This window comes from Eublepharis macularius, chromosome 5 (genome assembly GCF_028583425.1).
Source record: "Eublepharis macularius isolate TG4126 chromosome 5, MPM_Emac_v1.0, whole genome shotgun sequence".
Classification (NCBI taxonomy): domain Eukaryota; kingdom Metazoa; phylum Chordata; class Lepidosauria; order Squamata; family Eublepharidae; genus Eublepharis; species Eublepharis macularius.
Window position 1 is genome coordinate 116253285 of NC_072794.1, and position 144179 is coordinate 116397463.

General features: G+C 42.7%; 1 protein-coding gene across 1 annotated transcript; it reads left to right on the forward strand.

Moving 5' to 3' along the window:
* The first annotated feature begins 8946 nt into the window (after positions 1-8946).
* Positions 8947-117557, forward strand: MAPKAPK2 (MAPK activated protein kinase 2). Its single transcript, XM_054981404.1, has 10 exons — positions 8947-9545; positions 102386-102525; positions 103742-103806; positions 107073-107152; positions 108973-109099; positions 112222-112297; positions 112797-112921; positions 114328-114413; positions 114537-114617; positions 115580-117557. Exons 1-10 carry the CDS (start codon positions 9276-9278, stop codon positions 115721-115723), a joined length of 1194 nt encoding a protein of 397 aa, XP_054837379.1. The 5' UTR covers positions 8947-9275; the 3' UTR covers positions 115724-117557.
* Positions 117558-144179: the final 26622 nt, after the last annotated feature.

Here is a 144179-nt window from a genome sequence, read left to right on the forward strand (position 1 = left end):
TAGATCTTGGCAGAAAATACAGCTGGCAGTTCTCCCAACTGGGTATACAAGAAAGGAAAACAGCAAGGCTTCATGAACAGCTTGGAAGGCAACTAGATACCAGGGCAACCAACTGCCTGTGTGCAGGAAAAGGCAAGAGCCTGGTATACCTAGTCAGCCCAGTCATAGAGTTGGTAGGATGAATGCAAGCAGTGCTTCCAGGGAAGAGAGGCAGCCAAGTGTCCTGCTGGACTGGGGAGACCTGGGTTCCTTGCCTTTAATAGCTGCCCAAAAAGCAGTGTTTGGGTTGTTGTGCAAATAAAATGGAGAGGGGTGAACCATGCACATTGCCCTCAGTTACTTGGAGAAAGACTGTGATAAAAGCCCAGTAGCTGGGACTCTGTACCAGGTTTCCTTCTTATTTTGCTTTTTTGGTGCCCTCATCCTTTTTTCTGCCTTGTATGTGCCACATTTTAAAAAATATCAGTATTCTGCAGTAAGTTGACTGATGTGACTTGTATAAATTATGCAAATCTTATTCAAATATATTTGGTCACTTCTCATAAGGTACCAGAAGTCTGGAACTAGGACCGTCTCTAGCCTGCTATTCACTGTACTTGATCTGAAAGCAATGTGGTAACATGTAAGAACCTCAGCACTGTTTCTTCTAGACTAAGTACCTTTGGGAGGGGATTATTTGCAGCACAAAAGTGATAGAAGGCAGAATGCTTAACCTTTCCCCTACCTGCTGTTTTTCCATTGTGACCTCCCACAGCTGCTTTCCCCCTCACAGTTTTCCAGACATGGGTTTGCAAGGAAAACATGTATCTGAAACCCCACAATGGGAAAGTAGTAGGGGAGGAATAGCAGCAAAACAACCATGTCGGTATGGAAAGGGTTTCTTTGCCACTTTTTTATCATTGTCCCATTCTAAAGCTACCGATCTGGTCAACTAGAAGCCCAACTCAGGCATTGTGTGTAGACTGCCTGTCCTGACAGCTTTAGCACTTCAGGCAGAAGGGCAAAGAATTACACAGGCACTAAAGTTTCTGATACCTGGCAGTCCCGTTTTAGCTCCTGCTTCCAACTCCAGTGCCTCCAGTTTCACTCCTACGCTTTCATACAATGAAAGTTGCTTTTTTAAAAAAGTCAAGATTCTTGGGATGCAGAAGTCTGCACCCATGTTGTGCAGTGTAATTGTAGCATGTATGTAACCCTGATCCAAACCTCACTGTTCACATGTTCTGGGACTTTGCTGACACCCTGACTGGCTGCACAACTAAAAGAGCCAGTTTAATGAAGCTGGGAGGGAATACCTCAGGGAACCTGACTTCTGCTTTTTCCAGGGATGCTTTCTGTTGTGTGCTGCAGTGCTGAATCAAGAGTGCAGGAAACTACTGTATGACTGTGACATGAATCTCTACCATTCCTATTCTGAAAAATGACTGACTTGTTTAGGTTGCCATAGCATAGCAGAATGAGGTACAAAAGGGAGATCTCTGAAACTGTGTGTTGGTTAGCAGATTCCTGATGTCTTGCTTGAAGAAACGTGGAGGCTTTTAATATATAAAAACTCCTGGGGATTTCATGTTGAGCTGCCATATACTGCCATCTTTGTAAATGTTGTTGCTCCCAGATGCGTTAATATGTTATTCTGGTAAGAGGGGAGGGAGGAAGAACATGACCACAAAATGCCATTGTGGTATTTTCAGCCATAGAATACTGAGAAGCAACACACATATTCCTGTCCAAGACGACCACAGCGATTTTCCTATGAAACAGTGTTTCCCAAAGGCCTGAAAGCTATCACGCTTATTAAAAAACTAAAATTGGAGGCCCACTTTATTCTTACACACCCAAACGCTTCCTATTGGAGTGAGAAAGATAATGCATTGCTCACTTTAGAGGAGCCCATCCCCAATGTCTCTATGTGAATCACTGTTCTGAGGACTGACTCACGCAGAGATGCTTTGGGTAACCTGCTCAGGGTGTGTGTGTGTGTGTGTGTGTGTGTGTGTGTGCCTGCTCTATCACTACACAAGAACAGCAGTGATTGAATGATCCAATCGCTCCTCATGCAGAAATACTGCAGAATTGCTCACCTTCAGAGGTGACAGAAGTAAATCATGCAAAGATGCAGTTGGCTGCCTCTTGTTCTCTGTGGGTTCTTTGAATGCACAGAAGCCTTAAAATTTAATTCATTTTATAAGGGCATTTATGAAAGTAATATTCAAGATTTTTGCTGTTTGATTGAACTGCTTTTCATATTTTGTAATCAGCCTTGAATGTCAGTGAGAGAGATGAGCTAGAAATGAAGTTAGCAACAATAAAACAACAACAACAACGTCAGTTTCCCAGACCCATACTTTTGCCTCAGGCTTTTTCATCAATCTAAGGTATGGGCCCGGCTGAGCAAGTGCGCCCTTGATAACAGAATAGGCCATGGTTTAGCCAGCCCACCTGTCCATTCTTCACCCACACATGATGGGAATTTAATATGTATGTCTGGCGTGTCTAGGCCTGGATGCTGAACAAGATGTAAATTAATGAAAGGACTGTTTTCCAGACTATCTTCCCATCTCTTCTCTGCTGTAGCATGACTTACCTCTGTAAGCTCATGCTTGTGCTACTCACCTCTGCTCAGGAGAAGAGATGACTGAGAAAGAAGGAATATGATTGGTTAAGACAGTCTTCCTTTCCCAACCACCCTACCCTAGCTTATGTGGCTTGCCCAAGGCTTGCACTTCTGCTGCTCTACTGGACAGCCTGTGGTTAGAGAAAAAAATATTGCATCTCTATCTCTCACACCCTTCTTCCTAGGAATTTAGGGCAGCATACACGGTTCTGCCCACCTCCATTTTATGTTTCACAACAACCCTGTGAAGCAGGTTATTTTGAGAAAAAAGGAAGTCCAAGGTTAACCACAGAGCATTATAACAGAGTGGGAATTTGAAACTCGGCTTCTGCAGTCCTTGACCAATACTGTATGTTAGCTTTGGGCTTAGAAGTTCCATTTAGCTATCATGACTTGTAGCCGTAACTAGACATGGGCACGAACCAAAAAAATTTAATGAACCAGCGGTTCATTGTTCGGTGCCGACAATGATCCCGAAGTCGCGAACTAACATTTTCCGTTGCCGAACCAGTTCACGGTTCATGGGATGTGGAATGGCCCCCGTGGCACTTAGAGAGCCCATATTCCCGGGGAGTCTTTTGCAGGCTCTCCTACAGCCATCACCCAAGTTTGGACAAGATTGCAAAAGGGATCTTGGAGTTATACTCTCTCCAATCCAAGGCCCCCAGGAAACTCCCACAAAAATCCCAGCTCAATTATACTCTGTCTCTCTCCCCAAAGGCTAGCAAGTGGCAAGCAAGAGCTCTGTCCCACTCCACTGCTGAAAGTGAAACCAAGCCTGGGAGCCCATGACTATTTATAAGCACAGGTCCCATTGAGCAACGCAGGAGGTCTGTGTTTGGCCGTCAGAGCTGCCTATCAGGGTATGCAGGGATGAGATTGGAGTGCCCATGGCTACAGAACACCCCCTTCCCCCTCCCTCCCCTGGGTGTCTTCTCCCAACTTGTAACTGCTTTGCAGCTCTGTGGTTGGAAGGAAGACCTGCCGATCAAGGTAAGCTGGGCTTCCATTTGGGTTTTCAGGGCGACAGAAGGAGCGCAGACAGAGTTCAGGCATTCCCCCAGCTCTGTTGCCAGGGGAATTGATTGACTGTCTGGCTTCCCGAATCGCGGCCGAATGCACCGAAAGGCCTCTCCCGAACGCTGGTTCGTTGGTCATGGACAATCATGAACCGCCAGATCATGATTGCGCGATCACCAATTTCGTGGATTTTTGAAGTTCGTAATGCAGTTCGTGCCCATCTCTAGCAGTAACCCCATCATCTATGATTGCACTGATCCTGTTCTGAAGCCAGCTAGGCAGGGTTTCTTAAGGGTGCTTGGGGAAAGGACCGCCGCTGGGTTTTTGCAGTCCTTCATGTGCAAGGGGAAGAATAGTAAAATAAACAATTGACCAATCTATGCCTCAAAATATGACATGATTCTCAGAAACATCCTCATAGTTTAGTGTTTAGAGAAGGCCCATGATGCTAGGAACAAGCCCTACTTGTCCATATACAATAACAATGGACAGGTGGATTGTATACTGTATCTTACATGACAGGGCTTCCCATGTAAAAATGCCATCCTGTCAGAAGCACCCTTTAACAGGTAACTGATGCCTCTAACACAGGTCATGGAGGCTGCCCCTTTTGCATGGCTGTGTCTCCCACAGAGATATTACATTGCCCTGATACACACAACCATATTAATCCAACCTACTGCAGAAACAGCACATATGCAGCATGGCCCTTCTTGCGCTTCTGACTCTGCATATGTTGCTTCTGGGTCCATTCTTCTTAAAAAATGTGGAATCCAGAAGGAAACTGAAGCTGTATGTCAGGAAGCACCATGCAGAGTAGACTTTTAGATTAAATGACTAGTTGTGTTGAGCAGTCAGCGTGGCTTAGGAGGCTGTGTTTTGCCTTCTCACATCTCCAGAACACCTGCATCCTAAGTGACATTTTCCTGTCGCTGGTCCGCCATGCAGAATAAGAGAGCATCTTCAGTGTGCTTCGTTTGTTCTTCTGCTTGCCTGCTGGCAACTACTCAGCCACAAGTTTAAAAGCTTTGTGATTGTGATGGCTGCACTCCGATGTGAGCAAGTGGGGGCCTTCCAACAACATAAAAAAATAGCCTTTCATAAATGCCAAAGGCTGGCCTGATCTAGCCTTCATATTGCCGTCTGCTTGCTTTTAGGAACAGATGGGAGGCATCAGTCATTGTTGGCATTTTCTTCACCAAATATCACTGTTTTCTTAATCAACGTACTTTGTGTGGAGAACACTCCCATCATTGCTATTTACTCAGCCAACGCTGCCCATTCTACTTCTTTTTATACTTGTAAGGTGATGGCATTTCATGAAGTGAAGCCAATCCCACAGGCATCTTTTTAACGGATAGGATGACTGGGTCATGGGATAAACCATGCATCAGGTGCATATTTACATCAGCAGACAGTACCCGATAGCGTGGCATATAGTCCCTGTCCATATCAAGGCAATTCTCTGAGCGATTTCTTATGACACAGTCCTGTAATCTGGGTAGAAAGACCTCCTGAATAATTAAGTGTTGCATAGACTGTTTTGTGTAGGCGGAAAGCCAGGAGAGTGGGAACCTTCCTCTTCAGGCAGGTAATTCCACAAGGTGGGGAACACAACAAAGAATGCATGGGTATGGTCAGTTGTTGACTTCATCCATTTGCAGATGGCACTGCCCAGATGAGCAAAGCTGTCATGGTAAAGCATAGAAAGAAACGTGATCCTGCAGATATGAGGGGTCAAGGCCATGAAGGACTTTGTATGTGATAGCCAATAACTGAAGCCCGGTAACTGATGGGTAGCCAGTGGAGTGACTGCAGAATGGGACTAATATGCATGCTCTACCTAGCTCCCATGAAAAACCAGGCTGTGGTGTTCTGTACTAACAGGAGTCTCCAAGTTGACTTTGAGGGGAGACCTATGTAGAGTGCATTGCAGTAGTCTAGTAGACCCAGGAGGCCAGAGAGGCTGTTTGACCATCCTGAAGGCAGGCCTGGTCAAGTCTTCCCAGGATTAAGGTCTCAGGCTTGACTAGTGAGAGCTGGGAGGCTCTGCTGGCGCACAGGGCTTGCACCTAGTGAACCAGCTGATCCAGCAATGCAGCCTTCTCAAGCCTCAGCCTAAATAGGCTTGAGAGGTAATCTGGCTCAGCTGCATCCTCCCTGAGCCTGCTGGAAATGTGGGGAGGGTGGAATAAAAATTGAAAATAAATAAATAAATAAATAAAAAATTTGCGGGCAGGGGTTGAGGCTCCTGAGACTGAGCTGTGCCTTGGCCAGGATCCTGTGAAGCAGCACTCCTCTGAGAGCCCTGTTCTGGATCCAGCCTGGGATGGTGTGCTGCAAGTCTGATCTTTTGTCTCCCTTGCAGTATCTCAGCCTGGGCCTTCCTATGGTGCTGCTGTTGCAGAGTGGGAGTGGTCTCTCTTTCAGGCCCTGGCAGGGTGACCTCTGTTGTGGCTGGAGCATGGCCAGCAGTGCTTCTGCAGCATCACACCCCCCCCCCCGGTCCCCCTGGTCCTTCTGGTCCCCTGGCCTTAGCTTCTCAGGCTCTTCCTCTGAGCACTTTGAGTCAGAGTCACTGGGCTGGTCAGAGGTGGTCGTGAGTCACAACAGCCGTGTTGAGGAAGGGGGCCATCTCCTGGGCTGGATTGAGTTGGAAGAAAACATTTTTTGCAGCTGCATTAACTTGCTTTGCCAGCAGCAATGCTAGATTCAGAACATCCTCTGGGCTCTTAACCGAGTCAGCAAGGGTCAGATGAACCCCCTTGAAAATGGGAAGTACAATCAATGCCCTTCAACATATTTGCCTTCCCAACCAGCATCACTTCCGTCTTGTCTGGGCTTAGTTTGAATTGTTCACTTTCAGCTATTTGTCCACAGCAGTTAAGCAGTGGCTTGAGACCTGACTCACATCCCCAGGGGATTTGGATAGAGAAATATAGAGCTGAGTGTCATCTGCTTACTGATGACATCCAGTTCTAAAGCTACAAATGGTTTCTCCTAAAGCCTTTACACAGAGGTTGAATAACACTGGGGGATAAGATTGCAACCTGTGGGACCTCACAAGATCACACTGAGGATAGCTGGTCTCCAACGGCAATCCTTTGAGTCTGATCCATGAGGAATGATTTATATCAGTCCATTCTAGTCTAATGATTTACACCAATCATTCCATGAGGAATGATTTATACCATCCCCTGATATCTACTTCTGCCTCCACATGCCTCAACATGTTGGCATGATCTACTGTATCAAAGGCTGCATCAGCACTATTGCACTGATTTCCCCCCCGTGCAAGGACGATTGTACAAGTCTTTTTATGGGATGATTTATGATGCTGGTAAATAGATATTAAGAACTGGTTTTATGTTACTTGCTTTGAAAAGATGCTCTATTTTATTTATTTTGGTCAAAGGATTTCATATTATTTTAAAAAGAGTCTTTTGACAGTGTTCTGGTGCTTGTATTCACATGCATTTCAGTTTTTGAAAATGTGATATTCCCATCTATTGACCTGCCATACTCCCCTTTTGATCTTAGTGACTTCTTCATCACTGGTAAAGTTCCAATTTCAAGGTGTGGCCTGCAGTTCTCCCAGAATTAAAACTGATCTCCAGACTACAGAGATCAGTTCTGTGGGAGAAAACAGTAGCTTTACAGGATAGAACTCTGAGCAAAAAAGAAGTCATAAAATGACCACATGCACCCCTGCTGAATTCCCTCCCGCCCTCAAACTCCAGCCTCCCCAGGAACTGCCCTCCAATCGCCACGAAATTCCCAAGCCAGAGTTGACAACTGTAATCTCTGGGGCTAATGCATATCTGGAAACATTAATCCCTTTGTTTTTATGTGTTTGATGTGGCTCCCATAGGGTTGACTCCTTTGTGACTAATATCTACACAAGCAATTACATTACAGATCAATTTGATATCTGCAAAAGCTGCTATGTTGGGCCAAAAAATTACAGGGCTTCTGTGAGGTACCAGACCCATTTGCCTTTGTTTAGGATCCGTTATTAAGACAAACTAAAGAAGTATCTAATCATTTGATTGAATGTTAGAAGCTGTGACATTCTTAATGAACCACTGGGCAAGGAGCCACTGCTTGTTTTCTCCTGAGAGGCCAGTTAGAACAACTATCCACCTAGATTTGTACTTTTAATTGGGAATCTACCAATAGCTATATGCAAAAATCCTTGATTTTCAAGATTTTAAACAACTCTGAGTGCAGTAAATACATTTTCAGTTGTTTTTTATATGTTTGTTATATCTATAGTCCTCTAATTTTTTTTGACAAGTCTCCAGTTTTGCTTGAGAATTCACTGTTTTCTTTGCACAGTAAAGTGATCCTGAATATAAAAAAAGAGATGAATGGTCCAAGGTAAAAATCTCTAGCCCAGATGAATGGGTGCCTTGTCCATGCCCATATTGCTGTAGCATCTCCAAATCTGCCTACCTACCTGGATAACATTTAAAACAGATAGGCTCAATATGGACACTATTGCTAATATAGATGTACAGTGTGATCTTTTGTGTGTTTATTTGGGATTATCCCACTTAGTTTAATGGATGTGGAATTCTACACACATGATTGCAGCAGTAGAGAAACGTGCTATATTCCCTATAATGTTTATCTTGGTGATGTTCCTCTTGTGTGCATCACAGAGTTATGCTTTCCTATTTTTTTCCTTACTTGATAAAAAACAAACCCAAATACATTACTATATAAATGTTAAATGCTATTGTTTATTATCATCCAGGAGCTTAAGTGTTTCTGCTCACTGCAGTCAACCTGTGCAAAATTATTTGGCTCAGGTTGGCCACCATCTCATTCAGATGGGACACTAATGAAGCACTCCTTAGCACGTTGAAGTCAGTGGGTTTAGAAGGGTGTTACTCTGTTTCGTATTGCCCCGTAAATTTATTTGGACCAACCAATCATTAAAATTTTGGAAGTAAGCTTCAGAGTGGCACAGGACTCTTCTTTTGCCTGGACGTTTAACAGAAGGGGGGGGGGGAAGCTGCTTGCCAAGTGGATGTTCCCCCCAGCATAGTCCACCAGCAAAGAAGAGTAAAGCTTCCATGAACCAACCCAAGACGCCGCGCGCTATCCTCCAGCCTCGCTCCGCCGCCCTTCCTCCGAACCTTCCACCGTTTCCTCCGCCCGTCCCTGGCCCGGCTCCGCCTCAGTCTCCTCCTACGCGCCGGGCACAGCCAGTCAACGCGAGGCTGTGACATCAGCGCAGGGAAGCCGACCCGGGGAGAGGAACAAGATTGATACATTGTAGCGATTCTTTTTCCTGTCTCGGCGTTCCGAAGAGGCAGCGAGCTGGGCGCTGGGGCCAAGCTGGGGTTGGGGCGGGGGGCGTTTCTCCGAAGGGGCGGCCGCCTATTCCGGTGAGATCCGGCGGGCCGATCGGCGGCTTTCCAAGTTCGGAGTTTCTTTTAGGACCCTGGGAGAAATTATAGGAAAATAAACGGTGTCTTTTCCTAGCAGACAAGCGGGAAGGAATCGAGGCTTGATCCGGCTCTCGTGAGCAAACTTCCTACTGCTGGGGAAAGAAAGAGAAGAACAGAAGGAGAAAGGGCGAGGCGGCTAGGGAAGGAACTGCTGTTGGCTGGCCCCGACTTCGGACGGTACGATGCTATCTAACTCCCAGAACCAGAACCCCCAGGTACTTTTCCCCAATCCGCCGCCGCCTCCCCCGCCGCCGGTCCAGCCACCACCCCAACAGCCACAGTTGGCCCAACAACAACAGTTTCCCCAGTTTCATATCAAGTCCGGCCTTCAGATCAAGAAAAATGCCATCACGGATGACTACAAGGTCACCACGCAAGTGCTAGGGCTGGGGATTAATGGGAAAGTTTTGGAAATCTTTAACAAGAGAACTTCAGAGAAATTTGCTCTGAAGGTAAGTTCGGAGAAGGAAGGGGAGGCGGGGGCTTTGAGTCTAAATTCTTTCCTAGTTTTATTTACTCGTTATTTGCCTTAAAAAAAAGAGTTTCGTCATGTCATAAGTTTTTATTTCTTTTACATGGAATGTAAATTCCCCCTGGAGTAAATGGACAGTCTGCCAAGTAAATACGATACGGATCGTGGCGGTAGGGCGTACGTAAAAGTGGCCTTCTTCGATCCTCCTATATCGATCAGTACCGGCGTAGAGCCACAAAACGTGGATCGTGGGTGTGACGTTTCCTTGTCTGGGGTGGTTGGTCCTCGTCAGAATTGTGTCTGGTTTAACCCTGCACAATAAAAGACATTTAGAACGGAGCCGCTGCTTTATGGTCTGTGTAGAAGTTCTCCGCTTACTCAACGGTGTAAAGTTCTCTTGTGTCCTTTTTTAAAGGGAGGGGGGCGCTGATGATGTCATTCCTCCGTGGATTTCCCTTTTCTTCTCCCTCCCCAGCAGATTCAGCATTTGAACGAATTAGGAGTTCCCCAATGGGAGACTAGGGGGATGGGTAGAAAGAAACCCCCAAGGGACAAGAGAAGACTAATCCTGAGGCTGGGCTTTGATTCTTGTTTCTTGATCCCTTGCGAGGGCATGTAACGTGTGTGTGTGTGTGTGTATTTGATCGATGATCAAAGTGGCGTGGAGGGGCGCCGGAATCTATGGAATCTGAATGTTTTCCAGATCGTTGGGGCGAAGCGGAGGGGGGGGGGGCTGCCTTGCTTGGGCAGATTCTTCTTGTGGGGATCGCTGGAGACATCAGTCCAGACCAGAGTGTGCTTCGTTAGGGACTGGCATGCAGTCGTGATCTGAACATGTACACATCACACTCGTTCACAGGCGGTTACTTCTGAGCGGCGTGGTGCCTCTCCCCCCTCCCCCTCTTAATGTTAAACCCGCTTCTCTAAAACCTCGTCTCCAGATCTGTTGGTGAGATGCAGTTCCTGGAATTTAGAGAAACGGTTAGTTTCACCATGATTTGGCTACTGGCTGGGGCCTCGTCTCCCAAAGAGGTCGTCTGAGCAGCGAGGCGAAATTGTCCAGCAACAGTTTTCTTCTTGACAGTAAAACGAACATGTCTGCTAGTGTTTTACGGTGGGGAGGGGCCTGAATAATGTGCCTTCTCTAAGGACTGGTAATCAGTTTACTAAAGGGAATGGGCTTTTAATAGCAATAATAAAGCCTTTTTGGTAATGCTGTAGATAAGGAAAATGGAGATTCTTACATTATCATTTCAGCATAATAATAATAATAATAATAATAATAATAATAATAATAATATGCATGTTGCAAGTTCTCGTGTTTCTCATCGTGGACAATTAAAATGAAGCTTAAAGTGATTTGACTTTGTTGTTGATGTCTTAATAGGGTGGTTTTACTATGAATTTTTAAAGGATAAGTTTCAATTTCGTACTCTAGAACCACCTTGGAATCCTTCTTCTCAAGCTGTGTGTGTGATTATTGTTAATGCAACAGAGGCAGCAGAAGAGACTTGCTTAAAAAATCCCCAGTGTATCCAATGTAGTTTCTAGAGCTTTTCATACATGGCATTAAAAGTGTTTTTTGTAGTTTGTATAATGTGGATGTAAAATCTACATTAACTAGAATATACACCCGGTGTAAATTTGTACTCTTGCACATTGTAACCCACTTTAGCAACATTCATATATAAAGCAAGTGAGAGACTCAAAAGTATTGTGTGAATGTGCTTCTGATTCAAATTATGAATAAGGTTAAGGAGGACCCAGCCAGATGAGATGCTGGAGATCCTTAAATGAATCTCCTGTTTCTTTCTACTTCTTTTACTAGTGACAAAGAGCGGGGTAGGGGGATAGTATAATTTCATTGTGCAGCTAATATAAATCATCCAAAGCAGCTATTTGCCATTATCAGGTGAAGGTGTAAGTTCCAGGTGCTTTCCTTATCTGGAGGAAATAGTAACTTCAGGAATAATTTACATTAGGGAAAAATGACAAGGGACCATCACTTCCCATACAGTTCATCCCCTCCATGGCTGCTGTTAAAGAAGTTAAAAGAGATATTCGTATTAGACTCGAACCCTGGAAAGCCTGCATTTAAATCCCCGTTCAGTCATGCAGCAGACTGGCAGACCTTTCATCCTAACTTAAGGTGGCTGTGCGGGGGGTGGGGTGGGGGGGGAAGAGTCCTAGGTATATCACCTTGAAGAGGCAAGGTAGCAATTATTGTTGTGCTCAGTTCTGTATTGTATTAACAGCTGCAACACTTACAAATACTAGCCCATAAGATTTTGTCTAGTCTGCTGGCCTGCACATGTCCAGGAGACCAGGCTAGTGATTATATCCCAGACTTAGCTGAAGGCCATGTTTTCCTGGGGTGGTGGAAGTTCTTTATAGTGATCAAGTGGCGATTGTCTGCTGTCAATGTTTTCCAGTTAATGTTCCAGTATGACCCATTGACAAGAGTGATGGTCAAATGTATGTAGAAGATCTAGGTTGAAGTCCTACCTACTTGAACTGAGGTCTACACATGCAGCAGAATGAATAGTAGGGTCCTGAGGCAGAAGAATGGGCTGTGCAGACTGAAGATGGAGGATCAACGTTTTGAATGCTCTAATATCTAATAGCCCCTCACCCCTGAAAAAAGTCTGTGAGTTAAAAACTAGCACAGCAGACAGTGGGCTGAGGCAGAATGTTTCTCTGCTAGGGTATTTTTGTACTGTAGTGAGGGGTTTTTTTTTAATGGGGATTTTTCAAAGTGGCAACTCTACTTGCAGGTTGTAGTAGGTCAGCTTTCTTTCTTCAGATTCAGCCACCCATTCTTCTGCATGTATAGATTGGCTTGAGGTGGTATTGCAACCGCAGTATTCACATCTCTGAAATAAAAATAGCCTCACTATCTAAAACAGACAAGGTGGGAACAATAGAGGGAAGGAAGGGAGAGACAGGAGCAGAAAGGAAGGAATGTGGATGAATACACTGACATGATTTAAGGGCCGAAGTAGAAATGACGATGGGATATCCTCTGATATCAGATTCTCCAATGTTTCAAAAATTAAGAGCAGCAGTGGGAAGATCTGATTCCAACTGAGGCTCTGGCAGCAGGATGGTGGATTCAAACCTCCAGATTAAAGTTTCTGTTTTTCCTTTGGGGGAAAACTTATTATATGTGCAGCTCTAAATTCTCCTCCCCTCTACCAATTTAAAGCAGAAAGTGGTGTCCAGGAAATGGGATAACTCCCCCCATGCCAGCCTTGCTGTTACTGGTTTAATCCAGGCAGTCATGTGGCTATCATCCACAATTTAACAAAATAGGCAACCAGTCTCTCACTGCCATGATTTCTGAGGTCTTAAAAGCTTGGATACAGTTGGGAATGAGGATTGAGGTGAAAAGCCAAAGGCTGCATGGAAAAAGTGAGTTTTAAGGAGGGATTTGAAGGCAGAGAGGAGGTGGCACTGCACACACGTTTCCATAGAGGAAGTTATTGTGAAAGCAACAGGACATTAAAAAGCAGTATACAATGACTAATAATGATCCTGTAGTGCCCCTTCTCCACACATTGATCTAAATACTTGACATTTGTGTGACTGATATTCAGTCGAAACTTTTTTTAGAAGTCAAGACCTGTACTTGTTCTTAAGGATCTTGTAACACTTTGCATAAATCTCAAGGGTGGTTCTTTGTTTTGAATCACACCCTCTCAGCCCTAATGTTTCTGTAATATTTCTGCCCCAGCCGTCTTTGCCTTCACACCAGACATGAATGGGTGTGTGAGGATGGCATGCAGTTTACAACATCTTACTGAATGAAAAGTGCTGGCTTTTCTTTGTGTGTTTTCTAACTAGAGTGTGTCATTAAGAATCTTCTTTATCATAAACTGAGAAATCACCACCACCATCTCTGACAAAAGTCAAGCCCGTGGTTTACAGAAAGCAATACAATACAGTAACTACGTAAGTAAGTATGTTCTCTATTGATCCACTTTTAGTGAAATTCCTTTATGTTGCTGTTTATGTGTGTGTGGATTATGAAAAAGCAGGATAATGGAAAGTTGAGTTTAGGAAGACAAAATCCACCATCTGCTACATTTGGCAAACATTCCCAAACACCCCCTACTTTTAATAACTGAGTTAAAACTCTTATCTAAGATGACACAGCATGGTAGAGGGTTATTGTAGTATAAATGGGGTGTGTGTGGTGGAGGGAGTGAGCACGAACTATTTGGGAAAGACTTTCTCACCTTTAAATGGCTTTGGAAAAGTAATGTGAACTCTTTAGGTGATATGGGTACAGACTCTATTCTAGAACAGGGGAACAGTCTTGTCCTAACCATAACTTTGTTCCTGCACGTTTAGCTGTTCAGAAATGTTATACATTATCCAGTTAATGACAAAGATCAAAAACAATAACTGTCCTTCTGTTGCGCTTACATCTTATTTTCCCCTTTTCAGTCAGATCTGTTAAAAACAAGGCATCTCTTGGGTTATTTTCCTATTGTAATGTCTCTGTGCAGCCATAAATGCTGAGCTTAAACAGAGGCTATACTATAAAAGGCTTCCCTTCCACTTCAAACAGAAAGTGCTCTTTTACTTAATCAGCTGAATAGCAGATTCTTGCATTTTGCCTGAGAACATGCACATTTATCACTATTATTATGTCTGAGACATGCTAATTCTTTCTCTCTAAGCTGTAAATGAGTGGGCTCAGCTACTGTTTTGACAGAGTGCTTTTAATCAATTTGGCACTTGCCTCAGCCACTCTAAATGGTGAGCTCCCACTACTTCCCTGTGAGAAATAACAGGAGCAATGAGAGTTCCAGGAGAAGGGAAGGGGCATGCACTGGCATCTCCATGACTACCCTGCATTAAAATATGGGCCCAGATAAGAAGAGGGGCTGTGGCTCAGCAGTAGATCATCGGCTTGGCATACAGAAGGTCCCTAGTTCAATCTCCAGCATCTCCAGTTAGTATCAGGTAGTAGGAGATGTGAAAGACCTGGCATCCTGGAGAACCACTGCCTGTCTGAGTAGACAATACTGACCTTGATGGACAAAGTATAAGGCAGGATCATGTGAGTTGCTTTCGAAGTGTCATTTATCATGTCCATAGTGGAGCGAGATGCCCCAGGCTTGCTCTGTATCTAGCTGTGACTTTTAAATCATCTGAATCCAATTAAAGTGAGTTTATAGCCAGAGTGATAAGTTGCAGGCTCTTTAACTTTGTGCTTGGAACTTAGGTCTTTTGTCACTTACTGATAGAATGTTTGTGGCCAAATGTGACTGGTAGTGCCATGGGCTGAGGGCTTAGCGGGTTCTGTCTCTCACATCAACCTACTAATTTGGTTTCAGGCAAACCACATCACCCTGTATATTCTCCCACCCTTCCTTTAATATTATGGTATTTGGTTTGCCTATGGCTTCCTGATGAACTGATGGCAGGAGTGAGATTCGAACCAAGGACTTTCTGTTTCACACCTCAGCCTCTCAGTCCCCCACCTGCACATCGTCCTAGTCAGAGTCCTTTGTTGTTGTTAGGATTGATTAAGATGATAACAAACATGCCAGTGCATGGGATAGTAACCTTAGTGAAGGAGGTATTTTGCAAAATCCTGGCAGTTCCTGCTTGTATATTATTTTCTCCACTTCTCTCCATAGGAAAGATTTTTTTTTACATTCTTCTCTCCCCCCCGCCCCCCTAACATGGAGAAAGGAACAAGTTTAGGCAAGCTGTCAAGTGTATCGGCTTCAGTTCAAAGTACAAGATAGCTGTAAATTACTGCTTTCAGATTCATTGGAATTGTTAGCTAAGAGTTTTAGCAGATGCTGCTGCTCAGTTGTTTAGGCTGAGGCTTGTGTGCTGCAAAGTTTCCTCCCCCATCTCCTCAGGGAAAGTTTACATTTCAGATCATTCAGCTGATAGGGATTGAAGGGGACATATACATTTAATAAGCATTTAATAAGCAGTCTGTGAAAACAAATGCCTTGCTGTTTTTCATTCATTAATATGCGTTTGTATGACTAAAGGGATTCTTTCGTAATGTCAAGACAAAAAAAAAAGCAGTAACAGAACAAACCAGCTATCAGGAAACAATTGCAACAGCGCTAGTTGTTTCCGGTGACGCTACAAAGCGTTGGACTGAGCTATTGCCAGGAGTGAATGCTGAAATTTTCCCTTCAACGGCATGTTTTGGTTTTGGTGCCTACACTGCCCCTCTCATGCTTTGCATTCCTTCTTTCCACTGGTTGTGGATATTAATGCAGTCTCATCTCAAAGAAGCAAAGGAATTGTAAACCTCATGAATATTATATTACTGCTGTTGGTTCTGTTCAGTCCTGCATGGAAAAGGACTTGCTGCTAAATTTGTCCCTGTTTCAGGTGCTGTTAGGCTAGCATTTAATTTAAGACTCATCTCTCTAGTATGAACAGGGAATTGCAGAAGTTGTATAAACAATTATGTGTTCTTTCTATCCAGTCTGTGTACATTTACGCTAAACAAAACCCCGTGAATTACCTAAATGAGTATTTTAGTAAACAGGCCACAGGATGAGCTTTATCTGTCAAAAAATTGAAGTGTGGCAATGTGAATAGAATCAGAAAGATAACTTTTTTTAAAAAGTTGGCGGGTCAGTGATCGTTGCAGTACAAAACGAGATTGCAAAACCACTTAGTAGTAATTAGAAACTTGCATATGTTCTCAAGCAAATCAAACCTGGCCTCTTTTTTCCCCAGAAAATAATTTAGTAAAGTGGTAGTAGACTGTTAACTTCCCCTGTCATTGGAAGTAGCAAGCAGCTCATGAAAAACTCTTAGTGCCAGCCGGAATCCTTAAAAGATTTGTGGGCTCGTGAAGCTTAAGGCTAATCTGTGTGGTCAGTTGCTTAGGGATATAAGGTAGTAGGTAGGATCTGATCTCCCTTCCTCTCCACTCAAGTTGCAGAAATTTCTTGATGGAAGAAAATTAAGTGTGTCGGCTCTTGAACATCTAGAGGCACAGCTTACTATACCGGCATGCTTATTGCTGCTGAGCCTCTGGCATTATATGACACAGACTGCAGAACTGGGAAAACAACATCTCCTACTGTAAATTCCTCCCTAATCTGTGTTTACAGCTATGCTTTGTATGAAGTCCAAGATCAATTTGTGATTGACTTTCTTACTTTTTGTGATTGGCTTTCTTTTTGTGAAAAAACATGAGGTAGCCTCTGTGGGTCAGAGAATGTTGGAGGCTCTGCTGATGCTGCTTGAGTCTAGGCAAATAGTTGTCCTGGGCATCTTGCTTTGTCCCAGGTGGCACTTATTTGGTCTTTTTAATAATGGGATTTTATTTCAGCATGCTTACAGGCTGTAAGGTGCTCTTGGAATAACAGTTCATCGTTGTGGTTTGTGTACAGTCCGTCATTGGGACTGCACATTTGTAGGCCAGCAGTGGAGAAAATTTCCAGAGCTTTTTAGCAGCCTAGAAGCACCCATTCTCCCTTTGAAACTTTCCTTGCCAAAACCATCACATGACCAGGAGGAGGGGTGCTGCTCCCTCGGTTCTCTTTTTGCCACCATGAGGATAACAACAATATCAACAACTGCGCTTCTATACCGCTCTTCTAGACAGATTAGCTCCCCACCCAGAGCGGTGAACAAGTTAGTGTTGTTATTATCCCCACAATACAGCTGGGGAGCTGGGGCTGAGAGGAGTGACTTACACAAGGCCACCTACTGAACTTATGGCAGTAGTAGGGTTTGAGCCAGTAGAGTGCTGATTCACGGCCGAACCACTGGGCTACAGCACCTCTTCTCCATTGCTGTTCTGTTTTTCCCTCACCTCATTCTTGAGGGTGAGGAGACTTGTTTCTCTTAAAGTTTTTTGTCATCAATGATTGTTCTAGTGAGGAAGAAACTATATTTAAAGAAGTCAAGTTTCTGATTTTATGCTTCGTTATTATGGCTCAAAAGGGACCTCTTCAGGATTGGACCACCTGCGGCTTTAAAATGGCCTTATAAATGCCAGTTCTCTGTGCCTTATCTGCCTGCAGGAATCACATAATAGAGCTGCTTGCTCTTTCTGCCACCACTTACCCTGAAAGGATGGTCTGATAGAGCCTCTAATTCACAAATGGCTTTTTTACAAAGGCTTTGGTTGTGTGCGAGTGTGGTTGAAGACATAAGCCCCAACATTCTGAAGGGAGAGGTTTGTGGGCATCACCTGACAGAGCCTCCTTAGAACAGCTGTTTTGCAAAGGCTGAAGCTGAGCACCAGCCTGATTAAAAGTGTCTTCCCTCTCCTTGGCCCTCTTGGTTCCAAGTGCAGAAATCGGGAAGTGTGGCCTGACGGAGCCTTCTGAGTTGAGAGGCTCTCTTCCCCAAAGGTTTTTCCTGCATGCCAGCCTGAATAGAGGTATACTCCTCCTTCCAGGTTGACCTAGTTTTTGAGGTGAGATCCCTGGAGGCTTGTTAATGCAGCCTTGCAGTTCAAACTGACTGTTTGCGAAAGGCATTAGTCGCTCGGCTCCAAAGTCAGAACCAATTCTCTGTTGATCTCAGCTCCAGGTCCTCTTGTTAGTGAGTCAACACAGTGACAGAGCAGCCTCAGTTCCAATGGTAACCTTCGGAACCATTGATGTAACAATTGGGGCTCCTCTGCTTCTTCCATTTTTGATAGATGTGATAAACCTTCACCTCTAAGCCCAAACCTTCTGAAGCAGATTTTGCTGTTGGTTTCATTGCATGCTCATGCTCTCTTTTTCCTACCAGAGAACAGTGTCAGCTCTCCACAGGGTTCTCAGCCTCATCACTATAAGATTCTGCAGTCATTCGGGAAATGTTGGTCTCTTTTAGTCAACACAGAGTAACTTTATTCAGCAGAAACAAACAAACAAACAAAAAGAACAGAAGGCCTAACCCAGGTTTTCCGTAGCAGTCCTTAAACCAGTTTACACAGACATGAGTAAAACTTGGCCTGAACTGCTCTAGATTTCTAGTGTCTTGAAACAAACATAGAACATGGAACAGACTCCTCAGCATTAGAACTAATATTTCTGGGAGTGAGTTCTTATTTAAATTGGATTCACCCTGAATTCCTATACTATAAAATTTGTGGCAAGAGCCATTTTTATATAGTGGTTAGAGCACTGGGATAGGATCTGGGAGATCCAGGTTTAAATGCTCTTCTGCTTCAAAGGCTTGCCTGTGACTTTGGGCCCAGTTCATTCTTTTGTCCTGACTTACTTTGCAGGGTTGCTGTGTGGATGGAATCAAAAGGTGTAAAATGTTGTGAGTCTTTGTTGGGGTTGAAAGGTGGGGTTTAGATGAACTCCATACCCATGTTTTAAAAGGGCATCTTATGTTTCTACTCAGAATGTACGCTCCAGGGCAAGTAGTCCTTGACTTACAAACTTTCATTGAATTGGCTGCTGTCAGGGGGGTCTCCTGCTACAGTCCTTTAGCAAATATATACTTGATTCCAGTGGTCATCGTTGTTGTTTCTGATTTCAGTCACTGTGGAGTGTGAATTCTGTAAACTGTTAGCTTGAATGGGAAGCTGCATTCCTTGCTGCAATTGCTTTTATTTCAGTTATGATCCTTTTATCATCCCCTTTGAAGGGAGCATTAAACATGTTTTAACCCTATTCTGAGGCATAAAAGGCCAAAGTGTTATAAATTGACGGATCGTCTCTGTGTATAAGACAAAAGCACAAAGATAATCTAAAGACTAACATGCATTTTAATATGAGCCTTTGTGAGTTCAGCTTACTCCTTCAGATATCTTTGGATTTCACAGCCTGTAACTATAGTGTATTTAATATCTGGTCCTTTAATCCAGGCCAGTGTTTCATACTGCCCTAGTCCCTGCTACGATTTAGTGTTTTTTTTTTTTTTTAAAAAGGAAGTCGCTGTTACTGTGACTTTGCAGAGAGACTGAATTTTCCAGTCTAGATGGACAACACTCTAAGGAGGAAAAGACTTGCTGTCGAATCCTTAAGAGCCACCTCTTCTTTCCTTTCTTCACATAACTTGGTGACTCAGAGTAGTGCATGTGTTTTCCATGTGCAAGAGACCAGGTTCTTTCTAGCATCTGCTTCTGAAAGAGTCTCTGGTAGCAGAGTTATGAAAAATCTATTAAATTCATTTGTCTGTATGGTGATTGACTCTACAAAAGAGAGTAAAAATTCAGTGGTCTGCCACTCAGAGTTTCCTACAGTCCTTTTTCACATCTGTGTTGCTTTGAAGATTAAGACCCAAGATCTTTCCCATCTCTTCTCTCCGGGGAGGTCGCCTATCTTCCCATTAATTGAACGATTATTTTTCTGAGACAGAAAAAAAGAGTGTTATTCAGAGTGCTCCTTTACTTGTTAAGGAGGACAGATGAAAAGCCTGTTTTTGTCATCTAATTTTGTGAGTTGTAGTCTTTATAGTTTTGCTTGGCTGTTTATAAAGTGCAGGACAACTAGGGTATCTCACATCAGACTGCAATATTGTTTTTTCCTTGCTCTGTTGATGGTTGGTGATTGATCATTTACTGGGCAACTCCCTTTTTGGTTGTACTAGTTGAGAAATAATTTTTCTTTGCTTTTACAGTCTTTCTTGGTCCACTTTTTACTAAGATTGTTGCGATTTTTGCTTTTGCAATTGTAGTTTCTGCATTTTCACATGCCTGTGTGTGATATCTTGGCAGAACTTGGTATTTGGTTTAAGTTTCACATTTCAAGGGATACCCAGATTTGTTTTCTTTCTTTCCTAGACTGAATATATGTCCACTATGCCTGTGCTGTCAGCACTGTATTCTTCCCATGGCTCTTTTTTGATGATCTTCTTCTGGAAGTTAGTGCCATCTCAGGGGCCCATCCCTGCAGTGTGGGGACCCTGCTGTGAAGGTGTGTGTTCAAGTGGCTCTTGGTCTTCTAAAAAATGAGTTTGTTATACTACGACTTTCACCTAAAGCTCTAGATATACTTTACTTTGTCTTTTGTTTTAGTGCAAATGCTCCACATTGTTATGGATTGCATTGCAATTATGTTTTCCTCCACTAATGGGTGCCAACTCCTAGATACTCTGATCAGAGGATCAGCCTATTTGGCTTTGCCACTCAGTTGGTCAGTCCATGCCCTGCCCTTTTTTTTCTCTTTTTGCTGTCATTGGGGCAATGCCCTTTTAATTTACTAGCAAGGTAGTCTGTTTTTTATGTTTTTCTCCCCTGGCTGTTTTGCCACACAGATTGCTATTAAAGCTGCACAAGGTTCATTTATGATGCATATTCTTCACCTTTTTTGTGCCACAGTAGGCCTGCTTTTCTGCTTTCTTTATTCTGGTTTGGAGCTCCTGTGCTTTTACCCTCCAAGTGGAAAAGAGCCTCTTTTGTTTATGTTTTTGCCACCTTTTGGGACTCAAACACTCTAAATTTTCCTCTTTCTTATTGGATTTCCAAGTTCATTCCAAGCTGGGATATAACTCATCAACTTTTTGCACCTCCTTGATACTTCATTTTTAATCGGGTTACAGCACTTCAAACTGGGAATGGGGACATTGTGGGTTTTAACTTATGTCCCAGTGTGGCAATCATCCCCAAATTTCTGCCTATTCTCCAGGACTCTGAACCAATCCTGGGGATTCCACCCTCAAGCAAGCCCCAGACACTGGCCACGCCAGCCAATCAGAACCCCTGGATGGGAGGGGGAGCTGCCTCAGCTTAAAAAGGAGCATTAATACATTTTCCCTTTGTCAGAGATGTTGGTGGTTGTGGATAAGGGACCTGAGGGACCGCCTCTCCCCATATATTCCCAAGAGGACCCTCCGATCGGGAGGAAAGCAATTGTTATCAGTCCCTGGCTCCAAGGAGGCTTGCCTGGCCTTGACTAGAACCAGAGCTTTTTCAGTCCTGGGTCCTACCTGGTGGAACGCTCCGTCTGCCGAGACCAGGGCCCGGCAGCATCTACTATCTTTCCGTTGGGCCTGTAAGACAGAGTTGTTCCGCCAGGCTTATGGCTGAGGTTGGGCCTCCGCTGGCTGGAGGATACAACATCTACCCTCCTCCCTGTGAAAGTAGCCCACCACTGTTTTTTAAGCTGTTTTTAAGCTGCTGCTATATTCAGTTGTACTGTTGTATTATTTGTTATTAATTGTATTGCTGCCATCAGGAAAAAAGTGCTGCTATTTTTGTATGATATTTTTGTATGATGTTTTTAATGTTTTAATATGGAAGGTTTTAAATGTTTTTAATGTTGTTATCCGCCCTGAGCCTGCTCGTGGGGAGGGCGGAATACAAATATGAAATAAATAAATAAATAAATAAATAACAGTGTAAGCTTAGACAGGCTTTTTATTTTGGGCTTTTTAGTTAGGATTTTTGGGTTAGGGTAGGACAGGAACTTTATTTTAAGAGAGTAAAGCACCCTGGGAAGAGCTCATCCAAAATCTAACTTTTCTGGTATTGGTACTTACATGCTGAGGAGCCCTGTATGGAGGGAAAGCCTTAATTTCTCCCCTTAGTGTCTTCGTTGTTAACTTAGGCTCAGGTTTAACCAGTTAACTTCCAGCCGAGAAAAAGCATAACCTTTGGCGAGTGGAGTGTGAGCCAGTTGTACATTTGTTCCTACTATTAATTCCACACTAATCTTTATTGTTTCTACAACATATTTTCTGGAAATAAATCTTTGGTTGTTCTGTTCCATCTGTGTACTGTCTGTAAAGTCAAAATGGCTGTGGGAAAGCGGATTCTGATCACCTCACTATCAAGCACCACATTATTAGACCCATTTAGGGAACACAAAGCAGCATGCTACCATCCAATTAATTAAAGCTTATGACCACCCTTTTTATTGATATTGTGGTGGTTGGGGATTAAACAGAAAGAAGGTAGAGGCCAGAGTATGGGGGTAATAGGACAACATTTTACATCAGATGTCTCCCGTCTCAGCTTCCCCACCTTTTCTTTCCCCCTCATCATATCAGGACTATTCCACACATAAAATCAATGGAAATTCAAGCTGTACAGTCACAACATACCACTAAAGTGGTGACAACCAGGTGCTGTCACACACCTTCATTTGTAAAGTTTCACGACATTAATGTGAATGATGCCCTGGCCAGGATTTCCCTACTGGGGCTGTTTCTCAGTCCTTATGTCTCACGGTGCTATCTTTACAGTATTGTTTCTGGCTCCTAACATCTATGCACTCCATACATTCTTTGATTGTGAGTTTTCTTGAGTTCTTTTTGTTGACTAGGGACTCAATACTAGTTTCTGATAATCTTTCAGACTTCACAAAGGACTTGGTAACATCCTCACACAATCCATCCTTGTGGTTTGGCAGAGGCTATCACGCTATTTTGAATGCATGATTGTTCAATGCCCTTTTCCTAGCATGGTTCTCTCCACTGGAATGCTGTTTTTCTTGCCACTTTCCCCCAGATATTGCTGTAGAAAGCTCAATGATCCTTTATAGGCACCTCTGTCTGAATGTCAAGGAGACACTAAGCATCTGTTGGGAAGGTTGGTCCTCTATGGTCTCGTACTTTGAGAGCTTCACATCTACTTCCTTAACTAAGTGAGCTTGCTAGTGTCCCAATGTGGAACTGCACAGAAGCCTCCACAATGAAAATAAGGTTGCATTTATATGTAACTCTTGTTCATTGAGTGGTCTTCTGTGCAGGCACACATTCCTCTCCCCCCTGCGGTGAACTCTCTGGAACTTAAGTTTCTGGGGATTCTCTGGCAGCAGCATGGAGAGAACTGAGGGAGTACTGCCCCTCCTCCTAGTCATGTGATGTTTTTGATGGGAAAGTACCAAAGGGAGGAGGCGGTCACCTAGTCTAGTAGAAAGCTCTGGAAATCTTTTCTGCAGGTGGACTGTGCATGTGCATTCCCAATGTGTATTGGCACAGAAGACTACTTGATGAACAACTATTACAGATAAGTGTAGCTTCATTTTCTAAGGTTTCTTCGTGGGTCTTTTTCCTCTTCTGCCCCACTTTTGTTTGTCATTAAAGACATCTTGAGATGAATAAAGCTGTTCACCAGCAACTCTGGGAGTGATACAAAGCAGGGCCGTTTCCAGACGGCCCCCCGCCTCGCGAAACGTCGCGCGTCGTCGTGCGTCGTTGCGCAGAAAACGCGAAATATTGCGTTTTCTCGCGCGAGTTTTGCGCGACGTCGTGCAAAACTCGCGTGAGAAAACGCGATATTTCGCGTTTTCTGCGCAACGACGCGCGACGTTTCGCGAGGCGGGGGGCCGTCTGGAAACGGCCCAGGTCTATTCTGAAGTAACTCCCATATTATTTGACTGGGCAGATTCCTGGGAAAGTATATATAGATTGCAGCCTTTGTTCAATTCATGGTACTATTTCTATTATGTTGCTTCTTGGAATTTATGTACAGTGTTTTTCCCCTCTAAGGTTGGTAAAAGGTGGCACAGTCACCGGTGAAATGTGACTCATCATTATGGTTTGATTACCTTCAGAAAAACATTCAGTATATGGTCTTACTTGACATTTTCTAAATTATTAAAATATTTGTATTCCTCCTATTCAATTATGTTAATCCCAAGGTAGTTTTACAATAAAATCAGCATCTGAAAATATTATAGTTACATAAACAAAACATACGGGGTTTCTCTGTTTCTCTATAACTTGTGTAATAACAAAATCCACCCATTGCAAGCCCAAGATCTTCAGAGTTTCCAGTTGCCAATTCCTTTCTTCCAGCCCTCTTCTTGAGCATAAATGAACAGACACTTACATTGGCCGTATATACTGTCATGCTCCTTAAGGGAACTCTCTCTGTGTAGCCGAAAGGTTCTCTCATTGATGTGGTTAACCCAGTTGCTATTGATTAGTCTTTTAATGCACTGCATAATGGCAGCCAGCCTAATGTATTTCAAAGCATGGATTTATACTGATTTACTTCAAAAGGAATTGTCAGTTTACTTCTTGGTGTTTTCACAAGAGAAGATAAGAATGCATTTTAGTTTGGACTGAGTGTCACTTGTGAATTTTGGTAATGTGAGACTAAAAGGGGAGGAACCATTTTGAATTCAAAACATATATTCTAGTTTGTGTAGTTTCATTTCAGATTGAGACATTGAGGACATTAAGAACCTGTTTAAGCTGTCACCTGGAAAATGGACTCTATTCTAGTCAGGTGGATAGCATTGCATCTTGATGTGGTTTAAATGTAACATCTCTGATCTCCAAACTATGGTTGGCAGAGTGGGAATGAGCCCTGGGCTTCCCTTTCTTCTCTCACATGCAAATTCTCCCTTCATTTCCATGGTGTGCTATAACTATATAGTGTTTATGGAAATTTATCTGAATTGCACAACTGTTTTCATTGTAGTTGTTTTAACAATTTCCTCACCTGCAGCATGTAAAATGAATGAGATTTCATAAGCAGGGTGTGTGTGTGTGTGTGGGGGGGGGGATCTGGTCCTTCTCTCTACATGATCTGCTTTTGGTCCCTTCCTCCCCCTTACAGCCCCTTCATCTTCTCCCCCTTTCCCTGCTTCCCTCCATATCTCCATCTCCATCTCCCCCTTTGCTTCATTTTCTTTCCCCTCTCCCCCTACCCTAGCTTCACCCTTGTTTTTCCTGCCTGCTGATTTCCGTCCCCCTCCCCCCATGATGGGTTATGATTTCTCAGCAATCATAGACTCAAGGGACCTCTAGGGTCATCTAGTCCAATCACTGTGTATACTTGGGAATTCTTGTGAAGTGAGAAAATCTAACCTACAAATTGTTTGCAAATGTAATAAAATATTTATGACTACTGAATTTATCAACTAATCAAGTTTGAATATAGTATTTTAAACTTTATAATAAAAATGGTCACAAATGTTACACTTTCTACAATTATTAGCTATCATAACATTAGTTTTTAAAATTTTATCATTTGACTAGTTGACATAATGTTATGTTTTGTAGACATTATTAATTTTGATTTTTGCAGGGCTTTTCATATTTTGGAGCAAATAATTTTTTTCAGGTCTCAAACACTTTCACAGGCCCTTGAAAAGCTCATAGGCCCTAGGCACTGTGCCTATAGTGCCTAATGGATAAAATGGCCCTGCTTGCAAGATGTATGCATTTTAAGACATTTATTTCCTTTAATCCCTCCTTTAAACAAATTAAGGTATTTCTGCAAATTTGGGGGTTACCCCAGGTTTTTGGATGTTTATCCTCTGCCTGCCCCCTTGGCCTTATTGTGTGGATTTTTGATCTGCATTCTGGGGCCAAGTTCAGAGTTACATATATAGATTATTCAGCTCCCCACCCCCCATGGAATACTACTTTAGTGCTCATTCTGCCATTAATATAGAGAACTCTTTAGAGTGAACACTGATCTGTACCCAGCTGACCTGCAGTCTGAGAGCGTGTAACAGGCACACCCTCTCTTCCCTTTTGGCCATCTATATTTATCCTCTGCATGCCCCTATCTCAGTCATGTGCTAGGATACAATAAGTATTGTGGAATATGATCTAGTAGTTTCCTTGCAGCCATAATTAGTTTTCAGGGCTTGGATACTTTTTAAACAGCCATGTTATATGAAGAATATTAACACAATAGGCCCTCCCTGCTTGTTTTTAAAAAAATATACATAGTGTCTTCCTGACAAGAGTATCTAGGGATATACTTTTTAATGTTAACCTTTCAGGAGCCAGCTGATTCAGGCTGAAGTCAGTTCCTAAATAGGGCATTGGATTTGATTCTTGTGAAGACCCACAGCTCTCTGATATGTTTGAGCTTCTGCCACTGGTCATCATGAGCAGATATGATAGTAAGCAGGATGGGTTATACATTGCTTTGTTCTAGAGGCACACTTTTGCAGAACTGGGTCAAAAATGTTGCCGTATCCTAAATACAAAGAGGTCAAAGCCATCCATGGTTAGGACTAGGTTTGTCAGGTCCCCTGAGCCAAAATTGGGGGTTCGGGGATGCGTGCATTGGGAGTACTCACCTTGCACGTATGCATAGTTCATGCATGCTCTGGAGCACTTCCAAATATATAGATGTATATTGGTGTGTGTATAATTTTTTAAAAGGAGCCATCTTACATTCAAGATCATCTTCCTTTCATGTAAATACAGTATATGATACCAAGGAAATATTCTCCCCCCCCCCCCCACTTTTTCCAGGACAAGCGTAAATGATCAATGTTCGTTTCTGCCTTATTAGTTTGTCTTCAGAATTACTATGAGAAACATACACATTTAAAATGTTTGTTACCCCAAATGCTAAAAGGACACATCTGTGTCCTTTTAAAAGAGACTTCTGGATTGAAGTAGGCCTCACACTCACTAATGCTGTCATTCCAGCATAATAATAATATGGGATTTATGTGTAGTGCTTTTAACCTGTAGACTTCAAAGTGCTTTGCAGAGAGTTTTCTGTTATTATTGTTTGCCTTGTTGCAAATCGGAGGGCCATATTGTGGGGATGGGGTCTCAGATGCTTTGCCAATGAGTTGGGGATTGGTGACTTCACCACTACGTTGCCATATATATTATCTGTTGCTTTAAATATGTGCTCCTATGTACCACTTGTGTTCCATGTTGTCTAATGTCAGTCCTAGAATTGATTATGTTCTGTTTCAGTATTTTTTCTACTCTATATTAGATACTTGTTAATGCTATGCCTTTTAAACTTGAAAATAGTCCAGTAGCATCTTTAAGACTAACCAACTTTACTGTAGCATAAGCTTTCGAGAATCACAGTTCTCTTCGTCAGATGCGTGGAGGGTTCCTCCATGCATCTGACGAAGAGAACTGTGGATCTTGAAAGCTTATGCTACAGTAAAGTTGTTTACTCTTAAAGGTGCTATTGGACTCTTTTCGATTTTGCTAATACAGACTAACACGGCTAACTCCTCTGGACCTTTTAAACTTTTATCTGTTTACCCTATGGCATTGTTTGTGGAAATGTCCTTAATACTGTATTGAAATGTACTTGATTCTGATTGTACTAATCTCATACTGCATAATCCGCTTTGTCTCAGTGAGAAAGGCGGACTATAAATGACATAAAATAAAATAATTGCATCACTTCAGGCACTTTCAGTAATACGAATTGAGCTTCTTCACACCAAAGTACAGAAAAACTCCTGTCCGTGCAAAAAGGATTTGCAGCCTGGTTCTCTGCATGTCTGGGAGTAATCCCACTGAATTTGATGGATTACCTTCTACGTAAACATGCTAAAGTTGCAACCCAAGTCCCAGAACTCTCATTGCTTCAGCCAAAAAGCTGCAGCAATGCTACTTCTTTTCTGCCCCACTGGGCTAATGTGAGAAACCCCCACAAAATGCAGGAGAAACCCACACTGCTTCCTAAGCCAGTGTTTTTCAGGATCTGATGATTATTGGGGGGGGGGGGTTACTGCATTGTAGGTTCCTCTTATATGATCCAGAGTGGCTTTTGTTCTAGTACGGCAGCAATAGAGGAGCAGCACTGCTACAGCACCTATACCTCTGTAGTAAGAGAGTTTCATAAGTGAATTATAATAAGCCTGCTTGGGGAAAGGTACTCTATTTTGGTTCTAAAGTCTAATGGCACATGCAAGTCCATGCATTCTATCCATTTTAGAAATTATGCTTAAACTATGCCTTGGCTGGGGACATTCCTGGAGATCTGAGGATAGTGCCTGAGGAGGGTGGAGTTTGGGGAGGGAGCTCAGTGAGCATGTGGTGCCATAGAGCCTGCCTGTCTGAAGCCGCCATTTTCTCCAGAGGAATTGATTGCTGTAGCCTGCAGATCGGCTGAAATTCTGGGAGAGCTCCAGGCCCTACTTGAAGGCTAGTAACCCAAACTTCATAGAAACTGTTAATTTTGTGAGGTTACGTATGATTCTTTGTCATCTGTTTCTATAGTTCAGTAGTAGAAAAGAAAGGAAAATAATAGTGTTCTGTCTCCATTTATAAGGAAAGAGCTGCTGGTGGTCCAGCCAGGCTAGATAGCAATGGATTGATGAAATGACTAGATATTTAGAACCAACATTTCCAGAGTTGCTTGCTTACAATGAATATAGGTTTGAAATGGGTTTAGACCTGTGGTGTAGGGCTTCCTTAGAACTTAGATCTCCTTAGATCCACTCGAACATCTTGATTTTTAGGGTCTTTTCCACCCCGTACCTATAAAGTGTGTGTTGGTACTTCCCATGTTATTTGATGGGGCAATGCATTGTTTTTGCAGATGGGTAAAGTCAGTGTTCCTAGCAAGCCAGGTTCTTCCATCTCTTTTGATAACAGACTTCTTCAGACCATTCTGTTGACCCAGTGTGTGCTGCTGAGGCAATGCTGGGGATACTTTGGGCAAGTAGGAGCTCTCCCACAATTATTCCTTCTTCCCACTTTTCCCACTCTTGGGATCCAAGACAGAAGTGATATGTATAAAAACATAGTAAGTGCATGTAGTAAACTTAAACAGAAGTATATGCTAGTATGCTGGAACTGGACAGGCTCTTGCCGACATAAAAATGTCAAGCATGAAGAAGTAATAACAATGAGGTTGGGCAGGTTTTCAGGTACTGCAGAACAGGAGTGCTATGGTGTTAAATGAAAGGCTTAGTGGCAGAGGTGAGTGTTAAAAGGAAGACTTAAGGAGGGGAGAGGACGACGGTTGCTCTTGAACTGATCTTTTGATTGAATTAGTATCTGATTCTAGTATATTTAGCTGCAAAGCATTTTGTGGAAGTGGGCAAAGTGTTTTGATTGGCATTTTGTGATCTAAGAGTTTTGAACTCTGGCAGCCCTTCCTGCTAAAGGTCTTCAGCTGTGGTTCCAAAAATAGTGTGCAGCGAGGCCTTCTTTCCTTGGCACAGCAGCACCCCTGTTTATTTATCTCTTTGTTTACAGGCAGCAGTGATGGCTTGCTATGACACTTGTCCTATAGTGTTCTGGCTGAGGAATCTCAGACTTGTGTCTTTTTTTTTTAGTGTCCTGCTTGGAAAGCTTCAGTAAATGATGCCATAGGTATAATAATAACTGTGCTTATATACCGCTCTTCTGAACAGTTTAGTGTCTTACTCAGAGTACTGAACAAGGTCAGTATTGTTATTATCCCCACAATACTGCTGGGGAGCTGGGGCTGAGAAGAGTGCCTTATCCAGGGCCACTTATTGATCTCATGGCAGTAGTCAACTTTGAACTAGCAGAGTGCTGACTTGCAACCCAACCACTTAACCATTGTGCTACGGCATACCGCAATTATGGGGTACATTTGTGAGCGGGAAGATATGCTAGAGTGATATAAGTATATGAATAGTAGGGTTTTATTTTGGTTCGAGTTTGCTTTGGTTGAGACATCTAGCAGCTTACTTGTTGCCTACAGGAAATGCATAAAATTGGTAAGAGTTTCAAATTTAAATCACCCATTCTTTTTAGGGTGGAACCTGAACAGAAAAGAAAATTAATTGCCTAATTTAATGGCCCAGCATGTTGGAGAGAAGATTGCAGGGGACAGGAATAGAAACACTTTTAAAATAAATTGATTTGAATGAATGCTGTCCCATCCTACTTATTGCTTTCTGCACAAAATGCATCACTAGATGGGCAAAATGATTGTTGAAGGCATGTGGGTATGTACAAACACGTCTAATTTGGAAGTCTGAGGGTGATGACTAAGTATTTTTGTACCTGTCCCTATGGCCCATGAAGGACCATAAGACCTTTGTAAGACAGTGAGACGTTACTCTAGGTCTACGTCAAGTTTAAGCAGGAATATTGATTACTTAGTGAGTACTAAGAAAAAAAACTGTAAAAAACAACAGACTTCACAGATCAGACACTACAGCCAGAGCTTTTGTATTGGCTGACGTCTTCTGAAATGCAGCATTTCTCATTAGAGGCAATTTGAAGGTTTAACTGTGACTTATCAGGTGGCATGCTATCGATTGGTATATTTGCATGTGTAAATCAGTTATAGTCCTATCTGTCTTTGAAATTTTGAGTGAGGAATCCTGACCAGTCTCCTCACTTGTTTGATTGTGTCTTAAGACCTGTGATATGTTTTGTGTGGCCTGTATCATGTGTGCTTCATTGAAAGTCCTCCTTTCTATATTATTGGAAGACCCTCTTGATAAATGCCTTCAGCAGGGACAGCTGCATGTCTGGCTTCTTGCAGGTCATGCAGGGAGTAAATCAGGAAAAAGGATACTAATTATGGTCCCAGGTATGTGCTCTTATGTCCATCCAGAACCATGGGAGGTAGCTGCCAGGATGTACCTTGTTAATGTCCAAATGTCTGTTGTTTGAAAATAGAAACAGCTGCATTATTGAAAATCATACTAACTTGTCCTGTTGAGCTAGGAGTTGGAAAATATGTGGCTACCACATCTGGGCTTCTTGCGTCTTTCTTCTCTAGCCCTGAAGGGGTGATGACTGCCAGCGGCATCTCTGTGGAGCTGATCGTACCTAGTGAGACTAGCCTCCCTCTTTTGTGTTCTTCTTTTAGTATCAGAAATTTCCAGATGGATTTGCAGGTGGCTTACAAATTCAAATGCTCCATTTACTGTAGGATTTCCACAGTTAAGTTCTAAATATGAATGTGAAATTAGATGTTTTCCTGAGGGTGGAGTCAGAAATAGTATCCCAGGATACTAATGCTAAAGCTTTCTTATGAATAAAGTGGTCGCATCCTTGTCACAGTGTGCTGCTGCATTTCTCCACCTGGGAAAAGTGGCCAGCTTTACCAGTTTATGTGACAATATTTCTCTTTACAGATAATCCCTTTGTGCAGAAGTTGGCGCCAGCTTGGGTGTGCACTTCAAAAATTCTCATTTTAATTTCATTTTGGGATTTCAGAAAGGACATGATTTTTTTGTCATCTTGGTTTTGAGAGTGTCAGTACCATCCTGAAAATCCATTTTAAGGACATTTGGGGGGTTCAGGAATATTGCACTCAAGAAATCATACCCTAGAAGAGGAGATTGGAGGGAGAAATGTGTCTCCACTGGGCTGTGGCTTCTGTAGGCCAGGTATATTGCAGTGGATCTTTAAAATTTAAAAGGGCTCTGCTGGGCATATGCATGTTTCCCCCACTCGTCCACTGAAGCTGCTGCTCCTGCTGCCTCTCTCAAACCCAAAACACTCCCAAAATTTCAGGAGGAAAAAAATCTGTTATTCTCGAAACTTCAGGAGTGTTTTGGGTAATTTCAGTCATTCCTCAACTAACCTGAAATAACACATTTCAGGAATTTTATTTATTTATAACATATTTGTATTCCGCCCTCCACGCAAGTGGGCTCAGGGCAGATAACAACCTTAAAATCATTTTAAAACGTTCCATATTAAAACATTGAAACTTCATATAAAAATAGTAGCGCTCTTTGCCTGCGGCAGCAATACAACTATTGACGAGCAATACAGCAGTACAACTAGATATAGCAGCACACTAACAGCAGCTGAAAAACAAACAGTGGTGGGCAGCTTTCACAGGGAGTGGGGTAGATGTTGCATCCTCCAGCCAGCGGAGGCCCAACCTCAGCTATGAGCCTGGCGGAACAACTCTGTCTTACAGGCCCAGTGGAAAGATAGTAAATCCTGCTGGGCCCTGGTCTCAGTAGACAGAGCGTTCCACCAGATAGGAACCAGGACTGAGAAAGCCCTGGCTCTAGTTGAGGCGAGGCAGGCCTGCTTGGGGCCAGTGACTGATAACAATTGTTTTTCTCCTGATCGGAGGGTTCTCTGGGGAATATACGGGGAGAGACGGTCCCTCAAGTAATACTTGGCAGTATCCAAATGTACACCCCTAGTGCTGGCCACACCCAATGCCTCACATTGCTTTGTTCAGGAGGCTTTAACTCCCCTTTTGGACTCCAAGAGTAACTGTATGGCTGGACACCCTGCCTATCACAGAAGGTGGTCTAGATAGGCAGTATCATGAACATTATTGATTGATCCCTTGGGGAAGTAAAATCCTAATGCCACCAGCACACCCAGCTATTTACGGGACACCACTGACTTCCTCAGGAAAATACAGTCCGTTGACAACCTACCAGATGACACCATCCTAGCAACCATGGATGTGGAGGCTTTATACACCGATATCCCACATGCGGACGGACTGCAAGCCATAAGGAATATTATCCCGGACAAAACCACAGCACACCTCGCCACTGAACTTTGTCACTTCGTACTCACTCACAATTACTTCGAATTTGGTGACAACTTATATCTACAGATGAATGGCACAGCCATGGGCACACGCATGGCACCACAATATGCTAACATATTCATGGCGGACTTGGAGCAACGCTTCCTCAGCTCCCATCCACTGGAACCACTACTATACTTAAGATTCCTGGATGACATCTTCATCATTTGGACCCATGGGAAGGAAGCCCTTGAGAGATTTCATCAGGACTTCAATAACTTTCACCCTACTATCAACCTAAGCCTGGACCACTCTACACAACAGGTACACTTCCTGGACACCACTGTACAACTACATAATGGACGAATAAATACCATCTTATACCGGAAACCAACAGACCGATACTCATATTTACATGCCTCCAGCTACCACCCTAAACATACCACTCGGTCTATTGTCTACAGCCAAGCCTTATGTTACAACCGTATCTGCTCCAATGCTCTCAACCGAGACTCACACTTAAGAGATTTACAACAAGCATTTTTGGGACTACAGTACCCACCAAATGAAGTGAAGAAACAAATCAACAGGGCCAGACTAGTACCCAGAAACAGTCTGCTCCAGGACAAACCTAAAGGAACTAAAAACAGAACACCACTGGTTGTCACCTATAGCTCCCAGCTCAAACCCATCCAACATATCATCAGTGAGCTACAACCCATCCTGGAAAATGATACCTCTCTCTCAGAAGCCCTGGGTGGAAGACCTTTCCTTGCCTACAGACAGCCCCCCAACCTTAAATGACTTCTCACTCACAATCATGAATCGGCCAGCAGAGTCACCAGCACAGGTACCAGGCCCTGTAACAGACCCAGATGCCAGCTCTGCCCCTATATCTACCCAGGGAATACAATTACAGGACCCAATGGCATCAACTACACTGTCTCTGGCTTTTACAGCTGCTCATCCTCCAATGTGATATATGCCCTCATGTGCCAACAATGTCCTTCTGCTCTGTACATTGGACAAACCAGCCAACCTCTATGCAAAAGAATAAATGGACACAAATCTGACATTAGAAATGGAAACATCCAGAAACCAGTGGGAGAACACTTCAATCTACCAGGACATTCCATCAAAGACTTAAAGGTCGCTGTAGTTCAACAGAAACCTTTCAAAAACAAAATCCAATGGGAGGCTGCTGAATTGGAATTCATATGCAAATTTGACTCTGTCAAGCTGGGACTGAATAGGGACTATGAATGGTTATCACATTATCACAGGTAACAGATTTCCTTTACAGAGGCGTGGTCTGGGTGAGCCCAGTGGCACCTGGCATGGGCTTTCGGGGACCACAGTTCTCTTTGTCAAATGCATCTGATGGGGAGAGCTGTGGTTATCGAAGGCTTATACTACATTGGAATTGGATGGTCTAGCTGTTTTGCTGCTACAAACTAACACGGCAAATTCCTTTGAAGCCTTACACAAGCCAACTGATCTCCACACCAAAAGGAGTTGTTTACAGTTACAAGCAAAGGAATGTTTTGGTTGCATCCTCCCTCTCCCCCCCTAATTGCATCTTCTCTCTCCTCCCCTCCCCCCCCTCCTCTTCTATATTTGACCAGTTTCTGTACCATGCATCTGACGAAGAGAACTTGATTCTCGAAAGCTTATGCTACAATAAAATTGGTTAGTCTTAAAGGTGCTACTGGACTCTTTTTGATTTTGCTACCACAGACTAACACGGCTAACTCCTCTGCATCAAAGGGTTTATAGTTTGTTAGCAAGACAAGTGTAGGCATATATTACGTAATTTAATTATTTTCCTTCTTTGCAGACCAGTAGGAGAAACAATGGCCTTACAGACCAAAAGTTTTAACTGTAGAAGGTGCTTCCAGCAGTGGTTGATGATATTTTGAGAACTTTGGGTCAAATGAAGCCTGGTTGGTGCTTTTCAGTGTGCCATGATGCTCTTCATTATTATGATAGCATGGGTGCTGCCCTCCCATGGCTGCTTCCATAGCACCCAAATGTAGATTCTGCCCAGAAAATTTAGAGTAGATTCCATGGTTGTATATCATGCTTGCAACACCCATCCAATTAAAGGAATTTCAAGTCCACCAAGATGAGGACTGTATTATATTATATTTCCCCTCTAGTGACAAAGAGACAGCATTGCTTTATCACATAGTCTATGGTACAGAATAAATGATTTTGTTATGACAACTGTATAGTTCCTACAGCCATTGCATGCATGCCCTTCAAACAATGTAGTATGCTCATGTTTTCCTAAATGAAGAAATCTCCTTGTGTACAGATGTAAATTTCCAGAAACTTTGAAGACACTAAAAAAACACAAAAAAACCCCTGTTGTTTTTGTGGGGGGAGAGACAGACAGAAATGTTGGAGGAAAATAGAAATATAGAACCAGTTTGGTGTGAGCCAGTTTGGTGTAGTGGATAAGAGCACGGGACTCTAATCTGGAGAACTGGGTTTGATTTCCCACTCCTCCACTTGAAGCTAGCTGGGGGACCTTAGGTCAGTCACAGCTTCTAGGAGCTCTCTCAGCCCCACCCACCTCACAGGGTGATTATTGTTGTGGGGATAATAATGACATACTTTGTAAACTGTTCTGAGTAGGCATTAAGATGTCCTGAAAGGTGGTATATAAATTGAACGTTATTAAATTATATGTTATATGCCACCTATACTTTTTTAAAAATCTGAACTTATTTTCCTGCTTTAATAATATAAATGTATTATTTATAATTTAGCAGACGAAAATATGCTATTTAAGATTTTCATGAAATTTACAAAACATAAATGTTTTACGTTTCTATAAAAAAAATTATAAATGCCCAGTACTACAGAGGCAGAGAGGGTGTCCACTCTGCAAACTGCTGCACATTTCATTTATCTTAGTTTTTTGCTCTCTGAGATGTAGGAAAAAATAAAGCTGAAAATAAAACAGTTCCACACTTTTTGAAAACAAAACAGTCTCATGCAGCCAACATAGGACTAGCAGCATATTTGGATATCAAATTCAACTTTATAACATTTGAAAAATATTGCTATATAAGTGGAGACCTTGAAGGACTTGTGAGTGAAGGGAAATCCCAACCCCCCATTCATTGTCATGGCTTCTGTGCAGTCCTACATTGGGACTGTGCACACTCCAGCCAGCTGCAGAAAGATTTCTGGAGCTTTCTAGCAGACTAGAAGTACCCCTCCTCCCTTTGGAGCTTTCCCTCCAAATCTATCACAAGACCAGGAGTAGAGGATTCCATCACTATTCTCTGCTTTCCCGTCACCTCATTCTTGAGGAGGGTTGTTTCTCTTTAAAGTTTGTCATCCCTAGTTGTTCTATTTAAAGAAGAGAAGTTTCTCGTCTTCCACTTTGTCATTATGGCTCAAAAGGCGCCTCTTCATGATTGTGCCATCTGTGGCTTTAAAATGGCCCTGATAAGTGCCTATTCTTCGTGCCTTATCTGTCCGAGGGATCACACAACAGAGCTGCCTGCTCATTCTGTCACCAGTTTACCTTGACAACATGATATGATAGAGCTGAATTCAAAAGGACACCAGCAATCCATCTAGTCCAGCATCCTGTTTCACACAGTGGCTAGTCAGTTACTATGGTCATAGATCCAGAGGAGTTAGCCATGTTAGTCTGTTACAGCAAAATAGTAGTAGGGGTGTGCAATTCAGTATTCTGATTAGGTTAAAATACCGAATCAGGGCCGTTTCAGTTTTTTTCAGTATTACCGAAACTTTTTCTGAATACTGAAAAATTTCGGTAATACTGAAACAGAGATTGCCGAAACGATTCGGCCATTGTTTTCAATGAGAAAACCTTCCCCCGGCTTTCTGGGAGTCTGGGGGGGGGCATTTTCTGTCCAAATCACACCAATCTTGGTGGAGACCTTCTCCCAACTCTCTTCTAACAACCTCCCAAGTTGCTCCTAGGGTAGTGGCCGGAATGTTGGGGAGGGTGTCTTTGGGTCAGTGTGGGGCTGTGGGGGGTGGATTTAAAAGGGGGCCTGTTCCTGTGGCCATAGATGCCACATTCCGTGGGTTCCTGCTGTGGGAGATTTTCCCATAACAGGAATCAATAAAAAGTGGCTGGCCACAGGACAGGGGAAGTTAGGTTTTGGGGAGGGTGTGTGTGGTATTTGGCAGTTTGGATGCAGGTGGACTATGGCTGTGGCCATTGGCAGCCCCAATCCCATGTGTTTCTGCTGTGTGGAAGTCATCCCCACAGTAGAAAGACAAAGTGGTGTGGCAGAAGAACCACCTTTGGGGGATATAAAATGGCCCCCCGAAGTGGGATCAGCTTGGGCCTTGGTGGAGGGTGGGAGGACAGGTGGGAGATGGGCCCCTGAAGTTTGGGGGCATTTTGCATGCAAAATGCCACCCCTAGCCAGACAAGCCTGTCTTATTTCCCCCATAGAAAATAATGGAGAAAGGGGGGGCTAAGAGCAACATCTTTGGGAGGCCATAAAATGGCCCTCCAAAGTGAGATCTGCTTGAGCCTTGGTGGAGGGAGGGAGGACAGGTAGGAGGAGGTCCTCTGAAGTTTGGGGGCATTTTGCATACAAAATGTCACCCCTAGCCAGACAAGCCTCTCTTATTTCCCCCATAGGGAATAGTGGAGTGGAGGTGGATAGGGGCACCTTCTTTGGGAGGCCGTAAAATGGCCCCCCAAAGTGGAATCTTTCTGAAACTTGGTGGAGGGTGGGAGGACAGGTGGGAGCAAGTCTCCTGAAAGTTGACTTAGCCACCAAGCCACCTAGAAAGATGACTTGTTTTTCCCCATAGAGAACCATGGAGAGTGTAGGCGGATGGGGGCACCTTATTGGGGGGGAATAATATGGCCCGCCAAAGTCCAATCTTTCTGAAACTTGGAGGGTAGTTAGAGGAGAGTTAGCAGAAGGTCTCCACCAAGTTTGGTGTGATTTGGACAGAAAATGCCCCCCCCAGACTCCCAGAAAGCTGGGAGAAGGTTTTCTCATTGAAAACAATGGCCGAATCAAGCTGCAACGCGAAAACCGAATCGGCTTGCAGTTTTGGTATTCCCTGAATACTGAAACGGTTTTCTGATTCAGTTAAAACCGAATCAGGTTTAATGAAACAGGCAGGCCTTGCACACCCCTAGTAAAGAGTCCGGTAGCACCTTTAAGACTAACCAACTTTACTGTAGCATAAGCTTTCGAGAACCACAGTTCTCTTCGTCAGATGCATGGAGTTACTACAGAGGCCAACAACAGAACATGGAGGCCAAGGTCTTCCACTGATGTTGCTTCCTAGCAGTGGTATTCAGAGGGTTTCTAGCTCTGAATATGAAGATTCCCTTTAGTCACCATGATTAGTAGCCACGGATGGACCTGTCCTCCACAAATTTGTCTAATCGCTTTGTGGCATCACTATATAAATCTGTACAGGGGTTTTATAATCATGGCATTTTAATTTTTCCTTTCCTGTTGGTCCCCAGCACAGAGTTTTTCTTTTTCATTATTGTCACATACTGATTCAACATTTTGATTGAGCTATTCTCCATTACCCCAAGGTTCCTGTCCCTCTCAGTTTCAGCAAATCCAAACCCCATCAGCATATCATAAAGTTTTTTTTTGTTTTGTTCCCATACGCATCACCTTTCACTAGTTTCCACCATCCTTGATAATTTTGTATCAGCAAACTAGACCACTACACTGCTGACTCCCAGTTCCAGACCATTTATGAAAAAATGAAATAGCTACAGGCCCCACTACTGTTCATTAAGTGATGCCATTGCTTACTTCCCTCTGTCAAGAGAACTCCTGCTCTCCATTTCTTGTGTTAATATTTTTTTTAATTCATAAGAAGAACCCATCCTCTTATTCCATCACTGCTAAGCTTGCTCAGTAGTCAGTGGGCTACCCTGTCAAAAGTTTTTTTTCAAAGTTCAAGTATATAATATCTATTGAATTACCATTATCTACATACTTACATGTTCATTTTCTTAAGGAACTCTGAAAGGTTGGAGACGCATGGTTTCCCTTTACTCTTCTTCCAGTGCTCCCTGTCCTGTGCTGACTTGTCACATGCCTACCTCCCCCACCTCCATTTTGTTTTTTAAAAAAATCCTCTTACAGGGGGATCTTGGAAACTAGATACATGATCATAAATATTGTAGCATTTTAATTGTAAGAAAATTAGTTACACTTAATCAATAAACATCCTTAAAAATATGTTCTATTTGTCTACAGTAAACACAGGAATTATTATCTAATGCTGTAGATTCTTAATTAAAATCTTCATACTACCTATTTTTGTGATATCAGAAACTCATACTTTAAAAGCATTTATTTCATTTCAGAAGGATAATGATTCATAAGTCTTTTTTCAGCACTTCCCAAAGTTTCTAATTTTTCTGCTGGAAAACCTGGGGGGGAAATGTTAAGAAGGAAAACCTCCTCCACTATCTTTTTTTCTCCAGGTCATCACATCTCTATCCTTGTAGATAATTAAAATACAGTGTACTCTTGATAACTGGAAGCCTGGTCATGTACATGTTGTGGAGTTTTCTGCTTTATCCAAGTTAGGGGTGAATGGATGTTTCAGGTTAGAAATGATCTTTAATATGTTTGACCTGTCTGGAGCAGAGTTCCTCTTTGCTTAGGCTGAATCTTAATGTAACCTTTTTGCAAAATAATCACACCATAAAATGATGTGACTTTTCATTCAGAATTGCCTAGAATCATCTTATTTTTAAAATTTCTGGATTGGCCAAGGATCAGCTTCTGAAGTAAGCTTGTGAGGTCACTTTTAGTTAAGGACAATGGCTGTATTTGCACTGTAAAAGAGGGAAATGGCACAAGGGGTTGGATTTTGCTGAGTAAACTTACGTGTGCAGTAGAGACCATTTTTACCAGTATCGTCTTCCATGGCAGACCATTTACAGGTCCCCTGTCTCTCATAAGCACATTGGGATGTGTGTATTTTGGGCTGCAATGAGAGGGGGAGGAAGGTCCAAGTCACTGTCATGGAAGGGATTGCTTTATAGCATGGTGGGCATAAACTTTTCCCTTGCAGATTCAGTGGATTACGTGGGGGTGGGGGTGGGTCCTCTATCGATCTTTGCCAATGGTCAAGCAAGTTAACATGGTTTCTAGGAGTACTTTCTCCCAGTTGCATTTTCCTTCTTTCTCTTTGATTTGTGACCACTCATCTTTTGCTTGGAACAAGCTCATTTTGAACCTAGTACGCCCACTCTAAATCATCTTTGCTGTCTGCCTATGTAGTTCCTGGCTCATTTCAAGGTACTTTTTCTTACCTTTAAAACCCTTCAGTATAGGGTTGCCAGCTCCAAGTTGTGAAATTCCTGGAGATCTGGGGGGTGAAACCTGGAGAAACCTGGAGAAAGAGGGGTTTGGGGAGGGAAAAGACCTTGGCATGGCATAATTCCATAGAGTCCACCCCAAAAGTAGCTATTTTTCCAGGTGAACTGATCTCTGTGGCCTGGAGACCAGTTGTAATTTCGGGAGATCTCCAGCCACTATCTGGAGGCTGGTAACCCTACTTCAGTACCTGCTGGGACACACACATTTGAAGGACCTTTGCTCCCTGTATACATGCAATGGTTATGCGGTTCCATGTAGCAGATGAGATCAGAAGGTCATTTACGCTGCTGGCCTTTAGGAAGTTTTGTAAGGCAGTCTTGTTTAGGAGGGCTTTTGGAGGCGATTAGTCGCAAGGCCTTGTTTAGTTGGGCTGTTTGGCTTTTACAGTGTTAGTAATCTATCTGTGGAGTTTTTAGGTGGTTTTATATTTTATGATTTGACGTGTACTGTGCATATACCTGTGGGTACATGTTTTGTGTAAGCTGACTTGGATTCATTTTGGGAGAGAGGTCAGACAGAATACAAACGATTCATTAAAAACTAACATATTTAATTAATAAATAAAGCTGTACTGACTCGTCCTAAAAGACTTTGACTCTTATTTGACATTTCATTTCTCAAAAACAAACATGCTCTGTTTTATAATGTATAGGACTTTTTCAGATACTTTACATGTGCTGAAAGAATGTATCCCATTTTTAATTCTTGCCACATGTCCTTGTATCTCCAATCCCCATGGACTGGAAAAAAACAGGACTCTCAGTGATGCCAGAAGAATGTTGCTTGGGGGAAGAGGGGAAATCCTTTATGTAGAACATGCGCAACCAAGTGCTGGAGAGGGAGTGCTCAGCCTCGAAGGGAGGGACATCAACTTGGCAGGTATGTCGAAATGGCATTGATAGGCAGGTGTGTGAACATGTGAAAGACCTGGGAGATGTATGCTGGGCACTAATTTATTGGAGTTCATAATACTGCTGGAACCAGAGTTGGTAACATGGACTCATGTGCCACTGTCTTGCTTGCTGTTGCAGTAATTTCTGTTTCCCAGCATCTACAATGTAGCAGTCTGAATAGTGGCTTCCCAGCAACTGTGGAGAATTGGAGCGCTTCCTGATACGTTATCATGATGTCTGTCTTGAAAAAGTGTGTCCAGAAAGCACATAGATTGCCATAACCTGAAGCTTATTGTAAGAATTTCGTAGGAAGATGTACAGATTTTGTTTCTCCTGCTTCCATTTCAAACCACATCAAAAGCCAAATTTGGCTTAGAGTTTGTGGAGTATAAATGTTTAAAATACATAAGAATTACTCTTTGACAGAATCTGCTTTTGCTCCCATTTCATACCTAAGAAACAAAGATCATAGCCGTATCTACTGCTGAGCTGCTATTTAAACCCCTTTCTTGTGGAAGTTGAAACTATCGGGTGTGTTCTTTTGTTCTACCCTTTTTATTCTGGTCTCAGGCATGATTTTATTTCCCCTATTCTTAAAAAAAATTCTAGGTAGATACGTGGAATCATATATAGATCTTCTTGCAGACTCTGAGTCTCGAACCGTGGATAAAGTGGCCAGATTCTGTGTAGCTGCTAGAGTTTATTGCAATTCTGTATAAATCGATATCAACAATATTAAGCTAATGGGCAGTACTACTTCTTTTTAACACTATTAAAGTAATTTCTTTTTGTATCAGTGCTGTTTTTGTATTTGTCTGCAGTTGGTCCTTGCATTAAAATTCATCCATATTTAAACTCCTAGCTGCAAACCACTGATCTACACTGTAGGTTGAACCACGCCACGAGCAACTTGATAGTTTTATTATTAGCCATTTTGTGCCAGCATGGTGTCCCTATGGGAACTTGGGAGCCTGAGACAAACTCTTTGTGAGACTTCTGAGCCTTGCATAGATCCCACCATTGAGCTGATTGGTGGTGGGGTCTTCTGCACTGTCTTGGAGCCGAACGTGCATGTGACTGGCTTTAGGTCTGGAAGCACATGGGATGTGCTTTCAGCCTAAGTTGCCCCAGTAATTCCCCTGGTGGGCCTTGTACTAGCCCTGCAATCCCGGTGATTTGCTATGTGTTAATTGGAGGCTTGCACTTGAAAGCATATGTTGTGGTGTGCTTTCAGCATCAAGCCTCTCGGTCATCAGAGAAGCAGTTTCAGGGATTCACAGGGCTCTTCCTCAAAGCATGGTTTTGTGTACTGGGTTCAGTTTTTGAGGCACTGAGGATCTGCTGCTCATGACATGTACTGGCCTTAAATTATCTAGAACTGGATTTTTCTAGAATTGCAAAACAACAAAACCTCAATGCTGTGCTGGCCGTTGGACATACAAAAAAGAAGGAAATGAATTATGGGTGGAGGCCCTGTTGGTGTGTCCCCTATATGCACAAATATAAATTGATTTGATTGCAATTGAGCAATGTGTGGTGGAGACTGTAAACAAAACAAATCAGGCTGGGTGCTTCTAGAACAATGATTGCCTCTTCTCCTTTTGATTATCTGCCCTTGACCCTAGTGCTTGCTTGGACTGTGTGTCCCACTGCTTGAAAGGATCCATGTCTAAAGACTTGGACAGCTGCGAAGTTAGGCATCTGGCAGTGCTAAAGAAGAGGCTGAGGCACTCAATTTTCTTCAGACTATGGCTGCAGTGCTTCGAGAGTGGCAGTCTCTGAAGATATAAGTTGAAGTGAGGTGAGAAGTGCTACATTTCACAATGGGAACATTTCAAAAGTTTCCTCTAAGTATGTAGAAGCCAGCTTGACAACTGTAAAATTACTGCTAAATGTGCTTTCAGGGAACTGCAATAGAGAAGTGCTGTTATGGGTGTGCAACAGTGTCCCCATCCTGCTGCCTGTTTTTAGCATCTAATATAATCATATTATCTGAGGACCTCGGTAAATGCTCTCAGTATGGTCTGGCAAACTCTCTGTGCGTGTTCAGTTTAATTCACTTGCTTTAAAAATACGGATTAGTTCGATACCACCCTTCATATTAGCAAAACAGAATGCTTAATCAACATTGGCAAATTAAATTTTCTTTATTAGGTCTGTAAGAGTGAGTTCAGTAGCACCTTAATGATCAAGATTTCCAGGATATAAGCTTTTGAGAATCAAAGTGCTCTTTGTCAGAGCTTTGCTTCTTGGAAGCTTATACCCTGGAAACATTGTTGGTCTCCTAGGTGCTACTGGACTCTAATCTTGCTTTCCACCTGAAGCTATCTTATTAGGACAGTGTTTCAGATGAGGAGGTATAGCACCCGCTATTAATTTTTAAAAAGCAGTATCTAAATTCACCATGGGTCTTGCTGGCTCCGAAAATTTCCCCTCTTGTGTTTATCCTGGCCAGAGGTCTATAGGTTCTTGGTATATGCCAGTGATAGCATCGGTATATGCCAATACCTGGAAGCAACTGGCCAGGCTAAAGATGACAGGGAAGACTTACAGAATCTCATGAACTCCTTTGAGATGTTGCCCTTACTCACTGATTTGGTACATAATCCTGTTTTTCTGGGGAAATGTAGCATAGAGAGACATTTTCCAGCAGGTTTTGCACATTGTGTTGGTGCCTGAGATACAGGAGGCACTCAGTGTTATGGCTTGCCAAAAGACACAGTTGCGTAAATGGCTGGTAAGAAGGTGATGTACCTGTTTGTATCCCTTTAGAGGTTTGTCTATTGCAACAGGCTGTTGGCAGTGGCCTATCTATTCAAATAGGTATTTGAACTCTCTTTCCTTTTGTGCCTCTTCCACTTTCCTTTTTCATTTGTTAAAAGCTGGAAATGGAATGAAGCATTGGAAGCTCTTGCCACATTTTGCTGGCACCAATCAGGTTTTGGTCTCCTCGCTCTCTGCTTTGGAAAGAAGACTTGCCAGTAATCTTCAAATTGCAATGTCTCCTTGAAGCCATAGAGACTATGAAGCAAGCTCTCTTGGATGAGTAAGCCAAATGCTGAAGCTGCTCTGTGTGTGAGCCATGTGGGTTTCCAGCAAAGCTTGCCAGTAGGAGCAGCTGTGTAATTATCCAAATGACATCATCATCATCATCATAGTGAAATTGTGACTCAGCAGCTTTTAAGCTGACTGGCTTTCCTGCTATAATCGTGCAAAAGGAATCCAGAGTACTGGACTGGCTTGGCATTGTGGATGAGAGAGCCATTCGGGTATCTCCTTGTACAGAGTGTATACATTATGTATTCCATACAGATGGAATTTCTTTAGTGCAGTTGGCTTGGTATACTGTGTGGTGTTTGCATTGCTGACAGCAGTACTTTGATCTGTTCAGTGCTACACCCATGGAATCTGAGGCTGGGTCAGCCAAGATCCTATTTTTGGTTCAGCTAACTTATTATCAGATGACCTGTGTGCCCTCCTCCTTTCATGGAATGGGTAAAATGAGAGTGACTGTTGGGTGATCTGAGCTGACTCTCTTCTTGTTAATTGGTTTAGCAAGAGTTTTATTTTGAAGGTCAGGGTATAGTGGTACATGACACTGAAGAGGGAGGCTGCCTTTGTGGGATTCTCTGGCAGAATTGATCAGTATAGGAAAGCTGCTTACACCTGGACATCTGTTCTGTTCTGTGATCTCAGGAAAGAGATTTTGTATAGACTGGTCATTAGGAAGTCCCTCTCCTCTTGCCTGAGAACAAGATTTTATCGCTTTGGATCTTGGAATACTACTTTGGTTTCTTCTCCTGGATACATATTGTGCCATATGGTACTTTACTGTGTGTATATATGTAGGAGGTCCAAACCAGATCAGAAATGAGAGATACATGGATGGATCTTTTGATGTCTTTAATTTTATATAAAAATAGCTACTTCTAGGGTCCAACTAGGAACCATGTAGACCCCACTGCTGCGTTTCATTGGTAGGAATTCCCTCAAGCTGCTATTAAACCTTATGATGTATATGGGGTGGGTTGGGGCTTCTCCCTATCAAGGTTAAGGGCAACTTGGAGGACAATTTTTATTTCGGAAATTGCTCAGAGGGAAAACCATACTATAGTATTACAGCCCTGATCCAAATTTCCTCTCTTTATACATTTGCTTTATAATGAAGTAAGACACAGCAGGACTCTTTGATGCATCGGATCAGGCTTTTTATCCAACCACTGCTCAACATTATCCTGAGAAGGAACAAACAGCGAGCAAATTAAAAAAAAGATTGTATCCACTTTGCAAAATCTGTGGACGACCGTATTGTACACATGTGCTTCATTGCATGTACAGCAAGGTACACATAGATACAGCCATTATTCATAAATTGCCATGATGTAAAACTCACCCTATGCCCTGCCCTGTTCATCCCTTGTAATTTGCTGTTTGGACTGCTGTCTTCCTTCTGTGATGATTTTGGCTGGGATGGTTTAAAAAAAAACTTTTCACATACAGGATGATTCTTTGCTTTATCAATTTCAGCTGGTTGCTATTTCTAGATTAGCACCAGAGAATTTCTGATTTGGATTTGGAATTTATATACTGAACAAAGTGCTATGTAGACCTTGAACAAAGTGCCACTGAGTAGCTCCAGACTCCTACTTTGGGAGGGGATTGCCCTGAGTATTCTTCCTTTCTCAGTGTTTTGTTAGCATTTTGTATCTTGAGGAACAGTCTTCCTAGTTCCATCCTATACAGTGAAGGGTTGTGTTTTACTTCTGTTTAGTTTAACAGCTGCAAAATCCTGCTGTATTCCACACTTGACAAATGATGCCCTTGAGAGTCCATCCGAGATGACAACAGGTTGCAATCTGCCAGGTCATATTAGAATCTGATTGAATCAGCCAGTTGGACACCTGTAGCTTGCTTATATTGTCTTCTATATTTGCATCTGCAAGGAAACATAGTAAAAAGAAGACTAGAGAAGCTGAATTGGACTAATTCCATTATCTGGTGATGGAGTTATGCTAGCTCAGAATCCTCAGTAATGTGGATGTGGCTTTTATTGCTGATTAATACAGCAACAGACTTCGGAGGCGGTTAACTATTAAATTTGTAAGTTTTTATGGACTTTTTAAATGAGAAGGATTCTATATATCCAACTAATTATAAAATCGCCCCCTTTAAGCTACTTACATTATGATAGTATGCACTAAATTTTATTTATTTTCATTTACAGACCACCTTTCTCCCGTGCGCTCAAAGCAGATTACAAGTATGACAAAACTATTTAGTCAATCAATAAGGCGATTACAAAATATGGCCACATTTGAGTCTAATAGCAAATATTCCTAATAAAACAACAATGCACTGGGGCTAGGACTGAAGAACTGGATGAAAAAACACATTATTAGAACTTTGAACTGATCCCAGTACCTGAATAGTAACCAATGAAGTGTCTGCAGGGTGGGAGTAATACACACATTCTGCTTAGTGCCCAATAGTATCCTGGCCGTAGTATCCTGTACCAAATAGAGTTTTAGAGTTGTCTTTCAGAGCAGACCCATGTAGAGTTCATTGCAGTTGTCTAGCCTCAAGGTTGTATGGATCCACGTGGCCAGGTCAGCCAAGTCAGGGTAGGGGGCCATCTTCCAAGCTAAGTGGAGGTGGTAGAACATCTTTTTGCTGCTGCATCAGCTTGCTTCTCCAGCAATAAAGCTGCATCCACAATCACTCTTACACTCTTAATCAAGTCAATAAGAGACAATCAGACTCCAGCAAAAATAAGGAGCCCCTGTTCTTCAGAGCTTAGCCTTCCTGATCATCATTCATTACCTCCATCTTGTCAAGATTCAGCTTCTTAACCCTTAGCAGTCAAGCATTGGTTCAGAGACTCTATAGCATCACCAGGTGACTTGGATAAAGAAATATAGGGTTGGGTGTCATCAGCATCTTGATGGCACCCTATTCCAAAACCATGAATGATTTCTTCCAAGGGCATCACAGGAACTGAATGCTGAACTTTGTGGAACTCCACAAGGCAAGACCCACACCGTAGAAAACCTGTCCCCACAACAACTTTCTGAGTTCTGCCCGTAAGAAATGATAGAAACCAATTGAAAGCACATCCTTTAATCTATATCCTTTACCCCCACACATCTAAACATGATGACATTGTCCACTGTGTCAAAGGCTGTTGATAAGGCTAGTAAAAGCATCGACAGAGGTCATCTACTACAGCCACCAGCTCTGTCTCTGCTCACACTGAAAGGAGTCCAGGGAAGATGATTTATCCAGGAAAGTCCGGAGTTGCTCTGCAACTTTGTTTATAATTTTGCTGAGGAAATTAGAGACTGGTAGGCTCTCCAGGCAGAGTTGAGATGTTTTAAAAATTTATATATTTATTTAAACATTTTCACCCCATCTTTCCTCATGGTCAAGGTGGCTTAAGAAATGGATGGATGACTTCCTGTTTTATTACTCAAGGAAAGGTGCCCAGGTTTAGTTATTAGTTTGTACTGGGCATTAGGAACTTACTGATGAGATCTTTAAATGCTTTAAGTATCTAGGATGGGCAAGAATCTAACACACTGAATGTCAGAATTATCTTCTAATTTTTAACTTCAGGCGGACAATAAGTACATTCTTAAGCCAAAAGCAAAAGCAATTTTAATTGTGTGTCCAGGATCAGGGGTGTACATGTCTCATTGTTAAGTCTTTCTATGTCTGCTGATTGTGTGAAGGCCTTATAGAATAAATCATAAGGCATACTCATGGCACCTGTGTGCATCTGACCTATTTTCTGCTGTTGCACTGCTACTACTAAGTGGCACTTCAGTTTTAATTCTGAGATGTAGAACTGAGTTTGAAGCTGTGTTGACTGCTCTGGCCAAAAAAGTGTGTATTGATTTTTACCATCAGTTGCATTCTAGTGCATAATCAAGCTGCCATCGTTCTGGGGTCAGCTTTGAAAAATAATTTGAACCTTACCTGCTGTGTCAGATTTGAGTCCCCAGGCAGAGTTGAGATCTGAAGCCAGACAAAACTGGGATTTTTAATATATTGTCTTGCAATAGGAATATTGTAGTCCATGCTGACAAGGCTTTTCATCCCTTCAAAAAAAACTTTTACTGCCTTTAAGTGCTTTTTATCATTTACATGAGAGTAAATCTTTTAGTCCAAGCCTACATATCATTTCAGAAACAATGCACTCGTACTAAGGTGGCATCATATGTTTTCCTGGCTTGTGCAGCAGCCATCAGCAGCACAGGACAGGGCAAACCCACCCCTCAATTTCCCACTGAAACACTGAGAAGCCTTTTGCTTACAGCAGCCATAAGAACAGTAAAATTCAACCTCCACGCTTCTGTCAATCTTGTGTATGATTGGTCTGGTATGATTTTGTACTGGATTGTAATTGTTTGGCACATGGGTGATTTTAAGCACTGGACAGATGGAATATATCAGTACAGAAGATATAAAAGAAATACATACCTCCGGCAAGCTTCTGGAGATAAATTGATCTGGATAAATGGAGAGATTGGGTGTCCTGGGCTAGGCACTCTTTCCACCTAATCTATCTCATGGGGTGGTTGTAAGGATAAAATGTGGAAAGGAAACCCATGTGTTCCGCCCTGAGCTCCTTGGAGAGATGAAAATGTAAGGATGGACAGGCTAAAACCATTTGGCCTTAGAAAAATGGAATTATGCCAAGTCTTAACAACCAGGGTAGGGTTGCCAACTTCTATGTGGGCTCTAGTAGGGCTGCCATTCTTCTGGTGGGGGTGGGGGATCTCCTGCTCTCACCCTCTGCCCCCTGCCACCACTCACCTGGCTGGTGCGGGGGGGGGGGAGAGGTGGGGGAATGGGCCTCCTGAGGTGCTCTCCCAGTGCTGCGCAACAATGTAACTTCCAGGAGTGATGTCATCAGACAGGCTGTGGGAGTGCTCCTGTGCTTTGTGCCGGGCCAATCTGGGCTCCAAATGAGCTGATTCTTTAAAAGTCAGCCTGATACAAAGTTCAGGAGCACACCTGTGGCCTGTGTGATGATGTCTGTCCTGGAAGTGATGTCATTGTGCCACACCAGGAGTGTGTGTGTGCAAAAAACTTCAAGAGGTAAGTGCAGTTCCCGCCCCCCCCCTCCGGCTGGGCGGGTAAAAGGACCTGACAACTTTAGGGCCAAGATCTCCTGGAATTATAGCTGATCTCTAGATAATAGAGAACCGTTTCCTTGGAGAAAATGGCTTCTGTGGAGGGTGGACTCTAACATTATGCCCTACTGAGGCACCTCCCCTCCCCACATCCCTCCCACCCCAAGCTGAACTCCCAGATCTCACAGAATTTCCCATCTAGGAGTTGGAAGCTCTATGGGAGAAATAGGCCCCATTGCTGTTGATTGGGAAGCTGGCCTGAAGAGGAGAGAATAATGTGCTGCATTAATAGTATGGCATTTGCTGGAAATATTTATGGCCCCATGCCTCACCAAAATACATGTTGTTCCTCTACTTATTGAAGCATGGTGTTGGGGATCTTTGCATAATAGGATATGCACAACTGCCACTAATGAAAGCAGAGTTTCGTAACCCAAGAGATCCTGGGTTAGAATTCTTGGATCAAATATTGCATGTTTCCTTTAGCCACCTCCTGTTCAAAGAAAAGCACAGTCTCTAAAAATATATCACCCCATGCAGACACTTGGAATGATTATGTGGTCATGTTGAACCTGTATACACTAGGCTAACTATCATCTAGCTTCCTGAAAAGGGTAGACTAAGCCCAGAAGCTCATAGACGCAGGATTGTTTGAAAGTTGGCTGTGCCCAACATTCCTTTGACCCTAAGCTCTTTGCATAATGCTTCTTGTATAACTTGGATTGGAGGAGCTTAAATTCTTATAATGCAAGGTCTGGACTTTTCCTCCATCAGCTAGGGAGGCATTTGGTTTGGGTCCCAAGGCTGTGAGCGTCTCTTTGTTGCTGTATGTAACCTCTTGGGACAATGTGTGATCTTAGATGCTAGTGCAAAAAATTAATTGGGCTTCATAAGGACATCTGTCAGATGGTTTTCATTTTTAAAGGTTGCTGATTGGAATTTCTGAGGTTAATAGCCTCTGGTGGCTGGCTGTTGATTCTAAGCAAGACTGCTGGATAGCAAGGGCAGATAGAAATGCTGTAGAACACTTTTAAGAAGATTCATTTTGCGTCTACAAGGGCTTGTAGTTAAATTTTACTAGAAGCAAAGCAGCGAGTCTTGTTGAATGAACTGATTAGTAGGTTGTTTTCCAGGGATTAATGCAGTGTTTATGATTGGTATGTGCCGCCGATCTTAAAGAAGGCAATTGCCATGGAAGCCTTCTGAGTGACCTTGAAGCAGTAACCTACTCTCAGCCTGACCTACCTCAGAAGATTGTTGTGAGGGTAGAATGGAGGTGAAGAGAACAATGTAAGCCACTTTTGATCCCCATTGAGGGAAAAAGTGGACTATAAATGAAATAAACAAATTGAATAAATAGCTTAGTAGTTCTCAGATTGTGTGCTGGAACACATAGTGCTCCATGAAGGAACTTGTGTTTCGGTGAGAAGATTGGGGCTGTTGTTGTGGATCTTATGTATGCACTCACTTATGTGTCTGCCTATTCCATGTCTGAACTGGCTTTCCCTCCTTTCAGTCAGCCTCCGTTGCTAATTCTAACCCTTTATCCACTGGGTATGATGGCATTATTCAGTCCTCTACTGCTACCCAATGCAAAAACATGCTAGATTTAGCTGCACTCAGAAAAAGGATTTAATTGGAATAAATTAATGGGTAATAGGTATAAAAGCAGTGGGTCGATATTATCTCTTTTCAGTCATTACCTTCATGATTCTATGACCATATGCATGGAATGAATATACTACATGACATCCTCTTGACATGTGCAATAACATTTTTTTTTCTGAAAGGGCCAGTCTGTGGTTTTTCAGCCTGGGTACGTGTGGTCCAAAGCTGAAAATGACTGCAAAATGGTAAATTCTTGTTCAGAAATGTGGAAAAGCAGAATTCCTGGCAGCTACTGGCAACTAGATTTATCTTAATGAAAGAAAGAGTGCTGAATTTAAAAATCTAGATTGCTAAATTTTATTCCCTATAGCTTGGCTGCCACTGATGCCATAATCAGGTAAACGTTCAGTGTTTAAAATTCCTAAATAAATATCTAATGTTTCATCTTAAAAAGTGGGACGGATATATGTTTGAACAAAATTGCTTCAGTCATAAGTTTTTAGGATAGCAAATCAGCAAGTGGCCACTTGCAAACTGTCTTCAAAGAGCAGTGTATTTTCTTGGTTCTCTTTGCAGCTTATGAGGAATGTTATCAGGCAGGGCTGTAAATGGTGCTACAGTCTAAGTTTTGCCATAACTGATGTTACCTGCAAAGAGAAATGGTGTGTTAAGAAAGGGATGAAAATCTGTTTGCTTTCACAGAAAAAATTGATTTAATAATTGCATGTATGTGCATACATCTGTTTCTAAGAAACAGCCAATGAACATTTACTTTAAAAATAAAGCTGGGGTCCTGAACTTAGATAAATATGGGTTTAAATCACAAGTTTAGCAATACTTGCCTTCACTGTATCACAAGACTCACTGCGTGTATGTATTAAGAAAGATTACTTTTACAGTATGCATGTAACTTGTGTATACAGCTTGGGTGCAAACACCCTTAGAGTACTTGCCCAGGCATTCATTCCATCAGTTCTAACTTATGGATGAACATAAAGAAATGGTATTATATTGATAAGAAAAAATATTTCTATGAATTGTTCATCCAGATAGCATCAAGCAAAAGACAACAGAGTGATATATGCCAAGTGCTAGATCATTTCTGTTCCCCAAGCTGGAAGAGCTTTGACATAATCAGATGGCAAAGCAGACCTGGGTATTGTTTTGGCCATATAATTAATTGCAGTAGCCTAAGTTGACAAGGATATAGTAATATCTAGAGCACTTGCTGATCCACTGCAATAAATGGCAAGTCAGTGTTACAATTCTGTATGTTTCATGGGAGGATGGTAACACTGATATAATATTGCATGCAGGCAACATTCCTTTTAACATAGTTGTAATTTTCTTTGCAGAAACGTTTGTTTGCACATCTGTACACACAGATGTGCAGAGAGTACTCTGAGGCACAGAAAAAGAACATATATTTGTGTACAGAGGCTTACCACAAGTTAAGCAGCACTGTTAGCTTTTCCTGCTCTGACTGGCTATGATAGTACCTCTTCCTTGAGCAACTACGCACTGTTTCATCATGGAAAGTATTAATTATCCACCACCATCTGCTGAAAAGCTTAGACAAATGCGAGATAAATTAACCAATGACAAAAAATGGATATGTCAACGGCACCATTATGATAATGTGATGTCTGTCACTCAGATTTGCAGTATGATTCATAACAGAATCAATGCCACTTACACAGGGAGCCATATGTCAACACCTTGAAAGGGTTCATTACCATAGTATAGTACCATAGCAGGCAAATTTCCCAAATGCTGTCATTCCAGGTACTGAAACCATAGGGTAAATATCCCATCCATGAAATAATATACTATGGATTAAAAAGAAAAGAAGCACTGGAACCACATTATACAGGTCAAATTTTAATAATAATGTGCATTCTAAGCTGCAAATGTAGCTGCAAATGGACTGAACTTGCACAACAAACCAGGCAAGTATATGCTGGACAAAATTTGAACCATTGCAAAGGAAAGCTGCTGTTGTCTATAATAAAATATTTGCTGGGTCTATGATAGGGGGTTCTCATCTTGGCACCCATGGGTGTCACATAGCCACCTTTCCTGGTGCCCGCCAAGTGTTTTTAGAATGTAGGTAGGGCCAAGATCCACCCATATCTCCAGGAATTTCTCAGCCCACAGATGGCAATCCTAGCAATCCATTTTGTGATTGCACCTACACCTGAGGTCAGAATTCCAAGGTTGCCTACAGGCTGAAAAGGGTTGGGAACCCTGGTCTATGATCTTGTATGCTACATTTGCAGTGCTTATTGTAGTAATGATTATTTTATTTACAGTAGCATATACAGTTTACTAGGCACCTTTCAAAATTACTCACAGAAAGTAAACTTCCCTTGAATGACAGTCTGCAAGCAGTCAATGGAGGGTTTGCTATCATAAAACCTATAAACTGAGCAGTCTTTTATGAAAATAAATGTTTGTTCCAATTTGTAAATGTAAACATTAATAATTTTAAGCAGTTTTCAAATGTGAAACTTTTCCTTTTGCTTTAACATTTGGCACCCTAAATTTTTGAATTCAGTGTCCTTTTTTCATTAAGAAATATCTGGTTGCCACTAATTCTCTTCAAATGTCATCTCCTTCGTAGCAATTTCTGAAGAAATGGCAGCCATTTTTCAAATTGGTGGCCAAACCAGGGAGAACAAAACTTAACAACCTGGACTTTTGAATTTAGCACTTTTTTCATTAAGAAACATCTGGTTGCTGCAGTTCCACCCCGCCCCCCATAACTTCCAAGTCTGTATTTTTATTTATTCATTTGTTCATTTATAGCCCGCCTTTTTCACTGAGGTCAAGGTGGATTACAAAATAGAAAGCAATTAGCCTGCAGAGATCTCCTAATTAACAGAGCAGTAGAACTAGGTGAAAGCTACAATAGGGCTTGCATAATCATTCCTTTATTTCTGGAAGCGTTCGTTGAAAGAGTAAGATTTGGTTGATGCATAAAGACAAGACACGGTTTGACCTCAAGCTTGTGTGCGGTCTCTTTTGCTTTGTGCACTCAGATTCTCTCCTGCACCTTCTCTTTTGAAGCAAACCATAGTTTGTTCTTACAGCTGAACTAGATGATTTGTATTTTTCCTATAAGCCAGAGTTTGCTAGGAATGGTTATAATGGCAAATATGATTTGCTGCAAAAGAAGAGGTGTGGGAGGAAATACAGGGGGAAGTCCAATGCTTTCTTATGAAACTGACCTAAACCTTGTGGTGTCTTGTGGTGGGGGGTGGCAGGATGTCATGAGAAATTCTGGTGGCACTGCAGTGTTCTTTTCTACCCAGCTGAAGGGAGAAGTAGGGTTTCCAACTCTAGCTTGGAAATTCCTGGCAATATTATGTTGGCCTGGGGAGGATGGAGTTTGAAGAGGGGTGGGAGCACAGCAGGGATGTGATGCCATAGAGTCTGCCTTCTGAAGCTGCCATTTCCTCCAGAAAAATGATCCCTTTAGATTGGAGTTGAGTTGTAATTCTGGGAGAACTCTAGGCTCCTCCTGAGATTTGGTAACCCTGAAAGCTGTAACAGCAGCACTAGTCAACCAGAACAATTGCTATTCATATTGTCATCTGCGAAGGCTTAACAGTGCTATAGCAAACACTATATGGAAACCGTTGTGGCACACCATTAACAACAATCAGTATCATGAAGAGGAGGCTGCATAGAAGATACATAATCTACATGTAACTAGTAGTAACCACAGTAGTTTATCAGAAAGAAACCTTGAACTGAATTGGCTGCTAGCGAGAGATGATCTTGATCTGAAAAGTGAAACTGGTTTTGCTAAGATGATGAATTCTAACATTTCCTAATATGGCAAGCTGGGAGGGCCAGCATGCTACAAAGTTTTTATTGAAAACCTTGTATATTTATGCTTTTTTTTTTAAGGGAGGGGAATTCCACACTTTTAAAAGTTCTCAGAGTGTTAGGGTCCTAAAGAATTCCCTCAAGTATGAATAAAAACTATAAAATGGGTAATAAAAGACACTTCTAAGCACTCAAAACAATGAAAGCAAGATTGTTGTTGTATGATGCAATTAGAAAATCTCACTGTATGGATCAGCTTTTCTCTTTTATTAAATTCATGATGACTGAGTAGACCAGATAGTCAGCATTCAAAAGGCTACTGGAAATCTTTTGAGCATTATGGAATGTATTGTATAAATGATGATGCATCTAATAAAACTAGTATTACTTGTTTGGGCCACATATTGCCTTGACAAGGGAGTGTTGTTGCCCTTCTGTGATTCCCACCCATAATCTTATAGACCAGCTTACTGTATAGATTGTCCACATCAAATTCTCCAGATCTCCTGCTGGACGTTCTTGGAGGCTGCTGGCTGGAGCATGAATATTCTCAGTGTGACAGGAACAATTCATGTGGCAAGCAGTTCTAAATGTTACGGCTGACGCAGAGAGCACTTGACACAGGATGACTGTTTTCAATATCCCCTGTAGCATGTGGAATGTGTACATCAGAGGTAATTTATTGCATATGGTATTTAAGGGGTTAGTTTATTGCCATCCTCCTACTCGCATTCATGGGGGCCTGTTTGATGAAAAGAGGAGGCCACTGAAGATTGTCGTCATCATGAGAATGGTAGGAACATCTGATGTTCAGTGAGAACTGTGTAAATATTATGCCACTTGATTACAGGGCCTTATGGTTGCCTGAGAATAAAACAAAACTGTTCTGATTTTACACTTTGCCGGTTTCCCCTTATTTAGTTTTTGTATCTATTTTTATAAAATTTCCTTCAGATGAACCAATAATAGGCTCTTGAAACAGCTGAGAAAGGCACACAATACAGCAAATGCCTTTAAAAAGAAATACAGAAACAAAGTAAAAATAAAACGTATTCAGCAAAGTCTGGGAACCCACAGCTTGACTGGCCAGTTTAGGGAGGGAGTTCATCCTATGTTTGTGTTTTTCTCTTTTGACATTTTGCCCAGTAATTGACTTTCCAAAGTATCTGACCTTTCACGGTGCTTGGATTTAATGGACTTGATCGTTTCTTTACAGAACTAACTTATTTTCAGGTTTAGGAACTCTTCTCGTTAAATTTTCTTGAAGACTTGGCTTGGCTGTGTTTTGTACCATGCCTGGCAATGTTCTGTCCTTTGCCTCCATGCAACCACTCACCACTGGAAGTATTTAGAGATTTATATTTTGGTTATATTCACTTCCATCAATGCTAAACTCTTGTATTCAGTTTAGAGGTATCAGTTTGACAAGACCTGATAGAAAGAAACTACATCAGATGGAATTAATTTGTTATAAAATATTAGCTGATGCTTATGTGTAGCATATAACGAAGTAGTGACTAAATTTCATTTCACATATTGAAGACCCAGTAGAAGCCACTGAGACATTGCACAAGTATTTTTCAATCCATATTTGCTAAGACTTCTGGAAGATGAAGAACACTTCCAATTGGTTGCTTAAGTAATTATAAGTACAACAAAGTACCCCTTTCGGCTTGTAGGTCAACTTGCCATAGGAAACTCGCAGTATTTTCTCTGCTGTATTTTCTTCTGAGGGTAATGCTTTCTGGGGATGTGTAGCTATAATCCATTCCCATTTTAAGATTAATTCTGAAACAGGAGGTGCCACAAAAGGTTAAGTTTGACATGTGTGTACCAAAGAGCATCCTGTCATCATTTGCTGCTGTCTCTGTAGGGAGAATATATTTTTCTCCAGTTCCAGTGATATATCAAACCCTGAATTTGTACATCTAGGACAGACCATGCTATTCTCACATTGTCCTAGATAATCATGGATGGTAGCCCTAATTTGAATGGCACGAAGACCTAAAGACAGGTAAATAATAAGACTGCAGCACCTGTTTTTTAATGTTTCATTATAAAACTCTTGAGACTAGTAGTACAAAAGAGTAAAAAATACATTTTGACTTCAGCCTTCTAAATAGTTTCTCTGCCCCCATCCCACCCCCTTTCCCCTTTGAAATAGTACAAACAACAACGACTACTATGTAGGGCTGATCTCTGCTAACTGAAATTTTAAAAATCGATCTAGTACATTATTATTCTGCCCTTCAGAGTAGCATGCATAGTTCTACTTTCCAACTTTTATCCTCACAATAAACCTATAAGGTAGGTTCAGCCGAAAGTGTGTGACTGGCTTGTGGTCACTCAGCAAATTTGATAGCAGAGTGGGCATTTGAACAAGGCTCTCCCAGATCAACTACATCACAGTGGCTCCTTTAATATATTAGATATATAGATTTTAAATATATTTTGTGTTAGTCTGTTCATCCAAAATGCAATTCACTTCCAGGCTCATTCTATTTACTGAAGAAATTTTAGGACTTAGTGAAGGATGCACAGGCCTGAGTTCAATATGTGACACATTTTTTAAAAATTACAAATGGCTATGTAACTCTTCAACCAAGCTAGTTGACATGATTGGTGACTTTTGCTTTGGGAAATAGTCAGGGAGCGAACAACAAAAGCCTGTCACCCCCTGCAATGTTAATGTTAGAGATCTATAGTCTTTGTGATTTAATGTAAAGACTGAGGCACGAAACTCCAAAACAGATTAAAATGGAATAGACATCTTCCTGATTCACATCTCCTCTTCCTGTATAACTGACTGGTTGTGGACGTGACTAAGATTAACAGCTCTGAAGAAAGATGTGGGCATGAAGAGGAGCAGCATTAGTCACACTCAAGGCACACCACATGGCATGTCATATTGATCCTATCCTTTACTGTCTCTGCAAACTTCCCATCTGGGTTCTTTATAATGCTTGGTTCAGAGGCATGTGAATATATCAAAGCACCCTGTTCATTTCTCCTGATTTCCTTTAATGTTGGTCAAATCTGACTTTCAAAAGAAAGCCTTAAAGCAGGGAAACTTTGCTTCAGAGTAAAATGTTAATTTGTGTTGTTGGGGTGGGGGAGTGATATAGCCTTGGGTACTTTCTTCTTTTTGTGTGTGTGTTATGTGTTGTCAATTCGCCTCCAATCTATGGCGACTCTATGAATGAAAAACCTCCAAAAACGTCGTATCATTAACAGACTTGCTCAGATCTTGCAAACTGGAGGACATCACTTCTTTTATTGAGTCAAGCCATCTCATTTTAGGTCTTCCTCTTTTCCTACTGCCTTCTACTTTTCCTAGCATTATTGACTTTTCCCGAGAATCTTGTCTTCTCATAATGTGTCCAAAGTACGAGCGCCTTGGCTCAATCAACAACTGGGAGACTGCAATGAGGAAATCAGAAGGAGATTTGGAAGAGCTTCTTCTTTTTTGTAGTGAACAAATGAGGATAGTGGTTGCTGGGAACAACTTTGTGAAGAAGTGTTTTTGTGAGCATTTGTGGCTCAGCTTGTCTGTGAGGCAATGGAGGAGACAAAGGTGATATTTTTCTAAAAACCACCGCTGCTGTCAAGAAAAAAAAGTTGCCAATTTTCTCTGTCCACGTAAAGCCAGAGATGCCTGTATTAGTTTAAAATAGCTCTTCAGTGTTATAGTTCTGTTTGCAGAACTGTTGGGCCCTTTCTTTTAGGGTTTTATCAGGTGTGCACTGGGAGGTTCATTTTTGGAGTTCCCAGCAATCTTTTAAAGACTATTTTCAGGCATTCAGAGGCCCAGTTTGGATCAGGACCATAGGGGAGGGGGAGGGGGGGGTCTAAGCCTTTCACCTCCACACCATTTTCCTTCCCCAAAGGGTTTCTGGATAAGTTTGGCCCAATGGAGCAAATCACTTCCTATGACCATTTCTGCCACATCTCTTCTGGGGGTTGAGCAATACCTAGTCCAAAATCCCCTCCCATCCCTTAACCAATCTGAGACTGCAGGTTGGTATTGTTAAAAAAATAAAGCATTGGGCAGTTCTGCTTCTACCTTGAAAACCCTTGAGTGCTAGTGTGGTATAAGTGCAAGAGTGGCAGACTAGGATCTGGGCAACCCAGGTTTGATCCCCTGCTCTGCCATGAAGCTTGCTGGATAATCTTGGGCCAGTCACATGCTCTTATCTTAACCTACCCCACAGGGTTGTTGTGAGGGGAAAAGTGGAGGAGAGGAGAATGAAGTAAGCTTCTTTGGGTCCCCATATGGGAGAAAGGTGGGATATAAATAAAGTAGGATATAAATGAAATTATTTTTTTTTAATGTTAAGGTCTTGCATAGATTAAAGAGAGAAGAAAGGAATTGGCCAGATGAATCCATATTCAGCAAGCACCAATATGATTTTAAATTTGTTTTCCATTTGTCTAGTACAATGGTAGTGGAGCTCAGCTAGTGAGTGAATGATCAGATGCCCACTTCACCACTTGGTCAGGTAAAACTAGGCTTTGCTTAGCTTCCGTAAGACTATGTGCAGTCAAACATATGATTTGGCACCTTCTATTAAAAAATTTGGGCAACTTAAAATGCTATAAAAATCTTTTTGTTTTAACAAGTATGTCATCTTGAATGCCTTTGGGTTTTTAAGAGTCTGCCATGTCAAAGGATGAATTGCTGCAGAGTCTGTATTGTCTAGGAGAGAATTCTAAGGATTCTGCCTTGGGCTGTTCTAAAGAACACAGTCAAGAGATGTGAGTTGCATCACTTCCTCTTGTCAGCAGTGGCCATCGATGGCTTATTCCCCCATCTCTCTGCTTCACTGTCTTTGGCAGTAAAGTAGCAGGTATGTCGGTGTAGAAGGAAAACAGTGCCTTGCTGGAAGGTTTGTAAAGAGATCATTCTGTTGAGAAAGTTACTATGAGAGCAGCAAGTGTGGTCTACGGGGCTTGGTCTTTACTCCAGGCAGCTTCCATCCTGTATGAACTAAAATTGAGTTCCTGTGTTACACCTTTCTTTCCTTTGTCCATAAAATAAAGGAAAATCTGTTTTTGGATGGAACAGTAGTTTGAACTATGACATGATTTGCTCTTTTCTAGAAGTAACTTGCATTGCAGTTCTCCTTCTAGGAGCAATAGCCTTTGGACAGGCATCTTCAAGTCTAATGAAGATAATGTTCTTAAAACCAAGAAATAATTGCATTTGCTTGGGTTAAACCAGCTGAGATACTAGTTGCAAAACCAACAAGAGAAAAACCACACACATACTTGGAATCAAGATCTGCTGACATGAATGGAACTTGCTTTCAAAGATACATAGGATTTTTCAGAACAGGCATATTTGTTGGCCAAAGGAGAACTCTTAGATTGGTATGTGCAGTTTTGTAACTGATTTGTTAAATGCTTCACCTACTGCTCAAGGTTGCTGTAAGGATAAAATGGAGGAGGAGAGAACCACATACACAACCCTCAGCTCCTTGAAGCAAAAGTGGAATAAAAATATACTAAATAAACAAACATATAGGTGCTTATATAAATTGAGCATTTCTGCTTTAACATTTGAATGGTAGTAGACTGTTTTGGTGCCTGTGGCAAAAAATCCAAATAATGATTTCCCCTAAGAGTGGTTAACCCTGCCCCCCTCTGATAAACTAAATAATTAACAATTTGCTGTCTTTAATGGTACCCCCAAAATCCAGTGCCTAATTAGGACAAGTCTTCTTACCCTTGCATGAGGTGTGGTGAAAGTATTGCCAGTGGAAACAGAGCTAGCCAACATGCCACTTTAAAGGGTGTGGGTTAAAACTCTGACCCACCACCCCTTTCTTTTTTCTCAATGTGGCCTTCCAGGAAAACTATTGCTGATGAGGGTTCTGGACTAAGATGGCAATTTTCAAGCTTCTCACATAATTATGAGACTTTAAAAAGATCAAGAGCATCAAAGTTCAAATATGTCTAACTTTTCAGCAGTCTTGAGTTCTAAGAAAGTGACTGGAATTTCCAGTAACAGGCGGCTTTTTTGGACATGCCTCATGTTGTTGGTGGTTACCTGCTGTGGTAGGTGACAGCTCTTGCATAATAACTTTGAAGCCACAACTAATTTCTAAAACTAGGGAGACTGATTTTATGGCTGGAAGTGTCATTACAATGAAAAACATGATTCTTTCTCCATGAACCTACATCACTGGTGACTGAAGGAATATAGTATGTGCACAGCTTATTTGGTTCTCATCTGTAAAACTAAGAGGGGGGAAATCTGAGTTTAGTCACAGGTTAATCTTGATTCCAGTGGACAAGCCTGGCACAATGATGCTTTTGAACTGAGTGTTCATCTCTGACTTGCATTTTCAGCCGTTAATGCGTGTGTGCAATGATGATATTAAAATCCCAATGAAGGGAAGGATAGAATGGTGCAAAAGGCCTCAAATCTTTGCTGGGTATCAAGGCTGTACAAATGTCACCCTGTTGGAACAGAGGTTGAGGGGATAAGTATTCAAAGACAAATGAAGTATAAGCTGTGGTGCTACAAACTGTCTTATTTAAAATCTACTAGAGAAAAGTAATCTGTACGATGAGACACTTGGGTTCCTATCTATGGACTACTATTCTCTTACCTGTATTGTATTGTGCTTATGTTGCTGACACCTCTGACATTGATTGGCTGAACTGATGTGGTGGCATGGGATGTCCAGTTGCTCAGGGAACTCATCAGTCCAGCTTCTGTCAGAGAAGAGTGGTGGTGGAGAGTGCTGTCAAGTCATAGCTGACTTATGGCAACCCCTCCTGAGGTTTTCAAGGCAAGAAACTAACAGAGGTGGCTTGCTATTGCCTGCCTCTTCATAGCTACCCTGGCCTTCCTTGGAGGTCTCCCATCTACTTACTAACCAAGGCTGACTCTGCTTAGCTTCCAAGTTCTGGTCAGATCAGGCTTGCCTGGACTAGCCAGGTCACGGTGAGAGAGGATTGGCTAGGAGACTAAAACCTTATACAATGGCTGGCTGAGAAATAGGCAGAGATTTGAGAATATACAGAAGTAAAGGAATGGAGTGCCTAGAGGTACAGAGGACCATGGAATGGAGCAGAGCACGGAGTGAGTGAGGACAGAGAAAGATGTACCTGAAAGAAGGACTGTTGATTTAAGTAACAAGGAACAGAATGGGTAAATGAGTCTACAAAGGGCTAATTAAAAGATGGCTCTAAAGAAACTTCACAAAACTTCAGGTCAGGAAGGATTGTATGCTTCGTTGGGGTGAAGGAGCATGAAGAAGAGGCAATAGCTAAAGGACACGGCTACCTGGTTAAGAGTCTAGGCCCTGACAGGAGAATTCTACCTGTTGTATCTTCTACAGTCATTGTAGTATTGTGAGGGTGACAATGCTAATGTGTCAAAAAGTGGTGGGGTGAGTGAGGGGAGAGGAGAGATCCTAAAATGTAATTTCATATCTTTAGAAGAAAGCACGTGCAGATATTAAGTCTTCTATTTGGCTACAAGCTTCAGGCAAATAAAGAGAAGAATGAATAGGGATGAGCTTCAAAAGAATACAGTTTTGGCATAGGATAAGTGTGGGGAAGTTTGCTGGTCTAGGGGCAATCTTTCATGTCTTCTGGCTTTGAAGAATTGATCTCTTTTTCTTCCCTCCTTGAGTCAGTTCAAAAGGGACTGGTGGCAAAAAATGGAAATATGATGCTCTCATTCATTGTCTTCTGTGTATTAGAAGAAGAAAAATATACAATGGAGTTTGCAAATTCTAGAATGAATTCTGTTTAGGTAACTCAAGCTTTAATATCAGAATGCACTGGATAGTTTAATGAGTTTTTTATTGCAGTAAAAGATGGCTTTGATTATACTTGTCTTTGAATCTGCCTTTCGGGTCTTCTTCCCCAGACCTGTATGGCGGAGTTAGATTCTCTCCTGATCTGACTGTTCTTCAAGATTCCCTGTATCAGTATGCTTTGCCTAACAGACTCAGACATCTCTATCATCTTCCTTTTCTGTTAGCTATTATTTAATGCTCCAAACCTGCATGAATTATGGATGCCCCCATTGTTAAAAATAAGTGCTTTCCTAATAGGGTTGCCAACTCCAAGTTGGGACATTTCTGGAAATTTTGAGGGTGGAGCTTGGAGAGGGTGGGGCTTGTGGAGGGGGGAGACATCAGTGGGGTATAATTCCATAGAGTCCACCCTCCAAAGCAGCCATTTTCTCCAGGGAAACTTATCTCTGTGGGCTAGAGAGCAGTTGTAATTCTGGGAGATCTCCAGCCACCACCTGGAGGGTGACAATCCTGTTTCCTAAACTGTGCTAAACACTGTTCCTCATCATTATGCCCACTTATATAAAAGCTGCCCTATTTTATCCTTTATTCAAACCCCCTTCCCCCATCTTCCAATTTCTTTATCTCCAGGGCTCAAATGTTTGTTGGGAGAAAGCACTAGTGAGATCTTCAAACTTAACACAAGATTCACACATGCAGTATTTTGTAGGGCTGCTAGCTGTTTCTTGACATGCCTTTAAAAGTGAAGGGCCAGAGTCTATTGTTGGAGGTAGGATGGTGGAATAGATGGACCTTTGGTCGATGTTATCAGACTGGTAAAATATCTTGAACATATTATAAAAGAGGAACTGAGGCAGAATTCAACTGGGAAGTTGCAAAATAGGAAATAGAGTTGAAGTTTATTGCCTTATTTAGTGGGCTGACTCTTGTTCCTTGGCAGGTTGTATCATCTTAAAAGTTCTGTTCTCCAATCTATTGCTTTTTTGAATTGTAGTATATATTTAATACATATGTCTTAGTGGAAATAACCCAAGACAAAGTTTAGTTTATGATGTGGAGAAATACTCTTCCAACCATGTTTAATTAAAAAGATATTTTTCTTACCTTGATGGCTGTTGAAGAACATTAGGAATAAGCCATAACTCTCAGTTATGTCTGTCTGCAAGTATAGGTCACAATAAAGAAGGGAAATGTTTGGTTCACTTTAGTGAAGGTCTTATGGGCTGGGATTGAAAAAAATGTTTTCAATGGGTAAGGATAAAATAAAGTACATCTGGCAGGCTGAATGGCACCAGATATGTGTTGTGGCATGATAAAAGAGGGTTTCTTTGTTGGAAAGGATCATTTATAAATGTACACCAATGTGAAGAACTGTCATTTACTCTGTCACTGGGCTTCAAATTTTTGAAGGGGTTTTGCCTGTACAGGGTAAACAATTTTTGCTGCTGAAATGGTAATACATGCAATCTTGCATATCTGATTTGGGGGACAGCGCTATTGTTCCCGTAAGCCAAACCATAAACCAAACCAGAACTCCGGCCCTTATCAAAATACAGCTCCAGCCTTCTTCAGTGAGTGCTTGTGCAAGTTTTCTATTTCCATTATTCTGGTGAAGATTGGTGTTTAAAATTATGGCACTTGGCTGCTCTCTCCTTTTGATTATGGCTCTCTAAATAACCAGCTGACTCAACAGGTTACTTTCCACTTTTCAGTCTTCCTGCCTTTGATTGAGGCAGCTTCTCTTCCTTTCCCTTGATGAGTTCAATTTGCTCTGATCTATTTGTTTCCCCTGCCCACTGTGCCCTGCGCAGTTCCTCTGACTCATAACACCTTGTTTTCGTGTACTCTGCCCCCTCCCACCTGAAGCCCACATAAATTGCAATTGCCTGTTTCCTCAAGGGAAGAGAGGCAAGCCCTTTGTCTTCCTCCATGCTCTGTCTTTTTAAAACATACCTACCCATGGCTCACTACTATCTCAGATACTTGGAGTTTATCTAGGTGTACTTTTCAAAGAGCCCTAAAGCTGATCCCCACTACCACACTGTAATGTTACACTGCAGTAGAACAGGATCTGAGTCCATTAGCACCTTAGAGACCAACAGGATTTCAGGGTATAAGCTTTTGAGAGTCAAAGCTCCTTTCTTCAGATTCAGGGAGGGGAGGAGATCCCTGAGCCTTTATATCCCAAGCTTCAGATCCTGCTGTTCCGCTGTAGACCAACATGGCTATGCACATAATACTAGTTACATTACAGTGTAATATTGTTTTGGAGAATAATAGTTTGACCATTATTTTAAATTGTGTACAATACAGCAGGAGAAGAGATTAAGTAGAGAAAAGTTTGTTATTGGCCTCCTCTTGTCTAATACTTACCTGAATGGTAGCGTGTAGAGATAAGCAGGAGCAGGAGATAAGCAAGAGACTAAAAAATTCAAGACAAAAAAACCGGACAGCATCAGTGCTTTTATTTCTGTTCTTCTATCGGTTTAACTGGACTTACATGCAGACAAGCGTACCGGACACCTTGGTGCTCAGCTGCTGCCACAGTCTAGGCTGGAGAGGTACCAATAGAAAGCTGCACTTCTTTCTTTAAATGCAGCACAAATGCTGTAATGATTGCTCTTATGCAAAGGATTGCCTGCCAGCCAGCCAACTCAGACTTTAACCTGGTTACAAAGGACCTGGCTGCAACAATCTGTGCCCCAGCCCAGAATGAGCAAAGAGGCATATGGAGTTTAATCTGCTACACTGACCTCTGCTTTGTTGAGTTTTCGGAGAAATGTAGCTAGGAAGTTCCCCTAACGTGGCATGATTCCCAACAAATCCCTGTCTGAATGAAGAAACAGTGGAAGGATTAATCCTTCCCCTTCTATCCCACCTAATGCAAAATGGAAACAGTGTAACCCCTTATCATCTGCATGCTGAACTACTGAAAACCTATGACCGGTTTGTTTTTCAGTGAGGGCTCAAAGCAAAAGAGTAATTGTTTGTAAAGGAACCACTTTAAATTGACTGTTACAAGTTGAATCTTGAAAGTATTGTATGGGAAATGCTTTAACAGAGCTCTAATTTTTATAACATACTAGCTTGATACCTGTGCTTCGCTATGGTATTCAACTACTTTAAAGTGAGCCTTGACCTTCCATGGAAGTCAGCGCCTCTCTACTTGTCTTCCAGGATTGCTGTGCTCATAGAAAGACTCTGCCGCTCTGTGCACCCTGGGGTGATCTTGCTGGTACTTGGCCACTGCTTCTCAGTGCACTGCAGGAGTACGATGTGCATATTTTTTTACTGCATCTCTAAGTTGCTTCCTCCTTTTAGCATCAGTAAATCTTGCACAACATCTGCCAGGAGGCTTCTTGGGGGCAGTAAGAGATGATGGCTGCAAGAGGTGTGGGGTGGAGTTGGACTGAGGGAGGGATGGTGTGGTGGGCACTTTGGCAGGTTCATGTGAGAAGTTCACATTGAAATGGCCCCTAGAAAGGACATGCACCATCTCCCCATGAACATTTAAAAACTCAGTTGCCATACTGACTTTTACATAAAATCCCTTTTTGGGAGTCTTGTACTGTCTTTCTTCAACTGTCTGCAGTTTCCTTTATCTAGTTTTTACCTCAGAACACAGAGTTCCACAGCAGACCATTGGCAACCTTAGTGAACTTTTAGGGGAAGACTGGGAGGTGCATTTTACCTGAGGATGCATTCAGTGACTCCCAATAGTAGTGACTGCATACTGTTTAGAATGTGGGGGGTCAGGCCACATACACAAATGACCTCTGTGTTCCAACTGTCTGGGGGGGGGGTGAGGTGCAGAATGTTGTGAGCCCCAATCAGCCTGCATATGCAAATGACCTTGAAAGGCTGGCCCAATCAGGGAAGAGTGGCCAAGCTGGCAGTGGGCGGGGGTGCAAGTAGGCAGCAGCTTACCAGCCACACAGGGAAGCTGTGTCCCTTTGGGAAAACATATTTTACCCCTTTTTACCCCCTTAGGGGGTGGATTTCTTAAAATCTCTTCTTAGTGGGGGGTTTACATCATGAAAGGAATGTTCTCCCCAAATTTCATGTTTCTAGGTCCAGGAGTTTGGGCTGGGCGTTGATGAGTCAGTTAGGACTATATAGATTTTAAATTAAGTCTATCAAATACTGGATCCTTCTTGTTAAAAAAAACAGTAGGATAACATTGTGTGGTTTTTCTCATTAATTTTTGGAAGCAGAACTGTAAACCAAATGGAGTAATCCAAGCATCTATATTTGGCATCTCTCTTCTCTTTAATAAAAATGTAAATGTACATATAATGACTATAAGTGAGAACCTAAAAAGCTTTTTCATTTTAATTTTTTTAAAAAGCATACAGCATTCTCAATTTTTATATCTCTATACCAAGTACAATCTTGGACATCTTCAGTGTTGTTGGAGCCTGGAATATGGTATTTTTCAAAGAGGAAACTCATTTTTTCTAAGTATTTAAAGATACAATTTAAAAAGCGATTCATTTGTATATTTCATTTATATACCACTTTTCCCTCCAGTGAAGTAGCTTACAACATTCTCTGCTCCTCTAGTTTATCTTCACGACAACCCTATGAGGTAGATTAGGCGGAGAGAGAGTGTGCCTGGTGGTAAATCAGTCAGCAAGCTTCCATAGCAGAATGGGGATTTGAACCTGGGTCTCAGCTATATTAGGTCTCAGCCACAACGTACTTGCTCTTAATTTTTTAAAAGATATGTAATGTATTGGGCATGTGAAAAATATGTTCCTAGGATTTATATCAAGGCTTCAATAAAGACGAGGCTTTTCTCACCCACTACAAGTATTAATGAACTAAGGGAAACTGGTTTATCACCACTTGAGAATAGGTGATAGAAAGATACGAGAAGACGTAGACGGTGAAGAAGAAATGAGTAACTGCTTGGTGTTCATTGCAAAAATGGTAATTGTGATGGGGAAAAGTCCCTGCTAGGGATATTGGACATTATGAGAAGTGCAGAGGGCAGGAACTTGCCCATGTTTCCTGTTCCCTTTGCAGCTCTTAATATCTAAAAGTGATCTGAGAAACTGTCAGTTCCCCAAGCTTCTTTGTCCTAATTCTTGTGTCATGCTAGAAATGACATTGGCGGAGGATATAAATTCACCCCAATGTTTTCTTCTGTGCTCCACTCTATCTTCACAACAACAACTCTGTGAAGTAGGTTAGGCTGTGTGAGTCTGGTCCAAGGCCACCTAGCAAGCTTCATTGCAGAGTAGGGATTGGAATCTGGGTCTTTCAGATCCTAATCCAATAGTCTGATTTGTAAGCCATCTTGAGCACAAGGAAAAGTGGGATATTAATATTTTAATTAATAAATAAAATACTCTGACCACTGAGTCACAAACACTAATTTCAGCCTTTCGTGCAGAGGATTTGAATTTCTTTTCTAAAAGTATGGAGATTATTTCTGATTATGACTCTTCCACGTTATATGTAGTTTCGCCTAGTTATTGCTGAGGAGTCTGTGCTGTATCATTTCATATAGCAGGTGTGGAATTCACACTTTGAATGTTTCTTCATGTATGAAAGTACATAGATGCCTTGCACACTGGAAGTTCTAGCCTAGCCTTATTTGTGACATGCTAGTTCTCTCTTTCTCTGCATGTCTCTATGTGTCACCCATCTGAAGTTATAGTCCATAAGATCGATGTTCTAAATCCTAATTAGCCATGATTGTGGCGTCGAAATAGTAGCTAGCCCCACACATACAAAATTAACTTGGTCTATGCTCATCAGTATAGTACGGCAAAAAGCACATAACATCTTTGTGACTTGCCACCATTAATTTATTTTCAGATGATATCAGTCTTGCAGAATTCCTTTCATGGATGGGTAAAGGACCTCCTTTTTCGGGACATTACCCAATCCCTAAAAAGACAAATATGGGGGTTCTAGATCAAACTAAGCCTGAATTCTGCTTATAAGTTGAAACAACTAAACTGAGCCTGATGTACTTTGGTCACATCATGAGAATACAGGACTCACTGGAAAAGACAATAATGCTAGGAAAAGTTGAAGGCAGTAGGAAAAGAGGAAGACCTAACATGAGATGGATTGACTCACTGCCTTCAGTTTGCAAGACCTGAGCAAGGTGGCTGTGAATGACAGGAATTTTTGGAGTTCATTAATTCAGAGTCGACCTATGTTGAACAAATAATACACTTACACCACGTATACCCAAACACACTTTGAAGTTTATTTTATTTCAGACAGAATCATTGTTTTTAGCAAAACAGTGCTCTTATGTTGCAAAAATTGGGCAGTAGGCTTAAACTTTTTGGTAGGCCTATGTTGTGGTGGGAAATGTGTTTACTATTTCTTCTGTATATATAACATCAGTTCTAGAATATCTGTCTATTGATCAATCTATTTCATAAAACCATAGAGCTGGGAGGGACCCCCTGCATACTGCAGGGAATTCACAGCTCCCCCTCCCCCCTACTGACCCCTGCTCAGTGCCCAGAGGAAGGTAAAAAATCTCCAGAATCCCTGGCCAATCTGGCCTTGAGAAAATTCCTTCCTGGCTCCAAAGTGGCAATTGGCATTATCATGAGCACAAGAGAAGGGGCCACGAGAGCCAAGCACTAGATCATCTCTTCCTGCCTTCACTCTCATGATCATCCTGAGGACATGTAGCCGCTGCTTGTGTACGTATACCATCAAGTCTCAGTTGATTTATGGCGACCCCAGCAAGGGGCTTTCAAAGCAACTGAGAAGCAAATGAGGTCTTCCTCTCCAGAAGCTATCTTGGTGGTCACCTATCCAAGTACTGATCCTGCTTAGTTTCCAAGATCTGATGAGATTGGGTTATATTATGCCACCTTCCCTCCAGCCTCTCCTTAAAAACTGCTTCAGAAGGTGAGCCTGCCAGCTCCCATTTATACCCCACCTTCCCCCACAATGAGGACTCAAAGCTGCTTACTTTATTCTCCTCACCTCCATTTTATCCTCATAACAACATTCTGTGAGGAAGGTTAGGCTGAGAGCTAAGCTACAAGAGACAAATTACACAAGGAGGAGCACGTGAAAGGAGTCGCAGTGTTGCCTGGGAAGCTGAGTTTTAAAAGAGATCGGAAGGCTTTGTCAATTTCCCCTCTCTACAGAGCCAGGGAGATCACTGCTCAAAAGGTTTATTTCCTCTTTGCCTCTTAGAAGGGGAAGTGAAACTGACAGAGCCTTCAGGAGGCAAAGAGGAAATTAACAAACCCTCTGAGCAGTCATCTCCCTGGCTCCTGTAGACAGGGGAAGTTGACAAAGCCTTTCAATCTCTTTGAAAATTCAGCTTTCCGGCTAATATTGTGAATCCCTTCATATGCGCCCTCCTCGTGTAATTTGTCTGTTGTAGCTTGACTCTGAGAGTGTGTGAGTGTCCTGCTCCTCCCCCAGCAAGATTCCATGACAGAGTGAGAATCTGAACCTGGCTCTTCCAGAGCATAGTCCAGCACTCTTAACTGACTCTCATTTCAGCAGCGATAGCAACAATACAGTGAACAATATTTAGCAATAAGAATTTTCTTGGTTTGCTCAAAAAATTTTTATATTTTTTTCAAAATGTGCTGTGTTTTTTTAAAAAACAAAACCTTCAGTTTTAACTTTGGTGCTCTAAATTTGTCATATTTGGATTCTTTTACTTGTAAAGCCTGTATAGGAGGTACTTGCTGATTATATGTTTGATGGGCCTCCTGTCTTATTCACAGTGTCCTTTTACAACAGAATCCTCTTTTTTTTTAGTAATTTATTGGTCCTGTTGTGCTAAGTGGTGAGGAGTGGTTTTTTTCAATGGCAATCTTCTTTTGTACTGTGAATAAAGTAGCTCCAATCACAGCTGCTTTGCCACTGGTTTCCATAGTGCACCTAGCAAGTTCCAGAAAAAAATAGCTTGGTTAGTCTGCTGCAGCACTATGGCAGAAAGTACTTATAAAATGCATGTAATGAGTGTTCATGGGCAGCTCATCACATGTATGAAAAAGCAGCAAGTAGATTTGTTTACAACGGGGTTTAATTACAGTGGAAAATAATGGAGATGCAACAACTGTATCCTAATTGCTGGAATTCCAGTTATGACTACCTTTGTTATCATCATTATATCTAATTCTCAGCATTGCCCAATCTATGGATACTTAAATCCAGAGACTGGAGCCATGGCAGACAAACCAGCTCTTTCGACAAAGCCAAGGAAAGCCCCAGGTTGGCAGGAAAATTTGAAATTAAAAAACAAAACAAAACATAATTTGGGATGGGGGGAATTAAAACACCCCCAAATAATAGAAGCAAGCAGCGCCTGTATCTTTAAGAAAGGAGATTGTGGCCATTTTGATGATTGCTTGGCAACAACAACAGTATTACCAGTCTTCAAACCTTGGTTTCTCTCAGTAAAAGGCAGGGGGAGGGCAGGATCATTTCCAGGGCTAATTTGGCCTCCCAGTCCACCCCTAGCACTCCACTCCCACTCCTAGCAGTCCTATTGCTAGGTCCCCTTACCCTCCCAGCAGGTGGTGGGAGAACTGGCACTTAATGAGAAGATGTTCTTGCATGTGCACAAAGCATGTGTGTGCTCCCAGTGGGAAAGATGTGATGTCATTGAGCCCATGGTGGGCATCCAGATGTAATGTCATTGAGCCCATGGTGGGCATGCTACTGTGCTTTACAGGGGCCAGTTAGAGCCCTTGTGAAGCACGAGAGCATGCCTGGAGCTGGGTGTGATGACATTATTTAAAGGAAGTGACAGTGTTGTGACGGGCAGGAGCATGCCCACTGCACACTGGCCTGGGAGATTTTTTGCCTCCTCTGCCATTCCCTGGGTTTTCTTCTCCTGCTGGCAGGCACATGGCAACGGGGGGAAGAGATTGGGAGTGAGGGATTCCCCTACCCCACCAGGAGACCAGGCAGCCCTACTCCCCTCCCGTCTGCCCTGGAGGGAGGATTCTATAGAACCAGGCCCAGCAGCTGCTACTGGGCAACTTGCTACCATGAAATTTGCACAGCTTTCTTGGTGACTACTGGACAACTTGATGCCACATAACTTGATAGAGGCCAGCAGCAGCCTCCACACAACTTGCACAACTTGGCCAGGCCTGGAAATGGCTACCATACAACTGAATGACTTGCTACCGCACGACTATTAGAACTTGGCCAAACTTTTCTGAGGCAGGGGCTACCAGCAGGAGGGAAGGAAGGAAAGCTAAAAGTCAGTGTGGTACAGTGGTTAGAGTGTTAGACCCAGTTCTGGGAGACCTAGGTTCAAATCCTCACTTTGCTGTGGAAGCCTTTTGGGTGAACTTGAGCCAGTCAGCCTCTCTCAGCATAATCTGCCTCACAGGGCTGGTGTGAGGATTAAAATCCAAAAAGTTCACAAAAATGGATGGAGGACATTAAATCCCCCCTAGCAGGAGAGCATTGCTTGCACCTGCTCAGATAATGCATCTTCGTCAGCCCGGTTCATCCCCCCACCTTGTGGCAGAGGCAGCAGACAGCGGTGCACACCTGACAGACACTGACAGGCAGGCTGAGAGAGAAGAGCAGGGGAGGAGTGGGATCTGGTGAGCAGGTGGCTTGGTGACCAGTGGGGGAAAGGATAAGATTCTTCTCAGGAGTGTCACAGATCCTCCAGTTTTATTTAGCCCTTCTGTGGATGATGAAAGTTTCAGACCTGCTTACAGACAAAATAAAGGGTTCTACCTAACTGGAGAAAGAGGACTTTTAAATTAACCACAAGGTAAAAAAGGTGAAGAAAAGGAGGGTTTAGCCTGCTCAATCTCTTGAGCTCATAGTATCCTGAAGGGGGAGGAAATTGGGGGTAGGACGGGGAATTTCCAAATCATTCCCTTCTCCTGTGATTCCTTTCAGGTACCTAGTTTGCAATACATAATTTTATTTATTTATTTACTTCATTTATATCGCACTTTTCTTCCCAACGGGGACCCTTAATGTCTTACAATATTCTCCCCTTTTCTATTTTATTCTCACAACAACCCTGTGAGGTTGTTCAGAATTATAAAATCTGAATCAGTTTAACATATTAGACATATGCGTTATTATTATTTATCTGATAAAGATGCAAAGATCATGTATCAAGTAGCCAGCTTTTGCATGGCAATACTCAAGGTAAGAAAATCTTTAGATGCAAATCCGATTTTCAACTGTTTTTAAATTTTTAATCTAAAATATGTAATGTTTCAAATACGTGTTTATTTTTGTATGTTTGGTCTAAGGACCGTGATAAGAATAAACAAACAGACATGTAGTGTGCATTACAGTAATTTAGTGCAGCTGTTACCATGGCATGGATCCAAGTTGCAAGATTGGCAATGCTATCTTCCAGGCTTGATGAAGTTGGAAGAAAGCATATTTGCAGCTGCATTAACTTGCTTCTTTGAGTGATACCGCACATGTTGGATAATGCACTTCCAATCCTCTTTATAGACCATTTGGAACAGATTTTTTTGTGTGCGGAACAAAAAATCCACCTCAAATGATTGATAAAGTGCATTGAAAGTGCATTATCCAACGTGTGCGGAATCAGCCTTTAGCAGTAATGCTGGATCCAGTATAACTCCTTGGCTCTTAATGGAGTCACCATCATTTGAACTCCATCAAAAGTGGCAAGTTCAATGCCTTCAGCCTTCTACCAGAATTACCCCTGTTTTGTTAAGATTCAGTTTCAATGTGTTCACTCTTAGCCTTTTGACCACAGCAGTCAGGCAGTGGCTCAAGACCGCTCCTGCATCACTATAATATTTGGTTAGAGAGCTGGATGTCATTAGTATAATCTTAAAAACTTTCTTTGAGCACAAAACCAACCAACCTACTGGCAAGATCTCCACAACAATTTCAGTTTTTCATGTGCCTCTGAAAGCAGCTCTGTCTCAGCTGGGCATGGAAGAAACCACCAGCCGTGCAAGTCCTATGCATAGTTACTCCAGTGTAAGCTCAGTGAAATTGGCGTCCTCAGACTGAAGTGTCATTGCATAAGATTGCACAGAAAATCTTACCAAAACTTCCTTAGTAGGATTTTTGGGAGAGCTGACGATTAGCTTGTCCAACAAATAGCCATAGTTGTACGTGTAGCCCTAAGAGAAAAGGATTGGTTGTAGGATTATGATCTTCATCTCTTTGAGTGGATCTCTGTTCCTTCACCCTTTTTGGATCATAGGATAGAAAAGACAGTCAATAGCTTCTAGGTGCCTTTAAAAATGTTAGTGAGAGAATGGGAGAGGGAGGGAGAGAGCGCATGTAATGTGCTAACAACTTGTATGGGTTTCTAGAAATGAACTCTGTCTCAAAAATAACAAGATCCTTGCCACATTACATCTTATTAAGACATAATTATCTTCCTTTGTGTAACTATTGCTCTGGTTTCCCTGTCACTGAGAAGTACTACACAACTGGAGGGTGCCTGTACCACCTACATGGAGCTTAGTCTCTCAACATTACAGTCATCACCCCTACCCACTTGTTTTGCTTTTGATTGAAGTAGGTGGCATAATGTTCCCCTGGTGGCTGTTGTATTCTTTCCTCTCATATAAATGTGTTTTGAATTGTTACATGTACTTTGTTACTTTAAAGAAGATTGGGAGGGGCACCTTGATACCTGAAGATCTTAGGTTTATATTATTTTTTTAAAAGACAAATGAGTTTTGTGATGAAGCACAGCTTGGGCGGAAGCAATCCCTTGTTTACACAAGCTGTTTTCAATGCAGGGATGTAGGTTTGACTAAGTGGAGGGGGGTGGAGGCAAGGGGCCTCTGGCAGGTGGCTCCTATTTAAGCACAACTCACTTTCAGCCTTTGTGCTCCTGGAGAGGGCCTTTGTTCCCTTCTGAAAAGGCTGAATAGCTGCCACATCTGTCATTCTGTAAGAGTGGCCACATGCATGTGTTTGAATAAATACTAGGCAGATGCCCTGCTTGGCTGAGGGACCCAGAATCCCCTCTGTTCCATGTGCACCTTGGGGAGCCACTGCTTCATTACTGGATACAGGAAGGTAGCAGCAAAAAGCAGTGCTGATGTAGGATGGTCTGGTATGGGTGTGGATATAATTGTGGACTTTGGATGGGAGACCCATTTCAAATCCCGGTTCCAACCACCCGGGCAGCATCACTAACTTACCTCATAATCATAAGGGCTGTGAGTAAAACAGAACGAATCCTTATAAAACTGCCCTGAGCTCATTGAAGGAAGGGAATATGAAAAAGAAATGTGATCAAGATGATTGGAGGCTTGCAAGAGAGGTGAAAAGTGAGTCTCCAGTATATACAGAGAAGGTTGGTATGTAACTTTTCTTTGAATACATTTTTATTTCAGGGGTAGTAATGTAAATATTTGTGTCCCTCCAACCCAAACTAATGAATGCCTGTGGGAACTGCCTCCCCAACACTGGATAGTGCTTCCCATGGCAGGGGTGTAAATGTCTGGAATAACCTCTCTTTCTGTTGCACTCCTTAGCAGACTGGCCTTGAAAGACGTTTCTAGCACTGTTCTCCCCCCCCCCTCACACACACAAACAGACAATGTCAAAGCTGCAGAAAGATAAAAGAAGAGAAATTTCTTATCCAAAGCAGATAAGCAGTAAAGCTTGTAACATAACCATGGCCCCTGACTATGAATCCATCACATCAGGAATTGCTCAATAGCGTTTCCTTTTTTATATTTTCATTCACACGCAAGCACACTGTTGTGCCTTGAAACCTTGTTCTGCATGCATTCAATAATAAACTACAATATAATAAACAGTGTAAAACTATACTGCCTTCCTCCACCCAATATTAAACTGAATTTAGCCATGTTTGCAGATTTGTAACAAGCTTATTGCTCCTGAGAATGCTTCATAATTATAGAGCTTTCCTTCATTGCTCGACAGAAAATTCCAAACTCTATCAGGCGGGTGGTTACTGATGTCCTCGTATTTCATATGGTTTTGCTTCTTTTCCAGAAAAAACAGTGGCTTTACTTTGTAGCCAAGGTGACCAGGGACTTCAGCTATGCCACAGTCATTCCCATTATACTACATTAGGCCATTTCATTTTTACCTTCCTCCAAGGATCTCAGAGTGGCACATATGGGTCTGTTCTCCTTTTATCCTCACAACAGTCCTGTGTGGTAGGCTAGAGAGAATGACTAGCCCAGTGAGTTTTGTGATGAGCAGGGGTTTGAACCAGCATCTACTTGCACCCATTCTAACTCTGTAACCTCTAGTCAGTGGTTCCCAATCTGAGGGCTAGGAACCCCTGCAGTTACCACATGGGGTTGATGAATCCATCCAACTTATTTAGTTTTTTGCCCCCCCCCCGCCCCCCGCATCTTTGCATACCCCCTGGACTTGGTTCCATAGTGACCATGTCCCTCCCTCTACTGTGTCAGGCTGGCTGGGTTTCATCCACCAACTTGCAGCAGTGCAGCCATGTCAACTGAATCACTTCCTCCAAGCTCCTATCTAGCCATATGGCATTGGGCCATCCTCAGGCAGAGGTCCCCAAGTGTGCACTGGCCCAGTCAGGGCAAGTGCCTAGTCTCAAGAACCACTTCTGGTGAGGGCATATTGGCTCCCATCATCCATCCATCTCCGAAAACAGCTGGAAATGCCCATGCCTTGGATAGAGACATGGGCTGCAGCCCTTTAAGGAGCTGCTGTTTGGAAAAGTGGTTTCCTTGTGGGCCCATTGTTGGCTTCCCTGTGAAATACAGCAGTGTCCAGTTACCTGTTGATGACAACAGAGGGTAGGTTTTGTTTCTCTTTAGCAAGTTTTGGTAGGAAACAAAGGATAATGGACCACCAGACTGTGCCCCTTGGTCCCATTGCCCTACTGTGCATCAATAAGCAAAAATATTTTCTGTACACTGAATAAATAATGTCTCTCACACATGTAGAATTGCTGTTTTTCTAATGCATGTCGATGCTGTTGTGATTAATGAATTCATTTAAAAGTTGCTGAATTCATAGCAGCTTTTTGTTGTGTACTTTCTCAGTCAGTAAATACTAATTGTACAACTGCTATCATGTGGATCTGTGAAATTTCTTGATGTTAAAACAGATCCTCATACTCAAAATGTTGGGAACTATTATTCGAGTGTGTTGGAGGAGGGGGGATTTACTTTTCTTAAAATCTCACCAATGAAGCCGGGACCCACTTTTCTTTGCTACAGGGTCTTGTATCAACTACTGAAGGCCATCAGTTCTGTTTCCATGGATGAATTAACCTGCAGACTGCCGCTGGCTTATAGAACAGTTATTTAAAAGCTGCTGAATTTAGTTTGTAGGGAGGTGGAGAGGGGGAATGTTGCTTAAAATATTTGTCTCCTATTTCTAAACGCAGGTAGGGTTTGTGCAGGTGAACAAAAGATAAAAATGGGAGGTATGGCATGGTATGTGAACATCACATGAACATATAACACACATGAAGGAGGCTTATATTGAATAAGACCATTGGTCCTTTAGACCAACAAGCAACTCTTCAAGGTCTCATTCAAGGTCTTTCATACCACCTATCTACCACATGATCCTTTTAACTAGAGACTGAAGTTGGAAAGCAAAAGCTCTGGCCCCTTCCCCTTCTTTACTTATGGTTAGAACTTATCTGCCCTTCCATGAAGACACTGTGAGAAAGGTCATATTGATGCCTCTACCCTTTCCAGTGGATGTCTGGATGTTAGCTTAATGATTGTGCTTCCCTATAGACACTAAAAGTAATATTTTAGCATATGTCATAACAAATGTTTCTCAGAGTATCTGTGGCTGAACATTTTAGTTGATTCATTTGATGTATGTTAGGTTCTAAAAGTGTCATCTTTTCCAAGCAAATTCCCTTTGCTGGATTGGTTTTTATGCATCAGACGCCTCTTGGAACCATGTGACTGACCCATAATGACATTGTCTTCATTCATCTTTTCCTTCTTTTCAAGTTGGCTGTGGAGTTGGAGGACAGGAATGATTTTATTTACTTTTTTGCAAATATAGGTACAGATGTCTTAAACCATCTGTTTGTCAGTTGTTGGTTGCACCACATACTCCATTGTTCAAAAATCAAAAGGGTGGTGCTTGTAGTATTCTATGAGGTAGCATCCTCTCGGTACTTTCCAATTTCTAAAAGGCTTAGAATTTTAAGTGCTTTGCTACCCACCACCGCATTATGAAGTGGCAATGTATTGCCACATTTTTGGCAATGTATTACCAGAGTCTAGAATCAAACTAGGTGAAGAGTTGTGGTGAAGGAAGAGTTACGTCAATAGGTTCACCTGCACCTACCTCTTTTATGGTTGTCAAAATATCAGCTGCCCTGTGTGGATAACTGTAGTTCTGATGTTTTTGAGATAGTTTAGTTCCCAGCTAGCTCATGCTCTGGGTAAAAGGCTGGCCGTGACACTTTGGGAAGGGCTGTGGCTCATTGATAAGAATCTGCATTGCCTGCAGAAGGCCCCAGGTTCAATAACTGGCATCCCTAGCTGAAGAGATCACAGACAGCAATCTCTTTGCCTTTGACCGTAAAAAACCACTGCCGGTCACAGTAGGTGGGCGACTGGCCTCACTAAAGACAGATCCATAGGTTTTTGCAGCAGATTTCTGTGGTCTGATTTACGCTTTGCTAGCTATCATATTTTCTGCACATACACCATTTCCTGTGGTGAGCATCATCATAGTGTGAAAGGCAGATATACATCTCTAAACATTTTGGGACACGTGCTGGGAAAACACACATAGCTGCAGCTCCCTGGTGCATGTGTATCTATTTTGTCCTACCAGTCCATCCACACCTTCATCTTCCATTCACATGTGAAGTGTTCATCCGCAGTAAATATCCATGTACATGTGGCAAGACTACTGTCAAATGAAAATCAAGCATGTACAGGTGCAAGAGCATATCTTTCAGCTCTGAAGCTTGTGTTAAGAAGTCAACACATGCTAATCAGCTAGGCTTGTTAGTCTGAGCAAAGTGGAATATGAACAATTTCATTTGATCCCATAGATGATTGCAGTTGTATTGAACATGTGCCATTAAAAATAAATCAGCCATGGCCACTGTGTGGCATATTGCACTAATTTCCTGAACCTGCCCATCCCCTAAATTCTAGGCTCTGCTTTTGCATGTGGTTCTTGGGGCACCATGCACAAACCATCTGGGGTATCTATATGACTTCCTTGTAAATGAACCCAGATGTATTCATACTTGCTTTATTTCAGTTGCCAATCACCAATTGCAGGTCTTGTTGAAATGAATGGATGAGTTATTCTATATGGCTCAATTATGACTTCTTACCAGTTCCTTACATGTGAACAAAAGGGCTGGGCTGGGCTGGGCTGTGCAGGACACAGTCAAAAATCTCTGGTAATTGGGCTGAAATTTGTTTAAAAGACTCAAATGTTTTAATTAAGCTGAGGAACATGTTTGGTGTGATACATAAGATGTCACTTTGGGGAATGTGAACTGGGGAAGTATATGTTGTAAGCAAAGCCATCTGCTGGTACTGCAAAAGGGAGGAGAGCACGAAATGCTGGCCAAAGAGATGCCCTTGCCTTAACCCAGCTTTAGTCTGCTGAAACATAGAACATGCTTTCAGTGAAGAATATGACACTATCATGTTGTTTATTGCAAAAACAGCCCCTGTAATGTCTGTAGCCTGTTTCTTGTTGCTGTGGAGGAGAGTAAAGAAAGACCATCATACAAACAATGGGACTGATTTCTGGTGATGGAGGAATCTCAGCTGACTGGTGTTAAATGATTGCAACTGGTCTGCTGTCTCATAGTGTCAGATTTGGTCTACTCAGGCAGCAAGGCAAGGCAGTAAAAGCTTGAGGTGGTAGAGTAGCCTAATCATTTCAGATTGCAGGTGGAGGATGCCATTTATTTGATTTTCTGTTATGAAAACAAACTCCTTGTAAATTACAACACACACACAACCACAGGGATAGAGAGAGAGGTTTTAGCCAGTCCACTCTCTGCTGTGCTAATTTCCATGTGCAAGGAGGATTTTTTTAAAAAGCAGCTTGTTTTCATAAATGATGTTCCTCAACTGTTGTCAGAAGTGGCATAGTCCTTTCTGTTACCTCATGCTGAATGTGTAGACCAGGTTTTACACTAAGACTTAGTTCACACAGTCATCAGCTGAAGAAGTATTTCCCTGCTGTTCCACTTCAATCTGCAGGTGCGTCTGCAGTTCAAAAAACAGGCATGTCAAGGATGTGGATAGGCTACAGCCATTTTCTCTTAACAAAGTGGTTTTCTGTATGCAGGTAGCCTTGGGTAGAGGAGCCCCCTCACCCCCCCCCCAATCTGCAGTGGGACAGAATAGATACAGGTTTACATTCTCATCGGTTTATGAGTACTAGGCTTAAGGCTGCATTACATAACAGCACCATTTCTACTTGAGTCCAATTGCCCAAACTAATTGTACTAGAAATAAAAGCAGGGCATGAATCTTTTCTGCTCCATCGGTGCTTGGTTAAGTGCAAAGTAATGATTGTAATTTATGTTGGCTGTGAATACTAAAACAGTGGTGATCATTTTCTGGAATAACAATAAGTGCAATATGGAGCTTCTGTGTTGGACGGCATTAAACAGAGACTAAGGTCTGAATGGCAAATGCCTCACATTGTTACTGGAAACCAAAATGATGGGTGTCACATAACTAGGAAAGATGTGATGCCACATTTTGGTTTTCATGCTTTAGAAATCTTCAATAGGAGAAACATAAGAAATAAAGAGAGAGATGCATTTTAAAAGGTGCTGCTCCTGCAGAGGGTGAGGTGGGTGGTTCTTGTTGTGTCCCAGGCTGCTTCGATGCAAATTACAAATACATCTCCCTCTTGCTTCTATGAGCACTTTTTTCGGTTCTTAAGATACCTGACATAGTTTAACATTACAAAAAGCTTTTTACTGTGAAATATTTTTGGATGAGTCTTGCCAAGTAGTTCTATAAACAGCTCCATTAGAGATGGGCGAACACTGGAGACCTTCGTACTCTTAATTATATGCAACCCCACCCCCCTTCCAAATTTATAGTGGTGAGGCTTCATGTGTGGCCTACATTACTCACCATGTGCTGTGCCTCTTCCAGTGGGAGTGTGCAGAACTTAATGGAGGATCTCCCATCTTCTCCCATTTTTTACCTGCATTTCCTATGGTTCCTTGGGGCTCTTGCCAAGCAGGAACATCTAATGCCTAACAAAGTCATCGCTACAAGCCTTTCCTACTATTGTTGGGTCAGTTCAGATCAGTGAAAGGGGGGGGGCAGTAGCAATGGCCTTTTTCTGTCGGTGACTGTCCCTGCATGGCAGTTTGTCATCCCTGGACTGTCCCTGTGCATGTTGCCTCAAAGTTTATTTTGAATGCATGGAGAGGTTCCATTGGATATTCTTTGAAAGGATAGCACTGGATGTTCCTCCTGGGACATTCTAGTGTGAGGTGGTGAATGTGATTGGTAGATCTACATGACAAACTCCTCTTGACCTTTATAGGTTGGACAAGTATTCCTCATGCTTTCCATGGGGATAGCAGGAGTCTCAACCCACATGTGGCCTTTGGTAATATAAACTACTCTGTTTTGTTAAGTAATTTAGAAATAGCAATGGGGATGAAGAGCAAAGCGCTTCGGTTTTCAGTCTTTTCTATACATTCATATGCCAAATGATTATTACAGTACTAATCTACAATTAGATATCTTTTTCTTTCAGTGCGCTTGAGGGATCAGTGTTTTTGAAAAGGCTTTTCAATGTTTTGGCAGATCAGTAAGAGGGCTTAAGTAGAGTTGTGGGGCTCTAAATGCTCATGACATGCAACTCTAGTTTTTAAAAATAAGCCTCCAGAAACTGCTATCTTGACAATTACCTGTCATGGTTCAGTGACTGAGGGAGAACAAGCTGAAGCTGAATACAGGTAAGAAGGTTCAAGTAGCTATGTTGGTCTATAATAGAAGAGCAAGATTCGGGTTTAGCAGTAGGGATATGCACCTGAAAAAGATTTGGGTTTCCTGCTTCAGATTTACCTGAAGCGGAAAAACAATTTGGAATAAGCCAAATTCCCAAAACCCAAAGCAGCAGGCCGCTTCGAGATTTGGGTGTTTAAACTGCTTTGGTGTGCTCCATAAAGATCCAGGAAATCAATGCAATGCAAACAGCTAGAAAAGTGCTGTGGGTGCGGCTGCTGCCATTTTGCTTGAAGCTTCCTGAGGCGATACAAATTGCATCGGAAAGCTTTGCTTCAGGATTCCCAAATTGGCTCAGCAATGCTGGGGCCGATTTGGGAATCTCAAATATTTCCAAATCTGGCCCAATTCGGGTTAAAAACCAGGTTAAAAACCGGGATTTGGGTTAAAAACCTGAATCAGAAACCCAAAGTGCACACCTCTATTCAGCAGCACTTTAGAGACTAAACAGATTTCCAGAGTATGATCTTTCAAGAGTCAAAGCTCTGCTTGTCAGGTTGGCTCTTGAAAGCTCACACCTTGGAAAACTAGTTGGTTTCTAAGGTGCTGCTGGACCCGAATCTTGCTCTTTTACAGTTAAAAAGAAGGTGATGCTGTTGAACAAAGTTGATGTTCTGGAGGAGGTTGTTTTCCCCACTGTGGAAGGCTTCGTTTGTCAGTGAAGAGCTTGGTGGTTCTGTTGGATCCATGCTGTTAGTGGAAAAGTAGGTTGATGTGTCAAAAAGTGCCTTAAACTGATTACTTTTCGGAATAGAGACATATTTTATAGACTAAGCAGATCTAGCTATGCTAATTTATGCTACCGTGACCTTACGACTTGACTACGTAGGGCTGCTTTTGAAGACAACCCAGAGATGTCTTCAGTTGGAACAGAATGGGGCAGCTGGACTTTTGGCTTAGGTTATACATAGAAAGTTTTTATTATTGTACATACCTGTAACAATTTAAGACAACCCCCCGTTTTTCTGTATGGCATTCCTGGGGAAAGAAAACTAATTTTATTTCAGATAAATAGGTACATGTTGTGCCAATCTGGAAACATTTTTCATTGGCTGCTTGTTCCTTTCCAGATTCAGTTCAAGGTGCTGATTCTTACCTTTAAAGCTCTCTGTTCTGTGTAGCTGAGGGATGCCTATTAAAATCCTATCAGATTCATTGTCTTGTCTCTCCAACAAGGTTGTTAGAATAGCCTTGACCAGGGGTGGGCAATTGTTTTGGCTCGGGGGCCACTTTGTGGGAGCGGAGGTTAGCGGAGGGCCACACCTTTTAAAATGATTGCATTCATTAGTTAACTTTGCATTTCAGAAAAGGTATAAATTGTATCATAAAAATCAATAAATATAAATTAAATAAAATAGTGGTAGTTTTATTCAATTTATTTATTGTGCTAATTTCATATCATCTATAGCTGCAAGCACATTTAATTTTAGGAAATCTTGGTTCAAGGTGGATTTTTCTGACTGTCTTGGCGGGCCACAAAAAACTCTGTAGCGGGCCACATGTGGCCCGTGGGCCGCAATTTGCCCACCCCTGGCCTTGACCCATTTAGGGACTTTTCCAACTTTTCCCATTTAGGGTCTTTTCCAACAATTGGAACAAAAATTTAACAAAATTGTTAAAAAGCAGGTAGTTGGATTTTTTTTAGTGTGTCTGTGTTGTGACGATTTCTACTTATTGAAGTTTTAAAATGTTAATGACTTTGTTATCGATGGTTTTGTGATAGCTGTTTGAACTGTCTCCCCCACCCGTTTTGTGTGAAGAATGCAGGATATAAACTTCTTAATAAAATTTCTAGAACTGAAGAGAATTTGCTTCCAAAATTAATCAACCAAGAATAATCCTATTTATTTATTTATTTATTTATTTATTTAATTACATTTTTAGACCACCCTCCCCGTAAGACGGGCTCAGGGCGGTTTGACAACAAATTAAAAACAGTAAAACATTATAAAAATATTAAAACATCATATAAAAAACCATTAAAATTGGCGGGTGTAGAATATTAAATATTAAAATGCAGCATTGTCCTGCATGGGTGGTGGAAGGTCTTCAGTGGTATGGCCAGCGAGAGGACAGCCTAGCCCCCACCAAATGCCCGGTGGAACATCTCCGTCTTGCAGGCCCGGCGGAAAGATAACAAATCCTGCCGGGCCTTAGTTTCCTCAGACAGAGAGTTCCACCAGGTCGGAGCCAGAACTGAGAAGGCCCTGGCTCTGGTAGAGGCCAGGCGGACCTCCCAGGGGCCAGGGACCAACAGCAAGTTCTTAGTGGCTGATCGAAGCGACCTCCGGGGAACATATGGGGAGAGGCGGTCCCAAAGGTATGCTGGGCCCAGTCCACATAGGGCTTTATAGGTCAACACCAAAACTTTGAACCGGACTCGGTACTCAACCGGTAACCAGTGCAGCTGACGGAGGATAGGTGTTACATGAGCCATAACTGGTGCTCCGGCAACCACCCGTGCAGCTGCATTCTGAACCAGCTGCAGTTTCCGGATCAAGCCCAAGGGAAGCCCTGCGTAGAGTGAGTTGCAGTAGTCTAATCTGGAGGTGACCATTGCCTGGATCACTGTTGTGAGGTCATGGGTTGATAGGTAGGGGACAAGTGGTCGAGCCTGTCTTAGATAGAAGAAAGAGGATCTAACAACCACTGCAACCTGTGCCTCCATAGACAAGGAAGCATCCAGGACCACCCCCAGGCTCCTCACTCTCGACACTGGCATAAGTAGTGCTCCGTCGAGAGCAGGGAGCCGGAGTCCCACACCCATGGACCCTAGACCCACATGCAGGACCTCCGTCTTCAAGGGATTCAATCTCAGCCGACTCTGCTTCAACCATCCAGTCACAGCTCCGAAGGCACATTCCAGGACATCTGGGGCAGAGCCAGGCCATCCGTCCATCATCAGATACAATTGGGTGTCATCTGCGTATTGATGGCACCCAAGTCCAAAACTCTGTACCAGCTGGGCGAGGGGGTGCATATATACATTAAATAGCAGAGGGGAAAGTATTGCCCCTTGAGGGACACCGCACACCAACGGGTGGCGGGATGACAACTTCTCCCCTAGTGCCACCCTCTGTCCCCGACCGTGGAGAAAAGAGACAAACCACTGCAGAGCTGTCCCTCGAATCCCCACATCGGCAATTGGAGAAGTACTTCCCAAATCAACTTCTTACAATGGCTTCCTAATCCATATACTGGGCAAAAGAAAAATTTACTGCACTTCAGAAGTGCCTGTACATGGTTTCTCTTTCAAAGAGCCTTTTTTCCATGTTGGAGTGCCTGTTAGCACATTCCTAAGATGTGATTTCTTTGATTTCCTTTTCTTTAGTTAAAATCATACTCTTTCGCTACAAATACAAGCCTTGTCATTTCTGCAGTGCTAACTGAAGAGTGGCATGGATAAGATAGGCCTGTGATGTATGCATGTGACATGTAGGAGGAAAAGCAGGCCAGAATGAAATCAAGATTCCTGTGCAGATACAGATGCATGTGCAAATAGTACACTTAAGTAAAGGCAAAAAGGTGGCTTTGCTCATTTGTAAATAATTTAGGATTTCTTTAGAGCATGAAAGCAAAAGTTACAGGATGCTCTCAGCATTCCTCAAATCCTGCCTTTTGTCCTGTTACTTTTTTTACTAAATTCACATGTGAATAATCAGAGTAGAATAATCACAGAACAACTGTGCCTTGGAAACTGAACAGCAGAGATGAGAAAAGCTTTGAATAGCTGATTTCCTTCCTTCCTTCCTTCCTTCCTTCCTTCCTTCCTTCCTTCCTTCCTTCCTTCCTTCCTTCCTTCCTTCCTTCCTTCCTTCCTTCCTTCCTTCCTTCCTTCCTTCCTTGTACAAACAATCAGTTTTCATTTTGTCCTTTTTATTCCCCCCTTTTCCCTCTACTCTTTGTTGGGATAGTTATTTCTGATACTTGGTGCTTTTATGATCCCTTTGCATGTGATGACATCTGTGTCTTACAGAGTTGGGTCAGAGTTGTTTAATGAGAACATGATAATACTGATTACCAGCCTGTCTTGTGCATAGCCTGATTTGCGATGTTATATTCTGAGAACTGATACTGGGTAGCAGCTAACAGCAGAAGCCATAAGGGGGGTAAAGCTCACCGTGGCCCAGAATTTACCACTGTTCCCTCAGCGCCAACCCCCTCCCCACAGAATACACAATATTGCAATAAAAATATCAAGTTACTTTACAAGATTATTATAAAGTTTAATGAGAAAATTAGATGGAGTGTTTTGAAGAAACAATGTGTATTTTTATCATTTTGATTATATGTGAAACCATACAAATCTCCACAATTCAAGATGTTAGAAAAGGAAGAAGGTGGGAAAGAATTTGTTCAGCCTAACGTAGATGAGTGGCAAAGAAGGAAAAAGAACAAGTGTCACTATGCTATCCAATATCACACTTCAGAAAGGGCCTTGGAGACCAGTGGGCAGCTGGCCTAAGCTTTTGACTTAGGTTGAAATATCCATATAGTTTTCCACACAAACACAGAAAAATTGCAGTGTAATCTTAAACACAATTACACCCTTCTAAGTCCACTAAAGGATTGCACTGCTGGTGCTGTGACTGGATCCCTGTGTTAGATCATTACCAGTATTCCCAGCTCATGGTGCAAAGGTTTGGGACAGAATGGTTTTGGCAGGAAACATAGTGAATCATTTGGAGGCTGGGTTTGTCATTGTATTTGTTGTCAAGGATGTGGTCTGAGGTTATTCTGAAGGCAGTCTCCCATGCCTTCTCCAGAAACATATCTGTTGAACTTTTGGTTCATAACCTGTTTGTGTAGCGACCATTGGGATTGGGAATAGTTTGATGGAAAATAACTGAACTGTGGCAGAAAAGATACTAAGAATAGGAATGAGAATTCCATTCGTGCCAAATGCCAATTCCCAAGATTCTTTGACTGAAGCTGGAAACTGATATATACATTTATAGTGTGTGTGTAGAGTGCCCTCAAGTCTGAGTTGACTTATGGCAACCCTTGGTGGGGCTTTCATGACAAGAGACTAACAGAGATGGTTTGCCATTGCCTGCCTCTTCAACCCTGTCCCTGGTCTTTGTTGGAGGTCTCCCATCCAGTTATTAACCAAGGCCAACCCTGCTTAGCTTCTGAGATCTTACAAGATCAGGCTCACTTGGGCTATCCAGGTCAAGGCATGGTGGTCTGGATATCTGAGAGCCACACATCTTAGCTAATATTTGCACCCTAGGGCCAAAGAGGCTTAGCCAATGGCTACAGTGCAAATCTTAGCTATGATATGTGGCTCTCGGGTATCCATACCACCACATAGCAAGTTTACTTTACTTACTTACTTACTTATATGCTTACTTACTTCATTTATACAGTGTCTTTCTCCTCGGTGGGGACCCAAAGCTGCTTACATAATTCTCCTCTCCTCCATTTTATCCCCAGAACAAATCTGTGAGGTGGGTTAGGCTGAGAGAGTGTGAGAAGCCCAAGAAGACCACCCAGCAAGCTTCCATGGCAGAGCCGGGATTTGAACCTGGGTTTCCCGTATCTGAGTCCAACACTCTTAATCACACACCACCACATCGGCTCTCTAGTTCTGATTCGCTCTAGTTCTCTCTTCATTCTAGTTCTGGCTTATACACAATATTCAGCTTGACTTCAGAACATTATCTTGCTTTTATAATTATGGACAGGACTATTTCTCTGTATTTCAAAACCAAATAATCTCTGTATTCTCATAAAGGAGTATTTCCTCCCATTTTCAAGCATTTGCAATAGGACTCCTGCTACAATAACAAAAGCTCTGACTGAAATATGCTGACGTTAATGTGCCTTGAGTCTTGCTGATGTTACTCAGCTTGACTTTTAGGCTCAGTGCACACATATAAATAACAGTAAATATTATCACCACAACTTTGCTGTTTATGGTTTAATCTGTGACCTACTCCTACCTCGAGATGAGTTATTACTCATTCCCACGGCAAGATGGGAAATCAAAGGGTGGTCTGTATTTGTTTTATCTGAAAACAAGTTTTGAGAACCAATTGTGGGTAGTGGTTGATTTCTAAAAAGAGAGAGAGAGAGAGAGAGAGAGAGAGAGGTGCTGGGGCTTATGCCATATGCCAACTTTGGATACATAGGGGTGAGTTATGGGTTTGCTCATTGAAGAAAATGCACTCTGCGCATGCCAACCAATGTTCCTTCACAAAGGCAGATATCTTGCTTCATCTGTGGAAATAATGGTATTTATATTATATTATATTACATTACATTACATTATATTAATTAGTTCCTTAGTCAACCACAGTATAGTGGTTTTAAAAAATTCTGAGCAACCTCTTGAAAGCAGGTATCTGTCCTTATTTTGTCTTCATTAAGGAGGAAGTTAATTAGATTATTTCCTGCAATTTGACTTTTCCAGCTAGGAAATGTTGATATTTGTGCCTTCTCTGGAGAGCTCTTTTCTGCCTTTTTATTTCAATGAGCACAAACGAAGTAGCATTAGCTTGTGCAGCGCCATCACCTGCCTCAACAGTGTGAGCAAGCTTAGCAACATTGTTAGCATACTGTGTCTTTTTAACATGAGAAAATTCTGTTGACTTTACTTAAGAAATTCTTGTTAAAAATATATTTTTTGCTTCTCTAGTTTCTTTCCTGTATCTTGCCCAACTCTGATCAAAGTTCCTTGACAAATAATGCTATGCCCTGTTGCCTCTAAATGTTCATTTTTTTAAATGGAAATCTTAACAATTTCTGTCATATTGTTCTTGTACAGTCAAGAAATGACTAATAAATCAGTTCAGATACTACTTTTATTCTGCACAAGAGGTGCAGACATGCATTTGCATAGACAACTGTAGTGTTTGACTTGGATAGTCTTGGATAAGTTGACAGCAATTCCACTGATTGTGGTTGGAAAATGTGTTACTGTGATCCTGTAAGTGATGCAGGCCACATATGTGAACATTTTATACTTGGCCATGTAATTACCTGCCCAGAAAGTTTTGGATTGATGGCTGCAGAAAAAACAAATTGGCATGAAACAGGACCTTGAAGGAAAAACTAGACAAAATGCCAGGTAACCCAAGTCCCTTTAAGGCTATTCACACTTTAATTATTCTCCAAATGTAAAGAGAGAAATAGTACAAACACATATGATATATTTTAGTGGTCAGCAAGATTGCTGAAGTGTTTTATGAAAGCAACCAGCCAGTCAGGTGGAATTGTTACCAGTAGAGGAGAGCATGGACCGGGAAAAAAACCATGGACTGTTGGTTCGTGATCTGTCATGTTTCATGGACCATGGACCACAAACTTTTCATGGACCCACCCTGGTTTGCAGACCAGTCCGTTGGTCCATGGTCTGTCACTTCCGGATGTCCTAGGATGGCCCCCTTCGCATTCAGAGATGCTAAACTCCCAAGGAGTCTTCAGCAGGCTCTCCTCCAGCCACCCTCCAAGTTTGGTGAAGTTTGGATTTCAGATGTCTTAAGTTATAGACACCGAAAGCAGCTGCCCCCAGGAAAGTTCCATTAGATATAATAGGAGCCACAAATGCCAATTGACTTGCATTGGCTCCATTGAGATACATTGCAGCACCAAAAAATTGCAATGAAACATGGAATGGAGTTAGAAAATCTTCCTCTGAGAATGGAAAGTGCTCTGCAGAGGTGCTGTTCTCTTTTATTTCTGCAAAAGCTTAGATGCACTGCTCTGCTCTGGGCCTAAGGTTGCCAGCTTCCAGGTGGTGGCAGGAGATCTCCCTGAACTGAGGCCACAGAGATGAGTTCATCTGGAGAAAATGGCTGCTTTGGAGGGAGATCTCTATGGCATTATACCCTGCTGAGGTTCCTCCCCTCCCCAAACCCTGTTTTCTTCCGTCTCCACCCCCAAATTCTCCAGGAATTTCCCAACCTGGAGCTGGCAACCCTATCTGGGCCTGGAATGAAGCCCCCCCAGAGTGGAATGACACTCCCTGGGAGCAGCTAAACTGCTCTGGGGCTAGAATGACAGCCACCAGACTGGAATGACCGTCTCTGGGAACAGATCAAAGGGAGTTGGTAAAAGTCACCTCCAGATGATTTTAAATGGATCCTCATGAATTCATGTTTTTTATATTGAAACAAAACAAAAAGGCCATCATATTATAGATCATGTCCTAGTTTACAGACAGCACCCAGAAAGCCATGCACTCACCACTTCATTGAACTACTAGGGCACAAAAACATGCTTCAAAAACCTGGATCCTCATGGTCTAGTGGCAAGGAATTCCCAAAGGGGGGGGATTCAGATCCTCCTGGAACGAACCCAGCTATGGACAGTGAATCCCTTGGGTGGCAGGCTCTGGTGGACTAAGGGATGGGAGGACCCATGGGGAAGGAAGTTAAGACTCCCTTTGTGGGTAGAGGGGTGCATTCGCACTTGGCAAGGTCAGGAGGTGGTCCAGAGCCCTGATCCCACCCAGGCACCTTCCCAGCTGGGACAAGTGCTCTTAATAATAATGATACTGTTAATAAGTATAATATATAAAAGTATTCTGTGAAGCCCCACAGGCTTAGCCCCTGAGCCTGGCTGTGGAACAGAAGCCGCCAGAATCTCAAGCCAAAAGCTTCAAATACCTCCCACTGTGACTGAAAAATCCACCCTGCAGTTTCTCCGTGTCTTACTGCCTGCTGGAAACAGAAGCCACTTACTTGCCTGAGAGGTGGTGATGGTGGGGAATTTACTCCTTCTGCTCTTATAGAGAAGAATGGGAGCTCTCTGTTTGACAGCCAGAGAAGGTCTGCGGACGTCTCCTCCATTGCCTAGGGAATGATTGCTTGGCACTGGCATGTCTAGTTGCATGGACTGATGGACCAGCCCAAAAGTAGTCACGTCCATGAAAAATGTCCATCCCATGACCCACTGGTTTGCCAATGCCAAACCAGGCCGGTCCATGTCAAATTATGGTCTGTTTTTCGGTCCGTGCCCACCTCTAGTTACCAGTGATCTCTTTTCCTTATGAAGGTTCTTGTGCTGCTTTTCAGTACTTGATGTCTGCTGAAGATAATCAGTCATATAGAAAAGAGGCAAGGGAGGGAATAGAAGACTTGTTAGTATACTCTCTTAGCACTATTCGTCTGGCAATAGTCAGCTCATGGGCTTTTTCCGTGGTAGATCCAGCCCTATGGAATTGCTTAACAGAGTGGGTACAAAGGAACATTCACTTTCTGGATTCACAAAGACATGTAAAACTGTTTTATTTCAGAAGACATTTAGTGGAGGGCAGACTGTTTGGGCAGATCTTATCTTGTGTGTTTTTACTTTTTGCATTTTTTTAATGTGTTGGTGGAGTGTTATATTCTTTGTATGCATTTGCATCATGTTACTTTGTTAGCCATCTTAAGAAGATAAGGTGGGATATAAATGTTTTAAATAAATAAATGTGGGAGGTTTGGCACAGTATGTGGTTCTGGCAGGACCTCAGCTAGTATATAGAATGGGATAAGAACCTATTGTAACACACCATGAACTCTTTAGCTAAAATAAGAAAGAAATCAAAGAAGTCTGAAGCAGAAACATGATTTCTTCCACCTTTCAGAACTCCTCTTAACCACTGAACTACATTTTGTCCTCTAGCTGTGATTTCATAGTGAGCCTTTCAACACAGTGACCTGTGGCATGTTTAATTAATGGCCTACAGCACAGAATTAAAGGCCCTGGTAGCTCTTAAATGAGGGATTAACTGCTTAGTTTACCTGATGCAGCATTTTGAAAATGGGTGTCTTGAAGCGTTGTTCTCTGAGGATTCTTCCCTTGAACCCAGCTGCTTCTTAATTTACTTAGGACGGCACTGTGAAAGTTCTTCCTGTACAGAATGTTGCAGCAGTGAAAATGTTTCTAGTGTGAATCTATCACTGGTTTACTGCTTTCTTGCCTGATATCAGGCTAAAGGCCTAAAAAGAGGCCCTGCATCCTCTCTTCCTAAAGAAGGGATTTGGGGGCTATATATTGCTTTTGTACACCACTGAGCAAATGTATTTCTCTTCAAAAGGCAACTTCATGAAATCGTACGTGTCAGTCTCCTGAAGATTAAAAGCCTTGAGCTGCCCCCAACTTGATTTGTACATTTTTAAGGGAAAGGAATAGACAGAGTGAGACCATTATTCGGTTTCATTATTCTGTGTGAGATCTAATAAACTGGAGCTGTTTCTACTGCATTTCATAAATATGTCTAAGGCCCAGCATAGTGCTCCAGTAATACATTGGGCTTTGCCAGCCTTGGCGTACAAATATATCTGAGAAACTTTCACTATGAGAAAACCTTGTCCCTTAGTAAAAGCCCCACCCCACATGTCTGGAAGGCTCAGCAGTAAAGCTTTAACATGGAAACTATTAATGGTGAGAGAACCTTTCCAGTAGCCAGGTCTTCAAACTTGAAAGTCATATTTTGGGGGGGAGGGTGTCTTGGGAACCTCCCAGTTTCGCGGGCTGTTCATGGGAGGCTAGGCAGCAACTTCCTCTAGTCTTTGATTACTTTATTATTTCCTTTGCTTTTTATAGGGACAGTGTTTCCTGTTTCCTTATCCTCAAAGCAATTCTGATGCCAAGAACACTATGCTTATTATATTCATAAGGACTGAATAAAAAGTGATTTTTTTTAGTTTTAGGTTTCTAAATACAATGTGTAGTTCTAATCACATGGTTAGATAGGGAGCCAGTAATAATGTTGTCCACCCGATTTTTAAAAAACTTTTATTCAACAATAATACAACACAAACTTGATTTTTTAAAAGATTTGTACAAATATAAACGCCAGAAACAAGATGATATCAAGGGCATGAATATTGAGCATATGGAGCAACTTAACAGACTACTTTTCCATATTAAACCAAGAAAGCGAGAGGTGTGAGTAGAGCAGGGATTTAATAATATAATAGTATTTTGTGAAGAATGTGATTATTACCATATTTTGATTCAATTATATTAGATGACATTTTCTCTATTAGAGGAGATCACTTTTCAAAGAAATTCAAACCAGATTTGTGATTTTCTGTAGTCCACCCTATTAACCTAAGACAGAGTCTTCCATGAACACATCGCTCTTTCTCCCTGTTGCTTGATCATAATAAACTGGTGCTTCTCTGCTCTTCTCTGCTCTGCTCTGTGATGATAGCTGATGATTTTGCCCTTTGTCTCTGAAGCAAGGGGCTGAAATAAGAGAGACTGCTGCTGTGTGTCACCATCAAACAAACTGAAAAGAGAGATTTGAGTGCAGCAGCCTTAGTGCTATGCTCTATTTTTCTGATGCCAAAAATGGAGAACAGCAGTAGGTAGAGCTAGGAAGGTGCAATTTAACCCCGAGCTGCTTACCTGAGGGCTGTAATGACATGTTCTCACTGGGTAGGAAATCACTTGGCTAGATAATAATCATGAACCCTTGTTCTGTCGTCATTCATTATCTAAATAATTCTGAAACTCTCCTGTGGTAGTCCCCTATATATATATATAGGTCACTTCCAGGCCAGAAGAAGGTGACTTCCAGGTCAGCAGAAGGTCTGCAGGAAGTCCATCCCCTGTTGCCATGGCCAGCTGCCTGAGCAACTAAGAGAGTCTCCATTCCGGTGATAATTCTGATTGCTTCTCTTTTCATGAATTCAAGTAGATGCCTGTTGTTCCATGCTGTAGAAAACAATTATCATGTGAGAAGTGGGATGATCAGCACTCTGGCGGATCACCTATCACACTGTGCAAGCCTGTAGGATACTTGCGATCACCAAACCAACCACACTATGGCTGTGATATCTGGACTACAGATGGGCACGAACTGAAATACAAACCAAAATTAAGCACGAACCAGGCTGGTTCGTGGTTCGTGAACCGCAGTTCATCAGATCCCATTTCTGACGAACCACCACGAACTTTAGGGTGGTTCATTTGGTTCGTTTTTTGGTTCGTGACTGCAGACAGCCTGGTGCCAATCAATCAGTTTCCTAGATAACAGGGGATGGACTTCCTGCAGACCTTCTGCTGACCTGGAAGTCACCTTCTTCTGGCCTGGAAGTGACCTTCTGGTGACACAGAAGTGATGGCTTTCTGACCCGGATGTGATGTTTTCACAAACCAAACAAACTGGTTCGTGAACCAGGGGCAGGTTCATGGAAGTTCGTGGTTTGTTAAATTTGACAAACCACGAACCGCATGGTTCGATTTTTTTCCAGTTCATGCCCATCTCTAATCTGGGCTAGTCCAGTATTGAGAGTATTGAGCATGGAATTCAGCCCTTTTAAAAAATAAAGTTGCTAGCCCCTATGGCTATACAGAACATAAAAGAATCCTGCTGGATCTGACTGGTTGTCCATCTAATCTAGCATCTTGTTTCACACAGTGGCTTGTGCATGTGGAGGTTCCTGTCTGTGTTCATGGGCATCAGTATGTTCTGTAGCAGTGCATTAATATGAGTTCATGCCCAAAAGCAAAAAGGAGGCTAAATTAGATTTCTACAGAGTGTGGATAGGGTTTCAATAGTCTACATAACTCCTTGTATCTCTCATGACTCCCAGAATAAATTATGCAAAACATAAAAGTGAAACGAAAAATTCAGTGAAATAGGAAATATGCAGAGCTTCTAAATTTGCAAAACCAGTGTGTGTTATAGACGCCAGAATTTCTTGGAAAAGAATTGGTATTGCTTGAGTGTCGAACTTAACGTGTGTTCAAAAGCTTGGAGTACACATGACCTTGGATATCACACTGTTATCTTTTGGGATTATTACACAGTAGATTAAATACTATTGGAGTGTGCATTTATTGATCATCTGAATAAACTCTAGATGCTGAAGAACTGTTTTTGTTTTTTTCTTTCAAGCAAAGAATTCTGCCTTGCCAGTCCACAAAGCATTCCAAAGTCCCAGGGACCCTTCCCCCACCTCCCTTGCAATGCACAGGTTTTGACAGCCTTTTGGAATGTGTCTTCCCTCAGCCAGTGCCTTCCACTCTCACTCTCTTGACTCTATGCTAAGTGTATGCCTGGTGGCTGGATCTCTCGCATACTCCACTGACCACGTGCTGCATTCTTTCCACGAGCTGTCATACACTTGTTGGTCTGGCATTGCTGGTTGCAATGCAGCTTCCAAGGGAGCCTCTTCATCTGCCTTCTGTGCAGGGATTGCTGACAGCATTGGGCTTTCACTGTATCTCCAAAAGGCAGCAGTGCCCTCTGGTTAGTAAATGAATGCAGCTCCTTTTTCCATCCACCCCTCTTCTGAACTTACTGATGTGTCTGCTCATATTTGCAGCTTTTCAGATATTGAAAACAACAGGCTGAACCTGCTACTTTAAACAAAAGGAGACCTCAAGAAACACATTTGCCATCAGGATTTTTTTAAAAAAAATCAAATTTAGGATTTGTTAAGGTACCAGGAGCACTAAAAGGGTTGTTTGCTGCTATTCCTAAAGAGAAACTCATGGATACTTGTGCTGTCGGGTCATGGGCCAGTGGGGAAGGGCTGAGAGGTGCCTGGCTGCTGATTAGACAATAGCAACAGAAGCAACCTGGCCTGCCTCTTACCTTAAATTCCATGCTTTTGTTCTCGTTTAAGTTTCAGGGCATGGAAGGACAGGTATTCTGGCTACTTAAGAAAAAAGGAGGCTTTCTTTTCTTTGTTGAGAGAAATGGGCAGGGGGCAAATGGACAGGGTTTGTTATGGAGAAGCAATCCGATGGGACATGACTTTTTTAAAAGATGAAATCATTTGTGGAGCATCTAGGAGGGACAGACATGAATTATGGGAGCTTAGAGTTTGGGCATAGCCCTCCCCAACCCTGGCCTCGTAGAGAATTATAGAACCATAGAGCTGGACCATCTAGTCCATCCCCCTGCCCAGTGCAGGAACAGCCTAAAGCATCTCCCACAATTATTTGTCCAGCTGCTCTTTGAAGACTGAAGAGTGAGGGGGAACCCACCACATCCCCAGGCAGCCGATTCCACTGTCGAGTTACTTTTAACTTGACAGTACTGGTACTCAGTTTGTGGACTTGAACAACTCACCAGCCTTGTAGCCTTTTTAGTTCGCCTTTAAAAAGTGGTCATTGCAGTAGCAAATGGGGGATCAAAGGACAAGTTTGGTGTTTGGGTATTGATTTCATCCTCTTCCTTGTAGATAGATCAAGATGGGCAGCCATGTTAGTCGGTCTGTAGCAGTAGAAAAGAGCAAGAGTCCAGTAGCATCTATAAGACTTACAAAATTTGTGGTAGGGCATGAGCTTTTGTAAGTCACAGCTCATCTCTCACTTTCATGTGACTCACGAAAGCTCAAATTTTGTTAGTCTTATAGGTGCTACTGGACTCTTGCTCTTTTCTAGTTCCTCTCCCTTGTATTTTTGTGGTGTTTTTTTCTCTGCCCGATTAACTGTCTCCAGAAGTGACTGGCCAGACGCCCTTGGAAAACATTACAAAAAGGGAAGGAGTGCAGTTGTGTCCCACTTTTATTTGTCCTTAGCTTCAGGTATTCAGAGGTGCATGGAACATAGAGAGTCTATTTAGCCTAGTAGGATGGGCTTCCAGTAATAGAACTGTGGTAGTACAGGTGGGAGGAACCTTGCATAGATGGAGCCGAAGGAAGTTATGATAAAAGTGGCTTCACAGGGTAGATGAGAAGATTTTGAGGTACCAGCCTGCTCTATTTAGCAAGCCAGGTGTACACAAATGATGTCTGGGAGGGTTAGGCATGTGCTGCAGGTTTCCATATCAATCTCTTCCACCATTTCCAGGTTTCTTTTAACGACCGTTTACCACAAAGTCCAGTGTTTCTGAGAGTAAGGATTCCTGCCCACAAAGTGAGATTTTCTTGCCACCTCCTCCTGTGACAATCTGCAATATTCCCCAAATGTCTGGATCTCTCTCCCCCAGGGATTTCAGGTTCATTTTGAGCTGCTACAAGATTGGGGGGAGGAATTGCCTCCATGAGCAGAAATGGTTGCACCCATGGAAGTTTCTAGTCTGGATCTAAACCATTGCCTCAGATCAGTCATGGCAGGTTTTTTTTTTAATGGAGGAGCATTCAAACATTAGTTTCCAAAATTCAGGATGAAGCAATACAGCCCAGACGCACATTTACCACTTCAATGATGACTCGGCTTCGGTTGCCTGTTGAGCTTAACATTGAAGTGCAGTTCTGGCCAAGGCAATATTGCCATGAATATTAGATCTTATTTGACAGCGCACAAGCCTGTGTGCCAGCAATGGCAGAGTTCCTTGGGAATGGCTAATGTCAGGGAAATTTGTTTGAGGCTGTTGGACTATACTACATTACCTAAAGGGTTCATATGTTTTGGAAGAAAGACACAGGTAGGTAATATTCTTAATTTCTTATTGCATTTAGTAGCTTAAACTGGAGTAGCAACTTTGCTGCTGGAGATGTATCCATAGGGTTCATGCATAGATAAATCTGTTACTTTAGCTTGTAGACTTCCTTGCTTTTCATGCCATTGCCTGCTGGATGTACAGGCCTTACCACTTTCATATTCTGACTGTGCTTAAGAGAAGCTATGGTAAACTGAATTTTTCCCCTATTTATACTCCACCTTTTGATTTGAGATCTTCAAGGCATCCTGCCTGAGCTGTTTCCAAATACTCTTCATATAATCTAACGTGGATATCACTCTTGTGTCAATGTCTACAGCCAAGTAAATGTTTTTCCAGGAAATGATGTAGCTGTTGAATCCACTTAAGTTGCCGCTATCTGATACTTTATACATATGACCTCACAATGCTGGTTTGTACTGAATCAGAGGATTGGCCTAACTAGTACAGAATTGTCTTCTTTGACTGGCAGTAGCACTCTGAGGCCTTTCCAGTCTAACATGGAACCTGATGTGTCAAAAGTATGTGCTCAAACACAGAGCTATGAGCCATCCTCTGATAATTTAACACTGTATTGCATGCCGGTTGCTCATTGGGAACTCTTTCCAGTATTGCATGTTAAATTTCACTATATGGCAAGGATTTAAATTAAGCACATGTATTCAGAGTGGTTCTTCTTTTTTTCAATGGACTTTTGCCAGAATCATGGCTAGTAGTAATACTCTTGACAGTCTGTAAAAAAAAATGAAAACGGCAGATACAATGAAAGATGTAATCCAGTGGCCAATAGACTTGCATGTAATCTACTCTGCATCAGACAGACAAGAGTTTCAAATTTAGACACCTTGATGCTCTGTATTTAAGCCTACTTTGTGTAATTATTGTTGTCTTGTTTATGCTCTCAAACAGAGTAATAGACTGTAAGCCCAGGAAGGACTCACCCCCTTCATTGATGCACAGCTAGCAAACATTGCCTAGAAAAAAAAGAAGGAAGTGGTCTTGTCAAAGCTTCAGGCTCCCCCTGCTGGAAAAGCTGAGAAAGAACTTGCCTTATCACCTCTGTGAGGCGGAGATAGTTGTTTAAGGAAATGAATGGCAGTGTTTCAAGGCACAATGGTGGAACAGTAACATGCCACTGTTTAGGCACATATATTTTAGAAAGTGGCAGTTATTTATTTATCCTTTTTTGTTTTATTTCAATCATTACTATCCCATCTTTTCAAAGAGATTCTACTCCCCTCCAAAAGCTTACAAAGCAAGATAACATACAATGAAAACCACTTAGCAAATATTAATAAAACAACCAATGAAAATAAAACGCACCATAAAAATGGCAAACACACTAAAAAGAAGCTGCAACTAAAAGCCCAAAAGATCCAGCAGTTTCACTGGCGTCGAGGTGCTTTTTTTCTAATATCCACAGACAGATTGTGTTTGCACAGAGGACCATCCTCCCTCACTGTTTGGCAATACTCTACTAATGGTAGAAGATTGTGGTGTGGTATTAGTTGCTCAAAGAGAGAGCGGATGGATAATATGATGATGATAATTTGGAAAGTTATGTCATAAGCATAAAATAGAAGTTCTGTTTGTTTGTTTCATTTTCTGTCCCCCTGATCCTGATGCCTTGAGATGGGTGACAGTAAAACAGGACAGAATAAAAATTCAATTTAAGAGATTGTTCTATAGAAAACAGAAGCACACTTTTAATATCTCCAGTGAAAATGATTTAATGTTAAGTGAAAATGATTTATGTGTGCAAACATGTTTCTGTTTCCGTTCTGGTAGATGCAAGAAGCTGCTGCATGGGGAGGCAATCCTTTGTGTAGCATATCCAGAAGGAGATCGGGAAGCAGTCTGACTCATTGTGTCCCCTCTATATCAGAACAGCATTGAAAGTCTTTTCTATGAAACCCTGAGTATTTGTTAGGCAGGGCAGAAGAAAACTGAGGGTGTCTCTCTACTTCTCCCTTGCATTCTAGGTGGTTTTCTGAGTGGTCCTTCAGAGCTCTGATCACTACATAAGCAAATCGGTATGGATAGGAGATGGGGGGGCAGGTGCCCAGATTGAGTCCAACCACCACTGTCATTCATTCTGCCATGTTCTAGGAAGGGTGAGAATTTTGTTCTCCCTGTCCTCTGTAGTCCAGTGAAAACCTCGAGCGTGCAGATATGTGGCTTTCTGCAGTGTTCAGGGCTGCCTGAACCATGGTCATGTTTGCTTTTAGGTTCTTTTAAAATCATGTTAATATCTAATCCCATAAAGGCTGTTCAGTCACAGCAAATATTTGAAAAAACTTTTTAAAGTCAAATTTGCAAAGAAATTTGAAGTTTGAAGAGAAAGCTCAGTTGCATTGTAATTAGGAAAGAGTGGATTTCCCTGGCTAACTACTACATTCTAACCACTACATTACATGAAGCATATTACGTAGATAATTATATACATATCTACCCAGAAGGAAGATGACCTTGAATGTAAGAAGGTCCCTCTTGAAAAGGTTATACATGAAAGGTTTTTTGTTACTGTATATAACTGTAACTTGTCTGTGATTTTAAGATGCCCCCCCCCCATTGTTCGTTGACAGCAAATGTGGAAAAACTTTGTCTTACCTTTCAGATAAGGGTACCTTCCACTCAGTGGCACAACACGAAATGGGGGATATAAAGACAAAGCCAGGCCAATGGTGCAAGAAAGGAAAATATATATATTTTATTACTCAGTTTATAAACCAGAGGTTAAAATTATATGAATGAATAAATGTATATTAAAAGAACAAGTTACACAAAGTACAATTTCATATCAAGTAAATATAAGAGTATTATATACAACCAGACTACACTTTCTTGTATTTTTCTCATTTTGATGTTCACTAAATGATCGTTTCGGTGAAGAAATTCAGTGGTAGAGAATTTTGATAGTGTCCGTCATTCCAATTGGGAGCATCTAAATGGTTGCCGTAAATCAGTTATGATCTGACAGCACTGTGAGCCACCACCAATCTAAGAGGTATTTGGGTGCTTCTTGGCTGCTAGATGCAAACAATGTTTACTACTAAACCTTTTATCAAAATAAATGTTTTTTTCCTTGCTTGGATATCTTGGCCACTAGATGGCATTGTTCGCCCTATGATGAAGTCATTTTCCTGACAAGGCGATTTCCTGTCTTTCGGCAGTCAGTTGCTTTGGCAAAAAGTTGCATGGGGAACCTTCATGCTTATTATAAAGATGCTGGTTTTACATCACCTGTTAGGAAGATTTGAGACAGTGCTTTCGTGAATCTGCTTGTTGCATGTCTTGCCCATCTTCAGATATTTGAATGATTTTTTCTAAAATGTAGAGTAGAACACGTATGCTTTCATACATCAGATTACACAAATATAATATGATCACTTGAGGTTTCATTAGGTGACTTTTTCAGTATCAACCGTCTGCCACGGGTGTCATATATGCCTGTCTGCATATCTGCCATGAATGTATTCTGTGTTATGTACTGGTCCTCTGAGGGCATGAGAAGTTTCTTATTGATGTTAAGGCAGTAGGTTCTCTCTCAAGTATTTACTTTCTCTTTCCCCGCTGCTTCCAGAAGTGTCCTTGAAGGCTGGCTGCGACCAGCTCAAAATGTATCTTTCTTGGGAACTGAGATGATTTCATTCTCCGTTCTGTCTAGCCTAAACCTAGCTTCTCCCTCACAACCCCCCCCCCCCCGGCTCTTTCATACCCAAAAACTGTAACGGCCCTTATCCTGATGGCAGGAACGTTCTCTATAACTAACATCACCAACCCCAGTTACGTCACTTCTGCCAATGCACATGTCTGGGTACCTTGAACTTGCTGAATCTCTAATAAAGTTACTTCAACCAATACACCTGCATGTTTGCTGTGGAGAACTGGGGGATTCTACCTGCCAAGGACTGACAATGAGACTGATCAACATGTTTAGAGTTTGGCTATTAAGATTTCTTTCTCTCAAACACAGACTTCTTCTGTGGAGCATCCTGCAACGTCAGGAGATTCTTTTCTCCAAGGAGAATAAAGATTTTTAGGCTTCTTCTCAGCTTTGGGGTGTAAAAAAACCTTACTGAACTGGATGAGTAGAATTTCTCATCTACTGTCCTGCCACGCATGGCCATCAGTACCAAGCTATATCAGTAATCCTTGGTAATACCCGTTCTTAACAGAGTGTCTGACAAAAGGAGGCTTTTTAAAGTTCTGGTGCAGAATTGAAAGTACCCAGTCTGTACTGTTTAGCTTTTTAATGCTTGGGCACAAATGGGGAGGGATGTCTTTACATTCTGCCTTTTATTGCCCTATTGCTAGTATAAATAGCCATTTGCAAATTGCAACACATCTTTTCCCTAGTGGATTTAGCTGCAAATTAAGTGTAATTCTTTCCTTCTGTTCTTTTAATTACACACATACAAACGTTCTGTTTTTCTAAATGTTTCTATGATCAGTACTGTACTAGACATATTAGTTCTAGGCATATTCATTAGGCATATTAATTCCTTAGATTATGTTTAATCTGGCAAAACAGCCTTTCAGTTTCAGCTAGCATGCATCTGGGGAGTTCTGGTGCCAAATTGAATGATATAATTGCACCCGTTCACCACAAGATGGCAATGTATACATTCATCTTTTGTTATTTAACCAGCTGTAACAGATTCCAAAAGCGGCCTCCTTTGAATTTTACTTTAGCTTTGCTTAGTTGATGTTGCCCATTGATGGTTCAAATCCCTGTTTAAGTGTGAAACATACAGGTGTAGTCTTGGACCACATCCTTCAACTTAACCTATTTCACATGGTGTTGTATGGAAAAAATCAGGCTATACAATATTATTTTAGTGCTTGAGTAAGGTGTGAGGGATGTAGCAGAATATTCAAGCATGAATACTGAATCAGGTCAAAATAGTAACAAATGCCATGCAATACCTTTTATTAGGATCAATTAAATGGCAGACAAGAGTGTGCAAGCTTTCACATTCTCCAGGACGCTTCATCATTGTGCATATTAAAAAAATAAAGAAGAGGGGGAGATATCTCAAGTCATGGTCTTAAGACCTTTGTCTTGTCAGCATCCTCTGAAAAACACTGAGCAGGCACACAGATTTAAAATGGTGTTGCTGCCAGGTTGCACCTAGTCCTGTTTACAGACTTATACTTATAATATGACAAGTTGCGTGTGAGAAATAGCCAGTACAAATGAAGTACTGCTTATCAAAGCTTTGCATTATGCAAACGATTTACTTATCAATGGAGGCAGTTTGCATATTCACCTGTGACTCATCAAGTGCTAAGAGATCACATGACATTACATGACCTGGTTCTTGGGAACTGGTTCTTGGATTGATTGAGTAAAAATGACCCAATAAAGTTGTACTCAGACTATGTGCAAATGCCTGCAGAACTATGACTTCTCTTCTGCATCTTGAACAATTTTGTATACATTATATTTCAATTCCTTTGATAATTTGGACTTTTGTATGAAATTTTTCAAATTTGTTAAAAGCTAGAAAAAGGTCTCTGAGATACCTTCCAAGAATTCTGTTTAAAGAAATGAATAACATTATTTACACTTTTAGTTGTAATACTACTAGGTTTACTTACGATTGGTGATCTTTATGCTGTGGGCATTAGCTACTGCCATAACACCAAGGTTAAAAGCTTAGTTAATGTATAGAGAGCCCAGATTCATGTCCAGTGGAAATTTTAAAGCTTTGCTGTCATGAAGCAAAACAAATGCTACTGAACATGGGGGAATGGTAAATGGATATGAATTCTTAGTTGGTGATAACATCAGCATGTGTGCTATTCAACTTCCAGGAAATTATTCCTTTTCCATTTGTTTTTCAGATGCTGCAAGACTGTCCGAAAGCTCGCAGAGAGGTGGAACTCCACTGGAGGGCATCTCAGTGTGCCCATATTGTGAAAATTATAGATGTCTATGAGAATCTTTACCAGGGTCGAAAATGTCTCCTGATAGTCATGGAATGGTGAGTGTTAGTGACCCATGGCAAAACTTCTGAATTTTGGTACCCAAGTGTGAAATCTATGCAAAAAGCTGTTATTTTATTGAAAGGATTATAATAGAACAGCCTTCTCCTTTTTCACAGGCATTTTATTTGTTTTGGGCTCCTTCTGCCGAAGCTTAAAATCAAGCTGGGTGGAGACTGTGTGTGTATGATCACTCCTACGGTCATGATGACTAGGGAAAATCTAAACCTCCAGAGAGCTTTGAAGTAAGCCAAGCCCAGGGAGACTTGAAGCATGGAGCTGGAATGTGGCTATAGTGTCATGGTTTCACAGGGGGAAGCTCCTGTTCCGTCCGTTTTCAAAGAACACACGTTTTCTTGAATGCAAATAACGCCACTGCGGTTAAATCCCTGGCATCATTGGGTCAAGCTAGATGTGCAGGTTTTTAAAGAGTTGAGTCTGGGTTCCCCGTGGAGTATTCAGTGCACGTTAAGCAGTAAAGACTGGGGGGGGAGGGGAATTCCCCCTGTGCAGTTGTGACACGGGGAAAACAGCTTGAGCAGGGAGGGAGGAGCCCCTCCTCACTCTGAAGAGGCATTCATTCTGAGGCTGTTTGGGCTCTCCATTATTTTTTAACAGCCATTCCCCAAAGCAGATCCAACTCTTTAAAATCCTGCACGTCTAGCTTGACGGTTTATCGGGCTCAGCTTGGAATGCTGGAAAGAGCTTTTCCTAGAGTGTTGCTGGTAGTAACCTTGTTCACAAGTTACATTGAACTCACCATACAATCCATGTACAGTGTACTCTTGATTGTTTTATACATGTGCTGAGCAATTTTCATGTTACATTCAACACATGTTCAGCTGAATGTGTGATTGCAATCACAGATATATCCAGCTACTAGCTCTTGGTTTAATTTGTAAAGTGAATGTAGCTTGGCTCTTTCTGACAAACAGGCAGGATGTATATGCATTCTCAGTAACATGTCAGTAGGACTACTTTGACTAGACAATAGTGGGCTAAATAGGGAAGCTTAGTATGAATCCCTAAATAGACCTTGAGAATATGGTACAATGAGAATCTTTGAGAGGAATATTGATTTATTCTAGGTTGCAAAGATCACCTTGAAAAAGGGGAAGCCATGTGTTTGTAAGTTTCAGCAAATCCCAGACCAACTAAATGACCCTTAACTTGTGGAAGGGCCTTGGCTCCTATAACTGATCTTGTTTCTTTTAGCTTGGATGGTGGAGAGCTCTTCAGTCGAATTCAAGACCGAGGAGATCAAGCTTTCACAGAACGAGGTACAAATGAGGGCTCAATAGAGTTCTTAAAGCTTAACCAGTATTAACCAGTCTAATGCCTGTAGCATGATAGTCCTATGTGAAAAATCTTAAAAACTTTAGGCAAAAGCATTTAGCTTCCAAGGGCAGAAGTCAACAATAGCTCATCCATGGTTTGCAAGATTATGGGTGAACCACAGGCTTCTGTGCACCCTCGTCCTCCTTCCCTCTTTCATTCTTTTGTCTCAAGCTTGGTTCAGATACAATACCAAACCAGGATTTGGTACCCCGTGAAGGATTTTTAGGCATACAACTGATATCCCCCCCCTCTTTGTCTCCCTTGCCACTGTGAGCTAATTATTTACTTTTGCTTTCACAGCAAACCATAGTTGTTGTTCCACCTGAACCAGCCAATGACGGTTTGGTTTGTTCAACAAAACCAGGACTGCAAACCAGGAATAAAGTATTGTTTGAGGTCCTGAATTGTTGGGCAAGCACAAACCATAGTTTGCCATTTTGGTGGCAGTGTTAAATTATGGTTTGCAAGCATATCAAAGGAACTAATTAGCTTACAGCACATGAGGAGAGAAGGGAAGGAGGGGAGGTATTAGGTAAGTGAACCTGAAACTTTTTCAGGGTTTGTTTAAGTAGTACCAAACCATGTTTTGAGGATTTTTGAACTGAGTAGCTGGAATATAGTGCTGCAGTGAAAAAATGACAGCCTTCCCTCTGCAACCTATAGTTTTATTATTTAGAAAAAGGACCTATGGAGGGCCTTAGGGTATAAATGCCACAGTCTCCCAGTGTCACCAAGCACTATCCCTGCTCCCCAGTGTCATGTTCTGGAACCAGATGGTCAGCTAAGAACAGGACTATGGAAACATGGGGCCCCCTATTCCCAACCCAGCCAGCTGCTCCAGAAGGATACCATGGTTGATCATTTCAAAAATGGCGGAGAGGCCCAAGAAAATCAGCAGGTGCACACCCATTCTTACTTTCCTGGCAAAGATTAGCCATCAACACAACAAAGGCTGTTTCTATCTGACCTGAATCCAAATTGAAATAGTACAATTTGTCCCATTTCCTTTTTTTTTTTTTTGAAAATTTTTATTTTTTAATATCTAACATAGAAAACTACAAAAAACTACAAAAATACAAGGGAAAGAAAAAGGGGGGGAAAGGGGAGGGGGGCTGGGAAAGGGAGAAGAGCAACATACAAACAATAAACACTACACTACATCTCTTGTATTCCCTTCATGCTGCAATTTTTCTTAAAAGTTAACTTTCTAACATGCGATCAGATTAGTAGATCTTATACAGTACAAGCCATATTCAGGATCAGATCTTCTCCCCCCCCCCTTGCGTCTCGGTCTCAATTCTCTCTGCGCAGCTGGAGCAGCTGTGCCCGCTCTCTCCTCCCCCCCACCTTCCCCTTCAGACTTTGGACGTTCGTCTTGATGGAACTCCTGATGATTGAACAAAAAGTCTGTCAGCTGGGCTTCCGATGTAATCTTATAAACTTGATCCTTATAACTAAACAAAACACCTTCTGGAAACAACCATTTATATTTCACATCACATTTCCTCAAGAAAGCCGCAAGTCCTTTATACTTGAATCTTCTTTTACGAGCCAAAAATGGAACATCCTTCAAAATTTTAACCTTGTTGCCCAAATAATCCAAGTCCACATTATACGAATTATATAAGATGGTGTCCCGAGTCTTCCTAGATGAAAAGTCAATAATAATCTCGCGAGGCAGCTGCCGCTTCATTACATACTTTGAGGACGTCCACCGGACCTCCAAGATGTCGCTTTTTAACTCTTCTTTAGTTGCCTCTGCGAATGTCGCCAAAAGTCCAGACACCACATCTTTTAAATTTTCATTTTCCTCCTCTTTTACATTCTGAAGACGCAGTACCGTTTGGGCACGGTCCACTTGCAATCCTATTAATTGATTCTCCAAAAGCTTCACTTCCTTACTTGTTGCTTTCATGAGTACTGTGTTCTCGTGCGCAGACTGCTCTGCTCTGGTCGCTGTTTCTTTAATGGCTTTCACCTCACTCTCCACTGAATCAACCTTTTGCCCCATTTCATTCAGTTTCGCTACAAAGGGCTGCACAGCATCGAAAACTGCTCGTCTCACTAACTCTTCCAAAGTTTCCCCCTTCCCCTGTAGCGACGCCATCACCGATTTACTCATTGCTGGGCTCTGCTTTTTCATCGCCATCTTGGGGGGGGGGACGCCAACTGAGTTCCGAAACTCGGTAAAGGGGGAAGAAATCCGCACCTTCTTAGCTTCAGCTCCGACCAATCCTTCGCTTACGCTTAAGAATCAGAAGGGATTCGCTTACTTACAGGCTTTCACCTTAAATCGGCTTATTGCCGTTCTCCATGGCCCAGCAGCACACGCGGTGCTGCGCAAGTCTGCCGGCCTCTGTTGGAGCAAGCAGGCAATTTACCCCCTGCATTACTTCCAGAGGGTTCTTCCCGCGGCGCCCCGGATCCAGGCCCCCTCACTGGGAGTCCTGGAGGTTAACCCTCACGGGTCAACCGCCCAGTCAGGCTGCTCAGACAGTTCCCCCCGGACCTGCGGAGAGGAACGTCCGACATGGCCGGGAAAACGAAACCGAATCAATTTGTCCCATTTCCTGATCCTTTTCCACTTTTTGGCTACCCTTACCAGTGTTGCACTATAGCAACATCTTGTGTACAAAGAATAAGAGAAAAGATCCTGTAGGGGCAGCAAGTTTTAGCTAGACAGGACTGTTGGGGGAGAGCCTTTTTTCGAAAGGTTTTTCCCCCCTTGTTTGTTTGCAGAATGTTGTTCTTAGGCTTTTCCTCTAGGACTCTGCATGCTCTCTCTCAGTGATCAAGGCAGCCAGGTTTATTTCCTACTCTTTCTAGCCAGTTAGTTCTGTAAATAAAGCCTAATAAATTCAATTTCCAGACTCTGCCACCAACCAGCACCTGGCTCAGGACCCAATCGGAGTTATGACTTTCTATTGCTCAGTAATACTAAAAATTAAAATTAAAATAAAAACTTGTGAGGAGGGGGAAAGTAGTGTTGAGTTGCTTTAGAAGTGGGCCATGACAAGCACAGTAAGTCTAAATAGTTTGACAACCACCAGGCTAAGTAGTTTAGACGTTGCCCTACTTTTAGCAACAGTTTCATGTTCCCTCTGTTGTGAAACTTGACTTGTGATTTTGTGTCTTTAATCTGGATGGGTGTTTGTTGCTTGTTTAGCTACTGAGATAAACTGTACATTTCCCCCGTTTCCTTTCCCAGAGGCTTCTGAAATAATGAAGAGCATTGGAGAAGCCATTCAGTATTTACACTCAATCAACATTGCGCACCGGGATGTTAAGGTACTTTCTCCTCTACAGGTTTAGTCAGTGTTTGCATGCATGGTGCTTTTGCAGGGGTGAGATTGGGTGATTTCATTTCATCCACATGATGAAGTTCACCTAATTCTAGTCCTGAACAGGAAGCAGATGGTGGTCCCTTTTTTACATCTGCTGCATAGAATTCTGTAGTGTAAAATGGCTTGAAAGTAGTGAACTGTTTCCAGATCCAATGGCAGCTTCATCCAAGCCTTGTGAATTTAATGCTAGCCAAAACCAGAGGAGAAATTTAATTATAGTTCTTTATTTTGATGATTTAATAGCTCCTTTTAAAAGCCATCTGGGGACCAATCTAAAAATGGAAAAGTGTATGGATTCAACACCCTCGCCCCCAGTATTGCTTCCCCAAGAGACTTCTCCCCCTGCTATTGATCAATGAAAGTAGCCAATACTAGAGACTGATTAAGAATTCATTTCCTTTCCCCTTCCTTACTCTTCTGGCCAAGGGATGCATGTTCCTGACGCATCTCCATCCGGCCCCTGGCTACCTACAACAACAATGTCTGTGGGATGGTTTTGGCAAAACTGCTTTAGTTGCTCTGGTAGTTGTTGTTTTTGCCTGAGCTGATTCCCCCCCTGCAGAACTCTTCCACCGGTTGCATGACGACATACTCTTGTCATCCTCAGTGGCTTATCTAGCACTGTCTTGTGAGGGAGAGGAATAGATGTGGCTGAAAAACTGCACCTGGATCCATTATTTGGGGCTAAGAATCCTACCCTTGCTTTACCATTACTGCTTACATGACAAACAAAGGAACAGTGGCGGCGGTACAATCCCACTGAAAGGCCAGCAAAAGTTGATTACGCCAAAGGAGTGTTCCATCGGGTTCACCTTGACGGATACTGAAGTGACCACCCTGGGGCTGCAAACCTCCCCTAAGTCTGGCTGTGGGAACAAAACCATGTTGATGTTCCACAGTCACACGGATTCTCTGTTCACAGTCAGGGCGATGAGAGATTTCTGGAAAAACTGTAGAAAAGTTAGGTGATTCTGTGTATTAGAATGCCCTCCCCTCCTAACATTTGGTTTAAGAATCCTTATTTACAGCACCTTGTTGCGTATTCTATCTAAAAAAAATTGTAACAAAAGCACATTTTTTTTTAAAAAAAAGGTAGCTTCCTTATTAGAATAGGCGGAGGTTGTGAAGATTTCCCCTGAGGAAACAGGATGGACACAGTGAGGTTTTCCCTTTCTGGTTTCCCCTTCTACACCATCTCATTTAACACTATTCTGTATTTGATCTGTGGGGAGGCTGTTTTCTCTCCCTAAGAGAAGCTTCCTCAGTAACAAGAGAACAAGTCCAGGATTATTCAAAGGTTACAGAAGTGGGTGAGGAGCCCTGTTCTCTTTGGATGTTCCTCTGTGTGTGCTCTCACTACATGCACAGCAGTGCACCCCAGTGTTCTATAGACGGAAAATATAGTGGCTGGCATTATGTAGATCTCTCCCTCCATGTATAGAAATGTTGTGAGGATACTGCTAAGTCTACAAATGAATTCAGTACAGGAAAATGTTGACTAATCGTGTAGCACATCTATAATAAACATGGGCATGTATGCACAATTAATGTAGTATTATTAATAATAAACTTAAAAGCTTAAAAGAAAATCTGCAGAGATATCAGGAGAAGCAATGCATTGTTCAGTAGACTGAAGCCTCCTGTTTCCATACTTGAATAAAAGTATATGACGACCTGTGAAGGCATTCTCTTCTCTGTCTGACCTCTGCAAGGTGGTGCAGAAAGGCAGCTCTTTCCTAACTTGGCTATGATTGTGTCTTGCAGCCAGAAAACCTCCTATACACCTCAAAAAGGCCCAGCGCTGTACTAAAGCTCACAGACTTTGGCTTTGCTAAAGAAACTACCACTCATAACTCCCTAGCCACACCATGCTACACACCATACTACGTGGGTAAGTACATCACATGGGAAGTATCACCCTCTTCCAAGATGTGGGGATAATGAGCATGTATGCTGATGTGTCGCTTCCACAGTGTGTTTTGGATAGTATGTGTAATTTAAACTGGATGGGGGGGGGAGGTCACCATAAGTTGGTTGCAGCTCAATAGCATGTCCTTTTTCTGCTTCCTTAAAGCTCAGGGCAGTTTACAGTAGTGCAACCTTATTACATTATTTTTAATCAGCAACTGAATATTGTTATAGGTTTGTAACATTGTAATCTATGTAGCAGGTTCTCTGAATGCCCACCATTCATTTTTAGAAAAGTAAAATCTCCATCGCATTTTATTGTAGCAATATAAAGGAAAAGGCATATCTCTACAGTGAAAGGGCTAGAGACTTATTTTTAAAAAATGAACCCTGGGAATTCAGAGAACTTGATATGCATATTGTTATAACTGCAGGATGATATAACAATATTCAGTTGTTGATTTGAAAAAAACCCTGAAAAATCCCTGGGAGGGAGGGAGGGAGGGAGGGAGAGGGATCGGTCACTGCTGGGGGACCAGGCAGGGAAACTACGGGGAAGCCTGCCGTGTGGAATCCCCATTGCCATTGCCACTGCACTGTACTGGCAACTGCCACTGCAACGAGGACACTAGACAAGCCTGTCCCTTTATGGAAAACACCTATTGCCAGCTTTCTGCAGATGCTCTTAATCCTGAAATCCTCTCAAACAGGAATGGCCTTACGAGATTTTTGAGAGGTAGGGAAGAGATTGAGACAGGAGATTTCTAGGCTACTTCCAAAAAATCATTCCAAAGAGTTGGGAACAGCAATAGAAAGTGGTCTTCTTGAGTGAGCAATATGCATTACCTGCAGCAAAAGCACTGTTAGAAGGAATCAATGGGCCCAACAAAGTTGAACAAAAATCCATCTATCAATGTTTTGGAATCACATCTTGATCCTTCCCTGTTGGACTGCATTTCAGATCAAGACCCAATTTGTTAGAGATCCAAGCAATAGAGTGAGAGGGATTTGCTTTGGAGATGTGATCCATTCCCAGTTTTTTCCTCTGGTTTGTATCTGTGCAGGCCACAAACACAGGGGCAATATTTTTTTCTTTGAAGTCTTACAGGTGCACAAATCTGCAACTCTGAGATTCATTAATGCCATAAAAAGCACACCCATGCATTTCAAAATAGAAACAAACCAAAAAGGGACATAGAAATTCTTCAAAAATCCCCCATGAGTGCTGAAAATCTCCTTTTTTAGTTTTAAAAAATAGTATCCAGATGTGTCATTTTCAAGGGGTTTCTTTTACTTTCCATGTTGCAAAAGTGCAAATATGTTAGAAATAAACAAAGAAGAAAAACTTCATCAAAATTAGTCTCTTGCATGAATAAAACCTCATCTTTGTAGATTTTTTAAAAAATATATCAGTAAAGGGCTAGTTTTTAAGAGATATCTGTTGTTTTATTATTGTTCATATGTTGCAACATACGGGTGCACCTTTCCCAGCACCCTCAATTCTTAGAGTTCAGTTCCTTGAAGTTCTGTGAAATTTGAAGGAGGATAATTGGAGTGAAACCCTGGATTAAAGATGGTGTGAATCCTAATCAGAACAGAGATGGAGGAATCTACACATCCCCAATCCTGACGTCACTGAATCATGGCACCAATTTTTTTAAAAAAATTCTCCCTCCTCCCAGTTTAGAAACTTTCTTGCCATTTGCCTTGGTTTATTTGTATGCCATTAAAGGTACTTGATTGATTGATTGATTGATTGATTGATTGATTGATTGATTGATTGATTGATTACCTTGGTTTACCATTTTCACTGTTTTATTAAGCTTCCTCTAATTGTTAAGAGTATGCATTATTTTTCTTATCTTTCTTTCTTAAGAAAAAAAAAGTTGAAATTGCATAAATGCCAGTTACCTTCAGAACCTGAAAAATCTTTGGAGATGCAGTTTTCACTGTTTTACAGTGGAAGTCACAACTGAGTTTCAAAGGCCAAAGTGTTAGATGTCCTCTTGGCATCCTTTGCTGGCAAACATAGGAATGTTCTATAGCTGAGCACCTCAGTGTAATAGGTTTTCCCAGCAACTGAAAATGGATAGCTAGAGCCAAGTAATTTTGTTCTAATTGCAGATGCTAGAGCAAGTGCAGGCACACTTTCAAAGGCAATAAGTTCCTCAGGGAGTGAGCAGCTTGTCCTCCTACTGCGACACACATTTCTGAAAACTGTATTCTTGTAAAACAAGCAAGCAAAAATCCTACCTTTCCTGCACACTTTTTAGAGCCCCATTTATCTGCCAGGGAGGACTTCTTGCTGTTCCACTCCTGTGTTTTCAGGATGCCTTCTCCCCCCCCCACCCCCACCCCATTCATTTTGATGTTCCCTGCTAACCAGAGACAGGTTCTCTTTTCCCACTGATATCTGCAAAAAGTGGGCTCTACAGATTTTTCTCCAGCGTTCTGGGTGTGCCAGAGCAATGGGCATGTATCTCGTCTCACCAAAGTTTGGAACCTTCCTCTCCCTTCAGCAGAAGAGCCATGGAAGGCAGAGGAAGGCTCCTTAGGCTGGAGGGAAGTGCCAGACTTTGCTGAGCAGAGTGCCACAGTCTGCAATAGGGTACTGCAAGTTTAATCTTTATCTGAGGAAAGGCCTCAAGTCCCTTTGACCTCAGGAAGGGATTTAAAGGCACGCAGTTCCTTCTTTTCTCTCAAGATTCCAGTCTCCCTTTCTGACCATGGGAAGGTAGTGAGCTCCTCCTTCCACCCACCCCTTCCAGCTTTTTAGATGTGGTTCTCTCATGGATGTTACTTTTGATCAGGCTTTTACTCATGAGTAAGTCATCACTCATGGAAGTTTTACTCTGGATCAATGGAATTGTTGGTTTTTTTACAGGAAAAAATCTCTTACTGCTCTTGTCCTGGGCCAGCCACCATAGCTACTTCCCTGATGACTCCCTTCTTCCTCCATCTTCCTCTTCACTTGTCAGGCAACTCCCATCTGCATCAGTGAGCCTTCTCAAGATGGGGGATGTTCCGCAGCTTAGTGGCATCTCTCGGCCTTTTGAAAATGTAACCAGGCTGAATCTGTGTGTCTTTCTTTTCCCCTCCTTCTAGCCCCAGAGGTGCTAGGACCAGAGAAGTATGACAAGTCCTGTGATATGTGGTCTCTTGGTGTCATCATGTATATTTTGTAAGTAAGCTACTTTTGCTATACAAAACTATGCTGCACTGCATGGCACTTTTGGCCACGGATACAGACCATTCTGAGAGCAGGCACTCTATGACTTGTTCTAAGATTTCATTGAGTCAGTGCACAGGGGAAGGGCAGCATTTCTGTAGACAGTCAGTATCTTCTATCCATTCAGCCAGTTGAGGAACATTCCCAGTTAGCATTGAGGGAAGATATACAAGCTATATTGGCTGATTGGGGATAAGTTTTCAAAATATACACAAAGTAATAGCAAGCATGTTGTTACAGGACACGTGCTGTGTAAGTGTAGTTGGTATACAATCTGCTTTCATGTGGGTTGAAAATGCATTTTCTAAGGGTAGTGCCTGCCAAATTGCTATCTAACTGGAATTTATATTAAATGCAGGAGAATTTGAGTTGGTCAGGCCACTGAATGATTTTGGCACCCAGAACTGACTTTCAGTCATCATATCATTGTACTATTTCTGTTTTTGTTCAGGCTGTGTGGGTATCCCCCTTTCTATTCAAATCACGGCCTGGCCATTTCTCCTGGCATGAAGAAACGGATCCGTATGGGTCAGTATGAGTTTCCCAATCCAGAGTGGTCTGAAGTCTCTGAAGAAGGTAAAACTATTTATGAAGACCATCTACTGTTCTGTATTGAGCCTGAAAATAATTGTTGCCCGTTTCAGACAAAGTGGTGATTGCACATATTGGGAAGATCACATGTAGTGAGTTTTCCCTGTATGTGTGATCACAGTGCAAGGAACATAATGACCAAACAGGGCTAATAAGTCAATCCAGTGCTCCAAAAGGCCCTGTGTTGATGCTTCTTTAAGCTACTCATGTAGCAACTGCCAGTTCATCCCAGTTTAACATGTATGGTGCAATGAGGATGGCATCTAGATAGACGCTGTGTACGTATGTAAAGTGCTGTCAATCACAGCTGACTTATGGCAGCCCCATAGGGTTTTCAAGGCAAGAGATGAACAGAAGTGGTTTGCTTTTGTGTTCTTTGGTGGGTCTCCCATCCAAGTACTAACTAAGTCTGGACCTGCTTAGCTTCTGAGATCTGACTAGATCAGGGTAGCCTGAGTCATCCAGGTCAGCGCAGACTACTCCTGTAGTTGGGGCAAGATTGTGCTTTATCAAGACTTGAGAATGGCTCATCCACTGATGATTGCCAGTAAGTTGCAGGCTCAGTCAGTTGTTATATCAAATTATTTGGTAATAGCAGCACCTGGACAAAATAGTCTTGCATTTTTAAAATCTTCTGTGTTGAATCCCCACTTGGCCATGGGAGCTCATTGGGTGACCTTGGGCCAGTCACACACTCTCAGCCTAACCTACCTCACAAGAAGGAGGAAAGGAGAATTATGCTTTATGCCCTCATTGGGGTGAAAGGTGGGGTATAAATGAGGTAAATGAATAAAATTTTGAATTCATGGTGGCAGATTCTCTGTATTGATATCAATATCATAATATTTGGGGAGCAGAGTTGTGATTTTTTTCCTCCATTTTGGGGCTACTTCATACATTATACATCAGCGAAAGGATGACTACCACTGTATGAACGCAGTGGTCAATCCCAGCACCATGGTGTGTGTACCAGTGTGATAAATATAGTTGAAAACACATACTTGCTGCATGCCCACTTTACTGTTTTAAGGGTGCGTGTAATGTGTTTTGCAGTTCCTTTGCAGACAGACTAAAGTAAATTTTGCTCTCGGGGATTTGGGCAGTTGACTGTGTAGCCTTTGCACCAATGGCAATCATTGCATAGCACTCAAAGTGCATATACATTGAGTACATATACATGCATTGGCTCATCATCTCTGCTCAGGAGCAGATCTGTGTAAACAAGGTCACGTTCTACTTAAGATAGATCCAGGCTCTTGTGTGAGTCATCTCCCTTTTGCTGAGTAAATGTTCAGAATTCTGCTGATCCTGAAGAGCCATGCTACTTTTGTGATGAGTTGACAGGCAGTAGAATGTAACATAAATGCTTTTATTTTTATTCCCATCTTTAGTCAAACAGTTGATCCGGAATTTGCTGAAAACAGATCCAACGCAGCGCATGACAATAACAGAGTTTATGAATCACCCCTGGATCATGGTAAGAACTCACTTTTCTGGAAGAAACAGAGTATACCAAAACTGTTTCCAGTCTAAGATGAGAAGCATGAGAGAAGGCTGTCCTGACATACAAGTTTACTCCCAATTTGTTGTCTTTCTGCAGCAGTCAATGCAGGTGCCCCAGACACCACTGCATACTAGCAGAGTTTTGAAAGAAGAGAAGGACCTATGGGAAGATGTCAAAGTAAGTGATTTACCTGCTTTCATATTTGTAGCCTGATGCAACTGATGGACAGTTTTGAAAGTCGCTGGTCATGGTTAGACATGGTTGATTGAAAGGCGCCAGGCTGTCTGTCTTGACGAACGGCTGATGAATGCATGAACAAGGCTTTGCAATGACCACTTGTTCATTCAGAATGGGGCCTCACAAACGGCTTGTTCGCAAACAGCTGAATCCAATGTTCGTGGCTTTTTTTGTTCATATTACTGTTCATGCCCATGTCTAGTCGTGGTGGTGGCTAAAAGTCACCAAAAGCACAGGTCTCTCATCAGGCATAAATTAGTGCTATTTCTGTTTATTGGAAAGTTGAGAAGAGGAATAGGATCTGGAGAAACAGTCCATCTGGACTTTACCTAATATAAGAATATTTTGAATTTAGATCCCTTGTCTGCTGATTGGGGACACACTAGAACGACCCTTTTCTTTATAAGTATTAGGCATTGGCCTCTGCTGGGATTCAGGGCTAGCTGGATACTTGGCGACTGGTGAATTTCTATACTGCTATTACATTGCTTATTTGGAAATCAGAACTGGGGTGACATTGACTGTATTATCATAATGCTATTTAAAAACTGTGGGTCGATGGATGCTTATTGGATTTTTATAGGAATTTCAGTAGGATTTTGTTGGAGTTTCATCTCCATCCCATAGCACAAGCATGAGTGAGGGATGGATATACTTCACTGGGGCCTTGGAATCTAGGAGATCCCAGCCCAGGAGCCGCTTGCTATGTTATAGGTTATTCATTTCAGAAATAAAGGGATTTTTTTTGTGATTTATGCCATTTCATTTATGTTGTTTGTGTGTGTGTGTGTGTGTGTGTGTGTGTGTGTGTGTGTAGACAATGGTACAAGTTTGCACTAGGTTGAGAGTCATGCTGCCCTGTTCCTTTGTCTCTAACTGGATGTTGCCTCTTTCATTTCCAGGAGGAGATGACCAGTGCCTTGGCCACCATGAGAGTGGATTATGAACAAATCAAGATAAAGAAAATTGAAGATTCATCTAACCCGTTGCTTATGAAGAGGCGGAAGAAAGCAAATCCCCCTGAACCTGCTGCACTCTCTCCATGAGTGCTCTGTGGAGCCAAGCCTGGTGGTTGTGAAAGCAATAACTATATCTATATATTTTTTAAATGAATCAGAGATGACTGTCATATCAAACGCATGGAATTCAGGCCTTTGTACCAGACTAGTTATTTTTTTAGCTGCCACTTGTGGTTCTGACCTTTCTGGGGCCAGGCAGGAGACAGCTGCTCTCTGTACGATACACACATTTTTTTTCTTTTGTCTTGTAGGGAAATATTTTTGGTAAACTCTGTCCTTATTTTCCTTTCAGAGACACGGAAAATCCTGTGGTCACCATTTTAAGGTTTATTATTAATATTAATAATATATATATATTTTTAAAACTACTGTAGAGCTGAAATCCAGACAGTAAGAGTCCTGTGCTAGGTTTTTAGAAGTAAAGGCTTTCAGTTTGTATCAGAGAAGAGCCAGGGCTACTGAAGAAATACTTTGTGAAACAGAAACCTTGGTAATGCCATTGCATTAATTTAATATCAGGAATTGTTCCTTTGAGGATTGCTGTTGGGTCTTAAGCTCCATTTGAAGGTTTTGGAAACAATCAATCTTACATCCAAAGTGCAAGATGCCTCCTTTAAACTGGAAGCCTTCTGTTTAACTGTGTGTGCGCAGGATTGCTTTTCTCTTACTCGTGAGTTGTGGATTACATGTAATAATATGGTAGGCCGTATATTGAGTGTAAGTATAGGCAGGAAGGCTCCACTTTTGTATTCTACCCCGAATGTTTCAGGGGGAGTGGGGAGGGTCTGTGATGCACCCTAAATTCTGTTTATGATCTCAGGGTACTTGAAGGTGGGGAGAAGATGTCTGTTGAATGAAGACATTGATGATTGATCTCTTTCATTAGCTGACCCAGCCTTTCTGGAGAAATGCACCAGAATATGTCTTGTCCATCATCATTCAGTGTTCATGCTATGATATCTTTGTTGGAGCTCAGAAGTTCTTATAAGATTGCAGGCTCACATCTCCACACAAATGAACATTGTGTTGTAACTGTACTTATTGTTTTCCTGTGTAACTGACCATGGTAGTCCTTGTCTACAACATCTGAAAACTGCAAGGCTCAAACCTGAGATATGCATCCCACTAGAATTCAGCTTGGACACAGCATGGAGCAAAATCTGCTACCTGCCATTCTGAAGTAGAAAATATTGTAAGAAATAGAAGCATTACAAAATGAGGCTTTGCTGGGAGAATTTCTTTGGATTTTATTTGGCTGAACGACACAACATGGGAAGAAGCTGGTCAGGATTCTGCCTAGAAAATCAAATAGCCTTGTCTGTGTTTGGAAGAAGGAAAAATGGCTTCTTTGTGGCTTGCAGACTTCAGCCGGGACTCTCCTCATCTTCGGTGTAGCAGGATCTGAGTCCAGTAACACCTTAGAGACCAACAAGATTTTCAGAGTGTAAGCTTTCGAGAATCAGAGCTCCCTTCTTTCTTCAGTGTATTTGCCTGAAGTTGAGCTCTCTTGAGTACAAATTTCATTTCTTTCTCTGCATTACAGAAGAAAAGAGTAAAGTGCCCTTTCCCTGAAACTTGCCTCATTCTGGTGGTGGTCAGTCCATTTTTCTGTTCCTTTCTGTATATCTTTAGTCCATGAATGAGTATCTTTTGCCCTATTTGTTTCACATGCGTTTTAATGTTTAAACACACTTTTTTTTAAAGAAAGGTTTAGCTGTTAGGTGACTTTTTAGACACTCTATGGAAATTCAATTTGTTCAAGGAATTTTTAAAATATTTTTGTTGGTGGTGTCTCATTGCTAAAACAAATTCTTTGGTCTGCTTTTCCTTGTTTTGGATTAAAGACACCTAATACATCAAACCTTGTTTTTGTGTGATCATTGTAAAAAAAAATTCCACTACTTTTGGTTATTGATGTCAGTCATTCTGGTAGAATAGGCTTTGTTACAGGAAGGACTGGTTGTGTCTACATAGCCAGTGCTTTGCAGAGTAATCTGATCCAAGTGTGTTCCAGCTTTTATGACTCAGAAACAGTTTGATTTTTCACATGCATGCAATTTTAGTGAAATTTGCAATCCGGGTTAAGGCAGGAGTTGTCAGACGTCACACACAATCCATAGATGCATTTTTTTCCAGATTATCCTTTACTTAGATGTGTATTTAGATGGCCTCACAATTTCAGCATGTGATAATTATGGAAAATCCTGAGCAATTCACCTTTATATTTAGAATGGCTGTTGATTAATGGAGGAATGGAGGAGGAGCCACAATAGAAGACACATATACTTACTATTTCTTCCTTCTCACCTCTAATGTGAGCATGTTTCTTTCCTGTGATCCTCCCCTTTTGAGGACTTGAGCTGCAGAGGGCCTTGAACTTGTGAGATAAGAAATGTTGGGCTGGGACTCAGTCTGTTCTGCTGTGTATCTCTGGCCCTTGCTGGAAGACTTGCTCTTGGTGGCTACAAATGTTTTATTTATTTATACCCCCCATCCTCTCGTGGACCAAAGACAGCTATTTTAAAACATTCACATGAGTTGTAAACAGACATGCCCTCTAGGAATCACTTTGGCTTGCTGCTCTTTTTCCTTATTCTGTCTGCAAGTTCACAGGAGTGGGATCTGACACTGTGGTGTTGTGTTGCCACAGTCACAAGAAAAGCAGCTTTCCTGCTGTGGCAAGACTAAACAGGTTCTGTGCCAATTCTTAGTTGTTAACTTGTACCAAGCTTATTGTGTGAACCCAACTGTGCTTCTGGCATACTACTCTTAACTCCATTCCAGGTTGCTTATGGTGTCATGGCCAGTGATGAAGCTTGGGCATAGTAGCAGGTACATTCAATAAGCAAAATGTGGGCTGGGGTTAGTTACGGTAAGCATGGGCAGATTTTTCTCAATAGTGTCAAAGTGGTGGCGAGAATAGGTCTTTCAAATGGTACAATCAGTTTTGTCACAAACATCTTTTCCTTGCCTGCATTAATTCACTTGTCAAAGGCTGTTTCCACACAGGGACACAAAAATGCACCATGGCCTGGCAGAAGTGGAAGCAGTGTGGAAGCAGGCAGGAAAGACATCCACATCTGTATGCTGCATGCTGCTGCAGCTTCTTTCCCAAACCATTCCCATTTCCTTCCACTGCATGACAGAGATCATGCTGGGTCGCCATGCTCTGCCACCCTGACTTTCCTCTCCCTTGCCCCTTTCCAGCCGAGTCATGGTGTAAAGCTTCAACATAGCTCAGCCGTGAAAAGAAAAAAGCCTTTTTAAAAGGTCAAGCCCAGGGGTGGGAAATTAGCTTAGCTCCCCCAGCACCACATTGGCTGGGACTGGACAGTCTATGAGGATACTCTGCCCCCAGGCACCCCACAGGTCCTCTTTGATCCAATTTAAAAAGGAAAGCCCATGTAGGCACACAGAATGAGCACATCATGTGGAAGTGCTCAAGTAAATTAGAGGCTTCCTTCATGCGGGGAAAAAATTGCCACGTGGAAGCTGCCATAACCTAGATTGAACATCTTATCCTCCTAGGATTATGGAGACAACGATGGAATGGTTACCTAGTCCCTCTATTTTTGCTTTGGTTGACTGGGATCATAAGAGCACAAGCATTATGCTATCTTATGATATTTTAGTGTTTCCAGAAGCTGCTCTATATTCTTAAAAGCATGGGTGTGGGGATGGTTTATATATGTTACAACTTCAGAGTGACATCTTACCAGTTACAATTGCATTGTAAAACACACCATGATAAACAGCTCTTGTTCCATTTGGGGTATCAATGTTATGTGAGTGTGGTTTTACATGTGAAATGCTGAAGAAATATAATCGCCAAAGGCCTGGAGGAAAGTATCGTTCTATTAAAAGGACAGGACATATTTTCCTAGGCCTGTGGGCAACCCTATAAAGAAACCTTTCATTGCAAGAATTCCTGAAGTTTTCTTCTGAGAAATTACATTAGATTTACATAGGGCACATATTGTTGGAGATTTTGTAGGTCATGAACAGTAGGGTTTATGCTATGCAAAAAGTAAAAAAAGGATCTAAATTCTTTACATTAGCTAACATGCAACCTTCAATACTGTAATGTACATCTTTCTCAAAGCAAAAGCTAGAAATAGTTGTTACATTGAGATATGCCATTGAGAGTAGTAGTGACTGGCTAAGCCCGTTCATTGCACCTGCGACTACAGCTTTTGGTACCCTTGCTTTCTGTCCAGCTCTCATCTAGTTTCATGCTAGTCAAAGTAGGTGTAACATTTTAAGTATGGTGGCAGCGGTTCGAATGAACACACATCTGCTGTCCTGGAAGTACATTTGTTTTCATCCTGTGATGATAGCTCCAAGTGTGGCAGGCCTTCCTCTCCCTCATCCTTAAGTTATTGTTCAGCTACATTTTTGAAGCTGAAGAGTAAAGACAGGATTGCCTTAGCTTTCTAGAATTTGCTGAATAATTACACTCCTGTTTAATTCACAGACATCATTTTTGTTTCCTGAACCTCTGGTCACGACAAGAACCTTGAATCAGAGGGGCAATGGGAGGAATCCCAGGGGCAGTTGTGCCTCACTGCTGCCCCATTTGCTCACCCACCCTTCCCTTTCCTCCCCTTAGTCTTTATGTTGTTTGCACAAGCAACATTCCTTTGATTTAAACACTCCCTTAATTTTTAAAAACCTTTTCTCATTTTTCTGCAAACCTGGGCAGGGCTGCACCCAAGTCTGTAGACAAATCTCCTTTCTCAGTACATGGCCGCAATCTCTGGATTTAAGGATACGCAGCTCACCTATCTGACCTCAGGGTCCTGCTCCTTCCCTCCTCAGGTACCTGTGAGAAACCAAGTACCTGTTTTCCCGCTCCCTTCCCCCACTCTACCCTGTCCCCATTTCCCTGGCTAGCCCCTATCCCTCTCCCCACCACTCTATTGACCTGTCCATCTCCAGTCTCACCGGTCTCCAGGGAGGGGCAGTGTGGAAGGCACAGCAGTGGCTTCTGCTCTTCTCCATACCCCACTCCCCTTTAGTGCTGCTGACTCCATCTATCTTATGGTTCTTCCTCTTTCATCTCCTATGGCAGCCAATAGAAGTGCATTGTCTTTGCACAGACAACACTGCTACCCTCTGGAGAATATCCATATTATTCTGCAACTGGGGGAGGGAGGTGTCTCCATCATTTGCAGAAATTTTTAATTTCTCTATACATGGCCCTAATCCACAGATGCAGATTGGGGGCCATGTTGAGGTCTGTTTAGATGTACTGATGATACAAATGGAAAGAGGTTTTCTCAGATTGCTACAGGCACACCTGTTGCCCATGGGTTGGCAATGCACTTCTGTACAAACAGTATGAATATTTTCGTGTGACTTTCTTAGGAAAGGTGTCAAACCAGCATTTTTCATTTGGAGTCAACTGTCAGGTTGGAAACCATGGGATGCAAAAACTAAACCTTCTCACAATGAGTCAAAAGGAAACCAGAGAAACCTCTTTCTTGTTCAGCACATGCAAGTTAATTCATTGTACATGCTGATCTGTATTTAAATTGCTTTGTTACTTTGTGGAAAATGCTACCCACACAGCAGCAAGAAAATATCTCAGGTTCTGCAGTGATGATTGCATAGTCACTATTTGTGCAAGTCACAGTTTTGTTATGGCTGAGCATGCAGGGTTTGTACATATTGATGGTTACTCTGTGAAATGCATAATTTGAGAAACTTTTAAAAAAATACACAAGAATATTTACATCCTTAAAGGTACATAGTTTTTGAAAAACTCAACAGTGTTCATTATAACATGCCTCATTCTAGATTAGTCAACTTCATGTTATTCTGGGCTCTAAGGGCCATTTCATACATCATTTTTGAACTGGCAAATTCAGCATGAAGAAGTCAAATGTGGTTATGGCTATATTCAAATGCCGAAGGCAAAGAGCATTAGGTTCTTCTGTAAATACTAAGAGTGTATATTGCACAGAAGAAAAATCAGAATGAATGTACCCAAAATTACGAACTGAGAAAAAGGGAGGTTTGGTGCCTAAATAAATAATGTACATCAGGGCTTTTTTTTCAGCTGGAACGTGGTGGAACGGAATTCTGGAACCTCTTGAAAATGGTCACATGGCTGGTGGCCCTGCCCCCTGATCTCCAGACAGGGGAGTTTAGATTGCCTTCGGGCAATCTAAACTCCCCTCTGTCTGGAGATCAGGGGGCAGGGCCACCAGCCATGTGACCATTTTCTCAGAGGGCAAGACACTGAGTTCCACCACCTCTTTTCCCAGAAAAAAAGCCCTGATGTACATTAAGTATAAATTTGCTTACCATGTAGTATTTCCACTTTTGTTAGTCATGAAGAGAGTGAATTGGTATGTTGGACCCTGAATCTTTACCTCTGTCTACTAGAAATCCTGCTCCTTCTTCTAGCTTTTGAGATTTCAGCAAGCATTGCCCAACACATTTGAGCCTAAGTTCAGTGTTTTGATTTGTTGCTGCAGGACTCACTGGAGTCTTCTTCCCTCCCTCTCTGTGTTCCTCAGGTACTCTTACCATTACTCAGAATAAGAGGCCAGTGCATGCATTCCCTGGAACTATTTTATCTTCCTCTCTCCTGTGGGTCCTATGGGAACCCTGCGGGACTTACAGACCAACCGCCCATTTTGGCTAAAGTCTGACATGCTGCTAGCAAAGAAGGGGAAGGAAGAAAGTAGGATCCATTCAGTCACATCAGATTCCTTTTGTGATCATAGTAGGACTTCTCTGTGTATATGTGAGAGAGAATGTTGTAGCATGGCCTTTTATAAAGCTAACCTTATATAATAACATCAGTGTTTACACAGGATCACACAACATCCAGTAGTTCTTGCCTGAAACATTTTCAAATCAAATCATTGCAGTGTGGGAGGCAACAAAAGAGGGAAATGCAAGAGAATGATTGCATGAGCTTTCTGACTCCCCCCCCCACTCCGGTCTCTCAGGAGCATGTGGGAAAATGGAGGAGGCCTCAGGGCCGCCTCAGGGCCAAACTAGACATGATGTCTATCCATCCACAACTACAGCAAAGTGAGGATGGGAAGGACATGGCTAAAGTTTTCATCATAAAGGTGGTTTTGAGGAAGCATCTGAAAAAAGAGAAGGTGGTGGCTTTATGGTTCTGTGAGGAATGTCTCTGAATTAGAAGCAGCAGGGAGAATCCTGAATGTTGCTAGAAAGCAATCTGGGCCAAGAGGGCCCTATTCTGAAAAAAGGATCCTGAGAGGCAAGCCAAGGGTGTTTCAGTAGGGTTCAGCTTGACCTTTTGCTGACTTAGTTAAGAGAGCTTAGGTGTGATATTGGATTCAACATTACTACTTTAGAAACAAGTTAATGCAGCTTCCAAAAAAAATGATTTCACTGAACTCAATGCAAGCTGAAAGATAGCTCTGTACCTTGACATGACCAATTTGGCCACCTGGATCCATGCCATAGTAACATTGAGACTAGAGTACTGTAATACACTCTATATAGGTCTCCCCTCGAAGTCAACTCAGACTCCAGTTGCTGCAGAATGCCATAACTCAGTTATTATCAGGAACTAGGTGAAGCCTTCATATCAGTCCCTTTCTGCATTCACTCCATTGGCTGCATATCAGTTACTGGTCTCAGTTTAAGGTTTTGACTGTCACGTACAAAGCCCTTCATGGCCTTGGTCCTTCATATCTGCAGTACTGCCTCACCCCCTATGCTTTACTATGACAGCTTCTCTTATCATGGCCCTCTGCAGGTCCCATCCTTCAAATGGGGAAAATCAACAACTGCTCATACCTGTGCATTCTTTGTTGTGGCTCCCACATTATGGATTGGACTGTGTGATAAAGTTAGGAAGGTTCCCACTATCCTGGCATTCCACAAACTATGCAAAACTGAATTATTCAGGTGGGCTTTTTTACACAGGGTTGTACTGTATTGTAATGAAATAGTTCAGAAAGATGCTTTGTAAAGGGACAGGGACTGTGTACTGTACTCCTATGTATAGTACATACTGTCTGTTGCTGTAATTATGATCCGACTATGTAATTTCTGTGTTGTTTAATGTGTCCCTTTAATGCTTATGTTTTGTCTCAGCTCTGTTTTCAGATTTCTACTTGGTTTAAAATCCTTCAGTCCAAATCTTATTACATTGTTTGTTGGATGTCCAATCCTCTCGAGTGTGTTGACTTTCATTATGTAATCAGTCCTGAGACACCGTGAGAATGACAGACTATAAATAATGTAAATAAATAAATACAATTTTAGAGAGTAGGATGATGGGGTTTTGCTTATGGGGGAAATCAATGTATCTTCCAGCCTTTAGTAATACTATTCAGTTTAGTATCTATTTACCACCTAAAATTAATCTCCATCTTTGCCAATATAAAGGCTACCATTTTTTATTAATTATTGTTTATTTTATTTTATTGATTTTTTAGCCTGCCCTCCCCACAAACAGGCTCAGGACAGGTTACATCAGATATAAAATATAATATAAGATCACAGTAAAATCAGGTAATCATAATACACAATAAAATGTACATCTTGCAAACCCCAAGCTGGCGGTCTTCATCTTTAGCATCCACCCCTGTTAATAGTGCATAGGAGGGAAGAGAAGGAGGGGGCTTACTGCGGTCTGCTGTTCCGATATGTGGTAGAAGCAGACCTGAATTATTGCTGGTTTTTATACTTTCAAAGGGAAATAACTTTTTTTTTGTCCCTGAAGCCTTAGTTCAACCTGGGATTTTCAGCACCAAATGTAACTTTATCACCTGCATTTTCATGTTATTCCTGCTATAAACTGCAGACTTGAGCTTTTCATCAAACCCAACAACATCTGTTTCTCCCTTCCATTTTTCCCTTTGGTTTGCATATCCTCTGGCCTGATGAAGAGTTCTGATGAACACAAAAACCTGTTTGATACTTTGTAACTTTTTAGTTAGTTCAGATTAGGATCTCTACCATTTGTTTTGTTATTGCTAATTAGCAACCCCATGCATGTGCTTTGAAAGTGCTGGTTCTTACTTATAAGAATTGAAATGTATCAGTGGAGCACTTTTCCTATGAGAAAAGGCTGGAGAGTTGAGGGCTTTAAAGTCTAGAAAAAAGTTAGCGAAGGGAAGACATGATAGAGATTAACAAAATTTTCATGGGGTGGAAAGAATGGATACAGTAAGAACTCAGGGGTACTTAATGAAGTTGTTGGGAGATAGGTTCAGGACAGATGAAAGGAAACTCTTCACTCAATGAGTAATTAAACTGTGGCTATTGCTGCCAGTGGAGGTAGTGATGGTTGTGAGCACAGATAGCTTTAAAAGGGTGTTGGACAGATTCATAGAGGAGAGGTCCCTCAAGGGGTACAAGCCATGGTGACTGAAGAAAGCCTCCATATACAGAGGCAGCAAACCTCTGAATAGCCTGTTTGGCCCTCCAAGGCAACTGGTTGGCCACTATGTGAAACAGTATGTGGGACTAGATGGCCAGTGGTCTGATCCAGCAGGATGAATTTATGTTCTTACCTCGGAGCCAGAGTACTGAAAGGACCCTTCCAACTGTACCAGCCAGCCAGCCCATTCGGTTCCTGCCCCCAAGCCCTGCTTTCCATACCTGCATTTCTTTTATTCTCTGGCTGTTAACTGAGGAGTTCCATCTTTTATTTCAGCACTGATACCACTGGATAGCAACAGCACCTGCCAAAATGCCATTGTTTGTGTTTGCATCTGATCACCCTGGGAAGAAAAGACAGCGACTGTCCAGTAAAAAGGTTATTTGGAAGATTGCTGCTCCTATTTAATTTGTAATAGATTTTGTGTGTGATGGGGATGGGTAGCATTCCTTACTGTAATTCTCATATCAATAAGGTTCTGATAGCCTGTTAAGGGTGGTCAGAAGGAAAGAGATAAGGGGGAAACTGTTTTAGTTCTTACAATAGAAAGCTTGAAAGTGTGTATTTTTGGGCTTGAAGCTTTAACATGTGTGTGGTTTTTCAGGGAATGGAAGGGGAGTTAGAATGGCTAAATCCTTGAAGTTGCAACTCTGCACTGTAAGGAGCAACACACCAATTTTCTCACAGTTAGTTGATAATGTACACATATACAGAGAGGTGACAAGTGTTGTTTTCTCTGAAGACAACGTTGTTAAAAGGAACTTATGAATGAGTAGGAGGTAGTGAGAACTTGAGTATGATGAGTTCATTTGGCAAGTTCAATGAGTACTGAGAGAAAATTCACAAACAAATGAGCTGATCTCAAACACAGGCAAGAATTGTACCAGCAGCCCCCGGCACTCAGAACCAGCCCCCCAAGTCTTGGAGAGGCAGCTCCTTAGATGCAAGCATGGGTGGGGGCGGGGGGAGGTCTGAAATGAATGATGGGAATGCCCATTGGTTGTGGTGGTGATGATAATAATAATAATAAAAAACAGTATTAAATTAGAATTAAATTAGAATTGTAAATTCTCATTTCAACTTGAAACATACTTGGATGTAAACCTTACTTCAGCCAGTGTTATTTCTGAATAAATATGTTCCTGATGGGATTGTTAATGTAAATTACAGAGTTATTTCTATTTTGGAATATAATGAAATTAAGCTTGCTCCAATGAAATCTGATTTACCCTTTTGTAACTTTTCCAGAAATTTTGAAGCCATGAAAAACAACCTGTTGGGATGGGTAGTGGAAATTTTGGGGGAAATTGAAATATATACAATGCTCAACTGTCCGAGAATGAGAGTCCTGTGTAGTGTCCCCTGCATCCACTGTAGACACACCCAGGTAACATTCCAAGTCCCACCCCTCTGCCTGAAGTGAATTTGAGGGGGAAGAGGTGAGGGAAACCGAGTGGGGCTGGAGCCTCCAAGGTGCCACTGGACACCTTGTCCTTTTGTCAGCAGAGCCACACAAAGGCACAGAGTCACCTGGAGTCTCTTTGGGGCCACCCCATCCATACCAGCCCAGAACCAGAGACCATTCGCTGGGATGTGTGAAAGAGCAGCTCTATGGGGAGGGGGAGGCACTGTCATGCACAGGCAAGCAAACAGACAAAGAGGGAGTTGTTGTTCAACACACACTTCATTGAACTGCCAAAAGTGAAGAGGATGTTCTGCCACATGTTGCCAACTTCCCTCGGCCAGGACAGGAGCTGTGCCTGTTTGTATGGCAGTGGGAGCAACGGAGGCCATTCCTTGTGCTGCTGTTTTAGGAGTGGGATTGAGTTGCAGACTGCTTGGGGAATGGCTCCATTGGCTGGGCTCAGATGGCAGCCAGGAAGGATCACTGGGGGCTGGAACAATCACACTTCCTGGCCTTCCTGATGGGTTGCTACCTGCCTAAAAGGGAAACAGATGCATGTGTAGTGAGGATCTGGGCCTTGTGCAGGCCATGGCAGGGTCTGACACATCCGGAGAGGGTGTTCATGGTTGGGGGTGGCAGTGGCGGTTCCAACATCACAGGTGCTGCTGGCAACCAGATGAGGGATTGCCTCTGGTGGGAAAGTGCTCCAGAGCTCCTCATCTGCATCTGGCTGTTCTGCTTCCATGGCTGCTTGAAGTTGTGATCCTGGGAGGGAGATAGTCATGGGGTTGCTTGCCCACCATTACAGGGGAGTTACAAGAGCAAGCATCCAGTCACCCCGACCTGTAGCTGCACTGTCCCCTCTGCCCGAGGGGGGAGTCTGGCTGAGGGAGTCTGAATGGAGCCCCGACGTGGCCTACTGGAAGCCCCCCCAACAGCTGTGTTGAGAGTGGCTTTCTATGTGACTGCCTCCGTGGCAGGTAGGAGCCACAGCGCCTAGCCACGCTCAACCACAGAGGCCAGTGTTTGGAGGGGCATTGGTGAGATGAGAAGGGAGGCTGGTATGAACAAATGTGCCAGGGCAGCCTCCTCCCTACTTGTCGGGGCACCCTCGCCCCTCCACAAGCCAGGACTCTGGAGATGGGTAACCTGCAAGGGAATCTGGGTGGTAGTTGTTAGACATTCTGGACATGGCTCTCCTCCTTGTGAATGCAAGGTATGCCCCACATTTTGTGAGGTTCCCTCTGCACATTCTTGCCCCACCACCATGAGCACCCTCTCCTGCCTCTCACTCTCCATCCTGACAGCAGGGGGCTCCTGGCCAGAGCCTCCAGCTGCTTCCCTATTTACCTGAGGTCATAGGTGCCCTGGCTGGAGGTTATGTATGTTCCCTGGGGAGCTGATTCGGTGTGGGGAAGGGTGCCCGGCTGCTGCGGGGGTGCATGCAGATTTGCTCCCCAAGGTACTTGGCATTCTATGCTCCACCAGGCCACTTCAGCAGGGCTGGGTGGGTTTTTTAAAAGAATTTTTTCCCATACAATGTGTGCCTATGGGCTATGCCATTGTTTTTCATGGCGCAACTTTTCACTGCTGCAAGGGGTGTTCCCATGCCTGAAATAGCTTAAGGAGCCAACTAACTCATTCCCTGCCCCTCGCCCCCTGCCATGCTGGCACAGGGACTTACGCCATGGTTACACCCACGCCCAGCTGCTGTGACTTAACACCAGGGGTTGCTCCAGGGTTACACCAGAGTAAGTTCGGGATGCAGCTGTGTAACTTCTAGTTGGCTTTCTGAGCACTTTTGCCCCCTCCCCCCTCGGGATTGAGCTGCTAGTCCTGTAAATATGTTCATTAAATAGTCTTGGAACCAAAGAGCCACCATGTGCACACTGAATCTTTCTGAATCTTTCCCATCATGCAACATTTTGTGTCTCTAGAATGTTGCTTCTGAAGGCTGGAAGTCTTCCTGAACAGTGCAGTGTCTAATAGTTTTTGAGAAAGTCCGTAAGTATGTACAGTCCCTGAGCCTTTATAAACATCTGAGGCTTTCATCATAAAGGACAGAATGTTCTAATAAACTTAGCTGTGTTGTCAGGTTCGTATTATAAGAAATCCCTGCTTTGTAACTTCTGATGGAAGTTGATTGTAATATATAGCAAGATATCAAAAGATAAGATAAAGACATGATGACATTTTGCTGTTTTGTACCTGTAACCAGAAGCCACAGCTAGAAGTAATAGTGATTGGAACAAGCTGAGTAAATAGGAAACTTTATCTTTGTTGATGGAAATTATACAAAACTTAGCTTTCGACAGATAAAAGAGATGTTAATTAGAACATTGATAAGGAAGTTTATCAAATGGTAAATTTGTGTATACAGGCTTCCAGCATAAATGATTTAGCTATTTTTATAATTATACCAACAGCCAGGGCTTTTTTTCAGACGGAACGGAGTTCTGGAACCTCTTGAAAATGGTCACATGGCTGGTGGCCCTTCCCCCTGATCTCCAGACAGAGGGGAGTTTAGTGATGCGGAGGGCAATCTAAACTCCCCTCTGTCTGAAGATCAGGGGGCGGGGCCACCAGCCATGTGACCATTTTCTCTGAGGGCAACCCACTGAGTTCCACCACCTCTTTTCCCAGAAAAAAAGCCCTGGGTAGAATAATCACATAGTGAGCTGAACCAATGGAACTATGATGTGTCAATTTTGTTTGTTTGTTTGTTTGTTAGTTAGTTATTGTCCACCTTTCTCACTGAGACCCAAGGTGAATTACACAGTGTAAATAAAATGCAATATAATCAACAGCTAGGGCATCCACTGAGCTGACTTTAAGTTCCTCCTAACTGGCAATGTATTAGAGCTGCTGTTGTCAGAACCAAATAGAACCATTATTCTCTGAGCATATGAACGTTCCTCAATAACACTGGTAGCATTTTCTCATTCTCTGGATTGATGGCAGGTGATGTCAGCTGCAGTAGTGATTCATGCCATAGCATTCTGCGTCTACTGATAGAAAGTGTCAATTCTTCCTTCTGTTTCATAGCTTTAAGAAATCTGGTCTGATCTTCTTCAATCTTTATTCCAGCCACTATTTCACTATTTTTCTCTGTCACATGAATGACAACTGGGCTTCTTGTGGTAGCTGCTTTAAAGCTTATCATGGGCCACCTGTAGCAGTGTGAGGACTTGGTTGTCGGCAGGGCTTTTTTTCATCTGGAACGCAGTGGAACGGAGTTCCGGAACCTCTTGAAAATGGTCACATGGCCGGTGGCCCCGGCCCCTGGTCTCCAGTCAGAAGGAGTTGAGATTACCCTCCGCGCCATTCAATCTAAACTCCCCTCTGTCTGGAGATTAGGGGGCGGGGCCACCAGCCATGTGACCATTTTCTTCTAGGGCAACCCACTGAGTTCCACCACCTCTTTTCCCCAAAAAAATGCGCTGCCAACAGCATAATATAAAGGTACAAAAAACTTTGTACATAACTCAAAACAACAATGGAATGTTATGAAATAAAAATTTAAAAAGCATAATGGTCATTTTCACTAGTAATATTCTAGCAATATAGGCTTATCCAATATAGGCTTATAACCTTCAAGTTTAAAAGCCAGTACATATTAATTAATTTTGACTGATTGTGATAAATCAGCAAGTAAATTAATTCCTAAATACCTGACAGATTTATGTACTGCATTTTAATCCAGACTCCCTTGGAATTTCCTGTCTCATTTCCTGGGCAATAGTAACAGCTAACAGTGCAGGTGTGTGTTAACCTTATAGTCAGATATTCCATCCACATATAGTACTGATCTGAATTGCAGTGGAACATGTGTACCATTTTATCTTCTACAGACTGATGGACATCTGAGCTGTTTGTCACATCCATTTGTATCTGAGCCCAGCTGGGTGAGGTAAGAAAAGAAGGCATCTTTGGGTACCGTACAAAAATGTATTGGTTCATATATTCTAAGAGTACCCTTTCAAAACATGGCTCCTTGGTCCCTCAGAGGTGCAAAAGAGAATAGGTAACTAAAACAAAACCCATTTTATAGCCCACAAGGCCTTGGTCCACCTCCCAAGTACCCCTGGAACAAATGCCATATATCACAGCATATATGCTCCCCTCCATTCACAACCATGAAACTGTCATACTTTAATTAAAATTTTTGAACAGTCTTCAATGCTGTTCACATAGAGCTTGTTAAAGTAGTCCAGCCTGGAGGGTGCTAAGAAGTGAATAACAGTAGCCAGTTCATCTTTTTCTGGGAATAGTTGTAGCTGGCAAACTCATTTCAGTTTCAACCTGAAGTTCTTGGAGTAATGTGGGCTCCAGAAACACTCCCAGCTTGTGTATCTGGTGCTTCTAGAGGACTGCAACATAATTTGGAATAAGAGATCCACTAATTCTCAGATCCATCATCTCTGGACTGAATTTCAGTGTATTCACTTTCATCTGATCTACCACCAACCCTGGACATCAGGCACCTGCTGTGCATCCTCCTTCTCATCTCGTTCCAGCATAAGGGAGAAACAGAGCCAGTGGTTTAATGCAGATATTAAACAGCAGGCCACACAAAATTGTGCCTCGTACCTCCCTCGTCTCAGTTCTTAAGATACCACTTAACCAGGTAAATGGTGCTGCATCTGACCACAGCTCAATTTTCTATAGGCTAAGAATAGCTGAGCTGCTCCCTCTAAGTTTGTCCTGAGGGAAATGAAGTGGTAGAATGTTAAAGGAATTGGACAAACTTTTGCCTTGTAATGTTCTAGGTGGTTCAGCATATCAACTGAACAATCTACTCTGCAACTCTTGAAAAAGTATAGATTCTGTGTTATACAATCAGGAGAGGACTGGGAAGTGAAAGGGTCCTGAGTGGCCCCTGTGGTGCTACTGCAGGGCCAACAGTCAGCATTAGTTCCCCCACAAATTGGCATTAGCATGGGAGGAGACAATTTGTGAGATGATATCAACTACCAATAACAATGAGTAAGTATGAGCAGAGGAGTCCTCTCCTAGCCTGAGCCCACTCAGATAGGGGGAAATTGTGGTGGTGGGGGTTTCAATGTCAGACCGGTGCAGAGTGTCACAGTTTAACCATGGAGTTTTAGTTGAACCCTAGTGTTGCCACAATGCTATGATGTCACTTCTGGTGTTGTGCATTAGTGAAATGTTGAATACCTTCTTTCTACTCCCCAAATTATCACACTGCACTTTCAGCTTGGTCTGGCATCCAAATGAACCAAGAACAACTATGTTCAAGCTTAAATACTAGCCCCTAAGTAACCTTTGTGGGTTTCCTTTATATTTTGTGAAGAAATATTGTAATTAAATAATATAACTTCTGCTGTGTGTGACTGATATTGCTATATTGAAAACTGTGTCCTTGTATACCTTTACAAATGCAAGCTAGTAAATGGCAATAAACAACAATACAAACACAAAAAGTCAAAAAGGCTTAGATATCATCAGAATTGCCACAATGCAAGCAGGTAAAGTACAAAAACTGCAGTTCAAGACAGAGATGCCAAAGAGAGTAAAGTAAAAATAGCAGCGCAATCCTTGTCCAACCCATCCTTAGGTCTGAGCCATGAGACCCCTGAGGTGTGTGCAGAATTGCTGGGGCTTGGATCTGCTTGCTCTTGGTTCTCCCAGTGGTCCTCTATGGCAGTGGCCCATGGGAAAAAGTCCCTGTGAGTAAAATGGCTAGGCCACTCCTGTTTACTATCAGACATGAAAGCATCCTAACAGAGTGGTCCTTGTATTGTCGAAGGCTTTCACAGCCGGAGAACGATGGTTGTTGTGGGTTTTCCGGGCTGTATTGCCGTGGTCTTGGCATTGTAGTTCCTGACGTTTCGCCAGCAGCTGTGGCTGGCATCTTCAGAGGTGTAGCACCAAAAGACAGAGATCTCTCAGTGTCACTGAGAGTGGTCCTTTATCAGCAACTCATAATATGAATAAACAGCTGTGTGAATAAATGCTACATAGGTTCTCAAGTAACTGATGCATGACTATTTTGCTGTTGGTCTAAAGCTACAGTTTTAGGTATTACTGCAATGTCATTGTCCTTCAATTCAAGGTTATTTACTGCAATGTTATGAAATGATATTCCTCCCCCACCCCACCCAGAGATCTCCTTTTTTAATTCAACGTCAGACCAAAATTCAATGCGAGCAGTTTCAACCTTGAAGTGTGGCACTGGGAAAAGGTCAATTCTTGTTATATAATTGTTAAAAGCACAGTGGCTTTGCCGCAGAAAAGGTGGTGACCTTAATCTGAAGCATTTTTGGTCTACTCAATCATCTTTCTGTCCTCCAGCTTAAAATGCCTCCCATTGGAAGGCAGAAGAGGTAGCATATGACCATAATGAGACACACCTGTGGTCCTCTATGTAGTCTGCATAATTTAAATAGTCCCCACTGACTCATCTAGGCCAATTCATATTTTGCTTTCCCAACTTGGGTTAAAAGTATTCATGTAAGGAGGACACAGAAATCTTATCATTAGGATATACCTTTGGTAGAATCCCAGCATGTGATCTTTGAGCTCTGACTTCTCAGCAGTGAGTAATGTCAGATATTGCATTGTTGTGGCATTGCCCCTGGCTTATAGCTAGGAATCAGAAAACAGAAATGAAATTACATTTTAAATATTGTTAGCACACTGGTCTAGGAGTTGCACTTATGCACTTCAGTTATAATTTCACTGTATTCACACACATAGCAACGACCTTTATTGGCATAAATAATACAGATGGAACAGAAGACATGTTGTAGAATAAGTTCATAGGGCAGCACAATCGTGTCCCCAGACAGCAAAATTATCTCGAGATACAGCACAGTCGTAGGAGGCTTTATAAAATATTACCCTTGACTTCCACACATAAGCCAAGAATTCAGCAACGGATAGAGTTATTGCTGGACTCTTGTCTGCTAAGAAAAATTTTAGATCCTTATCCAAAAAATCCCTCTGCACAGGAAAAAGGGGACGAATCAATAAACTACGCATAACAGAATATTTGGGGCAGCGAAATATAATATGTGAGATTGAATCAGGTTCCCTCAGAGTACAGTCACACAGTCTATCCCTATACGGAATACCCCCGTATCTGCCTGTGACCACTGCTGAGGGAAAGAGATTGAACCTCGCTAACATAAAAGCCCTCCTAAACACTGGGTTTATCAGATCAACAATATACGCCGCAATGGTGGTATGCGAGGAATAGAGGGACAGTGAATGAGGGGAGCAGACTCCGGAGCTGCCGGCATTAATAGTCTGCGCCTCAATATCCCAAATTCTCCTCTTGACCACCTGCAGAACTGCCACCTCACCACTATTATATAAAGGTTCCAAGTCGATTCCTAAGTAACCAATCTTTTCCACTACAGCCTGTGACCAATCCGAAATAAAGGGATCAGTTAGAAGTTGAGCCATTAGGCTGGTAGGGAAGGATCGAAAATGAAGACGGAGCCAAAATTTAATCGTAGTGATCCAGGCCCGAGATTCTGTCAGGTGCAGATCCAATTCCTTACAGAAGGTAAACAACGACACTGAATTGGATAAACCAAGGATCCTATGCAGGAAGATAGAGTAAATACGCTCAATTCTTTTAGTAAAGGACTGTATCCAAATATGAATTCCGTACAACAGTCGAGAAATAACTGTTGCTTGAAAAATCTTAAGCAGTGCTGGGACAAATTGATTGCCCTTTTGAAAAAAAAACGAATCAAGGCTGCAGTCTTATTCTTGGCTAAACTTAGAGAGTGCTCTCTATGTGGGCACCAACTCAGATTGTAATGGAATAGCACTCCTAAGTAGCGGAAAGATTTTACCTGCTGTATTTCTTTTTTCGTTATTAGCCAGCGGTTGCGTTTCCAAGATTTAGAGAAAACCAAAATTTTTGTCTTGTCAAAATTAATGGAAAGAAAGTTCCGAGAGCAATATGCATTAAACTCGGATAAGAGACGAATAAGGCCAATTCTTGTAAAGGAAAGGATAACCACATCATCTGCATAAAGCAGAACTGGCACTGCAGCTGTATTTAATTTAGGAGGGTGACCATTAATCCTATCTAAGAAGGCAAGTCAGAGATAAAAAGGTTAAAAAGGGAGGGGGCAAGAACGCACCCTTGCTTGACTCCTTTAGAAACAGGTATCTCCTTAGTGAGAGACCCTTTCCCATCAAATCTTACTTGGCAAAAATTGGACGTATGTAATTTCCAAATCAAAAATAAAAGGGGGTTATCAATCCCCAGTTTGAGAAGTTTATCCCATAATAAAGATCTATTAACAGAGTCAAAGGCTTTACGTAGGTCAACAAAGGCTGCATAGAGTTTAACACGCAGGTGGCGAGAGTACTTTTCGGCTAAAAAAGCTAGAGTGGAGCAATGGTCTAACGTGGATTGATTCGCTATGAAGCCAATTTGTTCACGTCCTGGGAGATTACGATCTGCCATCCATTTGGATAATTTGATAAGATGTTGGGCATATAGCTTCCCTAATACGGAGAGTAAACTGATCGGTCTGTAGTTGTCAATATTATTGGGATCCCCTTTTTAAAAAAAGGGGACTACAACAGCACTCAGCCAAGAATTAGGGAGGACACTGTACCGAAATGTCACTGTATTAATGGTAGTCCCGCCCCTCCTAAAAATTGGATTCCTCCAAATTTCCAGTTTCTGGTAGGGTTCCCAGGTTCCTACACCCTCCCAGCAAGGAGTGGGGGGAGCTGAGACTTATCTGCTGTAGTCTTCTTGTGTGCACACTGTGCATACACATGCTCCTGGCAGGGCATGACAATGTCACTTCTGAGAAGTGGGGTCATCATACTGACCACGGGCATGCTACCATGTTTTGCTAATTCTGGCCCGTTTGGGGCCAAAATCGGCCCCAGTGAAGCACAGGAGCACATCCATGTTCAGCATGATGACATCACATCATGAAGTGACATCACGCCCTGATAGGAGTGTATCCAGTGCACACTTTCCTGGATTTCCTGCTAGTAGTGAGTAGACCTGGGAACGAACGGGGGAAAAAAACTAAACATGCTGTTTGTTGTTCAGTGCCATCCACGAACAAGGACAAACGAACAGTAATGAACATAACCAGTTAACGAACATATTCGTTGTTTGTTGTTTGTGGGGGCCAGAATGGCCCCCTTGGGACTTAGAGAGCCCATATTCACAGGGAGTGTTCAGCAGGCTCTCCTCCAGCCATCACTCAAGTTTGGTCAAGATTGCAATACAGATCTTGGAGTTATACATTCCAAAATCCGATGCCCACAGGAAACCCCCATTTGATACAATTGGAGCCATCAGTTGACGTTGGCCCCATTTACAAGTGGAGGACTTGAAACCCCATGGTGGGCTGCCTCCCCTCTAGGGGGTGGGGGATTTGGCCACTCGCCAGCGGCACCCTGCCAGGCCTCCCAGAGACTACTTTCTGGATGGCGGGAAGGTGAGAGGCGGGCTTTGGGAGGTGGTGGCGAGCCACCTCCCCTCTAGGAGGCAGGGGGTTTGGCCACTTGCTCGTGGCACCCCCCATGTGCCCGCCTGCCAGGCCTCCCAGAGGCTACTTTCCGGACAGAAGTAAGGTGGGTCATGTCGGCAGCCGCTGCATAACCAAATGACCCAGCAACAGTCTGCAAAGAAAAGCCTCCAGCAAGACATGGTGGTGTATGCTGAGGCCTTGCACACACAAACACACACCCTGGTGGGTCAGGGACACCAACATATGACCACCAGATGGGGACATCATGGCATTGGGGCCAATGCTGTTGTTCACAGCTTGCATAGTGCAGAGGCTGTTGCTGCCCAAACGCACCGGCTGGACATGGTGCTTTGGATGGTTAGGTACATGGGATAGACAGCTTTCTCGATAGACAGGTGCATAGCTGTATGGGATAGGTGTATAAGACAGAGGGATGCATGCATGCATACATTGAATACCTGTATTGGCTTGACTGGAGAGACAGATACCATGTATTAGGGAGACAGGCAGATTGCATAAATATCTGCATTATCCTGTCATTAGAAAGCTGGAAGGAAAGAACCAAGGGTGGGGGCATGTGGAAGCAGAGGCTCACATGCTGGCCATGGAGGCGGTGGAGGAGGCCTTCCCCCCTATTGTGGGGGAGGCATCGGTTCCTCTAGGAAAGGGGATTGTGGGCAGACAGGTAGGTGCCCATGTGGGGAGCTGTGGGCTGCCCCCAGGATCACCCACCAGCCTGCCATCATGGACGAGACAGTCTATTCAGCAACCTACAGAAGATGGCGTCACAGCGAAGGCTGATGCCATTGTGGGTCCCTCCAGCCAGACATGGTGGAGCCAGGAGGACAGTCAGCCCAAACTAAGAACCCCGGGTGACAGGATCCACCTTGAAGGAATGCGCAGACTGATGCTGGAGACAAGTGTCCACCCCTCCTGTGTCAAAGTGGAGGCTGCCGCCAACATCACACACCTTCCTGACTTAGCGGGACCCATTCCCCCCTGCTCAGAGGGGACAGCTGGTGCCGTTGATAGGGGGCACCGTGCTGTACAACCATATGCACAACAGCAGCTGAGGTGTCCCTTGTGCCCAAGAGCAGTGGCTGCAGACATCACCCACCTTCCTGCCTTTGCGGAAAGGATGGGAGTTGCGGGACCCATTCCCCCCTGCTCAGAGGGGACAGCAGGTGCCATGGATAGGGGCACCGTGCTGTTCAATTACATGTGCCACAGCAGCTGAGGTGTTCCTCGTGCCCAAAAGTGTCAGCAGCTGACATGACCCACCTTCCTGCCTTCACAGAAAGGTCGGGATGGGCAGAACAGGAGAGGTCGTTGGCAAGGGTCGGAGTGGTTCCATCCAGAGAGAGAGAGCTTGAAAGAGGGACTGGGAACTTGTCAGGGAGAGGAGGACAAAGGGTTACCAGCCATGAAAGCAGCCCTGAGAACTGAGGGGGGGGGGCTACAGCGGTTCCCCAATACTCACAGACACCTTACCTGAGCAGGCAGGATAGGCACCAATAACAACCAGTGTGAGCTCTTCCTGCCTTCGCAGAAAGGATGGGAGTTGCGGGACCCATTCCCCCCTGCTCAGAGGGGACAGCAGGTGCCATGGATAGGGGACACCATGCTGTACAACCATATGTGCGACCGCAGCTGAGGTGTCCCTCGTGCCCAAAAGCAGCGGCTGCAGACATCATCCACCTTCCTGCCTTCGCGGGAAGGACGGGATGGACAGGACAAGTCATTGGGAAGGTCCGTAGTGGTTCCATCCAGAGAGGAAGAGGTCGAAAGAGGGACCAGGAACTTGTCTGGGAGAGGAGGACAAAGGGTTACCAACCGCGTTGCGGAGCAGGACTGGGATGACCCAAACATTTGCAAGCCATTGTCCGAGAGTCCCACTGAGCTTGGCTCTGGACCTTGGGGCAGCCCCAAGAACTGAGGGGGGGGTAGAGCATGACACCACCACTCAGAGACACCTTTCCTGTGCAGGCAGGACAGGCACCAATAATAACCAGTGTGAGCCCTCATCCGAGATACCCACTGAGCTTGGCGCCCGACCATGGAAGCAGCCCCGGGAACTGAGGGGGGCTAGAGCATGACACCACCACTCACAAAAACCTGACCTGAGCAGCCGCAGGACAGGTAATAGCAGTAAGTAGCTTTGCCCCGGAGCCAGTCAGCGGGCCAGAGATCTTGAGGTCGCTGCAGAGGAGCTTTGCCTAGATTAGAACCACAGTAGACTGGGGTGGCTCAGAGCCCAGGTAGGTCCAGGTCCAGAGAGGGATATCCCAGCAGGTGGAGGTTGACGTTAACAAAGGTCAACATGTCCACCAGGTCCGGGTGCAGACATGCGCGGCGGGGATGGAGAAGGTCTCCCAGGTGGGAGAACACATGCTCGCTCTGCATGTTGGTGGGATGGTAGGACAGGATGTTGGTTGCCATGATGGACAGGTCTGGCCATACGGCAGATTTACTCGCCCAATACTCTAACAGGTTGGACTGGGGGGGGGGGCTCAGTGGGTTCCACAAGGTACTCTCACACCATGGCCCCCGCTGAGTCCTCCACAGCAAGAGATGCGCCCACTGTGCTGTGGCCAACCACACAGCCCACCGATGAGGCCCAGAGATCAAGTGGGCTTGTTTGAGTGGGTCTCTCCTGGTGTGGCTCTCTTTCCCCTCCCCCACCCCTCCTCCTCCTCCTCCTCTACTGCCTGCCACTCATCCCTGCCCAGTTCCCTCCATCCTGCCTTCTCCTTCTGGAAATGGAGCACTGCTCTGTGGAGCTCCTTTTCCCAGCGCTGCATCTCTCCCCCCCTGCATAGTGATGCTACCCTTGATCTGGGGGTCACAGAGGGAGACCATTTGGTATGACACCTCGTGGCGCAGAGGATGCAAGCGCTCGGCCACACATGCCTGCATCCTCCTCACAAAGTCCCGGACCCTGGGGAGCAGCCCTTTCTCGTGCTCAATCTCCTTGGCCAGGAACTGGTCAAGCCCATGGGTCAGGGGGATGATCTGACCCAGGCTGGCCTTGTATGAGCACAAGAGCTTGGTGGCCTCCTTAATGGGTTTCAACAACTGGGACATCTGGGCAAGGACTCTCCATTCCATGGAGCTGAGGCTGAGCTCCTCTCCCTCAGAACATCTGGCGATGACAGGATGTCATGCAACGGACCCTTCTGCTCCACCAGATGACTTATCATGTTGTAGGTGGAGTTCCAGTGGGTGGGAAGGTCTTGATAGAGGTGGTGCTCAGGGTCCCCCCCTCCCCCTGCCTCTGGAGCAGCTTGCGGGAAGAGTTGATGCTGCGGAAGAAGTGGGAAGTGATGTGCTGGCAGCTGTTCAGCAGGTTGCGTGTTCACAAAGTTCCCTCATCCCAGCTATCCCTTGGCTTGCTTGCTAGCCGAGAACATCCCTCATGACCAGGTACAGCTTGTGCTCCATGCACTCCAGGCCAGGGAGGGATGCCTCTTTCAGGGCTGTCAACGTGTTGCTTCCCGTGTCCATCACCATGAAGCCTTCCCCTCCCGGCTGTCCACTCCCTAAGAGCCACCTTTATCGTGGTGGCAATGTTCTTCCCAGTATGAACATTGTCCATACCCCAAGCCTGGAAAAGAACTACCCTGTAGCCTGGTGTCAAGCGTGGCACCTGTTTTCGGGTGCCAGTTCTTTGCCTGGGGTGGCAGAGGTCCTCTGGTTGCCACCAGTGGGCGGTAATGCCAAGGTAACCATGATGGCAGCCACTCCAGAGGAGTGCTGTGAAGTGTATGGTACAGCCTTTGGCAGCCGAGAGCTCCCTGAGCACCATGTCTCGCACAGACTGGTAGAGGGCAGGCAGGACTTGATGGCCAACGGTGCGCCATGACGGTATGGAGAACCATGGGGCGAAATGCTGAAGCAGCCTGCAGAAGCTCACATCCTCCATGACAGATAGGGGAAATCCTTGCAGGGCAATCATCTCTGCCACGATGTGAATGCCTGCCTCCTGAGCCCTCGACCACACCCTTTTCAGTGTCAATATCCCCGACCCCAAGGGAACAACCTCCACAAGGGCAGCCTGCCTGACCATTCCGCTCCCACCAGCAGCAGCCTCGGGGCAAGCCTTCTTGCTTGGGGTGGATTCCGGTGACCCTCCCACTTATCCCTTGTCAGAAGAGCTGGTAGCCCTCTGTAATGATTTTAAGTAAATGTGTGCATGTGTCTTTAAATGCTTGGTTTGAGCTAGGTGAAGAGTGGGGGTGAGAGAGGGAAAAGTGAGTGATATGATTAGTTGATGACTGAGAGTGTGGGCGGAGTGAATGTAGTTTAGACTGACAGTGCAGAGAGAAAAGTTTCAGTCAGAAGAAAGCAGGCTAGCTGTGTGCTGCCTGAATATGTTGAAGTGTTTATGAGAGAAATATAACCTGTGTGGAGCCTGAACTGAGCATGTTTGTGAAAGGACACTCAGGGCCAAGCTACAAGTGACGAATGACACTTGAACAGCAAGTGGATTGAGTGGAGGGTAAGTGAACAGGGAGAAATACACTTGCCGTTCAAGTGTCATTCGTCACTTGTAGCTTTGCCCTCAGTCAGGGAAAGAGGCGCCAGCTGTGTGCTGCCTGAGCAGGTTTAATATTTCTGTGAATAAGAGTCAGAGAAAGAGAGGCTAGCTGTGTGCTGCCTGAGGAGTTTTAAGCATTTCTGTGAGACAAATATTGAGTTAGAGAAAGAGGCTAACTGTGTGTGAAGCCTTAGAAGTGATCTGTGTGAATGAGAGTAAATGAAGTAACTTTAAGAACCGAGAACTACGTTTATGAAACCAATACGCTTCTTGAAAAATAAACATTGGTGGGTGGACATATGGTTTTTGACAGCTACAATCACTTATGAACTTTCCCTCATTTAATTTCCTTCAGATTTACAGCCACTGTACACCTGTGCAGTAGGTGAATTTGATTCTCCTCCAGCTTAATGGACTCTTGAACACTCCTCAGCTTCGTGTTAGTGCTTGGACTACCAGCTTGGGCGGGCCCAGCCCATGACACTAGGGATGTTGAGAACTTTACAGTGAACAGATTTGGTGGGTGGTTGTGTCTGGTAATTAAACAATGTTGGGTGGGGGGGATACTACTTCCATAAGGCTGTGTATAAATTCCCATGCACAAAACAGTATCAATAACACTGGTTTAGACAAACAATAAAGAATAAATATAACAAAAACTAATAAAACCAATAAACTAAAAAATTTAAAGAAATACACACTGAAGGGGGGAACTAGGACTTTTGTTGCAAGCACAAAATGCTGCTGATTGCACTATGCTGTGTGAAAATGCAGAAAGTCACTTGTGAAAAAAACATGAGCTGCTTATGACCAACTCAATTGTCTGATGAAAATTTGGCTTTCTGTTTGACAGCAGAACATGAGCTGAAGTGGCAAGGGCTCAAACATGCTTAGTAAAAAAATTCTGTGAATATACCATCTCTCATGTTGGTATGACCAAAAATGTCAGAAAAGTCTACCGCTTGCAGAAACAGAAAATGACACCCCCACCCCCACCCCCACCCCCGGCCCCATTCTGTATTGTGCTCTGTGCTGTTCTGTTCCTGGAATGAATAAGTGTAGAATGTCAGTGTGTACCCTTCCCCCCCCACCCCTGGCAAAGACTCTGCGCCTTTATCTGTACATTACAGAGGAAATTTGGCGCATGCTGCTTTCCCCATCAATGCATCTCCTCTATGCTGGGATCAGTTGCACCTGCTGAATTTCTGCCTGCTGCAGAAAGAGCACAGCTAAAAGAGCACAGCTTCTATCAGGAAAAGGTAGCAACACTAGCCATGAGGGTGTCTTTTGTTTATTTGTTTGTTTTTTATGGAGTAATCTCACAATTACAGGCTATTTGTGTCATTTGGAGACTTCCAGCTTTGTAACCTAAACCTTAATAAGCAATTGATATTAGTCAGGCCTATGAGATGGAGGAGGGGCAGGGAGTGGAGGTAAGTTATAGCTGAGCATACATTTTCCATTTGTCTTTGTTGCATTGATAAGCCTGCCCAACCAACAAGCAAAGTAGTGGTTTAATTTGACTTCTTTTCTACAAATGGCAGACTTTCAATAAAAAGGGCCTTTGGAAATCTGGGTCATAGATCAAAATCTGGTTTGTGGTCATCAACTTCTACAGATTCTTATGAACATAACAGAAGGCCTGATTAGAGGTGGGCACGAACCGTGCGGTTCGTGGTTTGTGGCGTTTTCATAAACCAGGAACCACGAACTTCCGTGAACTGGGGCAAGTTCATGAACTGGTTCGTGGTTCGTGGGGTTTAAATGCCCCTTTCCAGCCACTTAGCAATGGCAGGGAAAGGGGCATTTAAACCTCAAGATCAACTGCTTGTCAGAAAGCAGCTGGGCACTGGGCAGGGGGTTGAACTAGATGGTCTGTATGGCCCCTTCCAACTCTATGATTCTATAAGATCCCCAACAAGCAGTTAATCATTTAAATAGCGGGGCTGTTTAAATGGCTGCTCTGAGCAGTGGGGAAATGGCCATTTAAACAGTGGGGCTTGGCTGGCCAGTCGGGAACTCCTGGCCGGCTGGCCGGCCAAGCTCCACCCCACCCCGCCCACAGTTTAAATGGCCATTTCCCTGCCGCTCTGAGCGGGGATCTCCCCGACAAGCAGCTGATCCACGGGTTTAAATGCCCCTTTCCCTGCCGCTTTGCAGCAGCACAGAAAGGGGCATTGGTGTTAAAACAAACCAAATGAACCAGCAGACCAGTTCATGGAAGTTCATGGAAGTGAGCTTCTATGAACTGCTGGTTCACGAACCATGAACCAAATCAGTTCATGGTTTTTTTTAGTTTGTATTCCAGTTCGTGCCCATCTCTAGTCATGATTATTAAATAACAGAGAGTCTGCATTAAAAATGCAGAGGAGTTAGCCGTGTTAGTCTGTGGTAGCAAAATCAAAAAGAGTCCAGTAGCACCTTTAAGACTAACCAATTTTATTGTAGCATAAGCTTTCAAGAATCAAGTTCTCTTCGTCAGATGCATGGTACAGAAACTGGTCAAATATAGAAGAGGAGGGGGGAGGAGGGGAGGAGAGAGAAGATGCAATTAGGGGGGGAGAGGGAGGATGCAACCAAAACATTCCTTTGCTAGTAAATGTAAACATCTCCTTTTGGTGTGGAGATCAGTTGGCTTGTGTGAGGCTTCAAAGGAGTTTGCCGTGTTAGTTTGTAGCAGCAAAACAGCTAGACCATCCAATTCCAATGCAGTATAAGCCTTCGATAACCACTGCTCTCCCCGTCAGATACATCTGACAAAGAGAACTGTGGTCCCCGAAAGCCCACACCAGGTGCCACTGGGCTCCCCCAGACCACGCCTCTGTAAAGGAAATCTGTTACCTGTGATAATGTGATAACCATTCATAGTCCCTATTTAGTCCCAGCTTGACAGAGTCAAATTTGCATATGAATTCCAATTCAGCAGCCTTCCGTTGGATTTTTGTTTTTGAAAGGTTTCTGTTGAACTACAGCGACCTTTAAGTCTTTGATGGAATGTCCTGGTAGATTGAAGTGTACTTTGGATGGGTTTGAGCTGGGAGCTATAGGTGACAACCAGTGGTGTTCTGTTGTTAGTTCCTTTAGGCTTGTCCTGGAGCAGACTGTTTCTGGGTACTAGTCTGGCCCTGTGGGCTTTCGGGGACCACAGTTCTCTTTGTCAGATGCATCTGATGGGGAGAGCTGTGGTTATCGAAGGCTTATACTGCATTGGAATTGGATGGTCTAGCTGTTTTGCTGCTACAAACTAACACGGCAAACTCCTTTGAAGCCTCACACAAGCCAACTGATCCCCACACCAAAAGGAGATGTTTACATTTACTAGCAAAGGAATGTTTTGGTTGCATCCTCCCTCTCCCCCCCTAACTGCATCTTCTCTCTCCTCCCCCCTCCCCCCTCCTCTTCTATATTTGACCAGTTTCTGTACCATGCATCTGACGAAGAGAACTTGATTCTTGAAAGCTTATGCTACAATAAAATTGGTTAGTCTTAAAGGTGCTACTGGACTCTTTTTGATTTTGCATTAAAAATGATTCCGCGCACACATTCTTCACTGAAAATAAGCTAAATCATACACGGTCTGTATAAACTGGACTTGTGATTAAGTACTTTTGCATTGTTGAAGTAAAAATTTCCTCCAGGCAATTAGCTGTGGCCCTACTGCTGAGTGAGTGCTGGTG

Bases quoted from the DNA above. Each gene is read 5' to 3' on its own strand.
- MAPKAPK2 (XM_054981404.1), top strand. From the start codon at position 9,276: ATGCTATCTAACTCCCAGAACCAGAACCCCCAGGTACTTTTCCCCAAT. The intron at 107,153-108,972 runs GTACTTTCTCCT...TGTGTCTTGCAG, and splicing joins TTGCGCACCGGGATGTTAAG to CCAGAAAACCTCCTATACAC. The intron at 109,100-112,221 runs GTAAGTACATCA...CCCTCCTTCTAG, and splicing joins CTACACACCATACTACGTGG to CCCCAGAGGTGCTAGGACCA.